The 140,989-nt window shown below is 58.3% G+C and overlaps 1 protein-coding gene and 1 long non-coding RNA gene across 2 annotated transcripts; one reads left to right on the top strand and one right to left on the bottom strand.

The window, feature by feature from the left end:
- Positions 1–29,988: 29,988 nt before the first annotated feature.
- On the bottom strand, positions 29,989–100,234 carry LOC137214149 (uncharacterized). Its single transcript, XR_010938775.1, has 5 exons — positions 100,126–100,234; positions 89,302–89,449; positions 84,404–84,480; positions 73,257–75,867; positions 29,989–30,844 (listed from the first exon to the last, which is right to left on the bottom strand). It is a non-coding gene; the product is annotated as an uncharacterized lncRNA (long non-coding RNA).
- An 18,369-nt stretch (positions 100,235–118,603) lies between these two features.
- Positions 118,604–140,580, top strand: TTC34 (tetratricopeptide repeat domain 34). Its single transcript, XM_067729973.1, has 8 exons — positions 118,604–119,384; positions 127,347–128,193; positions 129,599–129,824; positions 131,003–131,207; positions 132,099–132,265; positions 136,048–136,318; positions 137,104–137,318; positions 140,053–140,580. The coding sequence occupies exons 1-8, from the start codon at positions 118,604–118,606 to the stop codon at positions 140,578–140,580; spliced, it is 3,240 nt and encodes a 1,079-aa protein (XP_067586074.1).
- The last annotated feature ends 409 nt before the right edge of the window (positions 140,581–140,989 follow it).

The raw sequence follows: 140,989 nt of genomic DNA, 5'->3' as shown, positions 1-140,989 counted from the left end.
AGAGGCTGGAAGTGGCGCACAACCACCTAGCCCGCCTGGGTGGCTCAGCCACTCCCCCCGTTAGGGCCAGCGCAGGACCCGCTGCTCTCGGCCCCGACGGCCACAGTTGTCCGGGCTTCGATCCCCCCGACCATCCTGGAAGCACTCCTGCTGAGGCGGGTTGGGTTACAGTCACAACTTCTGACTTCAAGGGCCGTAAAACAGACACCCTGAGCATGCTTTCCGCCTTTTCTCCAACATTAGCCGCTCACCCGATACTTAACTCTGAGGTTCCAGTTTCCTGAAAGCCGATGACACGCCGGAGCCCAGGGCCGGTGGTCGCCCCGCGTGTAATGAGCATGTACGCGGCTCCGGCCAGGGTCACAGACAGGCATGTCGCCCGGGCCGTCATTTTCTTTCATTACCCACCGGATTGGGTTTATCGGTCTTTTCTACCTGAAAAGCTTCCAGCATAAAAGATGAAGAGAGCGTTCTCCTGAGGCCTGCTGTGGCTTCACCTCGCTCCGGAGGTCAAGGGCAGAACAGAAGCCCCGCCCCGCGTCCCCACACAAGGAATCCAGACGCGGCGGCCAGGCCAGCTTCTGCTCCCAGCGGAGGGTGCTGTGCCTGCTTCGTCTCTGCTCTAAGTGGTCTCAAACTTTCTCTGCCTTGGTGTCCGTCACTTTCCCAACGGGCTCCAGAGCCGAGGCCCTCAGGAGAGGGCTCTGCGGCAGATGAGGGGCCCCGGAGCCCAGAAGGGCAGGCTCCCCGTTTCTAGCAAGCAAACACCGCTGGCTCGTGGCTCCACCGAAGTGACGGATGTCTGGGAACAGAGACCGGGGGACGGGGGAACAAGAGGAGGAGAACTGACCCTCCCTGCACACCTACTGCGCTCCTGACCTCGTGTCCTCAGAGCCCTGTGAGCTGCCAGTGGACGGAGGTCACCGGGGCCGGGGAAGGGAAGTGGCTTGTGCAGATCAGCCCCTACACCGGGTCGCCAGCCCTCAAATCCCCCTGCTGCTTCTCCTGCACCCCGAGTTCCCAGAGGGCAGGGGCACCCATGGGACACGGCGGGCGGGCAGGCGGGCGGGCAGGCAGGAGTGGGTCCCAGGTGGGTTTGCTGGGGGCGGGCGTGCTACGGGTGGGGCTCCTTCCCAGTCTGGGAGCCGAGATGCCGAGCCGGGGGCCCAGAGGGAGGGCTGCAGGGGTGAGAATGCAGGTGAGGACACACCCGTGCAGCACGGGCACTTCTGGGGCCAAGATTATTCCACGTGATCCCGAAATAGTGGATTCACGGCCTGAAGCCTCTGTCCACACCCAGGGAGTGTGCGAACCTCACTTAATTTGTGACAGTGTGTCAGCATGGTGACAGGTGTCGCTCCTGAGGCAGGATGCTGCCAATGGGCGGAGGTGGCAGAGCCCTGCACTCCCTGCCCGATATTCTGTAAATCAGAGACTGCTCTGAAATGTAGTGTCTACGAATTTTTTTAAGGCGAATAGACGGGCTGCTGCCCCGCCCCCAGAAGCACGCAGTCGAGGTAGCAGAACCAGACAGAGGAAGAGCGAAAAGCTGCCGTTGGGCAGCCTCAGACCGAAGCCTGGGGGCCCCGGCAGCCCTACTCACGGGGGATCTGCCGGAAACGAAGGGCTCTGCTGTCCAACGGCATCCGGACCCTCCCACCTCCTCCAAGACCCCGGCCTCAGCCCCCACACGGGTCTCTCACGCCCCCCGAGCAGTCCTGGGCCCTGCAGAGGCCCTGCCCTTGCTGAGAGGTGGCCCAGGGCCCTGCACAGCCAGCCAGGCCCCCATACTGCCCTCCACCTGGGGTTGGGGATTGAATGAAGCAAGAGACCCACAGGCGCAGCTGGTTGGCACGTGTCCCCCCGGCCTGGAGTCCCACAGGGCCACACTGGTGTCCTCCCTCTCCAGGCATCGCCCACTCCTGTCCTGGGTCCCCATGTCCTGTCCTGTGTCTCCAGTCCCTGTGCTATGTCCCCATGTCCTGTCCTGGGTCCCCATGTCCTGTCCTGTGTCTCCAGTCCCTGTGCTATGTCCCCATGTCCTGTCCTGGGCCCCCATGTCTTGTCCCGTGTCTCCATGTCCTGTCCTGGGTCCCCATGTCCTGTCCTGTGTCCCCATGTCTTGTCCTGTGTCTCCAGTCCCTGTGCTATGTCCCCATGTCCTGTCCTGTGTCCCCATGTCCTGTCCTGTGTCTCCAGTCCCTGTCCTGTGTCCCCATGTCTTGTCCTGTGTCCCCATGTCTTGTCCTGTGTCTCCAGTCCCTGTGCTATGCCCCCATTCCTGTCCTGTGTCTCCAGTCCCTGTCCTGTGTCCCCATGTCCTGTCCTGTGTCTCCAGTCCCTGTCCTGTGTCCCCATGTCCTGTCCTGTGTCTCCAGTCCCTGTGCTATGTCCCCATGTCCTGTCCTGTGTCTCCAGTCCCTGTCCTGTGTCCCCATGTCTTGTCCCGTGTCTCCAGTCCCTGTGCTATGCCCCCATTCCTGTCCTGTGTCTCCAGTCCCTGTCCTGTGTCCCCATGTCCTGTTCTGTGTCTCCAGTCCCTGTCCTGTGTCCCCATGTCCTGTCCTGTGTCTCCAGTCCCTGTGCTATGTCCCCATGTCCTGTCCTGTGTCTCCAGTCCCTGTCCTGTGTCCCCATGTCTTGTCCCGTGTCTCCAGTCCCTGTGCTATGTCCCCATTCCTGTCCTGTGTCTCCAGTCCCTGTGCTATGTCCCCATTCCTGTCCTGTGTCTCCAGTCCCTGTCCTGTGTCCCCATGTCTTGTCCTGTGTCTCCAGTCCCTGTGCTATGTCCCCATGTCCTGTCCTGGGTCCCCATGTCCTGTCCTGTGTCCCCATGTCTTGTCCTGTGTCTCCAGTCCCTGTGCTATGTCCCCAGTCCCTGTCCTGTGTCCCCATGTCTTGTCCCGTGTCTCCAGTCCCTGTGCTATGTCCCCATTCCTGTCCTGGGTCCCCATGTCCTGCTCTGCGGCCTCCAGTCCCTCTTCTGTGATGCTACCCCACCCCATGTGGCCATGGTGGAGAATTAAGTCCACACCATCCCTCAAGACCAGGAGGGGCGTGCACAGTGGGATGACCCTGTGGGGACACGGAGAAGACAGCCATCTACATGCTGAGGAGAGAGGCCTCAGGAGGAACCAGCCCTGCCCACACCTGATCTCAGACTTGGAGTCTCCAGGGCGGCTCAGTCATGTTTCCCAGGTCTTGGGTCTTGATATTCTGTTCAGGAAATCAGGAAGACCCAGATTTGAGAAGCACACACTTGGAACGGAGCAGGGGGTGGGGCTAGTAGAGGCCAAGCCAGCCCAAGGCAAAGCTCGGGATCCGGGGGCCAGGACGACTGACCCTGCCAGCAAGAAGATCTGGAGCCCCCGTGGGCTCTGGGGGAAGCAGCAGCCTCCGGGCTAGAGGTCCCTGACATGCAGCCACGTCAAGCAGTTCCCATGAAGGCCCCCCAAGCAATTCCCCTCACTTGATCGGTGGTTTCACAAACTCGGGGTTTGAATGCCTTTAGTCCGCACACGCCGTCGGCTGCAGTAATTCCCATGAACTCCCCTTGCCTGATGTGAGACACATTCACGTCACCCGCCTGGCTCGGAAAGGGTGTTCACCCTGCCTGACGGCTTGACCAACCCATTGGTTCTTCTTTGCCTACATTCATTCATTCAGCAATTTGTTACTATTGAATACATGCGTCCCCATACGCAGGTCTGGCTGCGAAGTACGAGGGACGGGACAAGACAGAGTCCCTGTTCTCAGGCGATGCATAGTCCGGCAGCAAAGCCACCGTGCGGAGAGAAGTCCCAGGTGCGGGAGAGCCGAGACCCCAGCCTCAGACTCGCCGGCCCCGCCGCAGCCTGGGCTCCTGGCCCGTGAACTTCCAGAGTAAAGGGAAATTCATCCAAAATTAGAGCCCTTAAAAAAAAGAAAAAGACCAGGAGGGACCCGCCCACCCCCAGGGGGCCCCACACCTTCCCAAACCCTCCACGCCCTTCACACCCGGCCATCTCTGCCCACACCTGCCCTCTGCCCGACGGAGGCCCACGCACTGTCCCCAGCCCGGCCATCCCCTCTCTGCAGCACCTGCTGGGCCCCAGTGCGGCGTCGGCGTTCCCTAGCCTGCCCCACGCCTCCTACACGGGTCTGCAAGCTGACGAAAGCCCTGCATCTGCAGCGCTAGCTGGACCAGGCACACGGTCCACTCAGAGCGTGAGTACGGCCGCCCCCTGCCCCGTGGGCCCCAGGCCGGCCGCCCGGGCTGCTCTGCTGCCCGTCCCTGCTTCAGGGGATGGCTCGCCTTGAGCTGGGGCCGACAGACACATTTCCCCGCCCCACGCCAGCCCAAGAGCCAGAAGGACGGCTGCACCCCGGGCCACACAGGGGCTGAACGGCCACACAAGGCCCCTGCCCGGGCAGCACGGGAGCCGCCCTGGGAGCGACCGGCGCTCCGGCCAGGCCGGCACAGGGCTGCCCGCGACCCGCAGGGCTCCTGTGCGTGGCAATCCCGCCCCACACTCTGAAGCCAGCGCCCCCCCAGCCCAGATGTTCTGTGGAGACACATCTGTGGGCCGCACGCGACCAGATGATCTGCAGAAACGGGGCCCCGGGAGGGAAGAGACCTTAACAGCAGAGCCGTAAAGACTCTCCCACCCTGGATGTGCTCACAAGAGGGTCCTTACTGGGCACCATAAAAATATCGCGCCTGCTTACCCGGGGTTTATAACGCAATAAAATGTAAACAGACAGCTTTTTAGATCAAAGTAGCATCGATAACAGCCGCACTGGCTTCTGGAGCAAAGTTAATACATCGGAGGGTTTTCAGCTCAAAACCGTTCTGGCACTGACACCTCCAAACTGCCAAGCTGGGGAGGGGGCGGCCGCAGCCCCCGGGACCCACGGGCGCACGTGTCCACTTACAACGTGGCTGTCGGGACCCTGACCCACAGGCCTCGGCTGCCCGGGGTCACCCTGCCCTGCCCAACTATGGTCCCACACAGGGTGGGGGGAGGTCCAGCCTCTTAACTGCCCCCCGATCGAGGCCAGGCTGGGGCTCCCTGAGGAACCTCCGGAAGCCAAGCCCAACCGTTAGCCCCCCAGCTCTCCGCCAGGTCTCTGCACTTTGAGCTGGAGGCCTGGGCTGCCTGTGTTTCCCTAAACAGTAACCGGAGGCCATCCTGGCCCTCAGTTCCCTCAACAGCCATCCCAAATCCCACATCTCCTTAGGGCCTCAGAGCAACTCATGAGCGCCCCTGAGACCCCCTGGGATCTCCCTGATCCCTGTGTGCACACGGGGCAAGTCCAGAGGCTGAGACGTGTGCCCACTCGTGCTCCTGTCGGGGGTGCGTGTGTGTGTGTGTGTGTTTCGGTGACGGGTGGCCACGGACGGACCTTCAGACGCCATCTCTTTCCTCTTCCAGCTACTGCTCCTCCCGGATAAAGGGCTTCCCCACCTCCCAAGTGAGACAGGTGCTGACCTTGCCCGGCCCAGGGCTTTCTGGGCCGCAGCCCTCACTCCTCAGACCGTGGTCTGCATCGTGGGGTTGGACCAGTGCTGGGAGCGAGGGGCCCGGCCGCTGGCTTTCCAGGTAGGGGAGCCAGATTTAGCCAAGAAAAACACAGGGTGCGCAGTTATGTTTAGATCTTAGATGAGCAACGAGTGACTTTTAGCCTGAGAACGCTCCGAATATTGCACAAGACACGTGGCCAGGGGCTGAACTGGGTCCCCCCAAACGGTTATGTTGGAGCCCTAACCCCCCAGACCTCAGAATGCGATGGTATTGGGGGGTGGGGTCTTTACAGACCGAATTAAAGAGAGGTCGCTCTCACGGGCCCTGCTCCAATCGGACTGGTGTCCTTATAAAAAAGGGAGGTCAGGACACAGGCCCAGGGGACGGCCATGGGGGAAACAGGGAGAAGACAGCGTCTACGCGCCAAGGAGAGTAGGCCTGGGAGCCTTGCCCACAGCCGGTCTCGGACACCTGCCTCCAGGACGGGGGGGGGGGGAGTGAATCGTGCTGTGTAAGGTGCCCCTGTGCTATGTGTTGTGGCGACCCCCACACACACTAATACACGGAGTTATACGGAAAAGTCACCTGTCGTTTCTTTAAATCAAAATTTAACTGGGCCACCTCCCCTCCCCTCTCCAGATGGTAGAGCCTACGCCTTCACCTCAGCGGCCACCAGAGACGTCCCCCCATCCCCGCGCAAGCCTTGGGCTCTTCCTGTGGCCGACCACACCGGGGGTATAAGCTGTGGCCTCAACTTTGGCAGCCCACGGCCACCACGTGGGGCCCACTGCCCATCGCAGACACCCGGTCTGTCACTGGTCGGCGGGGTCGCCCCCTGAGCCACCTGGGCGGGATGTAAAGGTCGACCCCACCAGCTCTGGAGAGGGGGGTGGTCCTCGGGACTCTCAGTGATATTCTAGGCTTTTCCTGAGTTGGGAAAACAGACGCTGGCTGTGGGCTCAGAGCAAGAGTCATGGGGAGGAGGGGAAGAGGGGCATCAGAGGCCTGGGAACATCCAGCCGGGTGGCAGACACCTGCTCTGAGCAGCCATCCAGCCCACGAAGACCTTATTTGCGGAACTCTCCCTGGCACGACACAGCAGCGGGCAGCGACAGGAGGAGTAAGGAAGGGACCCAACGCCCTGGAAGCTGCAGAGCTCGCCTGGACTGGCCAGCGGTGTTTTGGTCGCAGCCTCCAATCTTCTCCACGGGGCTCAAATGAATTACCGCAGTAATGAAAGCAGCAGTGGTTCTGTGAAGACAGCCCAGGGGTCCGTAGTTATTCTCTGTCTCCACGATTTTCATGCCGTGTTTGTTCCAATTATAAGCGAAAACACGGTCTGTCTCACCCACATCTCTGCAAAGCTAGCACACTAGTGGGAATGTCCAGCTGGGTCCCCGTGTCCCCCGGGCCCTGACTGGGGAGCCCATCACAAACTGGTGCACCCGCGTGCATGCTCCGGACCTGCGTGCACACGTGTGCATGGGCTCCCCTGGGCCCCGCACACGCCAGGGGCCAGGATGGACAGCAAGGGGGGCTCCCAGAGTGGACTGTGCTTTGGACACAAACCATGTAGAGATCGTTCTACTGCCAGAGAACACCCCGTGTCATCGAGGGACGGGACCAGTCCAGCCGTGCTCCTTCCCCGGCCCTACTGGGCACCCAAGCTTGTGCCTGAGGACCCTGAGAGAGACGCGGCTGCATCGCCACCCCCCATACCCAGGAGGCTTCCGTGAGCGCTGCAGCGGGCGATCTGATTCCAAATGTGCTTGTCTAAAAATATCCCCTTTCTGTGTATTTTGACTCCAAGCCTGAGAACACGAACGGGTTTCCGTAGAGAGCAGGAGACGTGAAACCTGAAACATCTTGGAGTGATTTGGGCACTTTCTTCACGGGACATTCTCTCCTGTTGTAACATGATGGGGTTTCTCCTGAATTTCAAACATCAATTTGGCCAAGGCGAGCGGAGTGTTTGGTCTTCCGAACCGTGAAGATCTGAGACCGTAAACTGTTGTTGCTTAAATGTTTCAAAGCATAACATTGACACCGACTTTTGCTGTAAAACAATCCGGGAAACGTAACGGCCCTAAGCTGTTTTACGCGGCGCAGCAAATCGCTCCCGACACTGACACTGGGGTTCATGGAGGCCACTGCACCGTCCGGCCCTGGGACGGGAAGGCGAGCGGGGCTGGGGCGCCCCGTGGCCCAGGGTTAGGGTGTGGCGGCCTCTCGGGGGGTCACTTTTATGAAGTGACAGATGCCTTGGTGTGAGGCGTGCCTTGGCACACACACAAAAAAAGAGAGAGTGCTGGGCTTCCCTGGTGGTGCAGTGGTTGAGAGTCCGCCTGCTGATGCAGGGGACACGGGTTCGTGCCCCGGTCCGGGAAGATCCCACATGCCGCGGAGCGGCTGGACCCGTGAGCCATGGCCGCTGAGCCTGCGTGTCCAGAGCCTGTGCTCCTCAACGGGAGGGGCCACAGCAGTGAGAGGCCCGCGTACCGCAAAAAAAAAAAGAGAGAGAGAGAGAGTGCTTTTTCCTCTCCTTAAAGGGGGCGGGGATCACGGACACACACACATTCATGCTTCTGGGTGCCCGACTTCGCGTGGAAGGGACATGACAGCTCACGGACGCCCTGGAGCTGCTGAGAACGTGAAGCGTTTTCCTGCTCCTCGGAGGTGAGCTTGGAATCTGAGGCCAGACCCAGCAGGGCCCGCCTGGATCAGGTGGGATCATGGGACGCTTCCTACCTTCCTACCTTTCATCTGAAATCAGTTGATGAGATTTCATTCTGTGAATTTCACATTCTGGCTGGGACTCTCTGTCTTAGAGGCTAAAATCATACAACACAGAGCTGAGCGTGATGTTTCCGCAAGACGGGAGGGCCGGGGCTCCCACCTGCAGGGCGGCCGATGGACCAGGTGGGAGCCCAGCCCCAGCCTTCAGCCTCACGTGTCCCTTGCAGGCCAGGGCCCTCTTGTCCCCAGGATGTCCCACTGCCCTCATGAGGGAAGGGCTGCTCCAAGACCACTGACACCAGGAGGGGTTGGAGGGACGTAGCTGCTGAAATTCTCAGAAGAGCCTCTCTCCTCTCTGAAATCCCAGCAACCCAGAAGCAGACCCTCTGAGACGGCAGACCGGCCAGGGCCCAGGAGGAATGGGAGAGGGGAGGGGCTTCCGGGGGTGTCCGGCCCTGAGGCTGCACTGGAGGCGCCCCGTGCTGGGACCAGCTGCTCAGTCCTGGCCCCAGGTTAGCCCTCGGCCTGGGAATCCTGCTGCCCAAGAATTCCCCGGAATTCCTCACTGTACACTTGGGATGGTGCTGAGACCTGGGCTCCACGAAGCCAGCTGCACCCAGAGGGGTCCACCGGGAGGAAATGCACCCCAAAATAAAAACATCCATGTGAGATAGAATTTCCTAAGAGCTTTTTAGAATCTCGATATAATCCCAGACTCCCATTTTTAGCCATTAACCTGTCCAAGCGATTAAGTGCACTAAATAATTCTATAAATGGTAAAAAAAACAAACAGCAAAAAAAACCATTGATAGTATAAGGCCCTGAGTAACCTTTCTCACCCTAAAATTAAAGACCCCTGGACGGAAGAGTTGGGGACACACAAAGCTGTCCCCAAGGCAAGAGTCCCCTCAACTGCACACGTGGGGCAGACGAAGAAGCTGAGGCCCAGGGTCACCTCCTGTGGGAAGGGGGAGGGCCCTGGGGGTGGGGAACACACCGACATCAGCCTGTCCTCGGGGTCAGCCGAGCTCTGGGCTCAGGGACAGGACAGAGCCCTCTTCGGGAGCTCAGGACGGGGAGGCCAGAGAGCCGATCAGACCGGTCCCGCCCTGAGCCCAGCTGAACCCCCACATGGAGGGGCAGGCTCAGCACCCCCTGCCCACCCCTCCCCGCCACACCTGCCCGCTGTCCTGGGGGCAAGGATGGCTGGGCGTTCGAGGGTTAGGAACAAGCAGACGTGATGAAGGAGCCAGGCCACGGGGTGCAGGTCAATGGCGGGGACAGAACAAGTCTGATCCCATCCACTCCTCGGCGCTGCCTTGCCCGCCCCACGTGGCACCTCCGCAGGGCACCGGGGTAGATCCCGTGGTCCTCCGGCCACGCAGCTGCCTGACGTCTGGGAGCATCTCTCTCTAGTCAGGAAGGCGTTTTGTCTTTCATTCCAGCCTCGGCCCCTCCTGCGTGGGGTGGCAGAAGAGAAGCAGTGCAGGGCGTCTGGTCCAGAGTGGGTCCCCCCCAGGGCTGAAGGGCGAAGGGGCCAAGGGAGGTGGAGGTCACCCCGCCGCCTGCCCCGCTGTCCCCAAGGCCGAGCTGTGTGTCTTCATCTCTGGGTGGGGCACTGTCACTCTCTCCTGACCAGGCTCGAGCCCCCCCACTCCTTCTAGAACAGGGGGGCAGTGGGTGCGAAGGGAGGGGTCCCCGGTCTGCAAGGGCCTCCCGCCCTGGAAGGGCCTCCCGCCCTGGAACTCTCCAGAGCGAGGCGCGCCCCGGACCCCGTCCCTCGCGTGACCCCCACCTCCTTGGATGCACTTGAAGCGTCAGCTCACTCAGCCCCACCCTGTCCCCAGGGCCTCGGGTGCTGACGGGGGTGAGGCGGCAAGGCGGCTAGGACAGGCACCGGCCCCCGAGCAGGACGTGGCCAGTCCGTGTGCAGCGGTAACGGTTTCCCATTGTTGCTGGAGCAAATTTCCATAAACTTGGGGGCTGCAAACAGCACACATTTATCCTCTTACATTCCAGATGTCAGACGGCCGACACCAGCCGCCCAGGGCTGCAAGGCCGGTCCAGCACCCTGCCTTCCCCATGACCGAGGCCAACCCAGTCAGAGGGGCCCAGGCCCGGGGAAGATGCGTGACTCCAGGGCTGAGTCCAGGGCGGGCAAATCCACACACACACAGAGTAGGTTTGTGGTCGCCAGGGGCTGGCAGGGGTCCGGGAGTGGTGGTGAGAGCCGAAGGGAACAGGGGTTTGGGGGTGATGAAATGGTTCTAAAGTTGTCTGCGGGGTGGTGGCGCGGATCTGTGAACATCCTGCCAGCGCTGAACCGTACTTGACGCGGCTGCGCCGTGTGCCCTGCCAATTACTGCTCGAGAGAGCTGTTGAAGAAACGGTTGCTGTGGGGACGGGACTGCGCTGATGCTGGGACCCCAGCCCGGTGCCCTCCCCACCCGTCCCACCATCACACCACTGCCTGGCCCTGCGGGTGGCGGATCGGTCCTCAGCTCCCACTCAGGAGTCTCCAGGGCAGGGCTCGTCCCGGGTTCTTTGTTTTGTTCTTTCCACGAACTCTCACCACTAGGGTTGCCCGACAATATCCGGGACGCCCAGTTATTCCCGACTTTCAGATCAGCAGCACTTCATGTTTTGGTGTAAATATGTCTTGATATTGTATGGGACACACTTGCGTAAAGCGTGACTCGTTGATCTGAACTCAAATTTAACTGCGAGTCCTGCATTTGTATTTGCTAAATCTGGCCACCCTGCCTGGAGCCCTGTGTGGGCGCACACTCAGCTCCCAGGACCCGGAGGAGGGCAGATCCCAGAGGGGATGGAACTGGGCCCGGGTCCCCGCCCAGGGTGGACGCGGCTGCAGTGGCGACCACTTACCACCAGGGGGCTCCGGGTGCCAGTGCTTCCCCGGGCACCCCGCTCGGCACCCCTGCCCCAGACCTAGGGTCTGCAGACCAGAGGCGGGGGGGAGCCCCCTGCAGGGATGGCTTTGCTCCCATGTTTCCCCAGCTGTGCTGCTGTCGGGAGCTCAGCTCGGCCCTTCCCTCCGTGAAGCTGCAGCATCAGCACGAGATCCAGGGTGGGGGACCCCCAAACCTGGGGGATCCCCAGCCCTCAGCTGAGAGGCTGAAGCAGAGGTTCCCGGTCAACACATGAGGAGCAGGGGCCATGGAGGTGCCCCCAGCGTCTATTCTTTATTCTGTCCTGTTTCTAAATGAGTTTGAGTCTGTTAATTCCTCTGAACTTGGCGACAGCAGCTCACCCTGGAGGGGTTCCTGTGGGCGACCCTGCCCTACCGTCCCCCCATGGATCCCCGACTACTCAGGACACAGCCCCCCTGCTCCCACCTTGGGCTCCAGCACAAAATTCGTCCTCATCTCTCCAAGGCCCGAGCTGGGGCCCAGGGACGGGCCGGGGCAGGGGTTTCAGCTCCCCCTCCTTATCAGCTTCCCTCCCCCTCACCCCAAATAGGCATCTAACCTGTGTCCACAGTCCAAGCGTGGCTTCTGGAAACCGGCAGGGAATGTCCCGCTGCCGCAGACAGGAGCCCACCCGCTGCGCAGAGAGGAGGGAGGGCCAAGGCCTGGAAGGGCAACGATGACCAAGCATGGGGCAGCTCTTCGGGACCAGCCAGGGACCCCGAGTCAGAGGACAGTCAGAAAGGAGGGCGGCAGCGACGGCTCCGAGCTGCTCATGGAGGCCCGGAGGGAGGGGCCCGTGGGCCTGATGTGCTCCGAGCTGGCCAGGAGTAGGGCCAGGAGGCGCCACGCCTCTGGGAAAACTGGGTCCTCAGGGACCTCAGGGATCTGGAGCCAGGCAGCCAGTTGCAACTCCCGATTCCCCCACTTCCTGGCTGTGTGACCTTGGGCGAGTGGCTTGACCTCTCTGTGCCGACCTCCGTGTGAGGCAGCTGTGGAGGATAGTGAGTTAACTAACTTGCACACGGCTGCTAGAGCCGTGCCCGGTGCAGCTGCACTGTGAACATGAGGCCCCGGTCTCTGTGGCCGGAGCCCATGGGTGGATAAGCGTGGCCTGGGGGACCCCTGAGCCTGGCCACACTGGTCCACCATGGTGGTGGGCTTGGCTGGGAAGTTTGGACTGAGGGAGTGTGTGGCCTCCGGGGGCCCAAGGAGGGCAGCTGTGAGCAGAGGCCGGGCAGGACCAGGTGTTGTCAGGGCAGGAGGGAGCTGTGGGGCGTCCCCAGACCCTAAGTACAGGGAGGGTGGGACTCGGCGCAGGGGGTACCACCTTCCCCCAGCCCCGAGACAGTCCCTCAGCAGAGCCAGGGCTGGCTGGCGGGGTTCTGAGCCAGCCCCCTCCACGAGGGATTTGGGGGTGGCGTTCACATCCCCACCCGCGGGGGACACCCCTCCACGGCTGCTTGGGGAGCCGGCTGTCACGTGGGCTTTGCTGTGGGCTTTCTCCCTCCCAATTTTTGATATTTGGGGCCCACTTTTATATTTTAATGCATGTTTTTATGGAAATATTTATGGTACACATGTAACACATAAAACACCATTGTAAAGTCGTTTTGCCCCAATGTTGCTGAAATAAATGACGTTGCTAGTGTTGTAATTTCGCAGGGTTCTCTCTGGCCGTAATGAGAATGGTCTGGGCCCGCTTTGGCTTCCGCGCCTGTCTGCTCACAGGATCCTGCCTGGAGACGGGCCTGGCCTTGGACCCCCGGTGATGTCCTAAGAAGACCGCTAGAAGCTGGCAACCCCATCTGGACACGCCTCGGTTTCCTCGCTTGTAAACGGGCGGCTGTGTACCCTCTGGGCCACTCTCTTCTGACTCAGGAAATAGGAACACATGACAATCCAGGGACCATGTTCCCGCCCTGGCTGAATGGCCTGTTGAGAATTCCTACCCTGACCGACAAATCTGCTTCTAGGTCTGGAAGTTTCTTCCCCCCAGGAGCCTGGAATTCTGCTCTGACCAAGGACACCCCCGGGCCGTCCTCAGTCACAAGACTCAAGAACACATAGTCCCTTTGGTCCAACCTTCCCACTGGCCTGAAAGGTGCACAGCTCGGGCTGGTCACCGACATGAGCGGGTTTAAAAATTAATGCACAGACATCGAAAAACCTTCTTCAGCCTCGGAAATTGTCTGCCTCTCCATTCCGGGGAGGCCCAGCAATGAATAATTGAGCGGTCACACTGTGAAACCTCTTGGTGGGAAGGAAAATGAATTATCATTAAAAGCAGCGCTGGGATTCCAGGAAGGTGGGTAACAGCCCCAGGGGACCCCAGGCGGGACCTGGCACAGAGCGAGGGCCACGACGGCTGAGGGCCCGACCCACTCCCCATCCTGCCGTCCGCATCTACAGGATGGCGACCATCAGGTATGTCTCCTGTGGGCAACGCGGGCACCAGACGGCCAAGATGCCAGCGCCCACTTGGAGACTACTTAGGTGGCAGGGTTATTATCAGCAGTAGCACAAGGGCCAGACCGTGCCCGGAAAACCCCACTGTCTCCTAGAAAGTTCCGCAGGCAATGTGACAAAGCACACATTAATTTCAGAAAGAGGGTCTGTCTGTCCATCCAATTCCCCTTTAACCAGGTACTGACCACTGGTGGCGGGCACGGGGCAGTGTCCATCTTACACCCATTTTCAGATGAGAAAAGGTGGGTCAGAAACAGCTGCGCTTCCCCAGGTTACCAGCGGGGACAAGGGCACAAAACAAGCCCGGTCTCCTTCCTCCGCTCCCACCACCTGCCGTCTGGAGTCGCAAAGACCAGAGTGTCAGGGTGAACGTGCACACATCTGTGTCGTCTGCTGAAACATCTGTGCAAAGGCCGGGAGCAGGCCAGCCCTGGGCCAGACCTTCAGCACCTCCTGCACATAACAAGCATGGAAAGAGGCAGGATGAGCTTGTGAAAACCGATTCCCCAGATCTCCCAAGATCTCACAACTGGGTCCCCAGCAGGACCCCCACAGAGACCTGACCCACACACACACAGCCCACCCTCAGGCAGAGGGACCTTGGGCAAGTCGCTTTATCCCCTCGGCCTCAGGCACCCTGCTTGTAAGAGGCCTCGGAAGGGCTCACAGTGTCCTGGTGCCAGGGGTTGAACTGTATCCCCCCCCCACAAAAGGCATGGTGACGTCCCAACCCCCAGTACCTGTGAACACAATCTTATTGGGAGATAGGGTCTTTGCAGATATAACCAGGTCAACGTGAGGGCATTGGGGTGGGCCCTGCCCTACACGACTGGTGTCCTTATAAGAAGAGGAGACAGTCACAGGGAGAAGACGGCCACGTGACAGCAGAGGCAGAGACTGGGGTGCTGTGGCCACAAGCCAGGGGACACCTGGAGTCCCCAGAACCTGGAAGAGGCAGGAGGGATCCTCCCCGAAGCCTCAGAGAGGGCGTGGCCCTTTGGACACCTTGATTCCAGACTTCCAGGCTTCACGACCAGGAACGAGCAAACTTCTGTTGTTTTCAGCTCCCAGCTGTGGGGCTTTGTCGTCCCGGGCGTCCTGGGAAACTCACACGGGCTGGTGCTCGAGGCATACAGTGGGCACTAAATAAACAAGGGGTGTCCAGGTGCTCACGAAACAAGGAATGACGGGACAGAAAGGGACAGGAAGGGAGGGAGCCTGGGGCTTTTAAACTTCGCCCGGGGCTCCCTCCTGCTTGCTGTCTGCTCAGCTCCCCTGGGCTTTGTGGAACAGCTGCTCCGGCTGGTGGGACGCAGGCCTGACCCCGGGGGCCCACAGCTGGTGGGGTACAGGGCCAGGCTTCAGGGGCCGACAGCCAGTGGGGTCACAGGGACAGACCTCAGGGACCAATGGCTGGTCAGGGTACAGGGACAGACCCCAGGGGACCCACGCTGATGGGGGTGCAGGGAACGACCCCATGGGCCACCATCCAGACCGAGCCCTGCACCCCAAGAAGTGGGCCAGTCTGCAGAGCAGCTCACATGCAGCTCCCCGCACCCAGCCCCCGCTGCCCCGGTAAATACGCATCTCCTCTGTTTTCGCCATCACCTTTCTTTATTTATTCATTTTGGGGGGTTAAATGAGCGCTTCCTTTTGTTCCCAGCAAATACGTCTTCCACATTTTTACACGTTTTAACTATTCACTCGTGTAAAGGAACGAAGACACACATAGTTATTTATTATTTGGGGCACTTTTCCTCTGATAAAACAGAAACCCCGCATCTGAAGGGGGCTTTCTACATTTTATTTCCATTAACGCCTCTCGTTAAAGTTTAAAGCCTGCTTTGTCCCCGTACTCGAGGGCTGATATTTCCGTCTGTCAGGGAACACGATTGTGCTTGTCGACATGACAGGGAGAAAAAAGAGCAAACAGGAAGGGAAATGCCAGCCTGTCAGCTGCGCGATGGGGCCAAGGCAATGCAGGCGGCCCTCGGGTCAGGACCGGCCTCGGGAACAAGGCCCCAGACCGGGGCCGGGGGTGGGGAGATGCCGCCCGTCTCCATGGTGACTCGGGACCAGAGAGTCCCGGCCGGCCGCCCACCAGCCCGGGTGGCCGCGGCCTCAGACCCACACGCAGGGGCCTGAGACGGGTTCGGATGCAGACGTGTAAGCACCACACGTGGGGCACGAGGACTCAGCTCGTGTGCACACCCAGAGCAGGGCTGTGGCTCTCCTCGCCCACCGCGTCCACACTCAGATGCACAGAGTGCGGCCTCACACACCCATGCACACACCGAGGCTGGCCCGCCAGGCATGCCCCCCAACCCTGGGCCTGTGCAGGCAGCCCCATGCGCCCTAGGGCACGTGGTCTGTCTGAGGGCCAGAGGGGCCCGGGGCCCTGAGTCCTGGGTGGGCCCTTAAAGAGTGTGCATGCATGTGCATAGGAGTATGTGCATGTGTGTACACATCTGAGAATGTGTGCATGTGTGTGCGTGTGAATGTGTGCACTCGTCTGTACATGTGTGTGCATGTGTGTGTGCATGTGTGTGCACGTGTCCGTGAGCGCATATGCACACATGTGTGCATGTGCCTGTCTGCTTATGTGCACACGTGCGTGCATGTGAATGTGAGTACCGGTCTGTGTCTGTGTGCATGTGTGTGCACGGGAACTTTGTCCGTCTCACCCCCTCCGTCCACTCTCTAAATGCCTTGGGAAAGATTCCAGAACAGACCCAGTAAAACACATGGGGAAGGGGCTTACTTTCCACCCAAAGGGCTTCAAGTTTCGATGCAGGTGTTTGGGGAACAGAGAACTGGGGACAAGTTACGTCATTACACTACCCGGGTCCCACCTGGTCCAGGCTGTTCCCAGGCCTTCCCAGACCTGGGGTCTCCTGGAAAAGGCTTCCCCTGCCGGGGGCTGAGCTGGCAGCACCCGGGACCACCGCCCCTGCAGGCAGCACCGCCCAGTCCTCCGAGGATGCGGGCTCTCCCCGCTCACACCCACCAGCACCCAGGGGACGGAGCTGGCCGCAGGGTCCTTCCTGGTGGGGACGAGGGGCTGGGCCTGTGTCTCCTTCCTTCTCAGGAGGATTTTCTAATGAAATAGTTTCTGCCTCCCTCTGGGATCTCCGGAGGCCCCAACAGCTAGGGCAGGGGTCCCAGGCCTTGTCGGGAATCACGGCCGATGGCCAGCCTCCCCGTCCCAGGCCCTGATTCTCACCATCAGACCCAAATGCTTGTTTGTAGAGTAAATCCTCAGGCAAGATCAAGGGGGCGGAGAATCCCCCACTGCCCAGCCCAGCCACTCCTGGGGCCTCCCAAGCCTCTGGCCTCCAGGGAGAGGCCCTTTGACGCTGGAACCAGTCGGCTCAGGAAGCTTCCCAGCAGAGCCCGGCAGACGCGGATGGCGTGGGAAGAAGAAGCCGGCCCAGGAGGCGGACGGCCCAGGTGACCTGGAGCAGACGGCAAGACGGCCCGTGCACTGAGAAGGCTCCTCGGGCAGGCAGGGGGCGGGCAGCAAAGGCAGGGCAGGGGCCGGGCTGGTCAGCTTTCCCAGGGGAGACCCTGCTGGGGGCAGGTGGAGAGCGGCACCGCCAGCCACGGGCAGAAGGGCCCAAATAATTTCGGTTGCTCACTGCGCATCAGAGGAAGCAGACTGCCTGGGCCACCTCTGCCCGTGCGCCCCTCAGACCCGTGCTCCTCTCCCTTGCTCCCGACCCTGGTGCGGGCAGCAGCCATGGCTCCCGGAAGGTTCCATCCAGTGGGAGCCCATGCAGGTGACAGGAGGGGCACATGAATCCGGGGAGTTGTCACCTTCTCCTGGCTGGGCTTGCCCCGCCCCCAGGCCCCAGCTCCTCTGATGGCTGTCCCGACTCCTCATGTTCCTGCATCCCGGGCACCTCTCTCTGCCCTCACCCTCCAGGCCAGGGACAGTCAGGTCCTGCGCTGCCCATATTAAATCCTGCTGGGTCTGGTCCCCACCAGGACACTGCAGCCCCCGATCTGTGCCCCTGAGAGCCAGTGCCTTTCCGAGGAGGGCAGTGGTCCCAGGAGGCTGGGGGCCAACGATAAATGTTTCCCCAAGAGCTACCTCTGGAGCCAGAGTGCCAGGGGCTGGGGGACTCCCCTCCTTCTGTCCCTGGTCCTCCCCAGCAGGCCCTGGCCAAGCTCTCCTGTCCCGGGAGCCCCCGAGTGGGGCCTGGCTCTCATCAGACTGGCCCCATGGGCAGAGCCAGCTCTGTTCCCGTGGCGGCCGTGCAGGGGTGACCAGGGGTGCCCTCCACCATCTAGGATCTCAGGGGAGGAAGAGGCCAGAAAAGCTGTCATGGCAACCCTTGTCCCCAGACTTCCAGCTCATAAAGGGTGGGCATAGCCCCAAGGACAGAGCAGGGCATGTGACCACATGTGCAAGCTGAGTGACCCCAGCCAGGGCTGTGACCCCTCTGGGGTGAGAAGTCATGGCCTGGAAGGGGTGGTGGGAGGGCCATGGGGGCCCACGAGGTGTGGAGGCTGCCATCAGCCAGCAAATGGACAACATGGACACACTGCATGGTGTGCCCTGACGTCTAGGTTTGATTGTGTGGTGTGCCTGCCCAGTGTGGACCCACAGCAGAGGGTGCAGAGCTGGGCCATGAAGCTCTGGGCTCCTGGAGGGAGGCCCAGCTGGGTGGGAAGGACGTGGTCCAGGGCAGTTTCTCCTGCAGGACAGAACCACCAGCCTGGAAAAGATTCTCCCAAGGGCAGGGACCAACACTGATCTGCAAGGAAAGTAGGGCTGCACTCGATTAGTGATGTCTGCCCCGGACACGGGAAAGGGCCGTAATGGAATGAGTGCCACCTACTGGCCTTTCCCGCCCTAAGGGCACAGCCTAGCACAGGACACAGGGCTGGGAGGTCGCTTTTTCTGTGTTGTCTTCCCGCCAGGCTGTGAACACATCCTGGACCGTGACCTGCTTGAAGACACCAGCATCTGGAGGGCTCAGGGAATGTTTGCTGAGTGAATGAATGAAGCAACCCATGAAAGGAGTCTGGGGAGGCGCTGGCGGCTCTATCCCCACTCCCTGGTCAGCTAAGTCAGCAGACGTCCCTGAAGGCATAGGACAAGGCTGCACAGGGGACCAGAACCGCCGGTGGGGGGCAGAAGGCTGGGCCGTGTCAGGCAGGCAGGGGTGGGTCCCAAGGCCTGGACCAGGGCTGTTCAGGGTGAGGATGGAGCCGGGGCCCTGATGCAGCAGACACCGTCTCCCATCCGCCTGCCGCTTGTGGCTGCTGACACCAGCATCTCCCCGCTTCAGCTCAGACGGAAACACTGGAAGCGTCACCTCTAATTACTATTTCTCATGCTCGATCTTCTTTTTTTTTTTCAAGAAAGACTTTATGGTGGTGACAAGGATCTTAAAGAGAAGTTCGCTGGGCCCAAATGGGGCCAGGGCCCCTGCCAGGGCTCTCCGTGACTCAGGCCTGAGTGGTCCAGCCTCCAGGACACCACCTGGAGGTCCTGCAAAGGAAGCCTGTAATTAAGACGTGGACACTGGGGACGATCAGGCGCAAGGCCCTGGCCGCCAGGATGACGTTAACAGCCGCCAACTGCCCAGGAGCCTGGTCTTGAGGCAAAGCGGGCAGGGGTGCAGCCTCTGGGACTGGCCCTCTGAGGAAGGGCTGCCAGCAGGCTGCACGCACCCCAGCCACCCTCAGAGGGGTGGCCGGCAGGTACGAGGACCACGCCAGTGACAGAATCACATTTAGAGAAGAGCTGCCTCCGTCCGTGGGGTGAAAACTGCCCCCTGGGAAGAGCCACCCGGAAGCCCCCGGTCGCCCCCTGAGGGCTCGTCATCGGGTAAGAGGCTTGCTCCGGTGCTGCCAGCCTCACTCGGCGCCCACCTCCCGGGCCTCTGGACACCCCTTGTGGAGCAGGTGGGACGAGAGCTGCTCTCCGCACCTGCAGAGAAGATGGGAAGAGAAGCGACTTCCCACGGCCTGGGAGGGGCAACCGGAGAGTCACACGAAGCCGGGGCCCCCTTGGGACCCCACAGGTGTGCACACGCGGCCACCCGCTCCCGCAGCCCCTGCTCTTTGTCTCCGGCGGCCTCTGAGACACTCAGCAGTGGCTCCCGTTGAGGGAAAAGGCACATCGGGCCCAGCTCGACGGCAACCGCGTCGTGCCTCCTCGCTCTGCCACGGCCTCTAAGTGCCACCGGCCCACAGAGGCGCATTCTGTCCCCTGGGCGGCGGGCGCCTGACAGGTGGGTGAGAAATGCCGCCGCAGCGAGATTTATTGAACAGCAAGGCGGCGGCCGGGATGGTGCTGGCTGGTCCTCCCACACTGAATTATCTCTGGCAGAAATAAAAATCAGCAGAGCGCTGGGTTTAGATGGGCTACGATCTGTTAGCAGGAAATTGGACTGTCACCAGCGTGCCATGTTCATTTTGGCTGATTAAAGAGATATTAATCTACTGTCACTGCTACAGCTCTGTCGGCAGAGCTAACAGGCCACGGAGGCAGGGCTGCCTCGGGGGCAACAGCAGACAGGGCCACGCAGCACACGGATCTGCTCCAAGGCCACCGCACCTGGGAGGGGCTGCCGCCCTCCCCAGGGACACGACAGGTCCCGGAGCAGTCACCAGCACCGAGGGCACAGAATAACCACTGTGGACCCAAGGCTGCGGGCGCCCCAGTTCCCGAGCTGCATCTGTTCTTCTGAGGGGTGGACGCGTCCCTGCACTCAGGGTCACCTGCGGGGCCTGCCCTCACCTGCAGAGAAGGGTGGGAACCTTACCCACGGTGCTGCCACGTCTCCTGCCAGGCTCGGGTCCCCGCTGGCCACAGGCTTGATGGGACCAAGCAAACGTCAGGATGGTTTAGCAAGAGTGGCTTTGTGGGCTCCTGGAGGCGCAGACCCACAGAGGAGACCCTCGCCAGCGGTGTCCCCCGCAGGCCCCGACGGGCTGCTCAGAGACCAAGTCAAAGGCTCCGTCCACGTGGACACAGCCCAGGGGCCGCCCACACTTCCTCAGCCTGGCGCTCTGGCCGGCAGAGTCCCACCTGGTCCAGAACGGCCTGGAGGAAATGCACTGGACGGTGATGTGGCGCCTACTGAATACCTTACCAACCCAGCTCCCCTGGGAGTGCCTCTGGGGTCGAGTCCTATTATATTAAGACCCACACAGACAACCTCATTTTACCTTAATTATCTCTTTAAAGATGCAGATACAGCCATGTCCTGAGGCACGAGGGCTTGGTGTTTCAACATGTAAATCTGGGGAAATAAAAACACCCACAACACCTCCTTTTCCTCAAACCTCGTCCCTCCTCTGAGCAGCGGTGGCTTATGGGGAATGAAGCCCAGCCTCTCTAGGGCATCACACAAGCACCAGTGCGGTCCCAGGCGAGGGGAGGGGACCCTCACCAGCTCCCGCTGAGTCCGCGGCTGAGCTGATCGGAGTTTGGGGGCAGTTCGCCTCGAATCCCTCGCAGCCGCTCCATCAACATCCGGAGGCCGAGCGCGGCGGTGCGTGGGCCGCATGAAATATTCAGGAGAGTTCTATTAGTGAATTAACTATTTATCGATTTATAATTTAAAAGAGGCATCCCCGCCACTAACAAAGATCCCACACCGACTCTTGATTCTGAGAGCCGTGGCGCACCACTGCCCCCAGAGACTCCCAGTGGCAGCCCCCGCCCCGGAGGGCAGGGGAGGGCGAGACGGGGGGCCCAGTGCGGCCCCTGCCCAGCGACGTCTCCTGTGTCCCGAGACCTGAGCCACGCTGGCCACGTGGCTGCCGCTCCAAAAACCCGCCGAGACACACGGCTTACACGTATCCGCTCATTCGGGCCTCACGGACCCCCGACAAGCTCGTCTTTTTAAGAAAATTAATCTTTCTTAGAGCAGCTTTAGGTTCAAGCAAAACTGAGGGAAAGGCACAGCGAGTTCCCAGATCTCCTGCCCACATCCCGCCTCCACACACACCCTCCCCTCTGTCAGCATCCCCGCGGAGGATGTATCTGTCACAACCGACACACCTGCACTGACACGTCGTGACCACCCAGAGTCCACAGTCCGCACGTCGCGGTTCCCTCTTGCTGTTGTACATTCTACGGGTTTGGACAAATGTAGAAAGACACGTATCCATCATGATGGTGTCATACAGAGCGTTCTCACTGCCCTAAAATGCTCTGCTCTCTGCATGCTCATTCCTCCCCACCCAACCCCTGGCAAGCCTTTTTGCCGTCCCCGGAGACTGGACCTTTCCGGAATGTCACAGAGCTGGAATCACAGAGCGTAGCCTCGTCTCGCCTGGTAACGTGCGTCTAAGTCTGGAGGCAGGTGTGCTGGTCGTGCCCGTTTTGCAGACTCAGACAGGAAATGCAATCAGCCAAGGTCACCCATGGGCCCCTGGCGGAGCCTGGATGGACACCTGCTCCAGACCCTTCTGCTGCCTGGTGGTCCCAAGGGACGCCGGCACACAGAGGCCCCAGACCCGGCCAGACGCAGCCCTGTCGCGGGCAGTGTGGACCCGGCCTGCAGTTCTCCGGCCGAGGCCTGACCCCGAGTCTTTCCCAGCCACACTTCGGAGCTGGCGCAGTGCTGGGCCAGCCTCTGCGGAGGGGACAGAGGGGACGCCAGAGCTCCCTCAGCCCCGCCCTCACTCCCAGGACCAGGACTCGACACAGACGTCAGGATTATGGGGGTTGAATGGCACGCGCTGTAAATAATCACTGTTTTAGGACGCGCACATCACGCCCCTAACGGCGCTGCCGGGGCTCAGGGTGAAGCCCAGGAAGATAATTACCAGCACATCAGGCTGCAGGTGGTAACGATGTCTATTAGAGACGACACGCCAGGTGGTAACGACGTCTGTTAGAGACGACACGCCAGGAAAATCCCTGGATTTTCAAGCTCCCCCCTGTGGAGACAGGCGCTCCCGCACAGCCTCCCCTCCCCGCGGTCAGCGCCCCGCCCAGGACGGGAGCTTGACGCACACCGTGGATACACCCTGCAGAGGGGTGCCCGGCTCCGGCTGGGGCACCACCCAGGCCCTCCCGCGGAGGGGTCTTCTGTGAGCACCCCAGGGCAACCTCCTCCCTCTGCCTCATCTGTGAGTGCCTGTCCAGCCTTGAAGGGTCAGCCGTTGCCTGGACACCATCGCTAGAATCCTGGCAAGAAAGAGATGGCCTGGGCCCGCAGGAGAGGAAGGGGAGGCTGTATGGGGCTGTCTACAGGGGCTCGGTAGGCTGAGGGCCCAGCAACAGGTAAAGGATGAAGAAACTCAGCAGCAGTGGTTCTAACCCCCCAGGAGGAAATGGGTCCCTCTCCAGCCCTCTGACCTCAGGGCCCAAACTCCCCGGGAAGCCAGAGGGCAGTGCAGCAGAGAGGGGTCCTTACAGGTCAGCCTCAGGGACACAGGGTCAGGCGGCAGAGGAAGACAGTGGGCCTGCAGGGGCTGGAGGGCAATGTCCACGGGGGACGCTCACTAGCCCCGATGGACCTGTCACCCGTCGGTCACTGGGGGACTTGCTGGTGCCCAGCAGCTGCAGTCAGTGTCAAGGGCTGCAGCCCCAACTTGTGCTGAATTTTGGGGAGACACTGCTGGCTGGTGGGCAGGGCTGCCCTGCTGCCCGGTCGCTGTGGACTGCTCAGTCAGCCTGGGACCATCCACTTGGGTCCAGCGTGCCTAGCCCAGGGCAGCGGTTGAACCATCAGAGGACCGACCGCCCACCGTCAAGATCCTCTGGGCCTCTGTCTGCGTGGAGGCCCCACACCAGCAGCTATCGGAGGGGAAGATGGGTGGGAAGGCCAGATGTCCAGGCTGCCCCCTGAGCTGATGACTGGATGAATGAATGAGTGAATGCATGAATGAATGCATGAAGTGCAAAGGACCCTGGGAGTCCTGCAGATGGAGCCCTGCCCAGCGTCCCCTTCTGGTGTTCCAGGATCCATCAGGGTGAGCGGCTTGCAAACAGGCTGGGCCAGGGAGACCGAGCCGGCATCTCCGTGCCCCCAGCCAGCCACTCAGAGGCGCTGCGTCCCAGTCGGGGCCAGAGCTCGCCGCCCAGAGTCAGAGGGCAGCTGAGGGGTCCCTTGTGGCTAAGAGGCTGCCTTCCTGGAGAAAGAAGACCGCCAACCAGGTTTCTGCCGCAAAACGGATCTTCCCATTCTTGAAGAAGCAGAAATGAACGTTTCCAGGGTGTGTGCTCGAGGCTTGCCTGTTCTCGTCCGCACGGAAGCCCGGGAGTCGGGCCGAGAGCCTCTCAGGGGCTCACCAAGGCTGTGTCCACGGTCACCTGGGGCAGCACAGGGCTCGAATGCAGGGGGCACAGTGAGAGGCGGGGCTTGCGCCTCTGTCTGTGGGGGTCGGTTTCTCCGAAGCTTCACTCCCATTACTAATGGGCTGTGAGGCCAACACTCCTGCGAGAGCCAAAGGAAGGGGGCTCCAGTCCACCCCGCCCCCCCCGTGGGGCTGATGCTGGGCGGGAGACCGGGAGGGCGAGGCCGTCTCCCTGCCAGTCGGAGCCGTCTGGTTCCCTTGGACGTCCCGGGTACGTGCACCTGCACCCCTTCATTCATTCATTCAGCAAGTACTTCCCGGGGCGCCTGCCGGGCCCCAGGCTCCGAGGCAGGTCAGGGGAGACAAAACAAACAGGGCGCCTGACCATGGAGCCTTCCCCTATACAGAGAGACCGAGAATCAGCAAATGAAAGAGAGCGGAGAGCACCATGCGGACAGGACGAGGCCAACCCCACAGGCACGACGGGCGAGCATCCCAAGGGACCTCGAGGGTGAGTCGGGAGCAGAGCAGCCGGGTGGACGTCAGGGCAGAGGTGGCCCTTCGGGGAAGTGGGCGTGGGATGTCCCGCACCTCGGTCTGGGGCGGGGGGGCTGTGTGCTTCATGGGATTAACTTCTACCCGGATAATAAAGAGAGGATGGGAGGAAAGAAAACACCAGGAGACGTGCTGGGGAGAGACCAGGGCTGCCCTGGATCGGAGGCAGGGAAACCGGCCCCCAGGATGCATCGTGGTGTCGTCTGGCTCTGAGCAGCAAGAAGGACCCTGTCCTGCAAAGCCTGGGGCAAGAGCAGTGGGGGGAGGGGAGTAAGCACCCCGTGGGTGGGGGCGGCTCTAACAGGGCCTGGCCAGCGGACCCCCGGCCTCCCAGCACCGTGCCCATCGTGCTTCCCACCTTCTCCCTCCGAGGCCCGTGCAGAGGACGGTCCCCATGTCACCGCCCGCTGCTGAACTACGCAGGGTGGTTCAGGTTCTCCTGACTGGACGCCGTGCCAGCAGTGACCCGAGGATCCAAACTGCCTCTGCTGAGGGTCTGGGACAGCTTGACCGTGTCCTTGCCAAGGAAAACGGGCCCCTAGAAGCCTGGGCCCCACAATGGTTTCACAGCTGATGGAATGGTCACCTATGTTCCTTTTGAAGTCTGTACCTTGGGGACCAAGTGGTGGCCACACTTGACCATGACGGTAGGAGTGGCCACTGCAGAGGGGGCGGGGCTGACGTCCATTCCCAGGGGAACTCGTGGGGCTGGTGAGCGGCCCTGGGGTCCTGGGTGGTGGAGCAGGGATGTTTGGATGGACGTGGCCAGAGATGAAGGTCTTGGGCTCTGCGTCTCAGAAGGAGAACCCACCCCACCCCCCAACCCCGCCAGAGAAACTCGCCACCATTGTCAGGAGACCCTGGCACAGTTCCATCAGGCAGTCGCTTGGCAAAGAGCTCCTGGTCTCCCCGAGATCCAGCCGCACCCCCCTCTCGCATCTGGGCCACAGCTGAGTCAGATCTCGGCCTCTCTCCTGACTTAAATGCCCCGAGAAGAGGAGGCTTTGCTACAGAATCCAGGAGATGGCTGGAGAGCCAATTTTCAGGTGTTGCTCCAAGGGTGAGATGCAAGGCCAATGCCATCTGAGTTTCCCGACGCGCGCTCACTCACCAGAGCTCGTGGACCTGCTGGGTTGGCTGACGCAGCTCCAGGAGGTTGGCCGCTGGCCGACAGAACCTGGGCTAAACGGCGGCCAGCGGCCGAGCTGGGAACTTCACGTGCAGCCCACACCCCACGGCGCCTGGGAGCTGGCCTGGGAAAGAAGGCATCGGCGAGGGGCCTCCGCTCCATGCTCCGTGTGTGTCAGATGCCCCCGCCTCCCTCTTACGAGGACGCTTACGAGGGCTTTTAGGGCCGACCCGGATGGTTCAGGATGGGCTCCCATCTCAGCATCCTGGCCTCGATCCAGCCGCAAAGACTTCGTTCCCAGGTTCCAGGAGGAGGACCTTGCATATTTTGGCCGTATTCCAGCCGGCCATACGCTTTGGGGCGGGACCCCGACTCCAGTGGGAATGACAAGGTCCTGAAGTAGCCACAGTCAGGCCATCAACCAGCTGAGGACAAGAACCGTGCCGGGCTGTGGATGGAGTGGCCATTAGAAGGGTTAGTGCCCATCGTCACGGCTACCTGATCCCGGCATCTCTCGGGACAGAGTAGGTGGAGGGTCCAGGGAAATGTGATCGACCCACACAACAGGACGCCTCCCTGTCACTGCGAGAGTCGTGCCTGTCACCCAGGTCCCCTGAAGCCGGTTCACAATCTGAGTCCCAGGTTGAGGGCAGATGGGGGCCTCCAGGAAAGATCCAGAAACACCAACCCAAGAACAAACTCTGATCTGCCCCAAAGAGGCCTGCAGGCTATTAGCAGGCTGTCTGTGCTCCCAAAACAGGCTTGCAGACATTACAGGTTCCTGGGGACCCCAAACACCACGGCACCCCCCAGCCACATGCTCAGGTGACACAAGAGAGCTGGCCCTCATCCACCCCAGTGGGCTCTGTGGCCTCAGTGATTGGAATACATGTGTGGGAGGTGGACGGGTCTCAGGGAAGGACCCTGGATAAGCTCTTCTCAACCTCCCGGCCGAGGACCTTCTTCACGGTGGGGCCGTCCCGTGCATTGCAGGGCGTTTAGCAGCACCCTGGCTCCTACCCCACTAAACACCAGTGTCCTCCCCTAGTTGTGACAACCGAAAAGTGTCCAGATGCTGCCAGATGTCCCGGGGAGGAGGGTCTCCCGCAGTTGAGAGCCACTGCTCTGGATTCTTCTAAATTTAATCAGGTGATGAGCCTTGGTGCACTTTCCAATCGTGGAAACTCTACTGAGAAAATCAGCAAAGCCGCGGGCAGGACACACGATGGATTTGGTGAACGTGTTTTCCCTTGTGTCCACGTGGAGCATGTGCTCCCACACGGCAGACGTGATGTCCCCTTTTGGATCCTGTCTTTGACCCCTGTTAGTCTCCCACGTGATGCCCTAATCTTATCTACAAAGATCTCAGTCACCCTGAGGTCACAGGGCGTCGCCCTGGTCCATCGAGCACAACACCAAGGCCACCGATCCTGGAGATCGGGAATTGGCAAATGTCTTGGATGACTTGATAAGATCCATGTGCACCAGAGGGTGGATAATAAACTCATGAAAATTGAGGGGTCAGATGCGTGGGTGAGGCTTCTGGGGGACCATGGTCTGAAACATGGATCCTCTGAGGGGAAGCAGAAGCCGCCTCCCACGTACTGTGCCCAGAAGGAGCAACGCCATTGGGGGAGCTGTCTGGATCGTGGAAGCAAATCACCCCACACTCCCCCCGCTGCACCCAGGAGTGGGCTGCTCCTATTTCCAGGGCGATCCAGAGGTTTCCAGTTTTGAGCGGAGCCCAAGGCAAGAGCTGTGGATGTGGGCTGCGGGACGCTCTGCTCTGCTGACGTCATCACCCGGCCTTTCCAACGGCGACGGAAGCGTTTGCAGCAAATAGGGCCGCTGCTTAGAATCCCAAAGAAACCAGAGCCGGGAATCACAGTGTGGAAAGCTAGGGTTCGGAAGCAAAGTCATGTCTCCCCCGAGAGTAACTTCTCCTTTGAAGGATGAGCTCCTGGTCCCCTACTGTGCCCCAGACCCAATGCCTGACTGCTGACATCAGGTCAGTCTGAGCTGTTCACCACCCACTGGGTTATTCGGGCCGAGAAACCGTCAGGTCACGCATGGCGGCACCAATCTGCCACCGCATAGGAACGGCGTCTCGGAACTCCAGCTGGTCAGGAAGGGACAAAGATGCAGAGAGGAGAGGTGGCCAGGACTCCTGGAAAATGCATCCTTTGACCCATTACCATCCTCCCTCGCCCCCAGCTTCACGGGGACTTCCTTACGAGCTTTGATGGAAGACAAAAAACTTAGGCTTGGTTGATACATGGTTCTGAACTGGCTTCTGTCACCGGCCAGAAGTAACTTAGAGTGATGCAGCGCTAGTCCGGCTGATCCTGAAGATGGAGGAGGAGAAAGCCATCCAGCGGGCCGAACACCCAACACCACATGTGTTTGTCCTCTTTATCAAGACAGAAAGGTGGCCACAGGTGGGATGGACACCAACTCCAGAGATTCCAGAGATGTACCAGTGGTTGCCCAGCATGCCCCGGGGCTTAGAAAGAGGAAGCTGGTGACCTGGAATCTGAAGGAAGGGTCTGGGGTGGCCCTTCTGGAGCAAACACAGCTGTGAAGACGCTCTTGCCCCGTCAGGTGCACAGAAGGGCGTCCATGCAGACAGAGGAGGCTCTGGAATCCAGGCAGACCACTTGGGGGGAACGTCTCCCCAGCTGCCCTGGTGCCTGCTCAGGGTCCCTCACAGAGTGGCCGTGGTGGCAGGGAGGGTGATTGTTGTGGACTGAGTTATGTCCCCCAAAAAACATACATACAAGTCCTAACACCTAGTACCTGTGACCATGATGATTTAGGGCAGGGTCTTCTTCGCAGATGGAACCAACTTAAGATGAGGTCATTAGGCTGAGCCCCAACCCAATGGACTGGTGACATTCTAAGAAGAGGATAAGGCCATGTGACGACAGAGGCAGAGATTGAAGTGACATAGCCACAAGCCCAGGAATACCTGGGGCCGCCAAAAGCAGGAGGGGGCCGGCAGGACCCTCCCTTGGAGCTTAGGACGGAATCCCCTGGATTTCAAACTTCTGGCCTCCAGACTGGGAAAGAACAAATTTCTGCCGTTCTAAGCCCCCTGGTCGGTGGCACTTTGCTGGGTGACCCGTAAACAAAGGTTAGGCTGGGGTTCAGTGATGCGGGCTTCAGGCCAAGGTCAGCCCCGTCACCTCTGCCCTGTGACTTACCTGCCCCAAACAGAAGCTCCCCCTGGGACCCTCGTGCGGCACACTTTCCTGGGCATTTGTGCCACCCGCTGGTGTCTGGCAGGTGACCCTGGACCTCTGCCATCACAGAGCGGCAGCATGTTGTCCTCTCCGCACGGAGATCGCCTTCCCTGCCGTGAGGCCTCGGAGGGCTCAGCCGCCTGTGGACGTGCGTTACACACCCGTCCCCATGCTGGCACTCCACCCAGCACTGCTCCCGACCAAAGATGCCCATTCATGGTAAAAGTATGTGGGTGGGCTCAGCGATGGGCGCTGCCCTCCCGTTTCTCTGGTCCCCGTCACGTCAAGCCTACTGAAGTCTCCGTCCGGTGCCAGTTGGGCTGCCACACCATGAAAGGCTGGGCCTCTGTCCCAGGGTGTGATTTATGTCTTGAATCAACAAGCTGCTTGTCCCAAGGCCAGATTCCAGGTCCAAGAAGCCAGGGGCAGAAGTGGTGCCTCTCACTCACACCTACTAAACCAGGACCTTTGCTTCCCGACCCTGCGGCCTTGGACTCTCCTGGTTCAGATGCCCTGATTCCCGAGAGAGATGCTTCCTCCAATTGACATAACAGTGGTTCCACGGAATAGAAGTCGAGACTGGCAGCTGGCCATTGGGGCCCCGCCTACCCCTGAACCAACTGGCCCGGTGACAGTGAGTGTGCCACCGGGGGCCGTTGATGCCCCCTGCAAAGGGGACATTGGAGGAGGAAGACTGGGCCCCAGGGCACCCCCCCCCCCCCAGTGTGAAAGTCAGTGGAGAAGCACAGCATCTGAAAAAGGGCAAAGCAGGATGCCCGAGGATTCAGACCCTTTAACGAGGTTACACTGAGTCACCCCACCCGGACAGAACCCCAGCCAGCTGAGATGCCAGGTGAGCCAAGGAGACAGATGGAGCAAAGATGGTAAATGTGGGCTGTGCCTCAGGGTCGGGTGTGGAACCCAGACTACAGCCCCATCACATCCGTGCGCCTTCTCATACAGGCGCATGCACGTGCGCGTGCGTGTCCTGGTTCCCTTCTCCCGCGCTCTTCCTTTCCCGTTGTTATTTGATTAATATACGGTGGGCAGTGGTTAACTTGACAATCTATTCTATGACTCCAAAATGTTCACATACGTACATTTATTCAAAAATATACAAAACATATGACATCACAACTGAACTAAGAGAGAAACGAAACTTGCCAGAGATGAATGCCGCCACTGTCACCAGGAAACGCGTGTCGGGATGCTGGGATCTTGTCGCCCCTTTAACAAAAGGAGGTGACAGTGTCTTTGTTTTTCTGACGGGTAATTGCATCTCGTTAGGCAGAAGCACTCACAGGTTGCCATCGTCGACCAGGGCTGGACGTACATCCAGGTAAGAGGGGTGCGTCCAGCCAAGGGGAGGCCAGTGCTGGCCGTCTGATATGTTGTCTCTGGGCTCCCACCTGCCCTTTCACACACTGGGCTGCTGGGTGAGGACCCCGCCGATGACGTCCCCCTGGCCAGCCGGCCTCCTGTGCGGCTCTGCCAACTGGGGCCCTGGAGGGTGGTGGGGAGGCAGGTGAGGGCAGTGGGGAGGCAGGTGCTGGCGGAGAGGACATTTATACGTCGCCCCTGTTACTTTCGTCCCAGGCACTGGCCCCTGGTCCCGTCGGCCACAGTTGATGCTGGCCGCCAGCTTCTTTCAGCAGAACCAGCCCGTGGTGCCTCACAGGGGCACCAGCAGCCGCTGGGGAGGCCCCTGCTCAGAAGAGAGACGCCCCCAGGCCCATGGGCTCCTCTCGCAGCTCCTGGGTCCTGAAGACTCACGCCTGTCTCGCTGCAGGTCCTGTCCCTGGGTCACACGCATGACCCCTTGGGCCTTCCCAATGCTCCTGAACCAGCGCCTCCGTTGAATCCCTGTGCTCTGGGCTCCTGGCTGGGCCCTGGCTGAGCAGACCTCCCGGCTCGGCATGTGGGAACCTCGTGGTTGCACAGACAGGCTGCGCCGGATGCCCGGCCGGCGGAAGCCATGCTCCTCAACGTCGCAGCCAGGAGCTATGATGACGCCTGCTGGAGGGGAACCATTCATGACCAGCCCTGACGTCACTTCCCACGTGCCCCTGCCAAAACGCACCAGCCCACGTGAGCCTCCCAGCAGCCCGTGGGGACCACTGTGACGCGCTGCACCGTGCCCCCCAGGTCCACGTGCTGAGGTCCTCACCACCAGGACCTCAGAATGGGACCTTCTTGGGGATTAGGGTCTTAGCAGATGTAATTAGTTAAGATGAGGTCCTACTGGAATCGGGTGGCCCCTAATCCCATAGGACTGGTGTCCTTCGAAAAAGGGGATTTTGGACACAGACATGCACTGGGAGATACTGTGTGGGGACAAAGCAGAGCTGGGGTGTTGCGTCTATAAGCCAAGGAACTGCAAGGAGAGCCAGCAAACCACCAGAGTCTGCGGGAGAGGCCGGGGGCGAGTCTTCCTCATAAGGGACTCAGCAGGAACCAGCCCTGCGGACCTGGATCTCAGACTTCGGGCGGGGAGAGAGGGCTCCCTGCCATCTGAGCCCGGCCATAGGGCCGTGTGACGCGGCTCCGGGACACGCCCCCCACAGCGCCCCACCAGTGCTGGAGGCATCTCCATGCCCAGGGTTTGCTGCATGTCTGCAGGTCACCCGGCGCTGGCTTTACATCCCTGGGCTCACAGCCGGCTGGACCCTCCCACCTGCCCGACAGGTGCCCCAACAGGCACCAGCACATTGAGGGTGAAGATGGCAGGTCCGCTCGAGAGGCGAGCACTCTGGGTGGGTCTCGTGGGGGACGTGGCCACAGCACCTGGAACTCGGGGCCCCCATGAGAACATTCACGCTGGGCCCGGCCTCCTGCCCTCCAGCAAATTGGGGCGAACTTCCAGGGGCCTGGGGAGGGCTTAGCTGTCCAAGGGCTCCCACACAGAGCCCCTTCCCATTGAGGCAGTGACACAGTGCAAACAACACAGCGGACACCCCAGGACCCCGAGTTTGAGCCCCTCTCCTCCCCCCCACTCTCTCCAGATCCCCCAGCTGGATCTTCTGAGGAAGTTCCTTAACTTCTCCACCCCTGAAGGGACAGTTACCACCAAGACCACGACTGTAGCTATTCACAGGGATGTCACTGAGCCGAGATGCGTTGCACCCCGAAGACAAGGGAAGGGGGCTCTGGAGAGAGCGGTCTCCGTGCTAAGCAGGACGCGCGCCGGGCAGCGCCAGCCGAGGATGCGGGTACTGCTGCTGGTGCTAGCGGTGTGGACCCGGCCGTGGCCCGCTGGGATTGGAACTGTCCACGCACGCCCAGGGATGCTGGGACAGGGTGGGGGCCAGAGCTGCCCTAGGCACCATCGGAAGCCCCATCCTGGGCTGCAGACCACCAGGACCCTGGGGACCACAGGCCCGGGGGTCCTCACGCTGAGGATGGGAAAGTCAGAGCGGAGCTAGGCCACAGCCGCCCAGCCGGGGGCCGCCCCCATGACCCCAGCGCGTGGATTCACACTCCAGAGGGTCTTCTAGGAAGCGAGTCGGGTCAGAGGGTGCAGGCCCTTCTCAGGTCCTTGACAAACTCAGCACCTTGTCCTCCTGAGAGGTCTGGACGGTGGGGCAGCCGAAGAGAGTCCTCAAGGCCAGCAGACTGCAAGGCCTCAGAGGCCCTGTGGCCCCCCAGGTGTTGTGTGCGCATGTGTGCATGTGTGAGTGTGCACATACACGTGTGAGCCTCTGGGGGGCGCCTCTGTGCATTTGTCAGGTCTGTGCCCATCTGTGCGCGTGCAGGCATCTCACGAGAGCGTGTGTGGGCGTGTGGGTTGCTGCATGGCCGCATGCCGTCGCGCTCAGAATCGAAAAGAGAGAAGAGATCCTCTCTCTCCCCTGCCTTCCCCACGCCCGACATGGATCTGGCTCCCTGCTCCACGGACAGCAGGCCTGGGGGTCCCTGAACAGAGCAGAGACGTCTCCCTGCAGGACCCCGTGCAAACCTCCGTGTGTCCAGGAACCCAGGCCCCGACGTGTGGTGGGCGCGGGCCAGGCTGCACGTTCGCTCCTCTCTCGTCTGCACCCTGGCCCAGGAACAACGTGGGAGTTCAGTGGCCAGAGCCACCCGAGCTCAGGATCCTCCCACAACACCTTCCCCAGAAAGTCCCCGCTGGCAGGGCCGCTCACGCGAGGCCAGTCAAGAGGACACCCCAGGGAGGGGCACAGAAGGACGGCATGCCAGAGAGAGGCTGGATGGGGAGGGGGGAGCCGGCACCCCCGTTCTGTGCCAGCAGGCCCTGTGTGGCCTTGGGAGATGTCGGGCTCTCACTCCGAGTCTCAGCTTCCCCACCTGATCCGAGGGGCGGCCGGGTCGTCCCAGCCCTTCCAGAGCCATGCTCCAGTGATGGCGTGTGAGGGGACGCCCCGCGGGCCTTGCCTTGGGCCGACCCCGGCTGTGGACGCAGTCCCACCTCCAGCCGAGCCCTGACTGCCAGAGCTCCAGGTCTGGAGGGGGCAGGGCCTGCCCGCCCACCAGGCCAGGGTCTCCCCCGCCTCCCCACCCCCTCCTGGCAGCAGTGCCTTCTCTCTGCTTTCCTGGGCTGTAGCTCTCGGCCTAATTATCTCTAACCTTCTGTTCGAAGACCCCTGTCCTTGCCTGATAAAAACCAGTAACTTTGAAAGCAAACTGGGTCTTAATTTTCCTTGACAGCCCTGCTTGAAGCTCGCGGCCGGGCTGGGCTTTAATTAAATGCACATTTGTATTCCAAACAAATTAAGTACAATTAAGGACCCCGAGTTATGGGTATCTATCACTCCGTGATGTTTTTGTAAAAATTACCCCATCGAGATCAAAGCCGGAGGATCCCTGCCTTAATTGCTTCATTAGGGCGCCGTGCACCAGGCTTCGAAAGGACCGGCCCTGGTGTCTCTTTGGGAATTACCCAAACGACGGCTCTCAGAGTAATTGCTTCCATATTTCTTTCTCGGAGACGTTCCGGCCTCCACGGATCAACTGCAAGGGCTTCAGGAACCCAGCTCTGCTCCGGTCCCCGCACCAGCAGCCGAGGCGTTTTCGTGGCGCCTGCACTGAGGCCCCGCTGGGCTGACTGGTGGGTGGGCTGCCCCCTGCCCTGCCCTGCCCACGCTTGGCCTCTCGGCCGGGCAGCTGGTGGCCCAGGGGGCACGGCCCAGGCCAGTCCACAGGTCCCCCAGACAGGCCGACGTGCACCACACGGATCTTGACAGGTTGGTGTCCCCCGCACGGCCCACTCCTGGCCTCCCCGCTGCGGCTCCAAACCCCTGCTGAAGTCCCAGGCCTGTGGGGACCCAGCCACTTGCACGAGGCTGCAGGCAGGGGCCGAGCAGGGTCAGGAGGAGGCCCAGCAGCCCTGGCCTCCAGCCCTGCAGCCACTGCAGATGGCCCTTCCACCCACGGGGCACCTCACCTGGGCCCACTCGGAAGGCCTCCTGTGTCGCCAGCCCCCGAGTGGGGGACGTGCGGGACCTTCCATGTGACCCCTCCAGGAGAGGGGAGCAGAGCCTCCACAGGGGTCCTGGCCACACGGCTGCCAAGGGAGGGCCTCTCACGCCAGCCCAGCTCCTCCTGGGACCCTGCGTGGGTGCCGACAGCTGGGCCAGGACTACAGTGGCCCCAGGGCAACGTCCCAACTAGAGCTGTCAGATAAACAAGACATTGTTTTTAGTACAAGTGTGTCCCATGCTGCCCTGGGGGCGTCCTCACACCCAAAATGACTCACGTGTACCTGAAATCCAGGCGTACCTGGGCATCCTGCATTTTATTTCCTTGCATTCCGCCCCGCCCCGCCCCGGCCAGAACATCTGGAAGCGGGTGGAGAGGACACGGACCCCAGGTTCTGCTAAAGAATTTGCTTGTCCTCCGCAGCACCCCGGCCTTGGTGGACAAACGCCTGACAGGCAGCACGGTGGCTGGTTCTCTCCAGAGACACCCCAAGGCCTGAGAGCACCCAGACACCCTGCCCTCCAAGCTGTGCCTGTGGCCTAACCCAGGGCCTCCTGCCCAGCTGCCCCCGCCGCCCGCCCACTCCTCACAGCCTCCTGCCCAGCTGCCCCCGCCGCCCACCCACTCCTCAGAGCCTCCTGCCCAGCTGCCCCCGCCGCCCACCCACTCCTCAGAGCCTCCCTGCCCAGCTGCCCCCGCCGCCCACCCACTCCTCAGAGCCTCCTGCCCAGCTGCCCCCGCCGCCCACCCACTCCTCAGAGCCTCCCTGCCCAGCTGCCCCCGCCGCCCACCCACTCCTCAGAGCCTCCTGCCCAGCTGCCCCCACCGCCCACCCACTCCTCACAGCCTCCTGCCCAGCTGCCCCCACCGCCCACCCACTCCTCAGAGCCTCCTGCCCAGCTGCCCCCGCCGCCCACCCACTCCTCAGAGCCTCCCTGCCCAGCTGCCCCCGCCGCCCACCCACTCCTCACAGCCTCCCTGCCCAGCTGCCCCCGCCGCCCGCCCACTCCTCAGAGCCTCCCTGCCCAGCTGCCCCCGCCGCCCACCCACTCCTCAGAGCCTCCTGCCCAGCTGCCCCCGCCGCCCACCCACTCCTCAGAGCCTCCCTGCCCAGCTGCCCCCGCCGCCCACCCACTCCTCAGAGCCTCCCCGCCCAGCTGCCCCCACCGCCCACCCACTCCTCAGAGCCTCCTGCCCAGCTGCCCCCGCCGCCCACCCACTCCTCAGAGCCTCCCTGCCCAGCTGCCCCCGCCGCCCACCCACTCCTCAGAGCCTCCTCTGCAGACAGGTGAACCAGCGCCCTCTTGGACCGCAAACTCTAGGACTCTCCAGCCTAAAAAAGAAAAAGACCCCATCACATCCCGGGGACCCCCAGACTCTCTCACTCAGTCTCATCTTTGAGCCCATCCCACAAACACTGACCAGTTATGGAGGGTGGAGGAAGGGGCGTCGGGAGTGGCTGGCAGTGGCCCCGACACCCTCGGTCGCTGCTGGGCCAGGAGCTGCTGGGGGCGCAGACCTCATCCCCACCCGGTCCTCCCCGAGTCCACCCTACATCTCAGCCACAGGTCAGGACAGCACCAAGTGCATTACCTCCACGCCATGCGTCCTGGAAGGTGCCCATCACATGGGGGACGTTCTGTCAGTGCCACATCGCAGATTGAGAGTGGGGGTCTTAATCCCAGGACCCCAGAACCAGAGCAGAACTCGTTTAGTGGGAATGGAAACGTCAAGGATGGATGCGCTCACCTAAAGGGGAGCTAAGGGCACCCATGGCTGATCCCGGGCCCCGTGGCTGGAGTGGATGGACGCAGCAGAAGAGCAGTTGCTTCTCGACGGTGTCAGGCGGACTGGAGTGGACTCTCTGCCCCAGACAAGACCCCGCCAGGGTCCCAAGCCACCGTCCACACCAAAGCTGCTGCTCACAGGACGCCCCTGGTTACAGGGAGAGCGCTGGACACTTCCCCAGGGCACCCGCTGCCCACTGCCCGGAGCTGTGCACATGCTCAGGACCCACATGAGGCAGAAGAGGCTCCCGGTCTGTCTCCGGAAACCATCCACACTGCAGGAAAGCGATGTCTCTTAACCTGCTCTGCAGGGAAATCCTCAGATGCCAGAGAGGGGCCGGCCCTGCCAGACCCTGCTGCCACTGATGGCCCTGTGTCCCTAGAGCTCCAGGCCTGCCCATCAGGGAGGCCATCTCCTCTCCACTTTGCAGGGAATCACACATGGGAACAGTGCTTCCCATACTGTGTTCCGTGGAACACTAGGGGTTCCACGAGCAGTGAAAGCCTCAGCATTTATTCTCCCCTCCCCCCGTTAGGGCTGGACTGAGGCTGGACGCGGACCTTCTGATATCCTTCCACAGCCCGCCCGTGGGGCAGGTGCTGCTAAAGTCTGTGAAGGCTCAGAGGCTAAGCGGCTGTCAGTCACGAGGCGGGGAGGGCTGGGTGGGAAATGAACCAAGCTGGCTTCCAGGACAAGGCCCATCCCAGCAGCCACCCAGGTGGGGCGAGTCCTCTCCCTTCCAGGTCCAGGTGCACACGCAGCCCTCCTCCTGAGGGTGCATCTGGAGTGCAGGGACTGTAGCGCCGTGGCTCCCGGCCAAGCTGGACAGTGGTGTGTCATGGGCGGCCCAGGACACCCGCTGGGCTCGTTACCCACCAGCCAGCCTCACGCTGACGCGCTAATGGACGATACATTGTCGGTTAGCATGGCAGGGACGGGCCCGGGGCTCCCACCGTGAAACTTTAAGTAGAAATCAAAACAGGCTCTGAGATGGGTCAGTGGGGAAACGCCTGGGTCCGTCTGCTGGTGAAGCCTCCGCAACGAGTCCGAACCCCTGCAGACCTCCCTGGGGAGCTGCCTCCACAGAGACCCCCACGTTCCCACGGAGGGTGCAGCCCAAGGAGGGGTGGCCCGGCGTCTGGACGCGCCCCTCTGACTCCCCTTGGAGCTCTCTGAGGTCTTGTTGAAAGGGGCCCCCACCTACCCTTGCTCCCCCACCCCCTTGTCCTGGAGCGAGAGCCTTGGGTGGCCCCTGGTCGAGGCTTCTGGTGGCAGGGGTCCCCCCTCTCCCCACCACACACAGGACCGTCAGCTCCACTATCAAGGGAGAGGTAACAATGAGAAGATCCTCTCCCCCTACAGCAAGACTCCTCACCAGGGCCCCACGGCCCCCAACCCCGCCCTCCTCCCCCGTTCAGCTCCCAGCCAGGCCTTCAGAACCACCCAGCCCAGAACAGCTCTGGCAGGGTCGGTGGGGCACCCTCACCCACCAATCCCTCCTCTGTTTCTCCATCCTCCCCTGGCAGCCCCGTGGTGGCCTCTGACATAGGCCATGACTGCCTGCAGCTTGGCCCCCCGGGGCCTACGGCTGCAGGATCCCACCCCCACTCTCCTTGGCCTGGCCGCCCCTTCTAGGTCCCTTCCTCTGTTCTCAGCCCCCCGCCTCTTTGTGTGGGGTCCCCAGGGCCCAGACTTGTGCCTCATCCGTCCACACTCAGAGACTCCCTCAGGCTCGGCCTCAAAGCCCACCCCCAGGTGTGGCCCGAGCACCCAGGGCCAGCAGCCCACCTGAGCCCTGACTGCCTCACCTGAGCGTTGGGTACCTGCTGGGCTCAATGTCAGGGCTGCAGCCAGCACCGTCCACACCCAGCCAGGGTGGTCCCCCCAACACTGTCCTCAGGCCAGGGACTGGTGACAAGAAGGGGGTCCCCCACTGTGTGCCTGACTCGGGGCCCCACGGAGGAGTCTCCCCACTCCACCATCCCAGCACAGCCCGTGCTACCTCCTGCCCACGCAGGCCCCTACGGCTGCCTAAAAAGACATTTTCCCCCGAGGAGCCCTCAGGACCCTGAATCCGGCAGCCCCCTAAGCCCCCCGATGCGGCCTGACCCCTGACTGGAAACGGCACTCCACCTGCACCTGCTGCCACCCCAGGAAGGAGCTTGGGAGCTGGAGAGAGAGAGTGAAGCTGAGGAGGCCAAGCAGGAAGCCCTGCCCTTGACTTGGGGGGTGGCCGGGCCCCCAGACCACCTCCCATCCTGCCTCAAAGTGCAGCAGCGAAGGGAAGGTTCCAGTCACGGCGCAAGCTCTGGAGACCTCACAGTGACGGCCTTTCCCTGCGGATGGGGTCCCTGACATGCTGCTGGCCGCTTGGAGCCTGTGCCTCAGGACACCAAGGCTACCCCCGCTGGAACGACCCCCAGCGCCCTCCCCACTTGGCATTGATGACCCCCTGCTGTGTCCTGGCTGCTGGAGATACAGAGGACCCCACCCCCGCCCTCAGGGGAGGTGGCGTCTGCTGGGGAGAGACGCAGGAGCCTGGGCGCCATCCTCCCACCTCCACACCCCTCCCCTCTGTGTCTAGCGCCACCTCCATCCTGGCCCCTCTGGTCCTGCTCCCCAGAATGCAGTCTGGCACCTGGGGTGCTGCTGGGGTGCCTGACACACCCTAAGTTACACCCTCGCATGAGTCCTCCTCTTGAGGGCAAGCAGAACTCGCGACTTGCTTCTGGCCAGTAGAATATGGCAAAGGTGCCAGGAGCCATTCCCTTGAGAAGGTGGCATTAGGTGAGAAAGACTCATCTAAGCCACCCGGAGCGACATTGTCCTGCTGGCCTTGCAGACATGAGCTGCCAGGAGAGACCCCCACGGGCTGGGGCTTTTGGTGGCCTCTAGGAGCTTGGAGTGGCCCCTGGTCTCCAGCCAGCAGGAAGACAGGACCATTCGTCCCATAACCACAAGGAAAGGAATACCGCCAGCGCCTGCAGCAGGCAGGAAGCAGCCCCTCCCCGAGTCGAGCCCACAGATGAGAGCGCAACCCGGCCGACACCATGAGTGCAGCCTGGAGAGACTCCGAGCAGAGGACCCAGCCAGGCCGTGCTGGACTCCTGACCTTTGGAAACCGCGGTGCTCAACGTGTGTTGTTTCAAGCCGCTCAGCGTGCAGTGCTCTGTTCCCCAGCACAGATGACTGAGGCACAAACACAAGGCCAGTGTGGGTCCTGCCAGTGAACGCCAGGTACAGATACTGAACAGGCACCCTTCCACCAGGAGCCCCAGAGCTCCGTATCTGCTGCCCTCCCGGGGGGCACCGACTGCCTCTGCTCACTGCCCCCCACCAAGGGGGGCGAGCCTGGACATGGGCACACATGGGCACACACTGGCCTGGTGCAGCCCCATGCACTCGGGGATCCCCGACGTATGCATGCGGACATGCGCATGGGGGGTGGTGAGGAAAGGGGCAGAGCAGCGAGTGCACAGGCCAGTCCTGCTCTTGAGGCAAGGTGGGCAGAGCAGGGGGTGCTGGAGGCTCCGGGGCGGCGTCTGAACAAGTGTACAGGCTGGTTAGAGCCAGCGGTGCCAGGAGGGCGGGACTGTGCCTGGGAGAGCTGTGGGGACACAGAGGACCGAGAGTCACCGTCAGGCTGGGCCATGAGGCCCTGAGACATGGTGGGAATGAGGCTTAATTAAGAGGGGGCTGGGCTCCTCCCCCAGAGACCCCAGGAGCCCAGCTGGGGCTGAAGCCGGGCATCCCCACGGGCCCTGCCAGTTTCTGTGGCCACCTGAGTGGCCTGGCCAGGGTCAGGGAGGGAGGGGATTCCACAGGACAGGGTGTCAGTGGTCTGGGGAGGGGGCCAGATGTGGCCTGGGGAAGAGATATCTGGACAGTGGTCGAGCAGCAGAGGGGTCGCCAGAGCTCAGCAACAGGGCCTGGGCTCCAGGGTTTGGGGGCCAGCAAGAGTTTAGGAAGGTCGTGGGGGGCGTTTGGGGCAGGCATAAGTTCACCCTGGGATATGGGGCTTGGGGGGCTCACAGCACCATGGAGGAGATGGGCCAGGGGCACTGGGGGTGGGGGGCAGGTAGGCTCAGGGTCCACTCCAAGGTCACCAGCAGGGGTCACGACCTCAGGTGAGAAATAAAGCATTTTGGGTAAAGAAATGTCTCAAAGGGCTTCCCTGGTGGTGCAGTGGTTAAGAATCCGCCTGCCAATGCAGAGGACACGGGTTCGAGCCCCGGTCCGGGAAGATCCCACATGCCGTGGAGTAAGTAAGCCCGTGCGCCACAACTACTGAGCCTGCGCTCTAGAGCCCGCGAGACACAACTACTGAAGCCCGCATGCCACAACTACTGAAGCCCGTGCACCTAGAGCCTGTGCTCCACAACAAGAGAAGCCACCGCAATGAGAAGCCCGCGCACCGCAAGGAAGACCCAACGCGGCCAAAAACAATAACAAAAATAAAATAAAGATGTGTATCTATAGAGGCTTATATTTTTTAAAAAAGAAAAAGAAATGTCACAGAGGGAGGAGGAGTGGCCAGAGGGGGAGCATTTGGAGCCCGGCCTCCCGGGGGGGTCACTCCCTGCCCCGACCATGGTCACCTGTGACCCCTGGGCAGTGGCCGCGGGGACCACCTCTCCCTGGGACCCCACAGTGAAAATGGGGGGTGCGGGAGGGACACCCCCTGGTGAGTCAGTGTCATAATTAGGGGCCTCTCACGTTGAGTCCTTGTTGGAGGACATCTGGCCCTTCTCACGGGACCTGTCAGAGACTCGTGCTGGGGGGGACGGGGGGCTGGGGGGAGCCCCTCAGCCCTCCAGTGGCCTCTCCTCAAAGAGGATCGGACGTCGGGGGTCTCCACCTGCCCCCAGCACAGGGCTGCCCCAGGCTTCGAACATGCAGAACACAGAGGAGGGTGGGGTCAGGTGGTCTCTGCTCACTGGCTTCCTGAAGCCCCCGGGGGGGTGGGGCGGGCAGGGGATGTCCTGTGCTCTGAGTCCATGCCTGGGGGCACCCAGGGGCTGACCCAGGACCACAGAGGCCAGACCAGGGCAGGCAGCCCTGACCTCACTACCCCTCCCCGCCCCGAGCTGGCACTGGGGTATTGGGGGTGAGGGGAGGCCACTGCCCCCAGAGGGCGATGTTCCAGTGGATGTCGGGCATGGACCTCAACCCGTGTGGGAGTGCAGGACTGTGGGTGACCAGGTGTGCCGGGTCCCTCCTCCCCGCCTCTCCCCCTCATCCCCTCCCCACTGCTCTCCACCCACCCCATACTCAGCCCTTGGTCAGAAGGCCTCGCTTCAGTGTGACATTAACCAGGAAAGTCATTTCTGGCCAGGGCAGCAGAGGCGTTGGAGGGAGGGGTCTGGGTTAGGTCAGGTTCTGTGGGCCCAGTTGACCGGCCCGGCGCTGAGGATGGCGCCCACACCCGGCACACAGGACCAGAGAGCACTCAGCGCCTCCAAGGATGGATCCTGGGGGGAGATGGGCTGGGCGCAGCGGGCTTCTCGGTCGAGGGTGGGACGATGGGGAGCGACAGCGAGGGGCCAGTGGGCGGCATGACAGCTGAGATTGGTGTGTGGCCGGGTCAGCGGGTGGCAGCACAGAAAATGAGTCCCCGGGGCGGCAATAATTTTAAGTGTCAGGGAAAGTCAAGGTCGTACAGCCCTAGTCTGTGACGATTTCTGACCACAAACAAATATATATGAAAACGATCGCCCTGGGCGCCAGCGCCGATGCGCGAGGAGGCTTAACCCCTGTGTGTCCGGGCGGCCGGGGCAGTGGGGCCCATCCACCCTCCCCCAGGTGGCCACAGAGGCCATCCCTTCGAGGGACAGACAAGCACAGCCTCCCATTACCACCCTGCCCCATCCACAGACCCTCCCAGCCCAGCCCAGAGAGCTGAGCGCCTTCACAGAGCCTTTCCACGGTCACCTGCCCTCCACCTCCAAGCACGTCCCCGAATAACGAGATGGAAGACCTCGGAGCCCGAGGTGGGAGGGGCAAGTCGTTACCATGATTATTTATTCATTTGCTCATTTAGACCCCTCTCCCCCTGCTCGGTTCAACCAAGATTTAAGAATGGTCTCCGTGTGTTCACGTGAATCAATAATAGATGCACCATGAACACAGCCGGGCCCCCACCTGCAGCCTCCCCCGTCTAGGCATCCAGGCGTCCGGATGTAAGGCCCTCCTGCCCCGTGCAGGTCCCACATGGCTCAGCTCTGGGGAGCCCTCCTGGGCCCTGGTCCTTCCGCAGGCAGCACTGGCCAAGCCTGGCCCTTCTCTGCAGAGAGAGCTGTTGCTCCAGGCTGGTCAACACCCAGACTGCCCGTCCTCACCAGGATCCTCAATAAAAACAAGGAAACTGCTTCCCACGTGTGGTGCGTTGAACACTATCCCCCAAGTCCACGTCCACCCCAAACCCCAGAATGTGGCCTTATTTGGGAATTGGGTCTCACAGGTGCAGTTAGTCGAGGATTTTCAGATGAAATTATCCTGCACTTAGGAGGAGCCCTATTCCAACGGTGGGTGTCCTTATAAGAAGAGGAGACAGTCACGGGGAGAAGACGGCCATGTGACAGCAGAGGCAGAGGCTGGAGGGATGCGGCCACAAGCCAGGGGACACCTGGAGCCACCAGAATGTGGAAGACGCAGGAAGGATCCCCCCGGAGCCTCTGGAGGGAGCCCAGCCCTACTACACCCTCACTTCAGATTCCTGGCCTCCAGGCTGTGAGAGGATCAGTTTCTCATATGTCAGGCCCCCCAGCCTGTGGTACTTGGTCTGGCAGCCCAGGAAACTAGTCCCAAGGTTGTTCAAGGCGCTGCCCCAGGCCTCCCTGTGCAACCTCGTGGCCCAAGTCGGTCCTGCCCCTGCTCTGTGAATTCCCACAGGCATCAGGTTTCCCCTAAACACCCCACCCCTTCATGCAGAAGTCAGCAAAAACTCTAGGAAATATTTTGATGAAAAAGCGTCCACCTGGTACGGAAGACAGGGTCTTCCTCACTCCTGTACCCAGGGCCCAGAACCCCGCTCCCCAGAAAACAGGGCTCCCCCGCTAAACACCCTGTTGGAGGGCCCCTGTGTGGAGGTGGCCAGGCAGACATGGAGTCTGGTCTCGTCCCGACGGGTGGCAGGGCTCCAAGCAGCAGCGGCAAAGGCAAGCCCGTGATTTCCGCCGGGAGACCCAGAAAGTGGGCACCGCCAGCCGGCAGTGGGGAAAGAATAGGACAACATCGCTCCCGACTCCTGAAAGGACTCACGTTCCGTCAGCCACGTTGGCGCGATGACGGACACTGTGCGGCTTTACCTGGAGGGGCCAGGCCAGCTGCCCCGGTCGCCCCGTGCTTCCCAGAGCCGGGCCGTGCTCGGGAGCCAGGCTGCTATCCACAGGGTCACGCGCGTCCCTTGTTGCCCCTTCCCTGCAGGTGGGCCTGAGCCGTGACTGCGCTGCCTCCCTGAGTGCGCCCCCCTCGTCCTGTGCCGCACGGGGGGACATTGATCGCAAGTGAAACCCACCGTCTGAGCTTGACCGCTGCTTGTTTTCCATAATGGTATCTTCTCAACCTTGAAACTACTTTCTGTTTTGAAAATTATCTGACATCTGAAAATAAGCCGTATCCGAGGACAAAAGCTGGCCGGTGTAGCCAAGACTGAGGAACCAGGAGCAAATAAATGAGTTTTGGGTCTGCTGATCCGGCTGTTGGTGAAGCTGGAACAATATTCCTCCCCAGGCATGCTCGTACGCCAGCCTCTGCTCAAAGGCGGCCGAGGCTCTCACTGCCCCCAGCACTGAGCGCAGCGTCCTGAGCTCGACCCCTTGGACCAGGAAAGTCAAATCCGGTCCAGTGGCTGTTGACCTCTGGAAGCAACGACTCACACAGATGGACAGACGGACCCAACCCAGGAATCAGGGGCCACTGAGAAACGAAGGAGTGGGCTTCCTCAGGGCTGGCACTGATTGCCCTGGGTTCGCCCGTGATGGGCACATGTGGGCACACATATGTGCATGCACCTGGGACACACGTGCACACACCGGGCAGGTGCAGGCACATACACGCACGTGCCCCCCCCCACACACACAAGGAGAAAACACGTATGTGCACACACAAGATTCACACAGGCACACACATGGGGCACGGGTGAGTGGGTGCACACGGGGCACAGGACTGCACACGTGAGCTGGAATGTAAACAAAAGGTGCAAAGAGGACAGCTGTGACATCCCCAGGGGCTGAAGCTTCTGGGCTCTGGACGGGCACGTGGAGGGAAGGAGCCTAAGACCTGAAGGGGGAGACAGTAGCCCCGAGGCTGCGTGAGCCCGGTGTTCCCAGGCTTGTCCCCATGCAGCTGCTGAGAGGACCTTTCTGTCCCTCAGGAAGAGGCTCTGCTCTCTGGAGAGGCCTGGCCTCTGCCCGCCTGGGCCCTACGGGGCTCTGCCCACCGGCTGACAACCACCCAGACGGCAGGACACACTGGTTGGCACCCAGTGCGGCCATCAGCCGCGGGCTCAGCGCCCTGGGCTGTTCACGGTCGGGAGAGGCCATGGGCGGGCCCCCAGCTCAGGTGTGCGGGGGCAGCTCCAGCGAGGAAAGGGACCTCCCACAATGGCCCAGCAAAGCCGTGTCCCGGCTCCAGCGTTCCCAGTGGCTGCCCTTGACCGTGCGAGGCCCCCCAGCCCGGGGCACTGGAGAAACGGGGGTACAGCCCCAGCGCCCAGGGCGGGGTCCCAGCGGGGTCCTGGCCCTGCACCCACGTTGCTTCTGGCAGCAGCTCCGCATCCGCCCGGCGAGCGCAGGCTGGCCGGCCCCCTTGCTATTTTGAGGCGAGGGGCACAGCGGCCGAGGCACCCTGTCGCCGGGAGCCAGGCAGGGGGAGGAGGGCAGAACCTTCAGAACTAATGTCAATTTTCTGCATCAAATATTTTGATAATTAAACAAAGCTGATCAGGAGAGGCGAGCAGCGGCTCCGGAGCTCAGGAAGCGGCCCATTAACTGGAGGCCCGCGAGCGCCCGCGGCGGCAGCCCCAGATTAATGACTCGGCCGTAATAGATTTCCCAAGCTCAGCCGCACGGGCGGTGCGGCCAGGAGGGGCTCGCGGCCCCAGCCCACGGAGGCCGTTAAAGGGGCCGAGACAGTAAATCAAGGAGCCCACGGCCGACGGCGGGGACTGTCTGACCCGAGGTGTCCCCCTCCCCCGGGGTGACAGGGTCTGCAATCTGAGCGACCGACTGGGAGCCCCCTTCAGACCACCTGGAGATGGACGTCCAGCCCCATGGCCACGCGGCCAGAGAGGTGGCCCCTGGAAGAAAGCCCTACCCTACCCCCACCCGGCCACGCTCTCTCTGGAGGGCGCGCCGTGTCCACAGTGGCGCAGAGCGGCAGACCCGAGGGGCACCGGGCCCTGGGGCCCCTCACCAGCTGCCCTTCTGGTCTGGCCAGGAGATGCTCAGGCTGGGTGGCACTGCCTGAGGCCTGTCCCCAGACCTCGTCCACCTGACTCCCCTCCTGCCCACGTGGCTGTGAAGTATGGAAACCAGATGAAGGAAGCAGAGGCCTGATAGGATCACACGGCAGGGACAGGCTACACTGGGGATATTTTCCGGGGCTGGGGGTACTTAGGGGTAATGAAACCCAGGGCTGCTGAGCAGGGAGGGCAGGATGTGCTTTGGGGGCAGGCCCCACGCGGCCCTGGCCCCGCGAGGCAGCCGTACCGTGCAGGACGGGGCAGGCAGAGCCAGGGGCGCCCGCAGAGCCCCCCGCGCTTCCTCAGGACCCCTCGGGGAGTGGGAGGGTGGGAGCCACCTGGCAGGTGCTCTCCGAACTCACAGCGCTGGCACGCCAAGGGCGCCCCTGGTTTGGGATCCTTCTCGGCAGACTCACTCCCCAGGTCTTGGAGGGGGATTTCACACACACAGAATGAAGGTACAATATGCCGTTCCTGGGCTTCCGTTCAACACATGCTTATTGGGCAGCTGTGTGGGCCAGGCCCAGGAAGACAGCGGGGTCAGGGGTGGACCCCACCTGGGCCCCGTCCTGTGAGGCTCGTCCGCTTGGGCTGGCCGAGAGGAGCTGGGCAGTGGTCCCTGAGCGTGGCCTGCGTGCTCCCCCCGGGTACCCGGCCCTGGCAGCAGGAAGGGGTGGGGGCACGCTCCCCTGAGGCTTGACAACTCTGGCCCCGAAGAAGCTGCAACAATGCCTTTTCAGCAAAGCATTCCCTGGGGGTGGCAGGCGGGGCCGTGCCGGCCCTGAGCCAGTCTCCCTGCGCCTCCCCAGGAATGGCCAGCGGGTCCTCGGTCCCTGCCCAGTGTGGTGCTCAGGATTCCCCTGCCAGGCTCTGCCTTCTCGGGCCCCAGGCCAGGGGACTGGCCGGGGTTGCCTGGGCCCATGGGAGGTGAGGGGAGACCCTGCTGTGCAGCGAGAGCTCCCCGGGGACTCTGACCTCAGCTGCTCCTGCTGTGCCACCCGCTTCCCGGGAGGAGAGGCTCCAGAGGGTGGGTGTCCTTGCTGCCTGCCTGGCCTGGGATCCCTCCACCAGCCCGCACCCCCTGTCCACTGCAGCCCCGTGACGCCCACCCACCCGCCCCCGGACACAAATGCTGCCCAAGGTGCCGCAGAGCCCCCCCACACTGTTCCACTGGCCAATCCCCCCCCACCCCCCAGGGTTGTCTCAACTGAAACCACTCGATCTCTGCAGTTTTCCATCCTTGAGGAGTGGAACCTCTCCGTATCTGCCCCGGCAGCCCTCTGGATACAATTTCTCTCCGTACAGACACATTCTAATTAGAATAATTTATCCAGACTGTGCTCCAGTGCCTAACCCTGCAGGTCAGCAGAGCCGACACAGGCTGAGGGGGTTATGAGACGGAGATGCCAGTGGGGAGCGGGGAGTGCGAGGCTGCATGTGCAGGACCTCCCATGCCTGCAGTGTGTGCGCACACGTGTCTGTGCGTCCGTGTGCACGCCGGCTGGACTGAAGCCCAGGACGAGCTCCGGGAGCCTGCCCAGGGTGGAGAGGGGGTCACGTGGCCCCGGGACAGCTGCCTCTTCCCGTTGCCTTTGTGCATCTAGCAAACACTTCTTTGGCACCTGTGGTGTCCCCAGGATTCCCCTGGTGAATGAACCAATCCAGTCCCCACCCTCTCTGAGCCCCCACTGTGGTGCCTCATGGGGGAGAGGGGAGGAGGGGCAGGGCAGCTGATAATTGGCCTGGTGTGACCACGTAGCCTCCAGACCCCCACGAGCCCTCTGCTCACAGCTCTGGCTGGCGTGCCAGCCACCCCCTGCCTCCACCGGGCACCACAGTGATGTGTGTGAGGTCGCTGCCAGCCCTGCGCTTTTGCAGAGGCTGTTCCCTCCAGGAGGGACACCCTTCCCTGCCTGGTTCACCCACCTCCTCGTATTCGCCACCACAACCTGAGAGGCGGCAGCTCCACCGTGGCGCCCCCCGTCCCTCAGGCTGTGCGGACCACCTGCCTCACTACCCTTCTGCCGGGTGCGAGGGACAGCTGCTCTGGAGTACGACTGTTCCCCTATGTCCATGTCTCCGTGGACCTCAAGCCCACAGGAGGGGCTCTCCCCATCCCCAGGGAGGCACGGGGGCAGGGGAGCTTTGCCTGGGGCTCCTCCAAACGTGGGCACCAGGTACCACATTGCCCGGTGGACAGTGGTCGCTCCACCTCCTCTAGCCACCTCCACCCCGCCCGTCCGTCCGTCCATCCATCCGTGACTGAGGTCCAGCCCGGGGCTCCCCCAGCAGCAGGCCTCCCGCTAGGGCCTGGGCGAAGAAGCCAAGGGGCCGGCTCCCCTACCCACCCCTCTGCAACAGCTCTTGGGAGCCGCGAGGGAGGGCTTGCTCTGAGTTAGCCAGGACCCCCACTTCCCTGAGCCCCCGTCTCCCCGCCAGCCCCGTGGGCACGGTCGAGCATCCCTGGGAAGGGGGCCACAGCGGCTTACGTGCCTAGTCCCGCAGGGGCACGGAGGTCAAGGGGGCGCCGCCCCCACTGCTCCCGGCCGGCCTGTGAGTGCAGCACGTCTCAGCGGGCACCCGGCATTCCTCAGGCTCGAGCCCACAGCGGCCGGTCCCACCGGAGCACTCTGCCCCAGGCAGCAAACCGGTGCAGCCCCGCCAGGGCTCTGGGGGTCTGTGTGCACCCAGGGGCCCAGAGACGTCCTGACCGGCGGTGGGTTGTGGGCCAGCCGCGACACTCATGCAGCATGGCCAGCACCGCGGGACACAGCTGGGCCATACCCGCCATCCCGGGGATGAGGGGCAAGTGAACAGCAGAGCTGAGCATCGCGGTCCACGGGCCCCGCTCACCTACCAGGGGCGGGGGCTGGTGGCCGCTCAGGTCTGCAGTGGGCGTGGCTGCGGAGCTGAGGGGCCCTCACTTGTCTGCCCCTCAGCGTGAGGTGGTCACAGGCAGAACGTCCAGGAACCCAGGGTTCATGGTAATAAAGGGCCCCGAAGGTCCCAATGTGGCTGGGGCCCATTGAGAAAACATAAGACACGTCTTTGGGGAGCAGTCGGACAAAACGGGGGCCAGGGAGGCAGCCCAGGGAGGGAGGGCCAGGCTTCCACTGCCAGAGCCCCAAGCTCGGGGATGGGGGGTCAGACACGTGGCCAAGAATGAGTAGCCGGAGAACGGGGGGTGTCCCGCACAGAGCCGGGGTCTGGCGCAAACCCAGACCTTGGCCACCGGGAGCTCAGGGATCCAGCAGTCCTCTGAGCTAGGACCCCATCTCTGTCTGAGTCAGATGCAGCCCCACGTCCAGGCTGCCACCTAGAGACCCCACGTCCCAGCCACCCCAGGTCTAGATGCTCCACAGGCCCACCGAGATATAGCCCCCGCCCACACTGGGGGACCTGGCACCCCACCCACGCTGCTGCAGCTGGAGACCCCGCTCAAGGTCAAGAGCGGCCCCTGAGGTCTGCTGGGGGAACGGCCGAGCATCCGGCCACATGCAGTGTCAGCCCATACATCACGCGTGCGCCCAATCACGGCTGTCACTGTAACTACACAGCCGCTCGGGCAGTGCTATATTTCTATTGGCTGTGACAGCGGAGATAAATCTGCCCGGCCAGTCCTCTGTGGGCAGCAGGCCGTAACGAGGACGGTGAGGCCAGTTGAGGCCGGCGCTGAGAGCCAAGGGTCCCCGCGACCCCAGGGCAGTGGGCATGACCTTGTGGCCGCCACCGCTGACAGAGGCCACTTCCCCCCTGCTGCCCCCCTGCCATAGCAGCGATGCCTGTTTGGGCGGGACTCAGGGCTCCTGACGACGGCCGCCCAACCCCTGTGGCTCCGCGTTTTAGGTTGTCACTTGCTGGCTGTGTGACCCTGGGCCAGTCACCGACCCTCTGTGGCCTCCCTTTCCTCCTCTGCACAGCGGGTGCCAATGCCCCCTCCCCCACCACTGCCCTTGGACTGAAAGGCGGTTTTTGCAAGCATCACTGCCGGGCCTGCAGCGCCCGCGTTGGGAGCTCGATAAATCCCTCAGGGCTGATGGATGCCACCCTCACCGCAGGGTCTCTCTGTACCGCTTGACTGACTTCCTTTCCTGCCTGGGCTCCCCGCCACTGATCCCTGAGTCCAAGCCCTGGCCACACCTGGACCACCGACGCCAGCACAAAGGGCCGGCCTCCTTAGGCCAGGCTGGAAGGAATTGTCCCCAGGTTAGGCTGGGGGTCCCACCTCCATCTCTGAGATGCCCCAGGCTCCGGGCTCTGCACCACAGTGGCTTGCTGAATAATAACAACCCCAGTGCTAATAGCCAGCCCTCACGGATGTACGCCCTGCACCCCGCCGCCCCGCCCAGGCCCCGTGGTCCCCCTCTCAGCGAATCCTTCCCTCCCAGGCAGCTCGCAGCGCAAGGGGTCCAGCGGCCCAGGACTGGGGTATCTTCATGTGTCCTTTTCCCTCCCCTAACACGGAACCTGTGCCCAGGCCCAGGATTGCCAGACCCTCTCAGGATTGCAGCAGAGCGGACCCCAGGGCGGCGGTGCCCGGCCAGTGCGGCCTGCCCCCTCCATGTTTCCTGTGGCCTCTGTCCTCAGACCTTGCCCCAACTTCCTTTGTCAACCCCATTATCACACCTCTTTCTTCACCACTCTCCCTGGAGCCCACCTCCTCCCGTCCACTCTGCCTCGGTCCTCCCGATGGTCCCCGACGCCACCCTCTCTGTGTCACCCTGACCCTCCCTGGCCGGGTCAGCCTGCCGGTCTTCTCCACGCTGCCTCTGCTTCCAGCTCGGGAAACCCCAGTCCCATAGCGTGTGGGGCGGGACCAGCTCAAGCCTTACCACACACGCCCAGCGGGTGTCCCGGTGGGGAGCACTCACATGACCTCAAGTGGCCTCTGGACAGCTAACTGAGGACCTTTCCACGGAGCTGGGACTGAGATTCATTTACTGAAAATACTGCAGGACCAAGGGAGGAGGTGATATCAGAGCATGCTGTCAAAACAGAAAATGACACCCGGTTCATCGGGCAAAACAGTTCAAAACAAGAAACGTCCCCTGGAGGTGCTCCGGCCATTCTAGGGCAGGCCAGGACGCTGGCACGAGCAGACCAGGGGAGGGCGGGTCCCCTGCCGTAAAGATGCCTGCAGCCTGGAAGGGGCCAGGACTCTGGCCACCCGCGTGCCCATCCCCACCACCCAGACACTACGGTTCCCCAAGAGCAAAGTGCTCCAGGCCAAGCTCACCGAGACACCCCCCAGGAGCAGAAGCGCCTGCCTCCGTGGCATTTCAGCGGAGGACGCGGCTGCCCCTAGGCACAGCCAGGCCCAAGGCCTCTGCCTGGGGCCGTGGAGACCCCTGGCCTCAGCAACAGCCCGGCAGGCCCAGTCAGTCTCTCCTGCCCCCCTGACGGGGAACACCAACTTCGGGGTGCTATGAGCAGCTGCCCGGCGGTGGCATTTACACTCCTCCAACGGGAACACTGGAAACCTGCAGCAGCAGCTGGCAAAGGGGCAGACTGTGCGGCAGTGGATGCCAGCCCCTTCCTCGTCCCCTGGTCCCCGGGGAGGGTCCTGGGCGGCCTGTGCCCCGTGGCCCGCCCAGCAGGGAGACAGAGCCCCGTCCGTTTCCATCCACACCCGATCCGGTCCATGCGGGCCCCTCCCCACATCCCCGATAGATAATGGTTTAATAAGCGATCTGTTTTTTATTTAAAGGGTCGGCAGTAAAACCGAGATCACATTTCTCACTTGGTGGGTCAAAAAACCGCTTACGCTCATTTCTGCCATGTAAAGCGACACTCTATCAAACCAAACATTTCCAGATGTGCCCAGCTTGCGCCGAGGTGCGGGCGGCAGGCTGCAGGCGGAGCGGAGGCTGGGAAAGCAGGCTGGGAACACCACCTACTGGCGGGAGCCGGTCCGTCCGCACTCCTTCCTGCCCTGAGGTCCTGCAGCCGCAGCAGGTTCCTGGGGGTCGGAGCTCTGGGACCAGCCTTCCACCAGCACAGGCCAGCGGCCAGCCAGCTCCCAGGTGGGGGCATCCGGCTGTCCGCCCAGCCTCTCTGGCCACCTCCTGCCACCCACCGACCACCCCAGGTCACAGCAGCTTGAGGGGGGCCTGGAAAGCCGTTCTCCCAGGGGAGCTCGGATGTGGGCAGTACAGGGAACAGACGCAGTGTTCAATAATCATATGAAAATCCGGGAAGGGGAGGAGACCCAGGAGGGACTAACGCAGCCCCAGTCTGATTCGAGCCCTTTCCTCGCATGCCCAGGGCTGGGCCCCGCACCCCAGATTTGCTCCAAAGAGACTGATGGGTCTTAACCTAGAACAACAAACTCCCAGAGAGCATGGCATACGGGCAGGGCAGCCTGGAGTCCACCAGCTGCCCCATGCCCAGCAGGCCACGGCCATCGCTCACTCTCCAGGCCCCGGCACTGAGAACACAGAGGCCAGCCACGGGACAGCTCCCCTGAACGCAAAGACGAAAACAAACAGCGTCTAGGGCTGCAAGCTTCCTGAAATCTACCAGATTCAGGTTCAGAAACCAACAGGCTGCCCAGGGCGACAGACGCCGCCGGGAGTGAGGAAAATGCTGGATGCGGCTTTGCGAGAGGGTTCCGGAAAGCCCACGGTCGCAGCTCCTGGACCCACCTGGGCCGTCTCCCAGGGTGACCACTGGAAACACACTTGCTGGCAGTCACCCTAAAACGAATTCCGTGACTCCCCCCACGGTGTGCAGTTTTCACTCTGAATTAAAACCGCAGCCAACTCTAAATTTAATAATAGAGTTATAAACTCTTGAAAGGGTATGGATGGCTGACCGACCCCAGAGAGAAGAAGGAGGCTCTATAAATAGAGATCCTTGTACGCAAATTTCGGGATTCGGTCCAAAGCTTGTTAAATTACCTTTTGTGAGAACTCCATGTGTCTGTGTCGGTCCCGGCTGAGGCTGGGTGACAGGGGTGCCAGCTGGACTCCTGTGAGACCCTGCCCTGCAGGACCCACCGGGCTCTTCCTTCTGGTGGGGTCCCCACCCCAGAACCCAGTCTCCCACAGAGGCCCAGCGCCCGTGCCGACAGACAGACCGCAGGCGGGAGCCGGCTGGTCAGCGAGTGTGATCCTGCCTCCAGATGCGGGATGGAACCCGGCGTGCCTTGCCAGGGCGCCCTGACCAGAGCCAACTGGACGCCCGCGCCCCCCGCCCCCCGCCGCCAGATCCCCAGACCGTTCCCTCCCAGCCGTCCCATAAACGTGCATAACGGAAAATCCCTGGGGGGTCCCTGGGAGGACGGTCTCCCCCACACCCCGAGGGGTCTCTGAGATACCCAGTGTCCCCCCTCCTCTCTCTAATGTTGAGTTTGCAGGACATCAGCTAGCAGGTGGCTTGTGCTCCCTGGTCACTCTGAGACCAGCTGGCAGAGCCAAAACCATGAGGTCACAGGAGCAGAAACCTACGGACCCAAGAATCTCTCAGCCGCCCCTTGCCGACACCCGCATCCCTCAGTCAGCCGACCCTCGGGGACCCTCTGTCCTGTAAGCTCTGACCTGAGGTGCCCGGGGCACCTCCTCAAACAGAATGTCCAGGGGCCACCTCCTTCCCGCCCACCCTATCTACATCTCTGAACTCTGCCCACAAGGGTAACTAAGGGGCCCTCACTGTGCATCCTGGGGCTTAAACATCCTGATGCAAGGAGATTGTAACGGAGACCATAGGAGTAAAACTTGAGGCTGTTCCTGGAGCAGATGCTCCCTCCTCCAAGCAGCCTCCTTGGTTTAACACCCCCTAATTCTGGCCGCTCCCGCCGACTCTGAGCTACTCAGCAGTGGAGTCCGGGCTTTCTTCATCTGTTCCTCCTGCCGTCCCACCACTGTCACCACCAGCGCCACCCCCCCGCCCCAGTCCCTGGCACTGAAGGCCCATCTGGACGGCCTGATCATTCTCCACATGAAAGTGTTTGGTGCATTTTTAAAATAAAATAACACAGAATGAAAGTATGTTTGCTTTTGTCACAAATGAAGGCTTCGTGCTGGTCCTCTACATCAGTTGCTGAGCCTTACATCACCCCAACGTGGAGCAACTGTCACCCCTGCACAGAGCAGAGAAGCCGAGGGAGCCGAGGCGCCCACCGAGCACAGCCCAGCCCCTGGCCTGCGGGACACAAGGGCAGTGTTGAGGGTGTGGGCGTCAGTGGCTAACCCGTGAGTCCTCACAGGCTTGCACCCCCTTAACCCCCCAACCCTTGAACCCAAGTCCCCGCTCTGTCCCGGGCCTGGGCAGAGACTAGGCAGCTGAGGAGGGGGGTGAAGGGGTCACCCCTGCACAGGAGAGAACTCAGCAGCCCACTGGGGGGGTGCAGGGACTCAGAGAGGAGGGTCCAGTCTCAGGCTTCCCGGGCGGCTTCCTGGAGGAGGAGGAATTGGAAGAGCCGGCAGGGCTTGCACCTGCGGGGACAATCGTCCTGGGAGAAGGAACCCTGAATGCGGCCTTGGGGCACCTCCAGAAAGGTGAGAAACCCAACCCCAGACCAATGGACAACAGGGAGAGGGCCACACCTGGGCCGGGGTATGTCTGGGCAGGTCAAGTCCAGGCATGGGGGGTGGGGAGGTCCCACGAGTGGATTGAGAGCTGCGTTCCCGAATTTCATGTCACCTTTTAAATAACGCAGCAGGGGACGCAGTGAGAGAGAGGCATGGACTTATATACACGACCAAACGTAAAATAGATAGCTAGTGGGAAGCAGCCGCATAGCACAGGGAGATCAGCTCGGTGCTCTGTGACCACCTGGAGGGGTGGAACAGGGAGGGTGGGAGGGAGGGAGACGCAAGAGGGAGGAGATGTGGGAACATATGTTTATGTATAACTGATTCACTTTGTTATACAGCAGCAACTAACACACGTTGTAAAGCAATTTTACTCCAATAAAGATGTTAAAATAAATAAATAACGCAGCAGTTTGGGGCACCACACTTTTCAGGACCCAAAACACCTCCCCCCGGGTGGCACCTAGGGAGATCTCACAGCAAAATCAAGTTCGTGCTGAAGCGGCATTTCAGCACCCGGAAGTGGGGACTGGGCGGCGCCTTGGATGGGTGCCCAGGGGCGGTGGAAAAACCCAGGAATCCTCCCCAAAGCAAAGGGGCGGTCAGGCCTGACCTTGACCCCATCCCTCCGGAAGGAAGGCGGAGCCCTCGGTCCCGCCGTGCCGCCCCCCTGCCCAGCGGAGGTCAGGAGCGTGACTAATGTTGGCCCACCTCCCGGGAGGGATGCTCTTCAATTCAGAAAGTGGGAAGCAGCAGCTCACAGCTACCCAGAGACCCCCTCCCAGAGAGAAGCCAGTGGCAGGCTGGACCCTGGGTCCCTGACTCGGAGGTGAGCAGTGGCTTGGGGGTGGCGGGTCGCGAAGCATAGATTTCATTTCCCGTGTACCTGCCCTCCCAGGTAGGACCCGCTGGGGGATGATCTGCCGTCACTTCACCCCTGCCTGGCTGCCCAGCCCTTGTCCCCAGACAGCCCCTGCGACAGGCAGAGAGGAAAGAGAGGACTCCCACCCCTTGGCCGGCACTCCGGCCCTGCCCACCTCACAGAGGAGCCCTGGGCAGTGACCAGACCCAGGGCTTCCTTCCAGAAAAACATGTCCAGGAAGGGAGTCTTCTAAGAGAGAAGGCCTTCAAAGTCTTCAAGATGCAGCAGAACTAACTCCACCTCAGGGGGTCAGGGAAGGCTTCCTGGAGGAAGAGGCATTTAAGTGAAGGCAAAAGAGCTTACCAGTATGAGGGGAGGTGGAGGGAGGGCAGTCAGCATCCAGAAGACCTGAAAACCCCGGGGTGGGGGGGGGGGAGTAGGGCCAGAGACAGCTGGTGGAGGTGGGGATAGGGTAGGCAGGTGAGGCCCAGGTCAGGCCCCTCCACCTCCTAGCAGGTGAGGCCCAGAGCCTCACTTCCTCTATAAAGGGGTCAAAGCCATGACAGCCCAGGAGGGAGCCGAGCCAACCTGAAGTTCAGGCATCAGGGCCAGGGGCCCGGGGTGCTTCACACACACACAGAAGGAACTGTCGGGTCCCACGCCCTCAACCACCATGGGTCCTCCCACTGCTGAGGGCAGAGGCCGGCTCTCCGTACGCTGCAGGCGTGAAGACAGAGCCCTCAGTTGCCCCGTGATGCCCCGTCCTTGACACCATCCTCGGCAATGAGGAGGGACCCCTGAGCCCCTCAGAGCCCCCAGCTCGATTGAAGACGGTCGCCCTCCCGCAGACCTGCTGATGAGGGAGGGGATTCGCGCTCCTGCCCGGTGAGCGGCTCCCGTGCCCGCCTGAGCCGGGACTCTGCTCTGCATGGCTGGGCCCTCGGGAGCCCCGGGGGCTTGGGACCTGGGGTGGGTGTGTTTAGGGCCAGAAGAAGAACTCTGGCTCCAGGGGATATGGGGGTCCAGCCCAGCCCAACGTTACTACCCAACACCTACAATGGGCCGGCCTGGTTCTGGGGGCTAAGGACCAACAGAAAACTAGCAAGACGTCCCTGGAGCCCGGAGAGAATTTAGGGTCTGGGGGTACTCCTGACTCCTCCCCTCCCCCATGCTGCCCCCAGCTCAGGCCTCAAGGCCTCGCCTGGACCACACAGGGTGCCACTCTTCTGACACCTTCTCCTGGCTCTGCCCCGTCACCCCTCCTCCACAGGCTTCCATGACTCCCCTGGGCTCAGACTGACGGCCGGCCTCCTCTACCTGCTCCCAGGTGCCCCTTCCCCAGCTCGGAGGCCCACACCTCTCTGCTCACGGGCCCGCCCCCCACGTACCCCCGACTCTCTGTCTCAGCTCCAGGCCTTGGCACACGCTGAGTCCAGCCTGGGACACCCTCCCTCCCTCAGCCACCAGGGAGAAGCAGCCCTCTCTGGTCAGGAGGCGCCCGGCCCAGCCCCCGGCTGTGAAGCCCACCTCCTTCTGGCCCAGCAGAGGAGGCCTGGCCAGCCAGGACCACGAGGCCAGTGCAGCAGTGCCAGACCCCAAGTCCACGCAGAGACCCTGCAACAGACCCCTGGTGGGGGCCACCACCTGCTCTGCCCTGCTCCACTGGGCAGCACCTCCCTCTGAGGGTGGGCGCAGGGGCCAGCCTCTGCTGATGAGCTGAGTGCAAACCCGGCAAGCTCTGTCAAAATATTTTTAGCATTTGTTCTGTTTAAAAACCCTGAGGTATTAGAGTGCACTAATCTTTAAAAAGGTTAATTTATTCATAGAGATTTTGACAGAGATGTATGGCACGGTGCAGCCGCGGCCCTTTCCCGGGGGGAGCACACTCACGGAGAGCCGCACACAGACAGGCCGGACCCTCCCCTCCTGCGGACCCCCCCACCCGCGGCACTGGCTGGACCACCCCCCTTCGCTCGCTGGCCTCTGCCCCATCTCAGGGGAGGGGCTCAGAAGACGGCCCTCAGCGTAAAAGTCAGGGCCCGGCTGAATCCCAGGCCAGCTCAAGGTCCCTACCCCTACTTCCTGTGATTTGAGAGCCACTGAGAAACCCCCTTCTCCAAAGCAGCCCCCCATCAGCCCCCCCAGGGCCTGGGTTGCACACCCTAGGCAAGCCTGCAGTGAGCATTGCCCCCAGGGCTCTTTCAGGGTGTTCACAGCCTCGGGGGGAGGGCAGGTCAGCCTCTCCCTGGCGGTGGTCCAGAGCCAGGGGGCCATGGGGACCCCATGGGCAGAGCACCCACTCTGTCAGGACCACGGCTTCTGGGAAGCAGGCGGCTCTGGGTTTGTGTGTTTTTAACAGTTTGTGGGACACCAAGATCAGTCCCACCCCAGGGCCTTTGCACCAGCTTCTCCCTCTGCCCAGGACTCCTGTGCAGACCTTCCTATGGTGGCTTATTCTCAGCATCCTGGCCTCAGCACAGACACCACCTCCTCCAGGAAGCCCTCCCTCACTGCCCGGGGCTCAGCCCACAACCAGGGCCCCAACATTTCATGTTTCGTTTCTGTCCACTGTCCACTGCAAGGTATGTGTCCACCTGTCATCTGCCTGGTCCTGGCGGCCCCCCTACGGAGGGTGAGCACGAGGTGTGGGGCTTCTCGTCAGCTGCTGTGTCCCAGCACCAGTTCCAGCCCAGGACCTATTCTCAGAGGCGTTTGTAGAAATCTGAGGTCATGAATGTGTGGCCACACAGCTGCCCAGCCTCCGGAGGCCCCTCCACTGTGCTGGTCCTGAGCTGGCTGGGCCAAGGTGGGCGACCATTGCCCTGGGGGAACCTGCAGAGCTTCCCGCCCCTCTTCTACCAGAGGGACGCGGTGACTGGCATCCCCGGGTATGGCCTCCCTGCTTCTGCAGAGCTGTTGCCTGCGACGGAGCCCCCAGGACCAGTGCTCAGGCTTCTCCGGCTCGGTGGTGCCTCCCCCGGGTCACCGCCTTCAGCAGCCCCGCCGCGTCCCTGGGGGAGACTTGCCTGACTGGGCAGCGCAGCCCCGTGAGCCGGCCGGACCTTCCGGAGCAGCCTGGCCAGGACCGCCATCCTGTTCTGAGGCCGGCCCGCACCTGACTCTGGGTGCGGGGCTTTTCTTTCTGCAAAATGGGTCACCAGCTGGTGCGGCGGAACACACAGCCCCGAGCCTCGAGCGTGACAGAAGCTCAGCAAATGGCAGTGTGATGATCGGGGAGCCCCAACCAGGTGCAAAGTCCCCTCCTCCGCTCACGGGGCACCCCAAGACCTGGCTTGCACCCAAACCCAGAGGCGCACAGCACCTCCCCCGCTGCCGTCGGGCCACGGGGGCCGCCCGACGAGCCTGCCCCCCACATGGCTCCCCTCTTGGAAACCTCACTGTGTCCTTGAAGCGAAGGGCAGCGCAGGGAGGCATGGGAGACAGACGCACCCCTGGGCCGCGGTAAACAAGGCGGGAGAGGGTGGGGATTGGGTTACGGCGGTGAAATATCGTAAAATAAATACAAGGACGGGTGGTAGACTTCAGGTAAATTAGCCTGATTCAAGCTGTCAGCTTTAGGAAAAGTCTAAATAAACAGAGCTTGCCGTTTCTTCCCGGCATAGGAAGGGGCGAGGGCGCCCAGCCGGGCCAGGCAGCCATGCTAATCCGTCAACCTGCGGGCGGGCAGCGGCCTCGGACCCAGGGGCCGTGGGCGCGCGAGCCCCCCATAGAGGCGCCTGCTCAGCCGGATCCCACCCCCAGGCGCGCAGCCGGGGCCCCGAGCGCACCCGAGCCTCCGTGGGGTCGGGGGACTCTCAGGGACAGGGCACCAGCCAGCACGTCACCGCGCAGCGGCACGGGGTCCGGCACACCTGGTCCAGCTGACCAGCTGGGGGCAGGGTCTCAGGAGGGTCACCCCACCCTCAGAGCCTGGGCTTCCTCAGCAGTGAGACGAGGGCGGGGGTGATGACCCGGAGCTCCCCGGGGCTCACGGTGGAGTCTCCCTCTAAGGAGGCCTGGCTGAGGTCACCAGCACAACGGTCACTACTCTGCACTGCATGACAGAAGCAGGGCCAGATTCAGGCCGGGGCTGGAGGGGCTGCCCGAGGCCCTGGACACCCTTCCCACCTCTCCACCCAGCCTCCTCCGGCGTTCAGATTCCGGGGCTTCTGCCTTTCCGCAATAGCCATCTCTCTAGGGAAGCCTGTCCAGAGCTCCAGCCACAGACCAAGAGGGTTACGAGAGTCCCGGGGGCAGGGCTGGCCCTGAGTGAGGGTCTCAGAGCCGCCACTGGGGCAGCATCCTGCCCTGCCCTGCCCTGCCCTGTCTCTGTTTCTCTATTTCTCTCTCTCTCCATCTCTGTCTCTGTCTCTCTCTCTCCTCCCCCTCCCCCCATCGCTCATCCCCAAATCACAGCCGTGCTTCCACTTCCCTTGCTCCATCGAGGGCAGGCACACCTGGCTTGAAGGCCAGCCAGGCACCAGCGCCCGCGTGGTCTTGGAGCAGTCACCTTGGTCTCATGGGAGACTCTTGAGCTGTGAAAGAGCCCCTTTGGAGTCTCCAGTGGACACAGGGCTACGTCTGCATGCTCCCAGGTCCTCCGTCAGTGCCCGGTCACCCCTCCCTCACCTCGGCCTGTCCAGGGCCCCCGCTGGACAGGGGTGGGAGGTTCAAGCCCTCCACCTGCCCTGATGACAAGGGCACCTCTCCATCCTGCTGAGAACCCAAGACCTGCAGGGGTCAGGCAGCCTCCCAGTGTCCCCGCCCCATCCCCAGAGCCCCATCTGCAGAGGGTGGGGTCTGGCTTTGCCAAGCCGGACAGAGGCCAGGAGGAGCCCCGGCCAGGGTTGCAGGGCAGGGGGGAGACCAAGGAGCCCTCGTTTTGGATCCGGGCCACCCTAGTGCCCATCACCTGGGCCATTACGCCTGGGGGTCTTCCTGTGGGGTGAGAGCTCTCCCACGGCCCCACGAGGGGTTGAGCGCATCTGTGGAGGGGCTAAACCGAGGGTACCCCTTGTCCAGGCACTGGGCCCCTCCCCGGGTGACCCTTGGGAGAGGAAAGGGGTGTGAGTGGGGATGAGGCTCGAGCTGGCCCCGCCCACACCCCCAGCGGGGCTCGTGCCGGGTGAGGCCCTGAGCCCTCCGTAGGGACCCCTTACCATGGGAGCATTTTCTGGAGTATGGTTAGTAAAGGCTCACAGGTCAGGGGTACGGAGGCCACCCCGCTCTGCACTAACTGGGCTTCTAAACGGCTGTGACGGGAGATGCTAAACGCTCTGCTTCCGTAGGAGGGGCCGCGTCCAGGAAGCAGACATCAGGCGGAAACCCCCGTCACCGGCTTCAGAACCCACAGGTCCCCCAGCCCCGAGGTCAGGAGCTCAGGTTCCAGCCCCGAACCCACAGGTCCCCCAGCCCCGAGGTCAGGAACTCAGGTTCCAGCCCCGAACCCACAGGCCCCCCAGCCCCGAGGTCAGGAGCTCAGGTTCCAGCCCCGAACCCACAGGTCCCCCAGCCCCGAGGTCAGGAGCTCAGCTTCCAGCCCCGAACCCACAGGTCCCCCCAGCCCCGAGGTCAGGAACTCAGCTTCCAGCCCCGAACCCACAGGCCCCCCAGCCCCGAGGTCAGGAACTCAGCTTCCAGCCCCGAACCCACAGGTCCCCCCAGCCCCGAGGTCAGGAACTCAGCTTCCAGCCCCGAACCCACAGGCCCCCCAGCCCCGAGGTCAGGAGCTCAGGTTCCAGCCCCGAACCCACAGGTCCCCCAGCCCCGAGGTCAGGAACTCAGCTTCCAGCCCCGAACCCACAGGCCCCCCCAGCCCCGAGGTCAGGAACTCAGCTTCCAGCCCCGAACCCACAGGCCCCCCCCAGCCCCGAGGTCAGGAACTCAGGTTCCAGCCCCGAACCCACAGGCCCCCCAGCCCCGAGGTCAGGAGCTCAGCTTCCAGCCCCGAACCCACAAGCCCCCCAGCCCCAAGGTCAGGAGTTCAGCTTCCAGCCCCGAACCCACAGGTCCCCCCAGCCCCAAGGTCAGGAGCTCAGCTTCCAGCCCCGAACCCACAGGTCCCCCAGCCCCAAGGTCAGGAGCTCAGCTTCCAGCCCCGAACCCACAGGCCCCCCAGCCCCGAGGTCAGGAGCTCAGCTTCCAGCCCCGAACCCACAGGCCCCCCAGCCCCGAGGTCAGGAACTCAGGTTCCAGCCCCGAACCCACAGGCCCCCCAGCCCCGAGGTCAGGAGCTCAGCTTCCAGCCCCGAACCCACAGGTCCCCCAGCCCCGAGGTCAGGAGCTCAGCTTCCAGCCCCGAACCCACAGGTCCCCCCAGCCCCGAGGTCAGGAGCTCAGCTTCCAGCCCCGAACCCACAGGCCCCCCAGCCCCGAGGTCAGGAACTCAGCTTCCAGCCCCGAACCCACAGGTCCCCCAGCCCCGAGGTCAGGAACTCAGGTTCCAGCCCCGAACCCACAGGCCCCCCCAGCCCCGAGGTCAGGAGCTCAGCTTCCAGCCCCGAACCCACAGGTCCCCCAGCCCCGAGGTCGGGAACTCAGCTTCCAGCCCCGAACCCACAGACCCCCCCAGCCCCGAGGTCAGGAACTCAGCTTCCAGCCCCGAACCCACAGGCCCCCCCAGCCCCGAGGTCAGGAGCTCAGGTTCCAGCCCCGAACCCACAGGTCCCCCCAGCCCCGAGGTCAGGAGCTCAGCTTCCAGCCCCAAACCCACAGGCCCCCCAGCCCCGAGGTCAGGAGCTCAGCTTCCAGCCCCGAACCCACAGGTCCCCCCAGCCCCAAGGTCAGGAGCTCAGCTTCCAGCCCCGAACCCACAGGTCCCCCAGCCCCAAGGTCAGGAGCTCAGCTTCCAGCCCCGAACCCACAGGCCCCCCAGCCCCGAGGTCAGGAGCTCAGCTTCCAGCCCCGAACCCACAGGCCCCCCAGCCCCGAGGTCAGGAACTCAGGTTCCAGCCCCGAACCCACAGGTCCCCCAGCCCCGAGGTCAGGAACTCAGGTTCCAGCCCCGAACCCACAGGCCCCCCAGCCCCGAGGTCAGGAGCTCAGGTTCCAGCCCCGAACCCACAGGCCCCCCAGCCCCGAGGTCAGGAGCTCAGCTTCCAGCCCCGAACCCACAGGTCCCCCAGCCCCGAGGTCAGGAGCTCAGCTTCCAGCCCCGCTCAGCCAGGCCTTCCCTGGGGCAGAGTTTTCAGAGGCCCCTGATGGACATGGCCTTGGCTCGAGGGCACTGGGTTCCGTGGACAGACCCTCGCCTGTCCAGCCGGCCCGACTCCCCACACCCCCTACCCTCCTTACCCCTGAGCCCCCGCACGCAGGGGCTGTGGGCAGGGGCACTGGGGGAGGATGTGAGAGGTCCTTGGGGCAGGCGGGAGGAAGCGGTTTGATCTTTGGGATGGAAGTTTGTTGATATCCATTTCCCTTCCTGGGGAAACCGTAGTCCTTCTTAATTCAGGGAAACAGGCTGGAATCAGCAGCCCCACCCCCAGAGACACCCCCACCGAGGGGCTCAAAGCCGAGCCTGTGTCAGGGCGTCGGGGATGAGGAACAGGAAAGGCCCCCAGCGGGAGCTGGGGCTTTGCCCACCCGAATGGGTGGCCTGGCAGGGCTGGGGCGGGGCCATCCCTGGGGCAGCCTCCGCCTTTCCAAGTGCAGACTCGCTGTGGAGCGGGCAGCCGGCGAGCACCTCTGGTTTGGGTTTGCTGCCACTTGGCTACTTTCCAGCCTGGCTTCTCAGTGACACCTCGGGCCACGGGAGAGGAGGGGAGAGCAGAGCCACCCCCGGGGAAGGCCCCCTGCCCGCCCACTGCGGTGTATCTGGGCTGCCCCTCACTGCCCGGAGGTAGAGCTGGTGACCCCTGGCCTCCTTCCCTCTCTCCCTCCTGCTGGACCCAAACAGTCCTCTGTACAAGCCACGAAATTCATCAAAACTTCGGGGAGCTGGGGGCCGTGACAGGGGGAGGGGCACGGGCAGTGGATACGCAGAGACCCCATGCTGGGTCTGCAGTCATAGCCGAGGCCCCGTAAAGGGCTGCAGGCCCCAGACGCTCCCGGGACTAAAGCCAGGGGCCGACCAGGTGACCCATCTCGAGCCAGAAGCCCTGCCTACTGGCCCCTGCCCGAGACCCCCCAGCGAGCAGTCACCCCCTCACACCCACCCACGGAAAGAAGGCTTCGGGGCCCCGCCTGCTCCTGCAGTACAAGCTGACCTCCCCCAGGGGTCTGGGCCCCAACCTGATGAGAACCTCCTTCCAAAACCTCCCCGAGAGCCTCAGGCTCCCCCTCGCCACGAAGTGTTTTGCGGGGCTGTGGCGGAAACCCCAGCTCCGTCACGTCGACCGGAGGGCACTGGGCCCCGGGAAGCAGCAGCTGGGGAGACGGGGCTACGGGGCCACATCCTCCCACCCGGCAATCGGTTCACATCCACAGCGCCCAGAGCCCGCTTGCCAGATGGGGGAATTGGGTATTTATCGCGGGCTATCGCTAACAAATTGATCATTACTGCGTTTACTTTGAAGAATTTGCAGCTCAAAGCTTGACACGCTGTTGTTTCAGCCCCGAGTGAACAGAACCTTTAAAATCCCTGATCAATTGCGCCTGAAGGTTTACACTAAATTTAACAAATGAAATCTGTTCCTGGCCCCGTGCAGTCAGCCGAGGGGCCACCGCCCCCGGCACGGCAGCCACTGGGCTCCGAGGATGGACCCAGAGCGGGGTCAGGATCAGCCCGGCACCCAGACGCCCCAGGTGTGAATCGTGGCACCAATCAGAGCGAAAACTGCCCCGGTGGGTGGCACTCCCGCCGCTCACTCCTGCCTGATAACGAAGTCGATGCGCCCTCCTGGCCGGGCAGGTCCCAGCCTCTCCAGGACAACACCCAGGACTACGGAGAGTAAATGAACACGGTGACCGTTGCCCCAGAAAACACCTGTCCTGCGGGCTGGGCCCGCCCACGTCCTCCGGCCCTGTGCACAGATACAGGGGGCCCCGCTCCCCGCAGCCTCCCAGGGGCACGTGGCGAGGGGCAGGCGGGGCTCCTGGCCTTCCGGCCTCCCTGGCTGGCATTCAGGGAGGCACTCGTATGGGTGGGTTTTATGTGGGGTCACCCTCCCTCCGCAGGCCCGGCTCAAATATGATGGTCCTTTGGTGGGGGCTGGGGAACTGGGGGTAAGTGGAGAAGGGCGGCCGCTGGTCAGAGGACAGGCCCTGCCGACCAGCAGCAAAGCTGGCTTTTGGGAGACGGGGGTCGGCACCCAGGGCTGTGCCGAGTGCTCCGGGCAGCACAGTGTCCCCAGCTGGCAGGACGACCAAGACCCTCCACCCCAAAGGCAGGAAGGCTGGTCTGTGCCCAGGGTCTCCTTCCGCCAGCTCCCTGAGAGCTCGGGGAAGTTTCTTTGTTCTCTCTCAGAGGGAGCCAGATGGCTTTGGCCCGAGGTTGGCCTCGGGAACCAGAGCCCCTGAACAAGTGCCACCCTCCCTCTGGCAAAGGGGCCGCCTGGGCCTGGACGCGACCCCTGGGAGAAAGGGCCGCGTCACTAAAAGCCAAGGTGTCTGGACCTCACAGGGCCAGTGTCCGGAACCCTACACACCCTCCAGGGACACCTCGCCCAGGACCGGGGGCAGTCACCCTGCGGTCCCTCCCCACTCCCCCGCCCCTCATTAGCTCCACCTGCCCGGAGGGAGGGGTCTTCCTCGGGACTCCTGGGTCTCCTGCCCACCCGAGCCCATTCCCGACTCTCCTGGGGGTGGGAAACAGCTCTTGGGACAGGAACACTGCCTGGGTGCCGGGGGGATGAACAAGAAAGGGACAAGGGAGCCACTATTCCTGACACCCAGGCATGGCAAGAACTCGGCAAGCATCTGTGTCCCAAACACAGGAGAGAAAGCCCTGCGTGCTGGGTTTTGTTTAGCTTTTAGAAGATCGCTGAGGAAGAAGCTAAACTGAGAAAGCCTTCTTTAGTTAGCAAGAAGGGGGGTGGCGTCCCACAGGAGGGGTCTGGCCTGCGGACATCGGGGGGCCCAGCTCACCCGCAGCCTCACGTCAGGGTCCCGTGGACTCAAGCCCACGCCCGGGGCTTCCACGTGGCTCACAGCCACCAACAGACACGCCTCCTCTCCTCCTGACTCTCCTGGCCTCACCACCGGAGAGGGAAGTGGTGTCCCCACAGGAGACGCGGTCCTGGTCGTTTCCCAAAACACAAAGAAGCCTGCTGCTGTCCCTGTGCAGCCAGCCACGTCCCCTCCAGACCCCACAGTGCGGGGAGGGGCGGCCTGTGGTGGGCTGAGGGTCTGTCGCCCGCACCCCCAGCTGTGGCCACTACCCTCCTCCAGCCCGGCCCTGCCTGGGGCTGGACGGTGTGGAGAGCGGTAACCAGCCCCGTGGGGACCCATCACAGTGCAAACCTTCTCCTCCCTCCCCAGCCAGACAGAGGCAGGGGATACCTCCACACCCTATGCAGAACTGGTTATAGTGACACAAAACGTGTGCTCGGTGGCCCATCACACTTCACCCCGTGCTCAGCCCCCTCCTATGCCACTCCCAAATTGACAGGTCGGTGAGATCTGTCCCCCAGCCCCAAGCCCTACATCCAGGCTACCCTGAGTCCCAGGAGTACCAGGCGCCCCCCAGACGCAGGAACCCAAGGTGCTGCCCCTCCCGCAGGAGCCAGCACCCGGAGTGGGATATGATCCTGGACGCCACTGCTGCCCTCGCCGGGTGGACCAGGATGGAGGATGGAGGTCGCTGCCCCCTGAGACTCTGCCAGAGCCCCCAGGGCCCTGAGGACGTGGCCCCGCCTCTGGGCAGTCTGTGGGCTAAGTCAGATCCTCTGCCTCTGCTGGCGGCCTGCTCTTCCCATCCCCCTTCTCACAGGGCAGGCAAGGAGCGGACAGCCTCCTGCCGCGGCGTCCGGCCTCAGCCTCCCCCTCAAGCCAGCCCCCCAGTCCAGGGGCAGCCTCTGGGGTGGTACGCGCTTCAGGGGACCTGGGACAGTTCCCTGAGCCCAGTGTGCTCAACCCCCGCACTCAGGCCTGACCCCTCCCTAGTTCATGGGGTTAAAGAGGTCCACTCACTGACCCCCAAATGGTCTTCCTGGTCCTGGCCTTCCCTGTCCCCCAGAAACCCCCCACCACACTCACCTCTTCCCCCCACCTGTCCCTCAAGGTTCAGCTTAAATCCCCATCTGCAGAGTCACCACTGGCTCCCCGACCCCCTGGGTCTCCCCACCCTCGCAGCTTATTACACCAGACTGTGTTCCCAACTCTCTCAGGGCAAGTCCAGATCTCTCCACAGTCCTTCTAGCAACCACCCTGCCAGCTGTAGGTATGTGTGTATTCGTGAGTCAGTACACACGGTAAGAGGGTTCGTATACGTGCATATGTGTACACGGGTTCACATCCGTGCATATGTATGCATGAATTGGTGCACACATGTGTACACGGGTTAATGCACACACGATTATACATGAATGAGTACACGCCTGCATGTATACACAGGTTAGTGCACATATATGTATATGCTGGTTAGTATGTGCATATGTACACACAGAGTAGTACACACGTGTATGTGTGGGTTAGTATACATGCGTGTGTATACAAGGGTTAGTACACATGTATGTGTATGCAGTGTTAGCATACATGCATAATTTATCCAGTCTGTCTGCTGAGAGACACAGCAGTAACACCCCAGTAGCTGCAAGCACCTCAGCACCCAAACCTTGGCTTCTAATTCATTCTCCAATAACAGAGCCAGGGGTCCTCAGGGACCTGGATGACCATAGGGCTGGAATGAAGGAAAATACAAGATGTGCCTGGAGCGCCTCATAGTGCAGAGAATAAGAAAGTACCAAAGTGTGGGGCATGTCAAAGGGACACAGACTCAACTGAATGAGCTTCCCACAGCTGAAGCTGCAAAAACTTGAGCAACAAAATAAACCACACAATATTGGATTATAACTGAAAGTATAAAATAGACGCCTATGAGCTCATGGTGATACAAATGAATGAGAGAGAGAGAGAAAGGAAGGAAGGAAGGAAGGACGGAAGGAAGGAAGGAAGGAAGAAAGAAAGGAAGGAAGGAAGGAAGGAGGGAAGGAAGAAAGGAAGAAAGAAAGAAACAAAGAAAGAAAGAAAGGAAGGAAGGAAGGAAGGGAAAGAACAAAAGAAAGAAAGAAAGAAAGGAAAGAAAGAAAGAAAGAAAGAAAAGAAAGGAAGGAAGGAAGAAAGAAAAGAAAGAAAGAAAGCAAAGAAAGAAAGAAAGAACAAAAGAAAGAAAGAATGAAAGAAAGAAAGAAAAAGAGAAGAAAGGAAGGAAGGAAGGAAGAAAAGAAAGAAAGAGAGAACAAAAGGAAGGAAGGAAGGAAGAAAAGAAAGAAAGAAAAGAAAGAAAGAAAGAAAAGAAAAGAAAGAAAGAAAGGAAGGAAGGAAGGAAGGAAGAAAAGAAAGAAAGAATGAAAGGAAGGAAGGAAGAAAAGAAAGAAAGAAAGAGCAAAAGGAAGGAAGGAAGGAAGAAAAGAAAGAAAGAAAAGAAAGAAAAGAAGAAAAGAAAGAAAGAAAGGAAGGAAGGAAGGAAGGAAGAAAAGAAAGAAAGAAAAAGGAAGGAAGGAAAGAGAGAGAGAAAGAAAGAAATAAAGAAAGAAAGGAAGGAAGGAAGAAAAAGAAAGAAAGAAAGAGAGGGAAAGAAAGAAAAAGGAAGGGAGGAGGAAGGAAGAAGAGAGAGAGAGAGGGAAGGGACATATCTTCCTGCCTGAGAAACACCACGTGTAGACACCCCTCCAGGAGGTGGAGCTTAGTCTCCACCACCACCCCCACTTCTGACCTTACAGGGGAGACACCTGGCAGATACCACCTTAATTAACCAGATGGTCCAGGCCAACATCCCCTGTGATGTCATGTGACCCCAGGACCCCCTGTGATATGACAGAGGGGCACCTCACCTCAGGGATGTTCTTCCCAAAACCCACAACCCCAGTCTAACCTTGAGAAAAACACCAGATAAGCCCAGAGAAGGGACTTCTTCCAGGACACCGGGCCAGTCTTCCTTGAGACTGACAAGGTAGTAGAAACAAGCGAAGGCCAAGGCTGTCACAGTGCTGATGAGACCAGGAGACAACACAGCTGAACGGCCCTGGACAGGGCTCTGTCCTGGCATGGGGGGACAGTAACAGGTGACTCAGAGTAGAGTCTGGGGTCCCATGCCAAGACCCTGGCAGGTCTTCCCGGGACGTGTGCTCACGGTGATGTTAACAGAAGGGCAGCAGGGTGGCAGGGTAGGGATGATCTCTACGAGGACTGGCCAGGGTCCTGGAGAAGGTCCACCAATCTCAGCTTGTCTGGTGTTCTTCTGGCCATTACACTGGAATGATGGGGTTTTGGAAAGTATACTCAAAAGAGGGGTACGTAGGAACTTCTGCACTCTCTGCAACTTTTCTGTTCATCTAAAATTATTCCAAAATTAATTTTGTTTAAAAATTCACCCCAGCACAGTGGCTTAATGGAGCCAATGCTCAAAATCTAGAAGCTGCCGACGGCCTGATCGTTACTGATTCACGCCCTGGCTCTTCTGAGCATCTATTGTGCACCGGATGCTGGGCTCTCCAGGGGAACTGAGGTCAGAGGCTGCAGGGAGCCTGGGGCCAGGACCTGAAGGACTGGCCAGGGCCCTGGGCTCAGAAGCCATTGGCCGCATGTCCGGTGATGGACTCCGCGGACACCAGGACAGTGAGGGTCTCCAGTGATGCCTGTCCCCTACTAAGGAACGAAGGAGGCCACAGAGGCCACCAGGACTGCGTCCCCTGATCCTGAGACAAAGGCGGCTCTAGCTGGTTTTCAGGGACCCCTGAAAACCAGAGGACCCCATCCAGGAAAAGAGTGGGAAACGAGCGACCTCCAGGTGCCCCACAGCGAGCTCAGCCCTGGGCCCCAAGCAAGGCTCCCCAAGCCCCGTGTAAAGGTGAGTGATCGGCCCCATTTTGAAGGAATCCCATTAACGACTGCTGAGCACATCCATAACTTCACCAACAAACTCGGTCCGCGAATCCCCCACGAGGCTGGGTCCCTGATTAATGCTAATGGCTTTTCTCACCAGCTGTGAAAATGCATTTTCCATAATTTAGCTGTCATTACAATGGGAAGGATTTATAAAACACAGGCGCACACTGCGTGCTTGAAGGCCTGGAGGGGAACAGCCCCAGGAAGCGCCAGGAAGCAGCTGGCCCTGCCCCCTGACGTGCAAGGGGGCAACCCTGGCCACACCTGGCACCTGCCTCCGGCTCCCAGGCCAGGAGGCAGTCCAGCCTCAGGGCGCAGGCCTAGGATCCACCACGGAGCACAGAGCCTCTCCCTGGGCCAGGAGAGGGCGGGACAGCGACCCACCAGCTGGGACCAGGTCCCCCGCCAGCCCACCTCTCTTGGAAGGAAGGAAAGAGAGGAGGCCGGAAGGTGCCCTCCTTGGCCTCTGGGTCCTGGAGCGGCACCCACACTGCAGCCGCGGACGGAGCCCCAGGTGATGGGCCGGTGTCTGGCGAGGGCAGCCTGAGGTCCACTGCCCCCTGCTCTCATTCGGCCCAAGGGGCACAGCAGCCCGTCCCACCCTGAGTGGTTTCTAGCACAAATGAATATCTGCAGAGGGTGCGGGGGTGGAGTGAGCAGGGGAAAGACCTCAAGCAGAGCCAGCATCGAATCAATTAACGCGAGTTCTTCCGAACAACGCCGCGCATGCTTTGCCTTCAATTAGCGGATCTTGCCGGGGCCGCTGCAGGCCCGGAGCCACTGCCACGGAAACTTTCCCCTTCTTGTTTTAATCTTCCACCGAGCCCGGCCTTTCGCCTCCAGCCCATCTAATTGAAACTAATCTTCGCGGGCAAGGCCTGTCTCTTCCCCCTAATCCTCCTCCGAGGAAGTTCACATGGTCCCAATTACAGCCACACCGGCCTCTTTTATTCCCGTCTGCGTCTCCCTCTGCCAGCCTCCTTTTTTGAAAGTCTGCATTATTAACTCCATGCTTGCAAGTTCCTGCCTGTCACGGGGCCGCGAGATGCTATCGCCGCTGCGATGGATAAGGTTACCACGAAAGCATTTTGTGGATTACGTTTCGCACAAAGGCGATAGAGGGCATGATAGCGCAGAACCAGTGAGTTCTGTGGGCGGAGGGGGAGCAGAGGAGTCTGGCCTGGGACCCGGGCTCTGCTGCCTGCAGCCCGTGGGCCAGAGTCGAGGGCATTTCTGGAAGCTTCCTGGAGGAGCGGAGAGGAAAAGGGGGAGCAGGGCAGCCCCGCAGGGCAGGACTCTCCGCTGTTGAAGCTGCTCGGCCCCAGCTGGCCCCTGATGGCGGGGCTGCTGCAAAGCGGGAGATGGGGTCTCTGGAGCTGCCCCAGTATTACCACAGCCAAACGGAAATCCTACATTTCCAGGCTGTCAAGAATGTCAAGTTTCCGTGCTCAGGGCTGGAATCCCATAGCCGCCCTGTGGGCACGCTGGCTATCGCGGCCAATCAGACCTCCGTTGGCAGCTGGGATGTCTCCGATTAATTTTTTTTTAAAGACAAACTGAAATAATCATTACTTAATGAAGGCAAGTCCCCAAACCCGGGGTCTAGGAAAGAGGAACGATGAAATGGGCCGCACTGCTGGGGGCCAGGTGGGGAGGGGGGCGCGCAGAGAGACAGGCCCCTCTCGTTACCGGCCACTCGGGGCCCGGGCTAAGCCACAAACGCCAGAACGCTGAGCAGAGGCCCAGATTTCTGCCCACGACCTTGCAGGGTCTTGGGTGAGGGTCTGCTGTCCTTGACCTTGATTCGAGCTTGATCATAAAATGAGAGGCACGTGCATCACTCGCCCACCCCCCAACCCCCCACCGTGCACACCAGCTGGCAGCCACGGCTACCCTAAAACAGTTCATGGAGTGGGAAGGAATTCCCCGCAGGAAAGACCCAACCAAGACCCCTCTGGGTGGGACCCTCCTGACACGCTTCCCTGGAGGCCTCTGCCCTTCGGGGCAGGACACAGAGCCCTGGATCACAGGCTGCTCTGAGCCAGTTCCTCAGAGCTCCGGCTTCCTGGGCCGAGTGAGATTGCAACCCGGGCAAGCCCTGACCAGGTAGGCACACCCGCTCGCCGCCCCCTCACTCTGTCCCCCAGCGCCTGCTGTGCCGCCCCATTAGGCCCTGGACCCAGACCTGGGGAGCTGCTCCTCTTCTTGCATTTCTGTCCTGCCTCCCGCACCCTCTCCTTCACAGAAGCCCACGGACTAACGCAGGTACCGCTCCGAGCCTGGCTTTCTCACCTGTGTCCTGGAGCTGTACCTCCCAGCCCAGGAAAGGTGCGGACCGGGTCAGAGAATGTCCAGCACAACACTGCCTAGCCCTGGGCCTGAGCGGCAGCACACACTCCCCCCAGCGAAGTCATTCCTCTCCTCCCTCTGTCTGTCAGAGTCTTTTGCTGCCTTTGGGCCTCCTCCAGGCAGGAGCCGGTACTGACCAGAGGCCCCAGGAGTCACCTCGTGAATGTGTCTCAGCTCCCAGTGGGGAGTGAGTCCCCAACAGGAGGACCAGACCCCCTCCTTGGGCTGTGTCTTAGCATCCCAGCCCTTGGCACTGAGCGGACCTCACCTCCACTCAGCCCGGTGTTTTCCTGGCCTGGAGGGGCAGGGTGGTGGGTAGGGAGAGGAGACCATATGAAGAAGGGTGGGAAGACTCAGAGATCCTGCTCAAAGGCAGGAGAGAAAAATAAAGATCATAAAATACAATGAAATGTCAGGACGGCTAAAATCACAGAGACTGAGGATGCCAAGTGCTGGCAAGGATGTGGAACAATGAGAACTCAGCTAAGTGGTGCAGCCGTGCTGGAACAGTTGACCAGTTTCCTTTCAAGTTAAACCTAAACTTACCATAGGACCCAGCTATTTCACGCCTAGGTATTTACCCAAGAAATGAAAACATGTGTCCACCCAGGGACATGCAAGTGAATGTTCAAGGCAACTGTATTCGTAGTAGCCCTGCATTGGAAACTACCCAGAAGTCCATCAACAGGGGAATGGATAGACACCCTGTGTTCCATCCATATAATGGATACATGCAATGGATATAATGTATGAATATATGGTAGACGCATGCAAGAGCTACAATGAATGGGTGAATGTAGTAGATACATATAGATACATGTATCAATGTATACAGTGGTGGATATATACAATAGGCACAATGAATGGTTACATACCATGAATACAGTGTATCTGTACGTAATGGATGGCTATGTGGTAGATACATACTATGGACACAGTGGATGAGTACATACATTGGACATGTACAATGGATACAATGTATTAATATATACAATGGATAGATACATACACTGGATATAACGGATAGCTATGTACAATGGATACCTACAGTGAATACAGTGTATCTAACGACTGCTTCTGTGGTGGATACATACGACGGATACAATGGCCGGGGGTAGAGGCATCTGCTGGAACAACGTATGGATATATGCAACCACTACCCAGCCTTGGAGAGGGTGAACTACATACATAACAACATAGATGAATCACAAAATAATTCTGCTGAGAGAAAGAAGTCAGACCAAAAAGAACACATACTTGTTCTCCACTTGTGTAAAACTCTAGAAGAATAAAAACTAATCTATAGTGATAGGGGTCAGATCCAGGGTGGCCTGGGGTGGAAGGTGAAGGGGGATTTTCTGCAGAGGATGGAGAGAACTTTCTGGGGAGATGGCAATACACTATAGCTCGATTGGTGTGATGCCTTGTCCTGAGAAGTCAAGACTGGCTCAGGGTCACCCAAGGCAGAGCAGGGTTCGCGCCCCCACCCCTTGGATAGTAGCCAGGTGCCTCAGGGTGCCAGCCCCATGCTCCATGCTGGTGCCAGTGATGGTAAAACAGACCCATGACGCCCACAGTCATGAAACAAGACTGAAGATGAGGAAGTGGTGAGAAAAAGTGTGCTTTGTGTGTGTTGTGGTCAGTCTAGGAGGAAAACGGGCAGAGTTTCGTGAGAGAATAATGGGGACAGCTTCTTCAAGGGGGCGGAATGCTACTCTGAGGAGGTGACATCAAGCTGGACCCAAAGGACGGGAAGGAGTCAGCCGGGCAAAGGCTCTTTCCCTCCACAGAGCCCAGGACAGGGGCAGGCCCGCGAGTGCCTGGGGCAGCTCTGGGCTCCAGAATGTGCCCGGACACCAGAGGACAGGATGGGCGGGGGCCCCAGACCACAGCCTGCGTGGCGGTGAACTGGAGCAGTTGACGCAGGGGAACCAGCCAACCCGATTTCCCCGGGACTGAGGGGTCTCCGGGAGGCAGGACTTTCTGTTTCAAGACTGAGACAGTCCTACTCACCCTGGGTGGGGGACATGCAGGTTTCTTCAATTCTCAAAGGGCCACTGGGTACAAAAGAGAGAAGACTGGATTCTTTGCAGCTGGGCTGGAAGTGGGGGGATGGGGCAGCAGCGCAAGAGCCAGGCTCCGGGAGGCCGTGCCCGTGTCCTGAGGAGGGTCAGCGCCTCCCGCGGAGCCGTCTCCAAGCCCCTGCCCCGGGCACTTGTCTCCCTGGACAGAGATTCTGCGGGTCCCAGCCGGCCAGCTTCATGGCTGGATAATGGGGTCACTAAGGATGGGGGTGGGGTGAGGAAAGCTTGGGGTCAGGAATATCGTGCCTCTTTCATTCAGGCAGCAGACGTCAGAGGGACCTGACTCTGTGCAGGCACCATCCCAAGTACTAAGATGGAGCCCAAACGGGCACTGGGCTGGCTGGATGCTGGGGCTGCGCCGGACACAGCTCAGGGCACAGCTCGGCCAGGGGAGCCAAGACACAGAGGCAAAGCTGGGCCGATGAGTCTCCCCCAGGTCAACGTGAAAATGCCTGCAAGTATCTGCTTCCTGTTCTTGAGAATAACAACCAGTCACAAAGGTGTGACGAACCAAACCTGGGGGAGCACCTGTCTGTGCACAGGCTGAGAACATTCCCTCCAGGAGACGGCGCCACTGAGGCGTCACAGCCATGAGCTCGTGGCTCTTCCTTTTTAAATTATCTTTTCCTAATGAATGACGGCTAGTTTTTTTCTTCAGCAGACGTAAGCAGGACGTACATTTGACGTAGCTGATGCCAGCATTTTGGCAATTCTACCATGTTTCCGATGCGTATTTGTCTGTTCAGGCTGCCATAACAAAGTACAACAGGTAAGGTGGCTTAAACGACCGAAGTTCATTCTCTCCTGATTCTTGAGTCCAAGATCCAGGGGTCAGCAGGTTGGTTCCTCCTGAGGCCTGTCTCCCGGGTGGGTAGACAGCCGTCTTCTCCCAGTGTCCTCACACGGTCATCCTCCATGTGTGTCTGTGTCCTGATCGCTTCTTCTTATGAGGACACCAGTCACATTAGATTAGGGCCAACCCTAATGGCCTCATTTAATTTAAACACCTCTGTAAAGATGCCATCTCCAAATATGGTCACATCCTGAGACACTGGGGTTCAGGGCTTCAACATAAGAATCTGGGGGCCGACACACTTCAGCCCACTTCTTGATGGTGCCGGTCTTCTCATCCTTTGGGAATCTGCAAACACACTGTCTCCCCTCCTGGCTGCCGCACACTTATGTCATTGTAGCCAGCAAAGCAGCACTTTCGTGTTAAAAAGTGCGAAGCAAACAGTGGCAGGAACCATCGTGCATCCCCAAGCCCTGGCCCAGGCCGGTCACGTGGCTGGGTCCCGCCAATAGCAATCCGGAGGGTGGGGGGCCAGGCGGAGCCCTGATTCCTCTGCTCCCTCCCCTGGAAGCAAAGGGCTCAGACGGTGTGTTGCAGAAGGGGGCCACCTGGGGACTCCCATTAAGGAGAGCCCCCCAGATCTTATGGGACTGTGACAAGAGCAAGAAGCAAACCCGGGCTGCATTGTCATGAGAATTTAGGGTTTACTTTTTAAGCCTCAGGGAGCCCAGCAATTCCAAGTGACACACAGAATTAAACTTTACATCTCCAGTGATTATTCCCAACCACCGCCGAGATGAGTCACCCCAATCCTGGGCATTTCTGAGAACATCATCATGTTGGAGGATCTGCACATCCCTGGCGCAGGCCAAAAAGAAAGAAACTCGCCCGTGTGAACTGAAAACCCAGCCCCAGATGGGACTCTCTGGGGATCCCTTTTCAACTCTGTTCTCTGAGACATGAATTCCCGAGGGACCCCGATTAAATCCATGTCTACACCTTAAAGATCTCATGTGGTCGAAGCCGCTGCTAAGGTAGACCGATACGGGGGAGTGGAGTAACTAGCGGCGTGGGGGTGAGAGGCCAGGGAGGGGGTGGCCAGTCAGGGGTGCGTCACAAAGGGCTGGTGGCCTGGATTGCAGCCAGGCGGGTGCCTTCCTGAGACAGCAACCCGGACTGGAGGCACCCGGCAGGTGCTTACACGCTTTTTGTCTTTTCTGACCCTTTCTCTCCATTAAATCGGAAGTTCGTCTTCACGCTGTAAGTCATCGAGAACAGTAGATGAGCTTGGCAGTTCTGAAGGAAAATTCTGGATAGTCAGATAAAAAGAGGAGCGAGACTCTGGCAGAAACTGTTTGCTAAATTCTACTGAGTGCTACCCGTGTGTCAAGAGCCTGTTCTCCTAATGCTTGGCCCACATTTAATGCCCACAACAGCCCCAGCAGTGGGTATGTTAGCCTCCCCGGTTGAGGGGTGCGGAAACCGAGGCACAGGTGAGTTATGGGGGTGGGGGGATGACTCAGAGAGAGGCAGCCAGGGTCCGGAACCCCAGCTGATAGCCCCACGTTGTGCCTCTCGCCACGCTGGACATGACATTGGAAGAAGCAGGTGAAATAGATGGAGAGATGACCAAGGCCAAAGAATTCCCAGCCCATCTTCAGTTTCACGTGACTCTCAAGGCAGCTCTCCACGCTCCATTGCAGAATCGGTATGTCCTTCCAAATTAGGCTCAATATTTGCAGTCAACCTGTTTCTCAAACAATTAAAGAAAACAGAAAAGGTCCACTTTGGGTAGTTGAATCACATGCACCACAGTTCAGTTTTGTAAAGAAATAACTATTTCATGCTCAGGATTCAAATAATTTTAATTTTAGAAGACATTTATTATACAGTATCATACATTTCCCCTTCCACTATAGCTTTCAGCCAGCCACTTCTCCTCCCAATATAACTTTAACTCTGGAGAACGTGTATTCCAGACACACAACAAGAATAAGAGGCTGCCATGTGGTCATGGAAAGAGAGATTGGAGGGAAGTAGCCACAAGCCAAAGAAAGCCACTAGAAGCCAAAAGAGGCAAGAAATAAAATCACCCCTAGAATGTCTGGAGGGAGTGCAGCCTTCTCACCACTTTGATTTTGAACTTCTGGCCTCCAGAACTGTGAAGGTATAAGATACTATTGGCTTTTGGCACTTCCCCCACCAGTTTGTGGTAATTTGTTATAGCAACCCTAGGACACTGATACCCTAGGCCAACCAAGAGAGGAAAACTAAAAACAGGCAATAGAAACAGGCCCACAGGTGATCCAGATACTGGAGTCATCAGAAAAAGGATTAACAAAGGCATATTTAAGAAAATAGAAATTTTCACCAGGAATTTGGAATCCATGAAAAATCATACATGGAAATTCTAGAACTGAAAAAAAAAATGCCTTCAAAGGAACAATAATAGGACTGACAGTGGACTTCTCAACAGAAATGACAGAAGCCAGAAGCCAGCGTGAGTGCTATAAGTGCTGAGATAAAGTAACTGCCGTCTTAGAATTGTGATGCAAGAGGACAGAACTTCAAAAACAAAGGCCAACAGTTCCTTGAAAAGTTAAACATAGACTAACCTATCAGCTCCACTCCTAGATGTAGGCTGGAGAGAAATGAAAGCATACGTCCACACGAAACTTGTACACAAATGTTTACAGCAGCTTTATACGCAAAAGCCCAACAGAGGAGGCAACTCAAATGTCCATCAACTATTGAATGATGAACAAAATGGGGTCTACCCATATGATGGATGTATTATCAAGCCGTAAAAGGTACCAATTCACACTACACCATGGATGAACCTCAAAAACATTACACTCATTAAAAGAAGCCAGACACAAAACAGCACATCTTGTGTGACTCCATTTACACAAAATGTCCCAAATTCAAATGTATAGAGACTCAGAGTATATTAGTGGTTGCATAGTGCTGGAAGAGGGAACAAGGAGTGACTTTACATTGGCATGAGGTTTCTGTCCAAGGTGATGGAAATGTTCTAATATTAGATTGTGGTGATGGTTGTACAACTCTGCAAATATACTAAAGTCCACTGACTCGTGTACTTAAAACACGAATATAGTGGTATGTAAGTAAAGCTCAAAAAAGTTGTTTTTTTAGTGAAAGCCAAAAACTTTTTGCAAATACAAAGTGAGAGAACTGACATGGCGACAACACACACACACACACACACACACGCACACACACGTTAAAAAGTTCTCAGGCAAAAGGAAAATTATCCCAACGTGGAGCGATGAAATTCATGAGACAATTAAGTGCCCAGAAAGGATAACTAGGTGAATAAATATAAATGAGTTTTGTCTACATAAAACAATAATAATGATGTCTTATAGGCCTTTAAATATATGTAGAATTAACATATGTCACAGCAATAATGCAAAATGCAAAAAGGGTCAAAGGAGTTAAAGGTGTCTGTGTGGTACTCAGTTTAGTAGAGGTAACAGATCAAGCATGTTTCAATCTTTAAAGACTAGAAGAAGAATAAAATATATGATGTCTAACAAGCAACAGAGAAAGAAAGGAATAAAACAACCAGAAACAAGAGGGAAAGGGATCAGATGGGCCCAATAGAAAATCTAATAGTCAGATGGTAAATTTAAAGCCCAAAATATCAGTAATTATATGTAAAAGTACTAAATGTTCCAATTAAAAGATAAAGATTGTCAGACTGTATTTAAAAAAAAAAACTAACTATATACTGCTTGTGACACACTTTGATTATGAAGATGCAAAAATCAAAATGAAAAAATGGAAAAATCTGTGCCCTGTAAAACTAACCCAAAGAAAGCTAGTGCCTTTCATGCACAGATATCAGAGACAGGCGGACATCAAGGAAAGAATCTGGAGGAGAGATAAAGGGGGATGGTCAGTGAAGGCAAAGATGGTCACTCCATCAGGAAACCCAATAACTTTAATTTTTATGAAACTAATACCTCAAAACATATAAGGCAACAAGTGACAGATGTAAAGTGAGAAATTGGCAAGATTATAATTATAATGGGAAGTTGTTCATCTGCCTCAGCCTGTAATTGATAGAAAAAGCAAAAGTTCAGTAAGAATGTAGACAGTTTGAAAATGTGAATTAAAATGACACCCGATTAACAGATATACAACACTGTACCCCCAAACTGCAGGACACACATTCTTTTCAAGTATATAAGGAATGTTAACCAAAGTTTATCATATCCTGAGCAGAACACAGACCTCACAAACTTCAAGGGCAGGGTCAGGATGACAGACAGTAAGGTGAGGCTTCCAAAATATGAAGAGACATTCATTCCCAGATAACTCCAAGTATGGAGTTATCACTGATCACAGTGGAATTAGGCTAGAAGTCAATTATATAAAGGTAACTCTAATGCAGGGAAATTTTCCTGATAAGAAGAATTCTCAGAAAACAATAAAAGGAAACATTTTACCCTGATAAAGAGCATCTGCAAAAAGCCTAGAGCATGTATTACACTTCATGGTGAAGGTCTCCCCAAGATCAGAAATGAAACAAGGATGTCTGTTCCCCCTGCATCTATTAAGCCTACGCTGGAGGTCCCAGCCAGTGCAATATAGCAAGAAAAAGAAATTAAAGGCATTTGGTTGGAAAGGAAGAAATAAAACTTTTATTATTTGCAGACAACATGATTTTATATGCAAAATATCTTAAAGAATTCAAAGATAAACCATGATTAAGTAAATTCATTGTGGTCACTGGGTCCAAGGTCAATATACAAAGGTAAATTACATTTCTATGTGTTAGTGTTGTTGACCCACAGCAAGAAATGAGATGGACCAACCCACCCCACATAAAATTTGGTTCAGGTATAGATACTGCTGATAAGACATATAGACACACACACGTGCACGTGCGCATGCACACACACACACACACACACACGCACACACACGTCCCAAGAGAATATAAGGTTTACCACTCACACAATGAGGCTTTCTGGGGAGTGCATCACTGACTCCCAGGCTAGTCTGGAAATGGCTTGAAAGAGCTTGGCCTGGGTTTATACAGTGGTTAGGGAGTGGGCAGGGTGATGGCCCCACATACAGGCTAGGGCTTACAGGGACAATAAAAAACTTAGAAAATAAAACAACAGAAAATGAAATGATATTTACCATAACATAAAAAATTAAATACCTAAGAACAAGTGTAATATGTGCAATATCTCTCACAGAAAACTACAAAACATTGTTTTAAAAAAGTAATGATGAATGTGGAGAAAAGGGAATCCTCTTGCCCTTTTGGTAGAAATGTAAATTGCTGCAGCCACTGTGGAAAATAGTATGGAGATTCCTCAAAAAATTGAAAATAGAACTACCATATGATCCAGCAATTCCACTCCTGGGTATTTGTCTGAAGAAAACAAAAACACTAAATAGAAAAGATACATGCACCCCAGTGTTCATTGCAATACTATTTACAATAGCCAAGACATGGAAGCAACCTATGTGTCCATCAACAGATGAAAGCATAAAGAAGATGTGGTACATATATACAATGGAATATTACTCAGCCATAAAAAAAGAATTAAATAAGGCCATTTGGGAGAACATAGATGGACCTAGAGGGTATTATGCTAAGTGAAATAATTCAGACAAAGAAGGACAAATAAGAGTTGCAGCGGAGTTAGGGGAGGATGCAGGTGATGGCCATTTCTTCTAGATGCTAGGGAATGCAGCTGGACCTGGATCCAAAGCAGCCTCTCCATGTCAACCAGGCCCAGAGGGCAGCGCCTGGCTGGAGGATCAAGTGGAGCACAGAAGGCCAGCCACCCTGTGCCTTTGGACTGGAGAATTTAACCCATTTACGTGTAAGCCATGTGGCTTACAGGGTCTTGGTGCTCCAGCCGGGTGTCAGGCCTGAGCCTCTGAGGTGGGAGGGCCAAGTTCAGGACATTGGACCACCAGAGACCTCCCAGCCCCATGTAATATCAATCAGTGAGAGTTCTCCCCGAGATCTCTGTCTCAATGCTAAGACCCAGCTCTACTCAACGACCAGCAGGCTCCAGTGCTGGACTCCCCATGCCAAACAATCAGCAAGACAGGAACACAGCCCCACCCATTAGCAGAGAGGCTGCCTAAAATGATAATAAGTTCACAGACACCCCAAAACACATTACTGGACATGGCCCTGCCCACCAGAAAGACAAGACCCAGCCTCATCCACCAGAACATAGGCACCAGTCCCCTCCACCAGGAAGCCTACACAACCCACTGAACCAACCTTACCCACTAGGGGCAGACACCAAATACGACAAGAAATACAAGCCTGCAGCCTGTGAGAGGGAGACCCCAAACACAGTAAGCTAAGCAAAATGAGAAGACAAAGAAATACACAGCAGATGAAGGAGCAAAGTAAAAACCCACCAGACCAAACAAATGAAGAGGAAACAGGCAGTCTACCTGAAAAGGAATTCAGAGTAATGATAGTAAAGAGGATCCAAAATCTTGGAAAGAGAATGGAGAAAATACAAGAAACGTTTAACAAGGACCTAGAAGAACTAAAGAGCAAACAAACAATTATGCACAACACAATAAGTGAAATTAAACATTCTCTAGAAGTAATCAATAGCAGAATAACTGAGGCAGAAGAATAGATAAGTGACCTGGAAGACAAAATAGTGGAAATAACTACCATAGAGCAGAATAAAGAAAAAAGAATGAAAAGAATAGAGGACAGTCTCAGAGACCTCTGGGACAACATTAAACACACCAACAATCGAAATATAGGGGTCTCAGAAGAAGAAGAGAAAAAGAAAGGGACTGAGAAAATACTAGAAGGGATTATAGTTGAAAACTTCCCTAATATGGGAATGGAAATAGTCAATCAAGTTCTTCAGGAAGCACAGAGAGTCCCATACAGGATAAATCCAAGGAGAAACATGCCAAGACACATATTAATCAAACTATCAAAAATTAAATACAAAACAAATATTAAAAAGCAGCAAGGCAAACACAACAAATAACATACAAGGGAATCCCCATAAGATTAACAGCTGATCTTTCAGCAGAAACTCTGCAAGCCAGAAGGGAGTGGCAGGACATATTTAAAGTGATGAAAGAGAAAAACCTACAACCAAGATCACTCTACCCAGCAAGGATCTCATTCAGATTCGACAGAGAAATTAAAACCTTTACAGACAAGCAAAAGCTAAGAGAATTCAGCACCAACAAACCAGCACTACAACAAATGCTAAAGGAACTTCTCTAGGCAGGAAACACAAGAGAAGGAAAATACCTACAATAACAAACCCAGAACAATTAAGAAAATGGTAATAGGAACCTACATATAGATAATTACTTAAATGTAAATGGATTAAATGCTCCAACCAAAAGACACAGGCTTGCTGAATGGACACAAAAACAAGACCCATATATGTGCTGTCTACAAGAGACCCACTTCAGACCTAGGGACACATACAGACTGAAAGTGAGGAGATGGAAAAAGATATTCCATGCAAATGGAAATCAAAAGAAAGCTGGAGTAGCAATTCTCATATCAGACAAAATAGATTTTAAAATAAAGACTATTACAAAAGACAAAGAAGGACACTACATAATGATCAAGGGATCAATCCAAGAAGAAGATATAACAATTGCAAATATTTATGCACCCAACATAGAAGCACCTCAATACATAAGGCAAATGCTAACAACCATAAAAGGGGAAATCGACAGTAACACAATCATAGTAGGGGACTTTAACACCCCACTTTCACCAATGGACAGATCATCCAAAATGAAAATAAATAAGGAAACACAAGCTTTAAATGACACATTAAACAAGATGGACTTAATTGATATTTATAGGACATTCCATCCCAAAACAACAGAATACACTTTCTTCTCAAGTGCTCATGGAACATTCTCCAGGATAGGTCATATCTTGGGTCACAAATCAAGGCTTGGTAAATTTAAGAAAATTGAAATTGTATCAAGTATCTTTTCTGACCACAACACTATGAGACTAGGTATCAATTACAGGGGGAAAAAAACCTGTAAAAAATACAAACACATAGAGGTTAAACAACACACTACTAAATAACCAAGAAATCACTGAAGAAATCGAAAAATACCTAAGAACAAATGACAATGAAAACATGATGGCCCAAAACCTATAAGATGTAGCAAAATAGTTCTAAGAGAGAAGTTTACAGCAATACAATCCTACCTCAAGGAACAAGGGAAATGGCAAATAAACAACCTAACCTTATACCTAAAGCAATTAGAGAAAGAAGAACAAAAAAAAAAAAAAACAAAGTTAGCAGAAGGAAAGAAATCACAAAAGTCAGATCAGAAATAAATGAAAAAGACATGAAGGAAACAATAGCAAAGATCAATAAAACTAAAAGCTGGTTCTTTGAGAAGATAAACAAAATTGATAAACCATTAGGCAGACTCATCAAGAAAAAAAGGGAAAAGACTCAAATCAACAGCATTAGAAATGAAAAAGGAGAAGTAACAACTGACACTGCAGAAACACATAGGATCATGAGAGATTACTACAAGCAAATATATGCCAATAAAATGGACAACCTGAAAGAAAGGGACAAATTCTTAGAAAAGCACAAAATTCCGAGACTGAATCAGGAAGAAATAGAAAATATAAACAGACCAATCACAAGCACTGAAATTGAAACAACTGTGATTTAAAATCTTCCAACAGGGCTTCCCTGGTGGCGCAGTGGTTGGGAGTTCGCCTGCCGATGCAGGGGACACGGGTTCATATCCCGGTCTGGGAAAACCCCACATGTCACGGAGCGGCTAGGCCCATGAGCCATGGCCGCTGAGCCTGCGCAGCCGGAGCCTGTGCTCCACAACAGGAGAGGCCACAACAGTGAGAGGCCCGCATACCACAAAAAAAAAAAAAAAAATCTTCCAACAAAGAAAAGCCCATGACCGGATGGCTTCACAGGCCAATTTTATCAAACATTTAGAGAAGAGCTAACACCTATCCTTCTCAAACTCTTCCAAAATATAGCACAGGGAGGAACACTCCCAAACTCATCCTACAAGGCCACCATCACCCTGATACCAAAACCAGATAAAGACGTCACAAGAAAAGAAAACTACAGGCCAATATCACTGATGAACATAGATACAAAAATCTTCAACAAAATACTAGCAAACAGAATCCAACAGCACATTAAAAGGATCATACATCATGATCAAGTGGGGTTTATCCTAAGAACGAAAGGATTCTTCAATATACAAAAATCAATCAATGTGAGAAAACCATATTAAAAAATTGAAGGATAAAAACCATATGATAATCTCAATAGATGTAGAAAAAGCTTTCAACAAAATTCAACACCCATTTATGATAAAAACCCTCCAGGAAGCAGGCATAGATGGAACTTACCTCAACATAATAAAGATCATATATGACAAACCCACAGCCAACATCGTTCTCAAAGGTGAAAAACTGAAACTATTTCCACTAAGATCAGGAAAAAGACAAGGTTGCCCACTATTATTCAACACAGTTTTGGAAGTTTTAGCCACAGCAATCAGAGAAGAAAAAGAAATGAAAGGAATCTAAATTGGAAAAGAAGAAGTAAAACTGTCACAGTTTGCAGATGACATGATACTATACATAAAGAATCCTAAAGAGGCTACCAGAAAACTACTAGAGCTAATCAATGAATTTGGTAAAGTAGCAGGATACAAAATTAATGCACAGAAACCTCTTGCATTCCTATACACCAATGATGAAAAATCTGAAAGAGAAATTAAGGAAACACTTCCATTTACCACTGCAACAAAAAGAATAAAATACATAGGAATAAACCTACCTAAGGAGACAAAAGACTTGTATGAAGAAAACTATAAGACACTCATGAAAGAAATTACAGATGATACAAACAGATGGAGAGATATACTATGTTCTTGGATTGGAAGAATCAACATCGTGAAAATGACTATACTACCTAAAGCAATCTACAGATTCAATGCAATCCCTATCAAACTACCAATGGCATTTTTCACAGACCTAGAACAAAAAAATTGCACAATTTGTATGGAAACACAAAAGACCCTGAATAACCAAAGCAATCTTGAGAAAGAAAAACGGAGCTGGAGGAATCAGGCTCCCTGACTTCAGACTATACAACAAAGCTACAGTAATCAAGACAGTATGGTACTGGCACAAAAACAGAAATATAGATCAATGGAACAGGATAGAAAGCCCAGAGATTAAACCCACACACATATGGTCACCTTACCTCTGATAAAGGAGACAAGAGAATACAATGGAGAAAAGACATCCTCTTCAATAAGTGGTGCTGGGAAAACTGGACAGCTACATGTAAAAGAATGAAGTTAGAACACTTTCAAACACCATACACAAAAATAAACTCAAAATGGATTAAAGACCTAAATGTAAGGCCAGACACTATAAAACTCTTAGAGGAAAACATAGGCAGAATGCTTTATGACATAAATCACAGCAAGATCCTTTTTGACCCACCTCCTAGAGAAATGGAAATAAAAACAAAAATAAACAAATGGGATCTAATGAAACTGCAAAGCTTTTGCACAGCAAAGGAAAACATAAACAAGACGAAAAGACAACCCTCAGAATGGGAGAAAATATTTGCAGACAAAGCAACTGACAAAGGATTAATCTCCAAAATATACAAGCAACACATGCAGCTCAATATCTAAAAAACAAACAACCCAATCCAAAAATGGGCAGAAGACCTAAATAGACATTTCTCCAAAGAAGATATACAGATTGCCAACAAACACATGAAAAGATGCTCAACATCACTAATTATTAGAGAAATGCAACTCAAAACTACAATGAGGTATCACCTCACACTGGTCAGAATGGCCATCATCAAAAAATATACAAACAATAAATGTTGGAGAGGGTGTGGAGAAAAGGGAACCCTCTTGCACTGTTGGTGGGAATGTAAATTGATACAGCCACTATGGAGAGCAGTACGGAGGTTCCTTAAAAAACTAAAAATAGAACTACCATATAACCCAGCAATCCCACTACTGAGCATATACCCTGAGAAAACCATAATTCAAAAAGAGTCATGTACCACAATGTTCACTGCAGCACTATTTACAATAGCCAGGACATGGAAGCAACCTAAGTGTCCATCGACAGGTGAATGGATAAAGAAGATGTGGTCATATATACAATGGAATATTACTCAGCCATAAAAAGAAACGAAATTGAGGTATCTGTAGTGAGGTGGATGGACCTAGAGTCTGTCATACCGAGTGAAGTAAGTCAGAAAAAGAAAAACAAATACCATATGCTAACACATATATATGGAATCTAAAAAAAAAAAAAAGGTTCTGAAGAACCTAGGGGCAGCACAGGAATAAAGACACAGATGTAGAGAATGGACTTGAGGACACAGGGAGGGGGAAGGGTAAGCTGGGACGAAGTGAGAGAGTGGCATGGACATATATACATTATGAAATGTAAAACAGATAGCTAGTGGGAAGCAGCCACATAGCACAGGGAGATCAGCTCGGTGCTTTGTGACCACCTAGAGGGGTGGGATAGGGTGGGAGGGAGGGAGACGCAAGAGGGAGGAGACATGGGGATATATGTATATGTATAGCTGATTCACTTTGTTATACAGCAGAAACTAACACAACATTGTAAAGCAATTATACTCCAATAAAGATGTTAAAAAGAAAGGACAAATACTGTATGATTTTACTTATATGTGGAATCTAAAAAACAAAACAAATGAACAAACGTAACTAAACAGAAACAGACTCATAGATACAGAGAACTAACAGGTGGTTGCCATAGGGGACAGGGTGGGGGGATGAGAGAAATAGGTGGAAGAGATTGAAATTTACAAACTGTCAGTTACAAAATAAATGAATCACTGGTATGGAATGTACAGTGTGAGGAATATAGTCAATTAACTATGTAATATCTTTGTATGGTGGCAGATCATAACTAGACATACCATGTGATCATTTTGAAATGTCTGGAAATATCGAATCACTATGTTGCGTTGTAGGTCAGTTATATTTCAAAAGCAAACAAACATAGAAAAAGGGATCAGATTTGTGGTGAAGAGAGGGGGAATTGGATGAAGGCAGTCAAAAGGCACAAATTTAGCTTACTTATAAGATAAATAAGTAATGGGGATGTAATGTCCAGCATGGTAATTAACACTGCTGTATGTTATATATGAAAGTTGTTCAGAGTAAATCCTAAGAGTCCTCATCACAAGAAAAAAAATTTTCTCTTATTTCTTTAATTCTGTATCTATATGATGATGGGTGTTTGCTAAACTTACTGTGATAATCACTTCACGATGTATGTAGATCAAGTCATCAGCACGCTGCACACCTTAAATTTATACCGTGTTGGATGTCACTTATGCCTCAATGAAACTAGAAGCAAAAATAAATTCCTCGAAAAGCAATGATGAACCTAAATAAATAGGTTCCTATCATTTTCATGTCTTGAAATACAATATTGTAAAGATGTCAATTATCTCCAAATGAATACATGGATTCAATATTAATTTTGAAATTCCAACAAGTTGTTATTGGTGGAAGTTGACAAGGCAATTTTGAAGTGTATATGGAAATGAAAAGGGTCAGGAATAGGGAGAAAATCTTACAGGAGGACAATGCAGAGGACCTGCAGTACCCAATGTCAACATTCACCATGAAGCTACAATAACTAAGGAATTGTGGTGTTGGTACAAGGATGGACACACAGACCCATGAGACAGACCCAGTCAGGATAAAGGATAAAGGTGACACTGCAGTGTAAACAGGGGAAGATGGCTTTTCAAGAAAAAGTACTGAGTCATTTGGGTACCAATATGGGAAAAAATAAATCTAGATCCCTACTTCACACCACTCATAAATATCAATTCCTAGAACAATGTGAATTCTACATATGAAAGACAAAACAACAAAATTCCCAGAAGATAACTTGGAGAAAATTTGCATGACTCTGGTGCAGGCAAAGGTTTCTTGAGTAGAACACGTAAACACAGGCATAAGGCAAGAAAGTAAAAAGGCAAAGCACAGACTGAGAGCAAATATATCACATCCAGAACATATAGTGACCTTCTGCAAATCAGTAAGAACAGAAGACAACCAATAATCAAAACATGGGTAAAAGACGTGTATGGGCATTTCACAAAAGTTATCCTATAAGCAATTGGAAAAAAAAAAAACCTTGAAATGTCACTGCTCATCAGGAAAATGCTAATTAAAAGCACAATGGGACCCCTTACATGCCTACCAGAATGGCTAAAATTAAAGACTGGCGACACCTGTGTTGGTGAGGGCATGGAGCCCTGGAACTCCGGTTTGCTGCTACTGAGAATGGAAATCAGCGCAACTTTGGAAAACCGAGAAGCAGTGTTTACTGAAGCTGAACCTACACGTACCTCGTGACCCAGCAATTCCGCTCCGTGGTGTATGTGCTCCATGGAGATGTGAACACATCCACCAACCGACACGTACGACAGTGTTCAAAGCCCAGAACACGCAGCAGCCCAAGGCAGGCACAATCCAAGTGCCCACTGACAGTAGGATGGACGGAGACTGTGGCAGCTCCAAGGTGGCAACAAAGGTAGCAAATCTCAGCCCCACGTGCATGGATTAACCTCGTGGATTAATGCTGAGCGGAAGGAACCAGACACCAAAGAGGCCACACGTGTGATTCCATGTACGTAAAGTTCAGAAAGAGGCAAGACCAGTGTGTGTCGTGGGAGGTATGTGCTTTGCGGAGGAATGTGGAAAATGACAGCTGCGTGGTGCTCAGTGTACTCCCCACGCCACACGCTCGGATTGGGGGAATCAGATCGATCAGTGTGTTGGCGTCCCTTCCCAGAGCAGCGTGGTGCTCCTGTGTAGAGGAGCCAGTGCCCCATTCCCTGCCTCTGAGCAGCACATGAAAGAGACGAACGCTCGTGGCCACGGGAGCTGTACTTGGCCCCTTCGGACATGCTTTCAGCTCTGCACTAAGACCAGAGATTGGGACTGACATATACACACTACTGTGTATAAAATAGATAAGTAATGAGAACCTGCAGTATAGCACAGGGAACTCTACTCAGGGCTCTGTCGTGACCTAAATGGGAAGGAAAACTAAAAAAGAGCAGATACATGTATAGGTATAACTGATTCACCTTGCTGTACAGCAGGAACTAACACAACATTGTAAAGGAACTATACTCCAATAAAAATTAATTTAAAGAAAAAAGAGACAGAAGGGGGTGGCTGCCTGCCTCTCTCCTCTGCACAGAAATCAAAGCGTCCACTGCTTCCTTGTGGGGCACAGGACTCTGGCTGGTCCCCCAGCAGCATTCCCAAACAGTGATGGTGAAATGAGACGTCCATCCTGCCATGACAAGCTCCCAGTGACAATAGAACGCAGGGTAGAAGCACTGCTGGTCGCCTGGGCCAGGCACCAACTGTCCCCTGCCCCACCACAGCCTCAAAGACCCCTGAGCAAGACCCCCATACACCCGGGAGGCAGTGGGGCCAGAGCCACTGTGTGCTTTCCTGGGCCAGAGCTTATGTCAGCTTTGTGGTTTGTCCTAAGACCTTCTCAGCAGGGGGTCAGTGAGCTTCTTTCATGCACTTTCTTTTTTTTTTTAAACAGAACTGGAAGAATCAGGCTCCCTGACTTCAGACTATACGACAAAGCTACAGTAATCGAAACAGTATGGTACTGGCACACAAACAGAAATACAGATCAATGGAACAGGATAGAAAGCCCAGAGATTAAACCCACGCACATATGGTCACCTTATTTTTGATAAAGTAGACAAGACTATACAATGGAGAAAAGACATCCTCTTCAATAAGTGGTGCTGGGAAAACTGGACAGCTACATGTAAAAGAATGAAATTAGAACACTCCCTAACACCATACACACAAATAAACTCGAAATGGATTAAAGACCTAAATGTAAGACCAGACACTATAAAACTCTTTCATGCACTTTTTTTTTTTTTTTTTTTTTTTTTTTTTGCGGTACGTGGGCCTCTGACTGCTGTGGCCTCTCCCGTTGTGGAGCACAGGCTCCGGACGCGCAGGCTCAGCGGCCATGGCTCACGGGCCCAGCTGCTCCGCGGCATGTGGGATCTTCCCGGACCGGGGCACGAACCTGCGTCCCCTGCATCGGCAAGCGGACTCTCAACCACTGCGCCACCAGGGAAGCCCTTTCATGCACTTTTGAATGACGTTTTCATCTCTTCTCAGCCTTTGGCAACACAATTCTTCCACTTAAAACTGAAAAGCATTTTGCAGTTGTCCTGAGGAAAGAAAAAAAAAAAAAAACCCATGCAATTGGATTTACCTGGAGATCCCTGAGCTTTTTTGGAAAAGAGGCAAAATCTTCAAGGGCTCCGTGCCCGTAGTTGACAAAGTTCCATAACAGATAACGCCCTGAGGGTCAGGGAGATGGATCTCGGGCCGCTGCAGGCCTCGCACCCTGGTGCAGCCCTTCAGAACAAAATGATTATGATTTGCATAATGGGATTTCTGTGGAAATCATAATTAATCTTAAGTTTCACATTAGTGAGTGTGTAGGAACCCTTTCGCTTCACCAGTTTTTCATCAGAAACCACCATGCTGCCTGAAGACCACTGCAGGTGGCTGGGGACCACCCACGGCCCGTGGAGCACTCTGCAGGAATCTGGTCCGAGGCCAGGAGAGACACGGACAGGCTGGCAGTGCGGGAGCGGGGGCGGGGTGGGGGGCAGAGTGGCGAGAATGGGTTTAACAGGACTCTGTGGTTCTGCTATGCTGGCCCCAGGGTGGCAGACCTGGGGGTCCAGGCTGGGAGAGGCAGCCTGGCCAGGTGTGGGACCACAACTGCAGGACTCAGGTTTGAACAATAGTCCAACATGACCGCTCACTTGGTGTTTCATGCCCTACGGTAAGATTTATGGGACTGGGGAGCCGAAAGCATCCTCCGTGGGGCCCCCTCAATTTTTTCCAAATGGCCTCACAGGTCCTTGGGGCTCCAGCTTGATTCCAAATGGCTCCCCAGGGGCTGGACTCCCCAGGCCCACCGGCCCCCCACAGTCCAGCTCCAGCCCCGTGCCCCCTCCCCGCCCACCAGCCCCTTAGGCACCCCAGGGCACAGCCTTGAAACCCCGTCTCCAAACCCACAATCTTGGAACCCAGAGCCTCTGGGGTCCCCAGGGCCTTGTGCCTCAACCACACATCCCAGATCCGGCCAGAAGGAGGCCGAGTTTCTGGAAGGCTCCAGGTGGTGGAATGCAGGCCGGGAGCCACATGCTCCCAGGGCGGGGCGGCCCACGGCTCAGGGAGGGGGCAGGGCACACAAAGCCCGCATTCTCCTCGCCACTGCCCTCTCCCCAGGGAACGGAGGGCCATGTCCAGCTTTTCTGAGAAGGTTTCCTGTCCTGTGCCAGACGCTGCTCCTGCCAAGGCCTCTTTGTCCCCTGCTTCCTGACCACCTCCGCCTCCATAAACACCTTCAACCTCACGGCCTGGGAGCTGCGGGGTCAGCAGTGCTCGACCACCCAGCCCACGGCCAGCCTGCAGACCCCAGGGCCCTGCTTCTGCCTCAGCCATCTGTGCCCAGGACGGGCCAGGCAAGGGCAGTGACCCCTCCTGGCTCTGGGGGTGGCAAAGGAGAGGCCCTTGACCCCCATCCACCCAGGTCCCCGGTCTCTATGCGGGACTGGACCTGCCTGCCAAGGGCAGTTGGAGGGTTACCCGTCGGGTGCTGGGTGCTGACACTGCCTGGCTGGCACGCGGGGTGGTCCGTGTGCCTCACACGTGTGTGCACAGTCAGCCCACACGAGGCCACACGCAGGCCACACGGCACCACAGCACCAGGTTGAGGCCACTTTAAACGGCAAAATCGCCAAAGAAAAGCCCAGAAACGTGGAAAACTCGGCACTAGGTAGGCCACGGGAAGGAACCTTGTCCCCACCGTGAGCCGAAGCTCACCCAGGGACGCATGACTCATGGCTCAACGTTCTCACGGCCGCCGCGTGTCTGTGAGTGACCACAGAAGTGCCGCGGGACGGATGCGGAGGCCACAGATAACCGTCAGCAGGGAGGCGGGTCTGAATAGTGAGGGTCGACGGTGCCGTATTTCCCGACTGTGCACTTTGAAAGGGTGAGTGGTGTGGTGCGTGATGACATCTCAAAAAAGCATGAAATAACATAAAACAAAGCCCGTCGGGAAGAAACAGAAAATCTCAAACGGCAACACACAGACCAGCCCCAGCACCCACTGGCCTTCAGCCCAACCCCTCAGAGAAGCCCCCCTCACCCCATACTTGTCCAGGAGGCCTGGTGCCCCCTCGGCGCTGCCCCCCCACCCCCGGCCGCCAGGAAAGCATCAGAGACAGTCACCCAGGGACCATCCTCACACCCGCCGGCTCCCAGCCTCTTCTGGCTGTATTAGGGAGAGTATGTTTTATTAATACTGGATATTAAAGTTTAATGCTGTGATTACAGGGGACAAATGGGGCTTTCAAGGAGTATTAGAGCTCCAGAGTGAGCCTGCGAGGGAGAGGGACGTTCGTCACGGCCCAGCAGGACGGCCGTCCCATCCATCACGCCCCCTGCCAGCCTCCAGCTATAATTGCCCCTGAGGGGTTCCCGCGGGGTCAGCCTTACCCCAGGGTTCTGAGGCCATGGGCACCAAGGTCCCCAAAGCACTCCTCCCCTCTCGCCCTGTGGACTGAGCCCGTGGGCAGCATGGCATCCCTGGTTTGCCATCTGGGCCCCTCGGGTCCTCCTCCCCGCTTTGTGGGTCTGGCGCCTTGGAAGCTCGGGTCCGGCAGGGTGGGGTGGGCGCTGGGGCTGCTGGAGGAGGGTTCCAGAAAGGGGAGAGTGCTGACCACCATGACGTCTGACGAGCCCCTCTGGGCAGAGGAAACGGGGTACAGAGCCCCCAGACGTGGCTTCAGCTCAGGCAGCCGGACATCTCACACTTGCTGGCCAACCAGCAAACCAGACGTCTCCCTCCTGCCGCCCTGCCCCCAACGCTGACTGCAGCTCTCATTTCTCTCCACCGATGGGCCATGCCGCCTCTGCCCCCGCCCCCCGACAACAGCCCGACACACACGCCTTCGTTCTGCACAGGTGCCCGTCAATACGTATTGTGGGCACAGTGAAATCAACCAACACTTTGGGGAAGATGTTGCTAGTGATGAAAAGACCTGGTGACCCGGCCCCAGCATGGGCGTCCCGTCAGCATCCACACTCACCAACAATTCCTGCCGCTCGGGCCCATGACCGTGGCAGGCATCACCAATCGATCGCCAGGTGCCTCTCTGTTGAGCTCAGACCCAGCCAGAGCCCGTCGGCCCATGGTGTGATCACAGCAGGCATGCGAGGAGAAACCTGGCCAGATGTCCGACCTTCAGGTGGGGCAGCCTGGACACCCTCAGCGTCCCCTCGGGAAGGAAGCAAGAACGCAGACTTCCCACGCAGCTCTGCTCCTGGCCGCGCTCACACGCCCACCCCCGGGCCCCAGGGTCCAGCACAAAGCTGGATGCAGCAGGTGCCTAATAAGTGTCTGTGGGTGGCCGTGAGCAGCCCTGTAGCCTCTGTGAAGTGTCTGCCTCCTGCCAGGGACCTGGGGAGACCTCAGAGGACCCCCCACCCCGACCCAGGCAGGCCCAGCCTGGGTCGCCTTCGGCCCAGGTCCCATGAGGGCAAGGGCCTGCTATGAGGACCCCGTGCTGCCTCCCCCGGGGAGCTCAGGCCGCCTCGGGGGATGGGAGCAGCTTGGTTCTGGGGCTCTGGGTGTCCGGGGGCGCAGGCTGAGGGGAGGGCCAGCGGGAAAAGCAGCTCTGGAAGGCTCCGCAGACGGGAACCATTATCCACGGCCACTGGGCCTGTCCTGGGAAGTCGTTAGTGTAAAAAGTAGCAGAAGCGGTGAGTGGAAACAGAGCCTCCCAGCAAAGTGGCCCCACGGGGAGTGACCTCCCCCAGAGGTGACCGCTTGGCCACAGCAACCTGCACAGGTGGAGACCGCAGCAGGGGACCGAACCTGCCCCGGGATCCGGTCTTCAAGGCGGGAGCCAGGATGGGGCGGGGGAGTTCAGGGCCGAGGGGGCAGGGGGAAGTCTGGGAGGCAGGATGCCCAGGGGCTGCTGCAGCAGCTCTTCCCTCCTGAACGCCCTTGACCTCGGCTCAGCGCTGGCTGGGGGCTCCGTGTCCCAGCAGCTCAGAGCACAAACAGAACGGGAGCTCACAGCCAGAAATGCCCAGAGAGACTCTGGTGAGGCCCTCGGTCTGCGGCACCCATCCATCCTGGGTGTCCCCGAGCAGCCCTGATTTCACAGAAGCACCGGCTGGAGCCTCAGCTCAGCCCTTAACGTGGAAGAGCCCAGCAGGGCAGTCGCGAGGCAGCACCGGGCTGGAGATTTTAGTCGGTGTGATGTCGCTGGCAGCTCCGTAGCTGGCGTCCAGGATGCAGCGGTCCTCCACGGGCACGCGCACCCCTTCCTTGCGACTCGAGGGGTTAGAGAGAAGCAGAGGGGGTGGCTCAGGTAGGGGCAGAGGCGGCGGCAGCCAGGTGGGGCTGGAGGAAACCTGCTTCTCACTGGAGACTGTTGCACATTCTGAACTTTGCAATAGGTTTTTTAAAATAAAATTCAATTAAAAATAAACACCCTCACGCTTGTCTGACTGTATATACCTCTCACCCGAGAAATGCTACCTGCCCCCAAAACAGGGAAGGGGGAACGTGTGTCACAGAGACCTGGGACCGCCTCTCTGTGTCAAAAGATTGCATCTAAAGCAGGAGGACGTCGCCCGGAATTTCAAAGACTCCCGTGTGATACGGTAGCCACTAGCTGTCCGTGGTGATTTCAATTTAAATTAATTAAAATAAATACAATTTAAAATCCAGCTCCAGAGTCACACTCGCTGCATCTCAAATGCTCATCTGCCACACGGGGCCGTGGCCGCCCTTGCGGGCAGCGCGGATACAGGATGTTCCTGGCATCGCAGAAAGTTCAGACGCACGGCGCTGGGTTCCCTGGGCCACCAAGGCAGCTGTCTAGCGCCACCCTCCAGACTTCGCAGGGCTCTCCTGTAGGCAGTAGGAGCTCAGTACGAGTCCAGAGAGCCACAGCCCCGTTCGATGCCCGTGTTGCTGCGACGGTGCACCAGGAGCCGGGCACAGCAGGACGAGCAACGGGAAGGGGCTGGTCGGGGCGGAGGGGGGCGTTGCTGAAGGAAGTGGAGTATTGGTGAGCGAGCGCAGAAGATGGTCGGGGTGCCTGGTCAGCACAGACCCTGGAGGTGGGAGCCCTCCTAGGGGGCGGGGCAGGGATGATGCCGACCGAGCTGTGCACAGACCCCAGGTACGAGACCGGGTGATCTCGATGGCCTCCGACTTCCGGGCCGGCCAACTTCTCGAGGATTCTGATGGGCAGAAAGGATTTAGGAGGGAGGTCCAGACTCCATGGAAGACAGAGGCCAGGGGACCTGGGACGGACACTGGGAGGTCTGTGCCTTGCAGGGAAGCGTGTGTTGGGCGTCTCACGGAGGGGAGCCGGGACCCCGCAGAGCCTGGTGGTCTCGGGGTCTCTATGCCGCCAAACCTTCTCCAACCCCGAAACCCCCAAGCAGAACCCCCGAGGCCCGAGTCCCCCCCGTTCTCACCTGGGCCTGCTGACCATTACTTAAAGCTGGAAGGACCAAATAATGCACCTAAAGAGACCCTGTCCTCGTGGTGTGTTTTTTATTTAATTTTCCAACGAACACACTCTTTTATCATCCAAAACCGTGAAAGTAAATTAAGAAGAAATGGGTTTCTCTCAATTAGGCTCAGCATTGCTTTGAGTAACTGCCTATAATTCTATTTAATGAAAAAATAAAATCATTATTCCACGTCTCCCCCGCCCTGTCACAGACCAACAGACGGCCTCCATTACCGTGCACCGTAGATTTATTTAATTAGAAAAATATTTTGTTTTCTCTGATTCTTTGGGAAAAGAAAAAAAAAAAAAACCCTCCAGGCACAAAATTAATCAAATCTGTTACCTGGTGGTTAATAGCCCCTCCACTAGGCACCTCTCCGTCCACGCCACCGTTCCCACCCCGGCATTTCCACCCAAATCGGGATGCACCCCGCCCACAGGCCGCCCCCGTGCCTCCCTGGCTGTGTCTGCTAAACTCAGATGCCAAGATCCTCGCTGCCGGGCTGGGGACCCCCATGGCAGGCACATGAGGAAAGGGGCCAAATTCTTCTGTCGCCAGAAAGTATCAGTCCTCTGGGCACATACATAACGCGCAGGAAGCTGGCCGGGACGCACACGTGCTGCTGGTTACGAGGAGCACCCCCTGTGACCGTGCCCGTCCGGGAAGCGAACCCCCGCCCAGAGGCCTCCTCTGGCCCCCAGGGACCGGAGCTGGCCCGGGTGGCGGGAGAGACACCAGCCAATGGTACAGGAGATCTCACTCCCACCCTACACGTGGGGAGAGGCAGGATCCAGGCTCAGGCCCCTGTGACCCCATGGGGTGACCTCAAGTGACTCGCCCCCCCGCCCGGGGCCTCAGTGCCTTCACCGCCCTGAGGCACGTGCCTTGCCGGGTCCCCAGAGCCCCTGTTCTGGCACTTTGGGCCACCTGGGCCCCTTCTCACAGACCCCAAGTAGTGACGTCCTCAGGGTCCGTCGGGGGGCAGAGGAGGGTGGACCGAGCAGGGCTGTCCTTGCCTTCAGGCCAGGGAAGTCTGGACGAGCACGGCCAGACTGGAGAAAGGGCTTCTGCTCCAGGGCCCGGCTCACGGGAGGCCTGACAGACACTGAGAGCAGGTGAGGGGAGCGGCCAGGTCACGGGACTCGCAGCCCTACAGGTTCCTCCCTCCCCGCCCCCGCTTCCCTTCCCTCTCCCCCCCCTCCTCTCCCACACCCCCTCCTCCAGAACTGGCCAAGTCACAGTGCCCCTGCGTCCACTTGGGGAGGTGGGAACCTTCATGAGGGCATCCTTTTTGCCCTCATCCCGCCCAACCAGAGTGAAGGTGGGCACTCCCAGAGGGAACGTGTCTCCTTCTTGGGGGCTCTGGGGCCCGCCTGCAGCCCGCTGACTCATCTGGAGGCCAAGCCTGGGACCTGGCACCCCCCAGCCAGCCTGCACACAGGGGACGGTCAGGAGTACGGCTTCCCCAGCGTGGAGGTACGTCAGCCACGCCGGGCAGAGGTCAGGCACGCGGCTGCGACCCCAGTCCCCCAGGGCAGGGAGAGGTGTGACTGTCCCCAAGCTGGACCCCACTCACACCACAGGTGGCCCAGCAGGGGACAGGGTGAGGGTCACCAGCAGACAGACTCAGGGGCAGTTTATTTGCCTTAATGGAGTTCCCGCTGGGGACCCCACCTCCACTGCCCCAAAGCTCAGACCACCCTTCTGGCCAGTCGGGGCCTAGCCCATTAGGACTCCACCATCTCACCCTCAGCTCAGGCCTGTGTCCAGAGCCCCGGCCCTCCCCACACAGCTCCTCGAGGATGGGACCAAGGTCTCCCCAGCTGACCTAAGAGGGGGACGCCCACAAGTCCAGTCCACACCGCCTAAACCACAGCCAGCCATGCGATGGACTCCAGGCAGTGTGGACAGCCTGGGTAATTGAGCATCAGAAGAAGCTTTCCTCAAAATCCTCACCAATCCCGGCAGCACAGGGTTTGGGGAAGCAGGAGCATATGCTCTAAAATCCAGGCTTGTTAGCGGGTGCGGGGCGGCAGCTTCAGCTCAGGGAGCAGGGCTCCCCTGGGGGGAGAACGGGACGCACCCAGGAGAGAAGCCCACCCACCCGCTGCCTGGAAGCCAGTGCCATCCTGTCACCTGTGACCGTGTGGTCCCCATGCACCCTGCTCCCAGGCACTTGTGTCCCAAGCCTCGGGACACCCTGATGTGTCCCTTACCCAGCCCTGAAGGGCTTGGACCTGGCATATGGCTGAGTTCCTATTCTGCTCCACGGGGTCTGGACTTTGTAAGTTTCCTGGACACACAGGCACAGGCTCAGCTCAGCCCAGCAAGCCTGCCCGCCTCGCTCCCCCCAGACGCAGCCTGTGGCATCACAGGGCAGAGAACTTCTCTACCCAAGGCCACAGGAAGGGGGGCTACAGAGGAAAAGCTGGCCCTGGAGTCAGGGAACCTCAGAGAGCCTGAGGGCTGGCACGAAGCCGCCAACGGAATCACTTTGGCCCCGGAAGTGCTGGGAATTCTGCAGAAGTGTTTCCACCTGACCACTGGCAAATGCCCACCATTGCCCACCCGGCCTCCACCTGTTGGCACGTGACCCCAAAGAAGAGGACATTCCAATTACAGGCTATAAGGACACAGGGACACCAAGGAGAGAGGCCAGAGAAGGAACCAGCCCTGAGACACCGACCTCAGCCATCCAGCCCCCAGGACTGAGGAAGAACTCAGTCCTTTTAAGCCACCTGGTCTGCACTGGGCCGCAGAGGGCAGGCCAGAGAGGCCGAGCTGCCCCCGCACGGTGGCAGGTTACCACACGCGTGTCCTCCACAGCTGGAGTCACCCTGTGACCGAAGACGCCCCCCTCCCCGGGGGAGGCTCTCCCACACGCCACCGGCCCCCGACCCGGGGCTCAGACACGGCATGAACCACTCACCCCAGGGACTGGCCCGAGCTTCCTCTCCCAGGACCCTTTGGGGCAGCATCCCCGCCACTCTCCTGTACCCTGTGCTCACAGGGACACTCTGCAGGAAGGATGAACCACGGTGATTTCAGAGGGTCCTGACACAGAGCCAGGGGGAGACTCAGCCACGGCTCACAGGGAGGTGGGTGCTCCCAGGGGCAGCCCCACACCCAAGGCCGTCCCACGGGGTCCCAGCCTTTGCCTCTCCCGTGGCTGGGTTGCCTCACCTGCAGTCAGTCTTCCCATTAAGACAGAAAGACCGAAAACCCCAGAAACATCAAAAGAAGGGAGACAGTCAGAAATGAGCACCCCCAGGCTGGTTCTGGCATTTTCTGACATAACCATGATGGTCATGTCCCGTGTGGTCAGCTCAACAGGGGCCCCCAAAGATGCCGTGTCCTCAGCCCCGGAACCTGCGACTACATCAGCTCACGTGGTGTATGAGTCGGGCTTCTCTAGGAGAACCGAGCCAACAGGATGTGTACACGGAAAGGGTTTATCACGAGGAATTTGCTCACTCGATGACGAGAAGCCCCAAGGTCAGAAGGCTGGAGGCCCAGCAGAGCGATGGTGTAAGCTCTGGCCCAGAGGCCAGCAGGGTTGAGACCCAGGAAGAGCGATGTGTCAGCTCAGAGCCTCAGGTCGAAGGCCGGCAGGAAGAGGAGTTCCCTCTCCCCAGGGGAGAGTGAGCCTTTCTGTTCTATTCAGGCCTCGCGGATTGGCGGGGGCCACCCACGTTAAGGAGGGCAGCCTGCTGCGCCCAGTCTGCTTCCTGAAATACTAATCTCATCCAGACTCACTCCCATAGATACCCCTGGATTCATGTTTGGCCCAATGTCTGGGCACCCCAAAGGCCAGCCAAGCTGGCACATAAAATTAACCATCACCCTGGCGACAGGATTCGACAGATGGGATGAACTTAAGGACCTTGAGATGGGGGGTGTCGTCCCGGATCAACTGGATGGGCCTAATGTCATCACCAGGGTCCTTATGAGAGGGAGGCAGGAGGGTGAGAGTCAGAGAGGGAGATGTGAGCATGGAAGCAGAGGCAGAGAGAGATCAAGAGAGATCGGGAGATGCTGCGCTGCTGGCTTTGAAGATGGGGGGCGGGGCCTCAGCCAGAGACGCAGGCGCCTCTAGAAGCTGGAAGTGCAGGGAACAGATGCTCCCCGGAGCCTCCAGGAGGGACCCAGTTTCGTCCATACCTTTAGGACTCTGGCCCCCGCCCCCCGCAATTCTAAGATAATAAATGTGCGTTGTTTTAAAGCTCTAGGTTTGTGGTAATTCGTTACGGTGGCCACAGGAAAATAACACACGCAGTCTGGCTTTTTTCCTCTTAATGTAACTCATTTTGGCTGAATAGGACCCCATGATTACGTAGCGATTCTTTAGCCGTTCCTCCAGTGGTGGGCCTTTGGGGGGCACCATAAGCAGCCCTGTGGGGGACATCCAGGCTCTCAGTGCCCCCCTTCCTGTCCCGCACCATTGCCTTTCCGTGGGTTCCCAGCAGCGGGATCTCTGCTGCTTTGAAGGCAGTTGTGATGATTTCCAAAAGTCCCAGCCCCACCCTGTCAGCCCTGGATGGGGGAGGGGTTCTCCCTTTTGCTCATTTTGGGGCATCCTGGCCAGCTTTGAAAGACAGCTTGCTTCAATCTAGGCTTATCGCAGGGGTGGAGGCTGCCACTCCTCCGAGGCTAGAGGCAGGTCCCGAGCCAGTGTCCCCATGGCCTCAGAGCCCCACCAGCCACATGGGCTCTTCTGCCCTAATGGTGCCGGCTTCTCGGCAGATGGCCTGGCTGCCCTCCTTCCTGGTCTAGGCGGCTCCCTCTAGGCCTCTGTCCACTCAGTCCCCGGCCAGGAGAGGTGACCTGACCACGTGCAGCAGGCCACAGCAGGGGAGGACGGGCCCCCCACCCCACCCCAGGCACGTTGCACCAACGCTGGTTCCAGCAGAACCGAGAACCCTGTGATCAGAACAGGATGGTGCAGAAAACCCAACTCTGTGGGTGTTAAAGGCCAGGAGCCCTCTGCCATCCCTGGACCACCCCCATGGGTAGAACCTGGAAGTGGCTCAGTCTCAGTCCCAGTCCCCAGTCCTCCAGTCTTGGACTCGGTCTCCAGTCCAAGACCCGTAAGAGCCGCAGGCTGTGCGGCCTTGATCAAGCCCCTCCCGTGCCATGGAGCAGCCTGGGGTGGCCCAAACACCCCTCTGTGCACCGTCTACCTGACCAAGCTCCCCAAGGCCAAGGGTGGACGCTCAGAGGGCAGACCAGCCAGGAGGGCGTGCGGCCAGCAGCCCCTCACCCCCAACCGTCCCACCCCACTCACGGTGACATCTCGGAGACCAGGTCCGAGGCCCCAGATCCCAGTCTCTGCAGAGGGCCTTTGTGCATCGGAGGTCCACTCCAGCCAGCCTCCTGCATACACCACCGCCGCCTCCGCTGGGAGGACGTAGCTGTGCATGGAGCGCGGGCCCCCTCTGCTGGAGCCGGTGTGCAATGACCAGGGCAGGAATCGGTGGCCACCTTAATGGGGCTCAGGCCTTGGACCATGGGGCACAGAAGGCAGACCCCCTTCAGCTGAACAGAGCTGCAGACACGGTCCCCCAAGACCAATGCTGACCGCGGTCTGCATCTGCCGAGCGCTCACCGTGAGCAGGGCGTCCCTGAGCCGTCCCGGGGGACAGTGTCCCTGACCCCCGGCAGCCGCGAGGGGGCATCGTTAGACTGTTTTGTCGGGAAGGAAACTGAGGCACAGAGGGGAGACGCAGTGATCCGAGGTGAAGCTTGCTCGGGTGGGGGCCCCTCTCTCCAGAGACCCCTCCCCTCTGGACAGGGAGAGCCTCACAGGCATCAAGGTCCTCAGTCACCCTCCACCCACAGCCCAGGCAGAGAGACTGAGCGCAGGCCCCGGGTCACCTGCTGGCCCTGTCGGGAGCTCTTCCCTCTGCAGCGCCTTGGTCTGGGGACTGCTGGCCTAGGGCTTCTGGGAGGGAGGCGACTGGGGAAAGGGAGAAGCACACTGGGGTGGACTCCGGCAGGAGGCGGCCCAGCACCACCCTCCCACCCCTAAGACTCCATCCCCAAAGCAGCTGTGGGCGGGGCCGGGAGCCCAGGTGGGGCCGGACGGGTGAGCGAGAGGCTCCTACTGCAGGCTCGTGGGGTCGCCCCGTGGCCTCCTTTCTGCCTGTTGCCGGGTCTCTCCTGGAACGCAACCCCTGGCCCGCACCCCCACGGTCAGCCACCCTTCCAGCCATCCCCCACCTGGGTGCTTCCCCAAGCCCTCGCCGATGTTGGCTCTGCGTTCAAGGCCTGACCCCACCACCCAGTGTCCAGGGCCGCCACCCCACCAGAGGCCCCTGGCGGCCCAACACCCCTTCCCTGACACCCGGGTCTGGCCGACCCCGAGCCCGGCTCAGAGGTTTCAGGTCTCAGGCTCCGCCCGACGGCCCCCCCCGGACGCCAGGTTCAGCAGGCGACCCGCAGGACTCGCTGTCCAGGCAGATGAAGAGCTTCTTTCATCACGTCACAGGCGGCTCCCCCCACTCTGAGGAGAAGGGCTGGTGGTCTTGGCAAAAATAAACAGCAGGCCGACTGTTTATCTGTCCTGACGGCAAAAGCTGGGCCGTTTCTGACCACCGTGCCGTCGCTCCTGCGCGGGGCTGCAGCAGGACGCCGGCCGGGGCTCCAGCAGGACTACGCATCTGAGACTGAGCTCACCCCCGCCCCTCCCAGACGCCCCGTTCACTGGGGGCCTGGGGTCAGCCCCCCTGCAGGCCTCCTGACACCCCGGCCCCCCAGCTTCCTGACCACCACCCCATCCCTTGTCCCCCAGGTCCCCCCGACCTCCAACCCCCAGCCCCATAGCCCCTTGTTCCCAGGACCACCCCGTGGCCCCAGCTCTCTGGTCCCTAGGCCCCAGGTCCCTGGCCTGGCACTCCAGCCCCGCCTATGCACGCGGGAGGGGACCAGGATGGCCAGCCCATCTTCGGCCCCAGGAAATCCTCCACACGGTGATTCACGTGAGCCTGTTGACTGCCGTGAGCTCGGGGTCATGGCTACGAGGAGAAAACAGAGGCCCCTGAGGTCAAGGCAGGTGTCAGCTCTCACTCATAGCCTGGTGCGTCCACACGCACGCACACACGTATGCACACTCACAGGTACAACGGGCACACACGTGTGAGCATGCACATTCACGCACAGCGTGCACACATTCACACACACGTGGATGCGTCTGTGTCCACACTCAAATGCACACCTGCACACGCGTGTGGGCATGCACCCACGTGAACGTGTATACATGGGTGCACTGTATACACACACACATGCACACATACACACACAAATGCAGCCCCACACACCCGCATGCAGACAGCACACACACGCACGAGCACAGAGAGCACCCACGTTTCCAGTGCTCTGAGAAGCTCAGGGCATCCCAGGGAGGAGGAAGGGCAGAGGAGTGGGTGGACGGGCCTGGTCTCTGCAGTGCTGGTTACGGGGGTCCTGAGATGCCCCCGAAGCAGCAAGGCCCCCAGTCAGCACCCAAGGGCCCGTTGGGACAGAGGGGAGAGGCGCGTGTGGCCCCAGCGCTGAGTCAGGAAGGGCCTGGAGGCTTCTGCAGCACCGCGGAGTGGGGAGCCCTGGAGGAGGTGGACGCTGCGCGCCCCCTCCTGCCCAGACAAGCCCAAGACATGGTTTTGCTTGAGTCCGAGAGTAAAAAGCGCTCTCAGACGTTCTGGCACACCACAATGTGGGACCAAGGTCAGAGCCGCCACAGCAGGCGAGGGCGTGCGGCCTTTGCGGGGAGTGGGGGCCTCGTCCCTGGGGCCATGGGAAGGCACTGGGCGGGGCTTCTCAGGAGAGAAACAGCGACAGGATGGGGCTCCGTCGACCAGCAGGCTCGGCCCAGGCAAGGCAACCCCGCTTTACGGGACCCCTGTATCTTGGCATCCCATAATACCACACTCTTTTTAAGACCCAAGACCCTGGAAGATGCGTGGGTGTACTTCCATGATTTCAGTATTTCTAAAAATTCCAAACCTCACCTCTCACATCATGAGGTCAGGATCAATGACTCAAGTGCTCGGTTTATGCAAAAAGAAACCCACACAGAGCTTCCCAGAAGTCTAGACCGGCCGCCCTCAGGGGCCACAGTCTGCAGGCATGCAGCTGCAGCAGAAGGTGTCTGTGTAGGAGGAGCCCCAGCTCCCGTCCAAAGGAGTCCCAGCAAGGTGAAGTTTGTGCTGGATGGCAGAGGGAACGACACATGTATAATTGCTTCAGAAACTCCACGCAGACCACATGAAACCCAGGGAACAAAGAGGAAACTCTCTCTAAACGACAATGATGACTTGCTGCCAGCACAAAAAGGGGAGTCCCTTAAAAACTGAGGGCTTCTCAAAGGCCACAGAACATGGCCTTTCGCCTCTCCCCTCATTGCCTCGTTTGCAAGCTGGTGTTGCAAGCATCCCACAAAGGCGGAATCCTGCCCCTGACCCTTTGGATCTGGGGTGAAGGATGCAAGTCCAGAGCAGCCTGGGTGATCTGTGTTTTCTCTCTGTCTCTCTTTCTCTCTGTCTCTCTCTCTCTTCACCCTGCTTCTGCCCTGAGAACAGCTCAGACTGGCCTGTGGAGAAGGCTTAGGTGCCCAGCTTACAACCAGCCAACCCCCAAGGATGGGGGGGGACACAGCCTGGCCTGCAGGGTCCCCTACCTGATCCACTGCTGACCAAAGAGATGTGAACAATAGTCAGCACTGATTATTTAAGCTTTGAGTGTTGGGGTGGTTTGTTACGCAGCTGTAGCTAACTGATACAGACAGGTTCACTTGGAGACAGAAGGGTCAGAGACAGACATTTGGAGAAACAGCAATCTCCTCACCATTTTCTAAAGTATTGAGACACAGAAAGAGCTTTTGTCCAGCTGTTCTTACATGCATTAACTTCTTGTATAAGATACTTTGTTTTAATCCCCACGCACTCCCACTGCTGCTCCAGCCCAGGGGTCTTGTCCTTAAAAAGACCTTAAAAAGTTAAAATCCAGCTCTTCCTTAAGCTCTTGAGTAACACGCAGAAACCTTATCATCGTTTTCCTGACTTTAAAATTGCAACCATGGAACTTACCTGGTAGCGCAGTGGTTAAGAATCTGCCTTCTAGTGCAGGGGACGCAGGTTTGATTCCTAGTCAGGAAACTAAGATCACACATGCCTCAGGGCAACTAAGCCCGTGCACTCTAGAGCCCACGCACCACAACTAGAGAGAAGCCCACGCGCCTCAGCAAAGGGCCCACATACGTGCTGCAGCGAAAGATACGACGCGGCCAATAAATAAATATTTTTTCAATAAATAAATAAAATAAAAATTAAGAAAATAAAATTGCAACCATAATTTTTAAAGGAGGGAGAGTAATTAAATGCTTGTAAACATTTTAGACATTAATAAGGGAATAAATTGTATTTCCTCTTAAAATATTTCCATATTCTGATGAAACAAACCTCTCCAAGTACTTGTTAAATAACCCTTATAATTTCATGAATTAAACTGATAAATATAGAAAAATCTTTAAATTCTCTTCAAATTCCGATACTGTTCACACTTAGTAAAGTGATCTTATGTCGTTCAGCTTAAAATTACAAACCTGAATCAATTATTTATAATTTTAAAGTAGAAGCCCAGGGCTGGTCTGTTGGACAATCTAATACACCAAATTCTCTTAAATATTGCAAGTACATAAAATACCAAAAAGAAATGATTTCTAAATTTAACAATAAGCTGTGGATAGTTTTGCTTTACTGTCATCTCCTTGCTGGATTCCTGTTCTCCAAGGGGACAGAGATGGTTACTCACCAGGGAACGATGACGTGCCCACTCCCAAGTGACCTTTCTCATGATCTGAGCGGCCGAGCTTTTTATAGCCACCGTGCAGTGGGCTCCAGCCCTAAAAAGGGTTGGTCTCACAGTCCAAGCCCGTGGGTTTAAATCCGGCCATCACTCAGTGCCCCTAGGGAAGCTGGCCACTCCGGCTCAGACGGGGGCTGGCCTCATTCCTGGAACCCAGCTGGTGAAGACCGGCAAAGCCCAGCAGAGCTGCGGCCAACCAAGCCTTCACGTGATACAGCTGAGAAAGAAACAGCTGTCGCGAGTCACTGAGATGCGGGGCGGGGCTGTTCCCGCAGCCGAAGTGACCACCGCACCTGTCTCTGCTCCTCTGGAAACACTGAAGCATCTTCTGAGCTCAGCAGAGGGCACTGGACACCATCATCCCGTCCTTCAGCCCCGTCGCACCCTCTCACTCAGCTTGGATTCGCCTCTTCTTGCCCCCGGGGGCAAGGCCACAGCTGCTACGGGAAATGAAATGGCTCTGGATTCTGCCATCCCCCTCGGCTTCAGATCCTGCTGACGGTGGCGACCCTGATGGCTACGTGGAATCACGTCAGCCACTGGGCCAGGGACTCCTGGATTTGCTGCGCCTCGCAGGCACTGCGTTTTTTACAGACTGAAGGTTGGTGGCCACCCCGCACCGAGCAAGTCTATCGATGCCATTTTTCCAGCAGCATTTGCTCACTTCATGTCTCTGTGTCACATTTTGGTAATTCTCGCAATATCTCCAACGTTTTCATTATTCTATTTGTTATGGTGACCTGTGATCTCTGATGTTACTGTTGTAATTGCTCTGGCACATTTTGGCAATAAAGTACTTTTTTGGTGAAGGTATGTGCATTGTGTTTTTAGACAGAATGCTATTGCACATTTAGCAGACTACAGTGTAATATGAACGTAACTTTTACACGCACTAGGAAACCAGAGACTTCGCATGACTTGCTGTATTGCAATAGTCCCTTTATTGCTGTGGTCCGGAACCGAGCCCGTGAGATCCCCAAGGTGCCCGTGGTGAGTTCCAAAATCACACTTTGCAGCATCTCCCAGATGGGCTCGGCAGCGTGTCAGGAAGTCCTATGGGTCAGGGGGGTGGTTTCTGATTAAAGGTACCTGGCAGAGGCTTTGTTCACCCTTCAGGAACGTCCTAACACGTTAGACTATTAAAGGCCCTGAGAAGTCCTGCAATGAGAAAACCTGTTTACTTGTATTTAACCCTGTATTTTCCCCACCATGTTACGTTGTTTTCATGTCACCCCTGTTGAAGACTGTATTATTTGTTCACAATTATCTGTTTCCCCCCGTTTCCCAAGCTCCCCACGGTCAGAGCTTCTCCACCCTCCTGACTTGGGGCCTGGCCGCTTTGCTTCAGCTGAGGGAGGTGGAGTGCACGTGCTGTTTGCTGGGCTACGGCCTCTGGCTCCTGCCCTCCAGTTCTCACGGAATGTGACCAAGAAATAAGCAGCTGTTGTGAGCCTCTGAGATGCTGGGCGTGTCCGTGCTGCAGCCAAAGCTGACAGATGCAGAAAGTGGTACCCGAAGGATGACCATGACAGCATCGTGACATGGCTTTGGTGTAGAGGAAACTCATAGGAGGCTGCAAGAGTGGAGACCATGTCACGACACAGCCAAACAATCCCTGAAACAGATGCCTGTGATGACGGGGGGGCGGGGCAGACCCCGCACCCAGTGAGCGTGTGGCCCTGGGAAAGAGGCTCAGACGCAGGTCCTCGGCACTGAGCTGTCAATCGGCTGCATCCGATCGAAGGGACCACAAGAGGAGGGTCTGTTCACAGAAGGGGGAAAGTGCATCCAGAAATGCTGGGGTCCAAGATGCAACTCCTTCTCTTGAATAAAAGCAAAAGATTTCAGATTAAGACTCAGCCTGGGTACAAGGACCAGATCGGAGAATGGGGCTCCCGCCGTCTGTTGGGGTGGAGGTGCACTTAGCAGGAAACTGTGGTGAAGAGGACACGTCTGGAAAAGCTTGTGCTGGTCTCAGCTCTGCTCAACCTGATTCCACACCACCCCCACCTTCTCTTTCCAGACCCCAGGCCGAGGGGTAGCCTTCATCGGGGCCATGATGATCTCGTGTGAGGTGTGGCGGGCAGGATAATGACCCCCCAAACACATACACACCCTGATGTCTGGAATCCATGTATACGTGACCTGACACGGCAAAAGGGAGTTTGAGGATGGGATTAGGTGAAGGGTCCTGGGATGGGGGTTATCCTGGATTATACAGGTGAGTCCAGTGTCATCACGAGGGTCCCCAGGGACCAGGAGGTTCCGAGTCACAGACAAGAAGTGACAGTGGGAGCAGAGTCCAGGGAGGAGAGGACACTGGGCTGCTGGCGGTGAGGATGGAGAACAAGCACGTGAGCTGAGGAATGCGGGCGCCTCTAGAAACAGATTCTCCCTGGAGGTTCCAGGAGGAGCCCGCCCTGCCCACACCTCGATTTTAGCCCCGTGAGCCTATCTGGGACGTCTGAACAGCAGAACTGTGAGAGAATAAATTCTGGTTGTTCTCCACCCCCTCACCTGTGACAGTGTTTTTGCAGGGAGCTGATGGAAGGGGGAAGGGATGGGGGCAAAGCCAAGCCTGCATTTCAGCTCCCCCTGATGGAGCCACGGGGCACGTGCGCCCACATCCCATTTGCCAGAGCTTGTCACGTGGCCACGCCTGAAGCCCCTGGGCCACAAAAGCCCGCTCCCCACCTGGGAAGCAGGCGCTCGGGTCCCGCCCTCACCCCACCGGTGAGGTTGTGCTCACAGAGCGGGATCAGGGCCCTCAGTCAAGGAAACCATGCCGACCACCGGCAGTTCTCAGGCCTGTGGGGAGGCGTCCAGCCTGTCAGACAAGGGGGCGCAGAGAAGGCTGTGCCCTCAGCCCGGGGCTGCTGGCCCCCAGCTTCCACGGGGTCCCCAAAGAGCCCTCCTGCACCCACAGCATCAGGACCCCAGGGTGATCCTCAAGCATGGGTCTCGGGGCCCCATTCCAGATCCAGCGAAACGGCCTCGCCTGCCCGTGGAGCCCGGGAACCTCCTTTGTTCAACGGCCTTTAGGGTGAGGCCAGAGGCCCAAGGACGTGGGGGCCGCCATGGCAGAGTTTGGATTCGGGTAGAGGCATGGGGCCAGACCACAGGTGACCGTCCTCAGGTCTGTGTGCCCCTTGCCAGTGCCATTCCTTAGCCCTCAGGGGCACAGGGGTGGAGGGGCTGGCATCCGTGCTCTTGAAGAGGTCCCCCTGCATGTCGGGGTGGCCACTGTCCCCCTGTGCTCCTTGGTCACCACGTCCCTGCTTCCCTTGAGAGAGGCTGGCACACACAGGTGTTGGCACGTCCCACATGGGGCTGTGCCAGCCCCCTGGGTCCCCCCAAGGTGGGAGGGCACGTGTAGCAGACCGCAGCCCCCCACAGCCAGGCCAACCGGGCGGGGTCAGCCGAGGCCCAGGTGACCCAGCAGAGGAGACGCGTGGGAGGGCTTTCACCGCTGCCTCTTGTCCAGGGAGGACCAGCCCCCTGCAGGGCATCCACGGCAAATTCTGCCCGTGCCGAGTACTTTGTATGTACTAGGAGTGGTGCTGGGGGGCCTCTCTCCAGAGGACCAGCCCCCCTTCAATGGGGGGGCACAGGGGACCAAGAGGGGAGCTGAAGCTTCCCACTGTGGGAGCCAACATGGCCCTGTTGCCCAGCTCTGGAGTTTTCTGCGGGCATCGAGGTCCCAGAGCCAGGCTCGCGGCGGCAGCACCACCCCAGCCCACCTACTGGCGACAGTCCGGAACCTCCCCGATCACTGGTTACCCGACTGAAGAAGGGTCTTGTCAACCCCCGCCCCACCCCTCACGCGTTACCCCCGACTCAGAACCTTAGTGCACCTGTTCCCTGGAGGCTTAAACAGGACTTTGCTTTCTCACGGTCTGGAGGCTGGAAGTCCGAGCCCCAGGTGTTGGCAGGTTGGTGCCCCTGGACTCTGTGAGGGAGAATAGGGTCCAGGCTTCTCCCCAGCTTCTGGTTTGCCGGCGACCCTTGGCGTTCTGTTCCGTGGCTTGTAGATGCATTGCCTGATCCCTCTCCTCCGTGCTCACGTGGCGTCTCCCTGTGTGTGAGTCTGTGTACAGAGTTACCCCTTTTTACAAGAACGGTCCTGTTGGAGTGGGGCCCACCCTAAGGACCTCCACTTCACTCGGTTCCCTCCATAAAGATCTCATCTCCAAAGGTGGTTGAATTCTGAGGTAGGGGAGGATATGACTCCAGTACATCTTTTGGGGGGACACGATTCCACCACTATACTTAGTGAACAGTTCTCTGTAAAGACCCTCTCACCCCCTCCCCCACCCCCGTTTCCTGGTTGCTGTAGAGAATGGAGCTTCCTGGGGGCCGTCCTGGACTCTAACACTCCCGCCCCCCAGAGCCACCCCATCAGGACCACACAAGCGAGTGCTGGCATCTCCTCCTCACACGCTCCAAGGGGCCGCCTGACAGCCTCTGACACCGTGGACTCTGGAGGCACAGGAGGACACCCACACGGGCAGCCTCACATTCCGCAGCCCTAGCCCAGCACCCACAGGGTCCACGCCCACGTGGTCCCCTGTCCTGTGCACCTGCTGGCCCTGCGATTCCTCTGCTTCCCTCGAGGGCAGTGCTGAGCCCACCCCGAGATCATGGGGGAGGGGCTCCAGGAGAGAGGGGTGTCCTGCAAGCCATCTGCCTCAGCTGAGGTCTCTGGGTGGCAAGGGGAGGGGCCTGTGCTCCTCTTGGGGTCAAGGGTCTGCCTCTGCTGCCAGAGGACTAGGGACCCTCAGGCCAGAGCCTCAGGTGCCCCCACCGCGTGTCCCCAGCCAGGTTCTCGGGGTCCTGCTCCTCTGCTATCTATCACAACCCCACCCATGTCACAGGAGACCCTCAGAGGCCAAGCACCCAGCCGCCCTTGCAGCCCTGCCACGCATCGTTACGTCCTGGGCCTGCTTTCAGCGGGGTCTGCCCGCAGTTTCAAGGGAACTTGGTAAGACCGCGTCCCTCCCCGTCCCACTGCCCTGTCACCCGTCAGCCACCCAAACCCACAGCCTTCTCTCGCTGAGGCTCTCCACACAGGACACAGAGGCTGTCCTGCCACAGTCCCCATCGGCGCTGTTACCCTCGCTCAAGTCACTGCCACGGTCACTGCACGCCCAGCCTCTCACCTTCCACCTGTACCTCTGCGCCCGCTGAGAGCCTTAGCCCCACCAGGGCCCCAGGCCACTGAGAGATCAGCTCCAAAACGTCTTCCTGACAGTCTGCCTTCCAGGGCTACCTGGGTCTGGGCCCTGCAGAAAACACAGCCTAATAGGGAGGCTTTGGGGCTGCTATCTAACCAGGGAGCAGTGGGGAGGGAAGTGGAGGCGGATGGCCACCAGGTCAGGCCCCCATGGCACAGCGGCCTATGCCTGGGGCCTTCCCTCCTGCAGGGAAGGAGAGGTGGCCATCCACTGTCTCAGCTCCCCGGCCCTCCGGGTGTTCCCTTCTGCAGACTCTGGGCACCGCCCTGTGGCAGCATCAGCAGGCTGCCCTCCGGGGCCGGGAGGTATCACAGCTCACACCTCCGTGGGCTGGGAAGAGAGCAGGTGTGGGGCTGGAGCTTCTGCGTGGAGTGTGGGGATACCTGAAGCAGCAGGTGCAGGACCCAGAGGCCGGGGCCCAGGCATGCCCGGGGGACACGTTGACAAGGTCATCGCTGACCGTACAGCCAAGGCTGGACGGGGAGGCCCCATCCCCGTTAGTCAGCACCGGACAGCAGCTCTGGGGATGTGTGGGCAGGAGAGGGAAGTAAGAGGCCTTAAGAGGAGGAAAGAAAGCCAAGTGCTTCCAGGGGCATGACCCAGTGCCGGAAAATCCACCAGCATCAGTTAAAGGCTGTTCTAAGCCATGGGAAAAGTCAGCCACGTGACCTGGTCAGAACTAATGTAGAGAAGCCCGTGGCTCCCTCACAGGCAAACAAGCCACCCGAAGCTACAATGGAAGAACATGTCTGCAAAACAGCAACTGGTAAAAAAGGTTAAGCAGCTCGGGTGACTCAGAAATGTGCAGGATCTAGAGGAAGCCGGCCAGCCTCCCCGAACTACCCAGTTCGTTTAATAAGAATCCCCCTAAAACAGATAAACAACAAGCACCCACGGTACAGCACAGGGAACCACATTTAATAGCTTGTGATAACCTACAACGGAAAAGAATCTGGAAAAGAACAGATACACTTTGCTGTTCACCCGAAACTGACACAACATTGCAAATCAACTACACTTCTATTAAAAAAACTTTTTCATCGACCTAAAATATGCCATGCAGCTTTTTATCGGAACCAATCAGATTTTAGAGTCCACACAGGGGACTTCCTTGGTGGCGCAGTGGTTAAAAATCCGCCTGCCAATGCAGGGGACACGGGTTCGAGCCCTGGTCCAGGAAGATCCCACGTGCCGCGGAGCAACAAAGCCCGCGTGCCACAGTTACTGAGCCTGCGCTCTAGAGCCCGCATGCCACAACTACTGAAGCCCGCGCGCCTAGAGCCCGAGCTCCGCAACAAGAGAAGCCACCGCGATGAGAAGCCCGCGCACCGCAACGAACAGTAGCCCCCGCTCGCAGCAACTAGGGAAAACCCGTGCGCAGCAATGAAGACCAAATGCAGCCAAAAATAAATAAATAAATTTTTAAAAATAAATAAATAAATAAAATAAAGTCCGCACGGCAAGGAAAGCATGAAAGAATGCCCAGATCTGGCCACTGGCTGGTCTTGTGAGCTCGCAATGGTTTATGCACATCTTAATGGGTGGAAAATATCAAAAGAAGAGTAGTCGTTTGTGACACGGGGAAGTAATGAGAGGTAGGTGTCAGTGTCCATAACTTTAATGGCACACAGCCGGTCCACCTGCTGACTTCTGTGACCACCTCTGTGCCCCGACGGCAGAGCTGGCTGTGGCAACAGAGACCTGAGCCGTGAATCGTACACTCCTCACTCTCGGGGCCGCCCCTGCTCTGGGGTACCACGCAGCCAGACTTGGCCCCAGCTCAGGGCTCCCTGAGTCCTGCCGCATGCCAGGCTGTGCCAGACTCCGGGAAGACAGGGGTCTGGGCTTGGGGGGTCCCTGCCCTGGTGAGCTGACCTTCCAGCCAGCGAGATAGACAGTAAAACATGTGACTTGGTGGGTTCTGGATGGGGCAGCCAGACAGGCTCTCTGGGAGGAGAACCCTAACAGACTCAGAGTGGCACAAGCGAGCCACACCAGCATCTGGAGGGCGGGTGCTTTGGGAGACGGGAGAGGCAGGTGCAAAGGCCCCGGGGCAGGAACGCCCCTGGAGAGCGGTGCAGTCAGAGAGGGGACCCAGGGCTCATCAGACACCACGGTCACCCCCTCACAGGGCTGTTCTGTGGCAGGAGGGGTTGTAAGGCACAAGAGGCAGCTCAGAGCCGGACCCATAACTGGAGCTGGTGAGAGGAGTAGGGACCTGCACTTGGCCGAGGAGCTGCGGGTCCAGGACGGCGAGGAGGTGGAGCCGGACCCATAACTGGAGCTGGTGAGAGGAGTAGGGACCTGCAGTTGGCCGAGGAGCTGCAGGTCCAGGACCGCGAGGAGGTGCAAACCTGGAGAATTTGGACTTTGTGTTGACAAAGACTGTCCTCTTGACCGAGCCTCAGACGGCCTCCTGGAGCCCCGTCCTCCACTAGGCCTTGTCCTTGGGCCCTGCCTTCAGCCTGCCCAGCCCAGTGGTAGCCAGAATCCCCCCGAATCAGTTAGGGGAGAGTGCCCACGCCCCCGAGACCTGATCAGTATCCACGGCCAATCAAATTCCTTCTCCCCGACCCTGATGCCCCCACCCTGGCCTCGCTTCAGCGAGAATCACCCTCCCCGTAACGTCTGCTCTTCTAATCTTCCACCCCCTCCCCCATCCTGCTCTTTGCCTATAACTCGCCTTGTCCTGCGGTATGCGGACGGGAGCCTGACCCCTCTCCCCTGCTGCAGCAGTCCTAAGTGGAGACCTTACCATCTGAACAAGTGTCAGAGCGATATCTTCTCTGACAGTGACCCCCCACCCCGGTCTCACCCAGCCCCGGCCAGATCCCCAGCTCTCCCTGACCATCCTGAGACCACAGCCCAAGTCGGAGAGGGGCCCGACCCTAGACAGTGCCAGGGGCCAGCCTGAGACTCGGGGCACCCCGTTCATCGAGCCGCAGTGCGTCCGATCATGGCGCCAGCTCCGTGAGGACACCCACCGCCCCCACCAGGAGGGCGGCTCGGCCCGACTTCATTAATCTAACGCTCGCTCACGTGTCAAGGTGCACAGCAATTTCTGTAAAAATGATCTGGCTGCTAATTAGGCTGTTTATAACTTGTTTCCCTGGTCGCTGATGATAATTAACATGCAAATTAGTTCGGGGAGGGAAGGCTCTGGGGCCCCCAGTTCATTACCACGTTAATTACTGTTTGCTTGAGCACCACAGATATAAATGGCGGCATTTAGTGTAATGGGCAAGACGATAATTATACCAACGACATTTGGAAAAGTCATTTTGGTGTGTTATTTTTCTGCGTGATTAATGCTTCCGTGCCTGGTTGATAAACTTCGTTAGTTCAAACCAATATAGGCTCCGTACACACACCGGCCAGCAGGCGCGGCCCATTAATCTCCCCCCATCCCCGGATGGCTACAAAGTTTGGGAGGAAGGAAAAAGGCAAAGGAGAAAGTTGGGCAGATTTGGGGGGAGGAGAACTTCCCGAACTTCTTGCTTTTAAGCAGCTGGTTCCTTGGAATCTGCTCTCACGGCCACGGCAGCTGGTAACTGTTTAAGGTGCTGAATTTGGGGAGACCTGTGACGAGGCCAGCCTCCTCTCAGGGAGCCGGGCGGGCCTCACTCCTTCCTTTCTTCCTACCCTCCCTCCTTCCCTCCTTCCCTCCCACGTGTCAGGTAGGTGCCTGCTGGGCAGCAGCAGCCTTGTCCTGCTGGAGCCAACATTCCAACAACAAAATCCAGTAACAGACAAACGGGCGATGCTGGGCAGTGAAGCAGGCGAGGGAGCAGAGGGGAACAGGGAGCTGTTTTAGATGAAACGGGGTCAGAGAAGGAAGTGAGGGAGGACGTGTGGCGGCAGAGAGGCCGGCAGTGCAAAGGGCCTGGGGCAGAAACAAGCTTGCCAGGGTACAGGGTGGGGCAGGCACAACAACAGAGCCAGTGTGGCTTAGCCGAATGACCAGGGTGCTGGGCGGGGCAGGTCCCAGGGGCAGGAGCTGTTGGTTTAGGGGAGCCCCAGAAGCCTCCCTGATAAAAAGAGGGGCCTTCTCCATCAGCCTAGGACCTCAACATCGCACACCTGCTCCTTCTAAAACGGGCTCTTCACCCACAATGTGCCCCTAAGGCGGAGGCTCCCTTGGCAAGCCACGGCCACTGTAATTGAGATTAGGAGACAGGTGGGCGATGGGCGAGGAGCGTGCTGGGGACGCAGCTCCCCGGCTGCATTATTGATGGAGGGATGACGAGCGGTACAGGTGTGGTTCCCGTGCCAGCCTGAGGGCTGCTGGAAGGAAGCTGCCTGCAGGAAGCTCGGGGAGAGGCCAGGAGAGGGAGGGGTCCATGCGCATGGCTGGTCAGCAGAGAGGGGGAGGGGCCCGAGAGGAGGGGTCTTCCCGTCCCAGGCTCCCGGTTCCAGACTCCAGAGGACCGTAAGGCCCGCAAATCCTGCCGATCTGGCAGGAGGGACGAGAAGCTGAAATTTCATCTGGTGGCAAACAAGCCCCAGCCCACCCCGGGTCCCCTGGATCCCGCCAGTGTCCCTGTGGGTCCCCCGTTGCTGTTCTGATGTGTTCGGCCACTGCGCCACAGGTGAGCCTCCAGGGCTGAGGGAGGGGCTTCTCAGAGCCGGGGGGATGTGGGGGGTGTGGCGGGGGGGCAGGTTTTCCTGAGCCCTGGCAGCCAGGGGGCCCTGAGTGGCTCACACACTCTGGGAGAGCACCCTGGGGAGCACAGGACGGTGGGGCTCGCTGAGCCCAGAGAAATGACCAGGGCTGCTCCTGGCTCCTGGGGAGAGCCCAAGGTCAGCTTTGGGGGAGTTGGGTGCAGTCTTAGGCTGTTGCTAAGAGCTCCCCTTTCTAACCGAGGTTGGTGGAGAAGCAGGGAGCCTGACTTGCTGGCCGGTGCCTGGGGAGGAGGGGGCAGGCATGTTGGAGGCCAGTAGGCTGGGGGTCCCAGGAGAGCTCCCAGGGAGACAGGAGGGGCTCCATGGGCCCTCCCCTCCCTCGTGTGCAGGGTGGACAAGACCAGCTTGCCTCCAGGGTCGGGCCAAGGCCCCTGCTTGGAGCCTTGGCCATGGAGGCGGCTCACGGGCTTCAGGAGGCCCAGTAGCAGCCTCCGGGCCCCTGGTCCTCCCGGGGCCACAGCGGAGCCTGCAGGCAGGGCCACAGCGGAGCGGGACCAGACCTAGCACCCACCTCCCGATTTCGGGGCCCAGCGCTGGGATCAGGCCTGACCTTGCAGAGGCAGGTGCAAAGGCAGGGAATGGGCCAGGGTGAGCACACGCACCTGCTTTCGTGGAGGTGATGGGTAAACCGATGCCCTCCAGTCCCTCTCAGAGGAGCCCCGGGGGAGGGGCTCGTGAAGATTCAGAATGAGCTCCCGACAGGGCCGGGGAGCTGGTCCCCGGGCGAGCGACCCCACTGCTCCGCGTCTTTCCATCAAAAGGGCCCAGGAGTGCCCGGCACACCCCACCTCGAAGGAGGTAAAAGACACACAAGTGCAAGGTCAGCCTCAAGGCCATCGCCTACCATCCACTTTCATGAACCGCTTTTATTTCCAACTCCTTTGCCGCTCCTGCTACCACTGAAGACGGCTCTGGAAACGGGGGCTCAGCGCTCTCTCCAGCTGGCGGGCCTGTGTCCCAGTCAGGGCTGGGACTAGGCAGGGAGAACGTCCTCTTTGGGGGCAGTAACGGCGCTCGGAGGCTGTCAGCTCAGGGTGCTTCTTGCTCCATTCCTGGCTCCGTGGGGCATCCATCCAAGCGTGTTCAGCTGGAGCCTTAACGCTTCCATCACAGTGACACCCCGTGTGCCCCTAAAACTGTGGATGAGTCACAAACTCCCCACAAAGACGTGGCCTGGCCTGGCCCGGCCTGTCAAGGTTTTGAGGGGCACAGCAGTGTGAAGGGCAAGTGCACTGAGTCACCTCCATCTGGATACGGGTAGAAATGGCGAGAATCCCACGGTAACGGACAGAAAGCAGCTTCCTTTTGAACTCAGTTGTCACACCACGGCCTGAAGCAACACACATCTGCACACAGGATACCTGCGCCTGGTCCAGCATCCTAAAGTTGCCCTGGGGTTACCTGTATCCAGGTGTGCTGCTCCCAGGTAGGGGCTGCGATCACAGCTTCTGGCCCACCGAGACCACTGGGCTCATCCGGCCAGCGCCCGAGGGTCCACGGGCACCATGTGCCAGGGCAGAGGCTCGGGGGACCAATCAGGCTAATGTGATAGCGAATGTCAGGCAGGACTGCTGCCTCCACGCCCCGGGCCCTTCCCACAGCCCTGGGACAGCCCAGCTCCATTACTGCTCTTGCCTAATTAGGGTACGAAAATGAAAGTAATCAAAGCCATGGGAGATCTCTCACCGCTCAGCTCGGGTACTGTGCCTTTGTGAATGTCAAGGAGCAAAAGAACGGGCCAGGAGCTGGACCTGGGGGCCAGGCCCTCCTGACCACACCTGCCTGACCCTTGCAGACCTTGAGCCCAGACTCTGACTGTGCCCGTGGAGCCCTCCCTAAAGGGCTGGTGGGCCACATCCCAGCGGCCAGGACCCTGGGGAGGACATCAGAGGCAGCAGCCCCCTCCCCTGCCCCTGCCCCACAGCATCCAGCGCACTAGTGGGCACTCCACCTGGTTCCCTGAGCCCCACAGAGGACCGGGGTTTCCCGGCATCTGGGAACCTTGGCATCTTGAATTGGGAGGGGCCCTAGTCCCAAACAGGACCACGTCTCCAGGGACGTGCAGCTCGGCGACCTGCCCAGAGGCCCCTGCCCGGGCTGGGCTCAGCGTCTCGGACCCCAGTGCCCCAGCAGCCGTGCCCACCTCTGCACCTCCTCACACTTACCCTCCTTGCTGCTGGGAGGGGGTGAGTCCTAAAATATCACCCCCACCCCATGCTGCCGGCCCTCCTCCACTACAGTCCAGGTGACCCTGGGCCAGCAGGTGCATGTCACAGCCCCTTAGGGCCACCTCCTGGGTCTCATCTCAAGAAGGGACAGGCCCTCTGCTCAGGAGTGGCGCCCAGGCCATTGGGAGTGGAGGTGGCTGGGCGTGCACACAAGGGTCTGGTCTGTCTGCCCAGCTGGGAGTAGCCTGTGGGGAGGGAGACCCAGGGCCAGTAGGAAGTCCTACAGGAGCCCAGGTGGACAGGGTGACTTGGGGGCCGGCTTCCTAGGAAGCAGCCTGCAGGAGGGGCACCAGCCCGTAGAAAGGGGCCCTGAACCAGCCGGACAGTTCTGGGGATGGCGGGGGCCCAGGGCTCCCGCACCGCCCCGGAGCTCCTTCCTCCCCTGTGAGTGTGATGAGGACGCGTGTGCGGCTAGCCCCAGACTGCACGCAGCTCCTGCCCGGCGCCCAGGAGCGCCAAAGCCCCTACCCTCCTCCCCAGACTCGGGGCTCAGGCTGCCCAGAGCCTGGTCCTGGGGTGGCGTCTCTCCCGGCCCCTCCCTGTGCTCTGGTGGGACAGAGGGGCAGGGGGCAAGGTCAGCGGGGCGCAGGGGGCCTGGGGGACGGGGCGAAGTCCGAGGCAGGGGCGCGCCTGGCCGCTGGGGGCGCCGCTGAGCCGCCGAGCCGCCGGGGTGTTGACGGTGTCCCGGGAAACGGACCCGCCCTCCGGACCCGGGCGCTGCGGCGGTGGGCGCCTCTGGGAGCCCAGCCACACGGACCCTCGGGCAGGGCCGCGTCCACCGCCCCTCCACCCGGCCCACAGCAGGTGGGGTGGCTCGAGCCTTTCCCTTCCCCGCGCGCCCCGCACGGCCTCGGAGCACAGGCGAGTGTGAGCGCGTTCGCACATTGGGGGGCGCCTGTGTGTGCACATGCGTGTGAGCGCGTGCGTGTGTGTGCACACGCGTGTGTGTGTCTCAGTGTGTGTCGGAGAGCATACACTGGGCGGGGGGCTTGTCTGCAGGCACTTTGGGATCCAGGAGAGGAAGGGCTATGAGCAATTCGTTCTTCAGGTCAGAAGGTTTGGGGACGGGGAGAGGCACGAGACAGGGCTGGTCCTGGAACTGACCTCAAGACCTGACCCTCCGGCCTGGGCCATCGTGGCTCCCCACTGCCACCCAAGAGCCGGCCAGGTGCCCCTCACCACCCCAGCACCCGCCGCCCCCCCGCATTGCCCCCGTGTGGGAGGTGGGCACGGCTGTGGTCCTGAGGTTGGGTGAACAATAGAAACTTAGAGCCCTGAGAAGGTGTTGAGAAGGCCTGTGTGAGCTGGATTGATGGGAGGGGGTCTGCCTTCCTGAGGGGCTCTGTGCAGGGAGGGGCAGCAGGTGGAGTGAGGGCCACCCAACTCCTCCCTGGGTGGATCCTCCAGGGTCAGATGTCCACAGAGGGCCCATTGCTGAGTGGGCCCATTCTGCAGAAGAGGAAGCTGAGACCTAGAGGCAAAGAGCCGGCTGGGGGCCCGGCTTGGGAGGCGCCCCAGCCCCACGGAGACGCCTGCAAGGCAGGCACTGCCTTGCCCCTTAACGGTTGAATTCACCCTGCCTTCACTCGGGGGCTCTGCGCTGGCCCTGGGGTCTCCACGGGGAGGGGCAGGAAGCCTCTCTGGAGCAGGGCTGGGAGGCCGTAGGGCAGGTGGGCTGCCGGCCACCCACGCACTAACCACGCTCCCCCCTCCAGGTGCTGTGAGGACCGGACATGGGCCCATCTGAGGCGTGGGCGTGATGTCGGCCCAGGAGCTCGCAGCCTGCCTCTGCTGGCAGGGGGACCGGCACCTGGCCCAGGGGGAGATACCACTGGCCACCGCCTTCTACCTGGCTGCCTTCAGCTGCCACGCCCCCTCGGCCTTGCGGAGCGTCCGAGCTGCCCTGGCCGGGGCTCGGGGGCCCCCCGTGGTGGCCACGCTGGAGGCCTGGTGCCGAGGTGACAGCCAGATCCCGGCCATCCACTGGGACGGCATGGCGGTGGTCTCTCTGACGGGGACCCTGGCCCGCGCCTTCCTGGCCACGCTCTGCCCCGACCACCCAGCTGCAGCCCTGCACTCCCTGGCGGGCCTGCTGGCCCACGGGTACCACGGGGAGGTGGTGCAGCGCTGCGGGGCCCTGCTGGACGCTCACTCCCAGCAAAGTCTGGAGCTGCGGCTGACCCGTGCCCTGGCCTGGCTCCTGTCCAGGACACAGGTGGACGCCGGGGTGGCCGACTACCTCCAGGCCTTTGCAGCCAGCGCCGACCGGGTGGTGGCCTTCGTTCACACCCACCAGCAGCCCTACCTCCCCGCTGTGGTCAGCACCCTCCAGGACTACATCTCGGGATGCCAGGAGGCTGGGGACAGTGCCAGCCAGCAGGAGACCGACTGCCGGAGACTCCTGGCAGCCCTGGACCCTGTGGGCACCTGGAGCAACACCCCGTCGCCCGAAGCCCTGCTCCAAGGTGGCAGGTATGAGGACTGCCAGGCGGCCTGCAGCCGGGCCCTGGAGGCCGCCTCAGCGGGCAGCAGACCCCAAGGTAGGCGTGCCCTCCACACCCCCTAAGGGCCGGGGCAAAGGTTGCTCTCACCATCGCTTCACTGCATGGTTAAGTCCTGCTTATGGTGGGGGTGGGAGTTGTGCTGGTGCTGGGGACACCACAGTGACAAAACAGAAAGACCCCTGACCTTATGTAGCACCAAGAAAAGAAGCAAAACAAAATCTGTGCTTTGAAAAATGGACTGTGAGAGGTGCTGCTCTAGCCTCATGGCCAGGGAGGGCTTCTTGGAGGAGGTGTCGTTTGAGCTGAGACTGAAGGATTCCAGACAGCAGAAACAGAATGTGAGAAAGTACTTGGGGTTCCTTGCCACTGAATGGAGCCAGAATAGCTGGCGGGGGCGGCGATGGGGGCAGAGGGAGCCGGGAGATGCTAAAGACAGTAGCGGTGGCTAAGCGCTCCTGGCCTTGAAAGACTTTGGACTTTATCCTCAGGGCAGCAAGAAGCCATGGGAGGGTTTCAAACTGTGGAGTGAGGTGCTCTGATTTGCATTTTTAAAGTTTCCTCTGGCTCTTGTGCGCAGAATGTGCCACGGGGGCCAGACTGAGAACAGAACCTGCTGGAGGCTGGAGCGCGGTCCAGGTCTGAGTTATCACTGAGACAGAAACGACAAGACTGTGGCCAGATGTAATGATGGGGAGAGGACGGGGGCGTAAAGGAGGTTCAGCAATGATTTTAAGAGCTCGCCCTCAGCAGCTGGATTGCAGAGGCCGGGGAGGAGCGGACGGGAAAGGGGGCACCAGGGGCTGGAGACACCCCCAGTCTGAGATGACTCTCCTACCAGGCCCCTTCGCTGTGTCCGCCTTCACGGCGGGGGCGGGGGCAGTGGGGCGTGTGGTTGGGAGCGTGCGGGAGCCACACGCCAGCCGGCAGCCACACTCCCGGCTCCCTGCCGCCTCTCCACCTCCCCGTGCGCAGGTGAAGGTGGTGGCCACGCCCACTTCTGAGGGTTGCTGTGCAGATTCAGTGAAATTGTGTATCAAGCCCTGAAAATGTTGTCACCCGCTAAGCGCTCCCCAAAAGTGTCCCTTGAGCCCCTCAAGTGGACGTGTCATTAGGCAGCTGGACACAGGAGCCAACTCATGAGATGAGTGGGGGCTTGGTCTGAAAAAGGGGTTTGGGGATCATTCACACAAGGAAGGGATTTAAAGTCAAGGTCTAGATCGGGAGGGAGCTCGGGAGAGAGTGGGGCAGCCGGACACCTAGAGGTGGGGGGCAGGGGCCTGCCATTCACTCAGTGGGCGGAGCCGCTGTGCGGGTTTGATAGCATTTTCATTGCATCCACACAGCACCCCTCGGAGGCGGGTGCAGGCACATCCCCACGTGCCCGTGGGGCCGCCAGGGGCGCACAGGGTGTTCACAGAAGCTGCAATTTGACCCCCGGGTGCTCCTAACTGCCCACCGCACTGCTCTCCACCAAAAGAGGACCCAGCAAAGCGGACAGGAGGACAGGAAGAAGGCGGAAGCTCAGGGGCCTGCAGGGCAGTGACGAGGGTGCTTGCGAGATAAAGAGCTGCACCGCGCTCAGAGCTGCCTCAGCTGAGTCCACGTGGAGGGCGGGCCGCGTCTGTGTGTCCCGCGAGGCTGTTGGCGACCTCAGGGTGAGAGGGGGGCCAGACAGAACTGAAAACGGAGCGGGCCAATTTCTTTCTGGAAATATGCCAGACCAGATACGCTGAAACCCTCCTGCTATAAATTACCTAGAAACGCTCGAGTCACGAAGAATCCTGAGTAGGAGACCCTTGGTGCCCACAGCACAGACAGGCAGCGGCCTGTGCGCTGGGGGCGCTCAGCACCCCCTGGGTGGAGGGCGTCTTCCACTTCAATGGCCAGATAAGCCCCTGCAGAGACCCAGAATCCCCAAAGGGCTGCAGCCTTGAGGAACAGTGTTCTAGAAAAACTCTGCTCCACCCCACCCCCACCCCCAGAGACTGCAGGAAGCTTGTCTGTCCCGCCTGGGCTCTGCAGCGACAGGCGAGCCTTCACTATGGATCGCTGCATTAATTAGGACAGAGTCACTTATGTCACTGGGAGTCACCTTATTATCCCCACCCACACTAGCATGGCTTACCATGTGAACAAATACATTCTCCTGTAACAAACTTTTTACAAATGTAGATTCCAATAACAAGTGCATTCGAATCTCCAGGTTACTTATCCAAAGTCCTTGGAAACATCGAACAAAACCTTCCATATTTGGGAATATGCTCAGCCCTTCTCAGTACGTGGACACACAAGGACACTCAGTGTATGAGGACAAGATACAGAACGAGAGTAGCTTTAACTCACGTCCTCCAGGGGCCTCAGTTCCCTGACTGCTTATCCTCTGAAAGTCCCCAGGGCAGCCGTCTCCAGTTCGTTCAAGGCTCCTCCTTAAGAGCTACTGGGGTAGGTGAGAGACAGAGCCATGGTTGCAGCTCCACCCAGCATGGAAGCAGAGTTCACTTGGCCTTGAGATTTGCTGGGACCAGCAGGAAATAGTGGAAGTGATGCCGTGTGGTTCTGGAGGCCAGGCTCCACCTCCATCCTCTTGCAACATTCCCAGTGCCCTGCAAGGAAGCTAACTAGTGAACCACGAGGGCACACACAGAGAGGGAGGCTCAGCCCACGGCCGACACCAGGGCCCCAGACATGTGAGTGAGGCCACCTTACCCCTCCTGCCCAGTCGAGACACCAGGTGGCCTTAGCCACAGGAGTGATCCCCAGTGAGACCAACAGAAGGACTGCCAGCTCAGCCCAAACTGAAAGAGAACAGCAGACAAATAGAAATGGTTGTCGTTTTAAGTCACTAAGTTTTGTGGTAGCTTGTTACACAGCAATAGTAGCTGATACAACTGCATACTGAGTCAAAGCATTGGTTTTTTTTTTTTTTAATTGATTTTATTTATTTATTTTTGTCTGTGTTGGGTCTTTGCTGCACGTGGGCTTTCTCTAGTTGTGGCGAGCAGGGGCTACTCTTGGTTACGGTGCACAGGCTTCTCATTGCGGTGGCTTCTCTCCTTGCGGATCATGGGCTCTAGGCGCGTGGGCTTCAGTAGTTGTGGCACACGGGCTTAGTTGCTCCACGGCACGTGGGATCTTCCCGGACCAGGGCTCGAACCCGTGTCCCCTGCATTGGCAGGCGGATTCTTAACCACTGCGCCACCAGGGAAGCCCAAAGCATTGGTTTTTGATGCATCCTTTAGCCAAAACTGAGTTGAATAATATAAGACTTATAGTTTTATGTTTCTGTAATAATGCAATTTACTACATTCATTAATGGAAGAAAGAAGAATATATTATCATTGCAATAAATTAGGGGAAAGTATTTTATAATATTTAACATCTCCAAGATGTAAACAACCAGGAATAGAAGAAAGCTTACTTAATTGCAAAAGATAAAATTTATCAAAACCAAAACATCGCACTTAATGTGATAGTTTAGAATCAAGAACATGGTGGCTGCCCACTCCCCCATTTATCCATCATTGCTCAGAGATGCTAGCCAAGGCAATGAGGGAAAAAAAATGTAAGACTAGAAAGGAAGAGATAAAGCAACCATTATTTCAGACTATATAATTAGCTATGTAGAAACACCAACAGAAACAACAAGAATGTATTAGATATAGGAATAGAATTTAGCAGGAGATACAAAAAGTATTTATGTTTATAGACACCAGCAACAAATAGAAACTTTATGGGTTTTTTGGTTTGTTTTTTTGTTTGTTTGTTTAAATTTTTTTTTACATCTTTATTGGAGTATAATTGCTTTACAATGGTGTGTTAGTTTCTGCTGTATAACAAAGTGAATCAGCTATACATATACATATATCCCCATATCTCCTCCCTCTTGCATCTCCCTCCCTCCCACCCTCCCTATCCCACCCCTCTAGGTGGTCACAAAGCACCGAGCTGATCTCCCTGTGCTGTGCGGCTGCTTCCCACTAGCTACCTATTTTAGGTTTGGTAGTGTATGTAGATGCCTCTCTCTCACTTCGTCCCAGCTTACCCTTCCCCCTCCCCGTGTCCTCAAGTCCATTCTCTACGTCTGTGTCTTTATTCCTGTCCTGCCCCTAGGTTCTTCAGAATCTTTTTTTTTTAAGTTTCCATATGTATGTGTTAGCAAACTTCATGGTTTTAAAATACACCATTTACTGTAGCAAAAGAAAATAATTTATTTCAATGAGTCATATGACTTAATGGAGAACACTATAAAATTTATTAAAAGAGAATAAATTATACGTATATAAGCAGAGAGATAGTCACTGTCCATTGATAGGAACACTTGATATTATAATAGAAGGGCAAAGGACCCATAATAGACAAGACAAAGAAGAATGAGCAGAAGCAGAGCAGGAGGAGGAGGGGAGAGAGGGGGAGGGGAAGGGGGAGGAGGGGAGGGGGAGGGGGAGAAGATGCAGAAGAAGGTGGTGGCATAAGGATTTTCTCTACCAGTTAATACAAAGCTATGATAATCAATACAGAGGATATTGACTTAAGGGATAGATAGACTAATAAAACCAATAAGAGAGGTTAGAAGTAGACCTGTATTTGTCTGGAGCTTAATATGTGAGAGTGCGCACTGCAAATCTATGGGGAAAAGAGGACCGTGTTATCCACTGCATGGTGCTGATGCTCTACCTCTAACCACGCGCAAAAACAAGTAAATTCCAGGTGAATCATGTTAATAGCCAAGTTTTCCAGTTTCTAAGAGAAAATATGAGAGAACATCTTAAGACTTCTGTGTACAGCTGGGCTTCTTAAGATACAAAAAAAGTGGAGGGGCTTCCCTGGTGGCGCAGTGGTTGAGAGTCCGCCTGCCGATGCAGGAGACGCGGGTTCATGCCCCGGTCCGGGAAGATCCCACATGCCGCGGAGCGGCTGGGCCCATGAGCCGTGGCCGCGGGGCCTGCGCGTCCGGAGCCTGTGCTCCGCAACGGGAGAGGCCACAGCAGTGAGAGGCCCGCGTACCGCAAAAAAAAAAAAGAGAGAGAACAAAAAAAGTGGAAACGGTAAAGCAAAATTTGATACATTTGATTAAATTGAAAATTTTAAACTTCTGTTTTGCCCATAACTATGGAAAATGAGAGGAGAATCCACAACAGAAGAAAATATTTGCAAAATATTCAGTGGGCAAAAGATGAGTACCCAGAGTATTTGAAGAATTCCTACATATCAATAAGGGAAAAAAAAAATCCAGTACAAGAATTGGCAAATGCATTTCCCAAAAGAGAAAATACAGATGGCTAATAAACAACGTGCGGAAAATATTCAACATCATAGTAATGATACAAATGCAAATTAAAACAATGAGACACCACTTTCTACCCAGCAGATTGGCTAGAAAGGTTTTTTAAATAAATGAGCCTTACCAGCACTCAGGAAAATGAAAATTAGAACAACAGTGGGGTAGCATTATAGCATTTTATATTCCCCCACTGCCAGATTTTCAAAATGTTTAAATCTAACAATAAAAGATTCTGGCTTTCAATAACGGTGAAGTAGCTGGACTAAACTGTGTGTCCCACATATAATTATAAACTTGGGGCAAAATATAAAATGCAAATAGTTGGCAACCGAACAGTGACCAAATGCAGGGAGAAACTGGAGACTGACCCCTACAAGATGAAGACTGTACAGGTAAGCTTTGCAGGCTTGCAGCGCGTTGCCTCCTTAATCCACGTTTTTTCCATGTAGGACAGAAAGTTGCCATTTTACTGGCTTGAGATATCACATGACAGAAGTTGGGGGTGAGAAAAGTGACTGTAAAGTTAGAAGGCAAATCCTGAAAAAGAGAGAGCCACATTCAAGGGGGAAGGGTGGTAAGACCCCAAATCTGTGTATGAAAGGCACTTAAATCCTCAGCTGACCACTGAACTGTACACACATGGGAGAGACTGGGTGGCCTAAGAAAGCAACAGCTGGAAGCTGCAGGAACTAATGGAGAGTTCAGCTGCTGTCCAATAAAGAAGGCAGAGAATCTGGAGTTTGATCCTAGCCAATTCAACTGCCTGCGGAAACAAAAATCAATTCTCTTCAGAGGAAGACAACTGAACCCAGAGTCTCTACAAAGAATCAACCAGATGTCTAGTGTACAGTTTAAAAAATTACTAGGCATGCAAAGAGACAGGAAAATAAAAGGTGAGCCACAGTCAAGAGAAAAAGAAGTCAACAGAAACTGACCTCCAGATGATCCCAGGGCCGCAATTAGCAGACTAAGGACGTTAAAGGAACTGTTATAAGTATCTTCAAGGACTAAGGGAAAATATGGTCATAGTGAATGAACAGTTGTGGCATCTCAGTAGATAGGTGGGAACTATAAAAAAAAAAAGAACCAAATGGAGAGTCCAGAATTGAAAAACACAACTGAAATGAAAAAGTCAGAGCAGATTGGAGACAGCAGCAGAGCCAGTGAACTTGAGGTACAGTAGAAAGTACTCAATAGGAAGATCAGCAGGAAGGTGAGCAGAACCCTGGTGACCTATGAGACAATAGCTGGAAGTTTAACGCGTGCAACTGGAGTCTCAGACACAGAGCAGAGAACACACTTCCATGTGGGTAAATAATAACCAGCCCCCCAGGCCCCATGGGCTCTCCATCTGCTGCAACTCCCTAGGATCCGTGAACTATTGCAAAAATCAGGGATACAGGTGTTTTCTTCAGGACTTAGTAAATGACGGGGAAGTCTCAAAGTGTCTTTAAATTTGGCCACCAGGAGTAGACTGGGTGACCTTGTTGTTGGTTGCTTGGTTGATCTCAGGGCGCAAGATGCTTCTTTTAGTTGGCTATGAGCTGTGTTGTGACACTTACCCACAATGGCAACAGGGCAGGGCAGCAACAAGTTTGCTTCCATGCAGACGTGAAGGCTTTGCCCTCTCCTGTTTCAGTGTAAAGGATTATTACTGTTGTGGCTATTGAGTTAGGTTATAAGGAGAAGATCTGAAGGAGTCTGTGCAAAAGGCACTGGAGTGGAGGTTCAGTGCCCCAGCACTGCGACTCGCCGGGCCCTGAGAACTCCCCTCCCCAGCAGCACTTTCCTGACCTATAATGCTATAAGGGTGGGCACCCATGACCTTGAGCTCCTACCAGCACTGGGTTTTCTGCGATTCTTTCAACAGCACGCACCTGCCTGGCAGGGATGGGGTGGCCTGGCTTTCTTCACCAGTCGGAAAGCCCCCATTCACACAAGCCCCAATTCACATGTTTACGCTGCTCGGATACAAAGTATGGGGACGGTGGAGGTGAGGCCGCTGCTGATGGGAAAGCTCACTGAGTGACGCCACCCACCAGTCCTGGTTCCAGGCCTGGACACACATTAATCCATTCAGTCCTCGCAGCCCTGTGAATGGAGACCATCCTCGTTCCCACTATAAAGCAGAAAAGGAAACTGAGGCACGGCAAGATGCAGTAAATCCCCACGTTCCCCGCTCGCTAAGCGGCATTGGGCGCATCACCCCTCTTTCCGGAACCTGATGGGGTGATCTCATTTCAAAGACGTGGCCAGAGAAGCCAGGAAACAAAGATGCTGGCCCCTAAAACGTCACAGGCTCGGAACCTCAGCCCTGACCTGGGGGGCAGGGGTGGAGTGGGGTTGCTCTCAGAAGAGGGAACTCAGCCCTAAACCCCATCACTGCAAGTGCCAGGGGCATTGTGACAAAATGCCCGGGGCTGCTGGGCTGGCTGTGAGCCCAGGTGGCGAGCAAGTGGTGAACCCAGGTGCTAGGTGAGCTGCTAGGGAGGCCCACCCTGGCTGCCCCCTTCCGAGCCTGCTCTGTCCCTGATGGGCTGAGGGCCTCCTGCCAGCACTCATCCTTCCGGTGCCATGTCCTGGGCTTCTGGGGGACTCAAGGAAATCGCCGTGAGAGGCTTCAGAAGGTCCCAGCACTGGAGGGCTGGGGTCTGCAGGTGGCTCCCCTGGAGGACGTGGCCCAACAGGCAGGACCAACACCTCTGTCCTCTCTCCAGGTGAGCGTCGGGCCACCCTGCTGGTCACACGCGCTGCCGCGACCTTCCTCCTGGACAGCGGGGCCCAGGACCTCCTTCGGGACCTGCACGAGGCCTTCTCCGAGAGGCCCTCAGGAGCGCGGAGGCAGTTAGAGGCCGTGCTCTCGGCCGGGGACCGGGAGCGTCTGCGGGCGCAAGTGCAGGAGGCCGCGGACGTAGGCTTCGCGCGCTTCCAGGAGACCGTGCGGAGCCGCCCCGAGCTCCGCGAGGACTCGGGCCGCGAGCTGCTGGCCCCGGTGACCCGCGCGCTCCGGGTCCTGTGGCGCGTGGCACCGCCCGGGGCGCGCCTGGCACTGGGCACCCGGCTGGCCGAGTGCCTGCTGCTGCGGGGGGACGCGGTGGGCGCTCGGGCTCTGTGCGAGCGCTTGCTGCGGCCCTGGAGCACAGGGGACCGTGCGCGGGACCGGGCCGGGGACCGCGCGCCTCTGCTGGCGCTGCGCGGCTTCTGCGCGCTGCACGCCGGCGACGGGGGGCGCGCCCAGGAGGACTTCCAGGCGGTGGTGGAGCTGGGGCCGCCGCACCCTGGTAGCTGCGTGCGAGCCCTGTGCGGCCGCGGGCTGCTGCGGGTGCTGGCGGGCAGTGCGTTCCTGGGCGCGCTGGACTATGTCACCGCCTGCCGCCTGCGGCCCGAGGAAGCTCTGCTTGTCACAAAGGCCTACGTGCCCTGGAACCAGCGGGGGCTGCTAATGACCGTGCTGCGGGAAGAGGGCCGCAGGATGCTGCAGCGGAGGCCGGAGCCGGGATCCGAGAGCGGGCCAGGCCGCAGGAGCAAGGCTGCGGAGACCGACAGCCGCGCTGCGCAGGAAGGGTAAAAACTAGACCCGTGCACGCCCGGGGCTGCCGCTTCATTCTGGTCTCCTCCAAGTTAGTCGCGGTGTGTTTCCTACTACCTTACAGTAAACTGAGGCAGGGAGCTGCCAGGTGATTTCCTTAGATTTAGCGCCGGGGCCCGGATCTTAGGACCCTCGGTCCCAAAGGGCAGGATGCATTATGGACTTAGTTGTCAACGAAGATTAGAAACGCAAAAACGGGAATGAAAAAATAGAACTTACCTGTCATCCCACTGTTACATTTCCTTGTTGTTCCTTGTTACATTTCCTCAGTGTTACATTTCCTCCTCCTTGTGCGTATGGAGTCCACTAAACTGAATTTGTGCTCTGTGTGCAAATACATCCCACCTGTTCTACTCCCTAGATCATGAACACTTCTTTGGTCCCTAGATACGTTTCTTGGGCAGCCCCATAGCTCATCCTGTGAACGTGCCATCAAGCCTTCGGGCTCCAGGGCGTCTGCTCTTAGTTATAACGCATCCCGGGTAATCTCCAGCCTGTGCAGTGTTCTGTGCTACGGATGGAGACAGAGGTGGAGCTCCTGGGTCAGAGAACACAGCCCCCGCGAGGCCCTTGACTTTGGAGCTGCCCAGCTGCCCATCAGTCCACACGCTCCAGCCCTCACGCTCCTTTCGCAAAATTCTTTGCCAGCCCAGTGGGTGAACCTGCAGCTGTTTTGACTTGCATTTCTCTGGTAGCTGGGAGGTGGCAGGAAGGTGTTTTAGCAAAGCTAAAAGCACTGAGCTGAGGGGCCCCTGGGGGGGGGGGGCATGTTTGACGTCAGCCCCCTCGCCCCTACACGCACGCACAGGCACGCACGCACGCACGCAGGCTTCCTCAGCCCCCTAGTTCCTTAATTTGCATTGCTTTGATTTGATGCTGAGGAGGAACTTTCTTGTAAGAGATTTGGGGCCCTTTATATCTTTTCTCTCTGGGAACTGTCAAATTTGAGGCTCCGGCCCCTTTTCCCAGTGGGAGCTCCTTCTCATTCCCAAGAGGGCACCCTGGGTGTTATCCAGCTCTGCCTACGGCACCCCTGAGCCGTGCAAGGCCACGTTTACCCTGTTGTTACAGAAAAGAAAGCTAAGGCAGGGTTGGCTGGGAGTCAGCATACAGCCTCGGTCTCTCATCTGTACAATGCCCGCCCTACGGGGTGGGGGAGAATGGGGGGGGGGGGCCAAGGGCTGTATGTCGGAAGGGGCAGCCGCGCGCTCTGGGGATGGCACGAGGGCCCTTCCAGCAGGAACCTGGTCTCTGGGGCCCGCGGGAGCGGCGCTGCCTGGACCAGGTGCAGGGATAGGATTTGCCTGCAGCCTGCCTCCCTGGGCAGGTGAGAGGGGTGTAGCACAGGGGTCAGCCCTCTCCCAGCTGCTCTCTCCACAGGGACGCCCGTGGCGTGTACCAGCTGGCCATGCTCCTGATGGAGCTGGACACGGAGGATGAGGCTTCGCGCCTCCTGGCGGCCGATGCCCTGTACCGCCTGGGCCACCTGGACGACGCCCACAAGGCCCTGCTGGTGGCCCTCTCCCGAAGGCCTCAGGCAGCCCCTGTGCTGGTGCGGCTGGCCCTGCTGCAGCTCCGGAGGGGCTTCTCCTATGATGCCAGCCAGGTGAGGGGGCCCCGGTGGGCCACGGCAGGACAGATGGAAACAGGGCACAGCTCTGTGGAGGGCACCAGGCCTCCACCGGCCCTCGCTCAACACCCTGCAGCCCTGCAGCCCAGAATTGAGAACAGGCAAAGCTTGTCCCAGCCCCGGTTCTGCCACCTCCAGCAGGTGCCTCACCTCTCTGACCCTCAGTCTCCCCGTCTGTGCCCTGCTGTTCCAGGTTCTCATGAGAATTAGCTGCAGCAGGTACCCCAGGGCCCAGCAGGTCTCCAGCGTGCAGTGGCGCTCTGTATTTGCTTTTCGTGTGTTGTGAGGAAAAAGGGCCATGAGTTGAGTGTAAGCAGAGCTTAGTCCCAAGTAAACTAGGCTTGGAGGTAGCCCTGTCCCGGGGAGGGGCAAGAGCAGAGGAGCCCCAGGCCCTCAAGCCCTGCTTGCCTCCCCTCCCTCAGGTGTTATGAGGGCTTCCTGTTGGAACGCGGCAGAAGATTATGTTCCAGGGGCAGATCCAGGCTTTGGGGCAGGGCTGTGGGGCCTGTCAGCTTCCCTCTTCCGCTCTGGCCTGGTTTGGGTTCCGGTCTCCCTGAGCTGGGCCATAGGGGTGGGAGGGAAGGATGGTCTGGGACCGGCGTCCGCACAGGTGCAGCCAGCAGGGGCAGCATCGGGCAGGCGTCTGTGAAGTTATGTCTCCCCGAGGGTCTCGCTCCTCCCAGAGCAGGGATTGATTCCAGGGCTTCTGCTCTGCACCTTCCGAAGGACTCCCTGGGCCCTCTGTCACTTTACGACTTGAAAGCCCCCTTTCCCCACACTTCTCAGACCTGTGGCGCATGGGCCCGTGAGGCGAGGCGAGGTCTCCATGTCACCGAGAAGGAGGCACGGCTCAGGGACACTGGGACCGCCCCCCCCCCCCCCCCCCCGCCCCAGCTCCCGACACTCAGCAGAGGAGCAGCCCAGAGCGGGGCCCACACCTCCCGACCCAGTTTTCCCTGTGCTCAGCTCGGGCAACCTGCAGTCCCTGCCCCATGAGCCACGCCCACGAGCCACGCCCCCACGAGTCACGCCCCCCCACAAGCCGCGCCCTTGCGGGCTGCATCCCTGAGCCACACCCCTGCACGGAGGATGGGGGTGGACTGGTCCAGCCTGGGGCACAGGGAGGACCAGTGGTGACGTCCCTGCGCCTGCAGCTGGTGAAGAAGGTGGTCCAGTCTGGAGACACAGCCTGCCTCCAGCCCACCCTGGACGTCTTCCGCCATGAGGACCGCCAGCTGCTACAGGGCCACTGCCACGCGAGGGCCCTGGCCATCCTGCAGACACAACCAGGCGGTGCCGAGGGCAGAGCCCACACCAGGGAGGCCATTGCCTACCTCTCTCTGGCCATCTTTGCTGCAGGTAGGAGCCGCCCTCGTTCCTCGTTCCTCCGGGGCCCCCACCCTGTGCCAGGTGCCCAGGGGCAAGGGGCGCCTCTGCCATGCGGGGGAGGGGGTGTGGTCAGGCACCAGGGAGTCTGAGCATGTGCTTGGCTCAGGGGCGTGGCGTGCTCCCGGCCGCTCACTGCAGCAAGCGCGCTAACGCCTAGGAGAGGCCCGACCAGCTGGGAACTGAGCTGGGACCCGAGCTGGGACCCTCTCCTCAATCCTGGGCCACCATTGCTCACACCCAGGGCCCCGAGGGTGGGAGGGCCAGACTCAGACGAGGCCCTTCTCCCAGCTCAACCCCTCTCCCTCCATCCGTGGGGGATGAGGGCCCCAGCCCCCGAAGCCCTTCTTAGGAATAGCGGGGGCAGCTCTGTGTGTGTGCGCCTGGTCTCCCCGCTCGCCCAGCCCACCCACCACGCCCTGCCCTAGCCACAGGAGGGTCAAAGAGTTGGGCCTTCTCAGCCTGGCACCTTCACGGCTGCAGCCATTCTGTGACCTGCCCCGTGGACCCTTCCCCCCACCCCCGCCCCTCGCCTGGCCTCACTTCAGATGCAGCTGCAGTGCCCCCACCTCTCAGAAGCCCCCTCGGACTGTCCACCAACCCTCCCAGATGCCACCCCTCCTGGCTGAGCTCCCCGTGTCCCTCAGCCAGGGCCCCTGGATCAATCCAGACTGCTGTTCCCTGGTGTGCTGTGGTGCCCAGCAATCTGGGAGCTCCCTAGGTGACCCGAAAGCCGCTGCACCCCCTCCCGCTGCCCCTTGGAGCACCAGGGCAGGTGCAGTAACTCCTGGATGAGGGCAGACACACTGACCCTGGCCGTGCCCAGCCGAGGTCACATCTTGACGCCACACCCCCTTCCTCCAGGGAGTCAGGCAAGTGAGTCCCTGCTCGCCCGCGCCCGCTGTTACGGGTCCCTGGGCCAGAAGAAGACGGCCATGTTCGACGTCACCTCCGTGCTAAGGGCTGAGCCGAGGAACGTGCAGGCGCTGTGCGGACGGGCGCTCTTGCACCTGGCCCTGGACCAGCAGAAGGTACGGGCCCACCCTCCCCACCTGGGGCTGGGCAAGTGGGGGTGCCCAGGGTAGGCGCTGCCCTCCTTCTCAGCCCCCCAGAGAGAGGAAGAAGGGCCAGGCCATCTGAGCGTCAGTCATCAAACCCCCGCCGGTACCGGGGCTCACGGGAGCCTCACCATCACATCCCCGGTTTGGGGGAGTCTTTCCCTTCCGTCTGCAGAGTCCCCGTGCCCCCCCCCCGCTTCAGTCGGCATGGATTGATGTGCAAAGCCTCAGGAGTACTAGGGGGCCCCCCACCTTACAGTAATGAGACCTCCGCTGCCCCCTGGGTGCCACTCTGAGCTGTCTACACAGGGCCTGCGGATTTGGGTGGCCAGCGTGCAGGGGCAGGGGTGGGAGGCGGTCCATTGCAGGCCCAGGGCAGGCACCCTCCAAAGGGAAGACGTGCAGCCACAAACCAACAGCCCTGGACAAGGGCACTCTGCAGCCAAGGGCGATGTCGTTGGTGAATAACTGAAACCGATTGTCTGCCCTGATGCTTCGCTGGGCCAAAGTACAGCCCAGAGGTGTCCTCCCTGCCAGGTTTCTGAATTTCTTAAGGGTTGGGATCTTAGGAGACAAGGAAAAATGATCCAAGATGCCACTGGGATGACGGCACCTCAAGATGGTGTTTCTGCCTGTCAGGGTGTCTGTGTTTCCCCCAAGGGCCCTGGCAGCCTGATTTCTGTTCCAGCCGGGCACACGCCTGTGCCTGGGAGCCCAGCCCTATGCAGGCCCCTTCCTGTGCTGGGAAAGCACCTGTAGTTCTCGGGGACAAGCCCATTGAACAGAGGTGGGGTTCGGCCAGGAGGGCCCTACTGCAGGAGGCGGACCCCTTGGAACCCACCCCTGGGTGATCTCCACATGCCAGCAACTCCCCCGAGAGGCGCCTCAGAAACAGCCCTCCCGCCGCTCTGTCCAGGGCAGCAGGGCACGTGGCAGGGAAGGTCAGCCTGGGTGTCTGTGAGTCGCATCGTCACACCCATGAACTTCCTCCTCCTGGGGATGGGCTGAGGCCAAGCACCGCATACCCTCTGGCCCTTCACAAGAGAGGAGCTCTGAGCCAGCCCGCCAGGTCCAGAATCCAGAGCCCTGCTCCCCCGCCTCTAGCTTTCTGAGCAGGCCCTGCAACACCTCTGAGCCTTGTTTCAACATCAGTAAAATAAGGGGGGGGGAGCAGTGCTTGTTCAAGGCCATCCATGCTCAGCCTTGAGGGGGCTGCTTATTCAGTGCTGTCAGATGCTCAGCGTGGTGCCTGGTCCCTAATGAGGGCTCCATATGTGGCAGCTGGAATCCCCATGAGTCAGCACAGACTTGGACTTTCCAAGCTGATCAGGTGTACCACTGGCCAGCACCAGGGTCACGTAGGGCCCCAGTCACAGTGTAGGAAGGATCAGAGAGGACCGTCTTCCCATCCACCCATCTAAGGGCTCTGTCTCTCCAAGACCTTCATCCCCCACACACCTGCTCCAGGAGAACCCCATCGCTGGACTTTAAAAGTATCTAGGCACACTTCCAGTGCTGGCTAGGAGAGGGTAACTGGTGTTGGGCTGCTGAAAACAAAATATCTGGATAAAATACATGACAACTGTCTTCAGGCCCTGAACAACAGGCAGTGGAGAACTGCCATCCCGGAGGAAAGGGGAACCGCACCAGGGGAGTCCAAGGGGAGCCCCGCGATAACCTTTCTTCCTGGGAAGGCTTTCCCATTACTGCACGCGGAGGTGGGGCAGTCAGCTTGCTGAGCTGAGGAGGCAGAGACTGGGGTTCCAGGCTGCTGCAGTCGCTGGAATTTGCAAGGAAGGGCAATGGAGAACATGGGGCTGTGCAGAGAAGTCTTCATGGGATTCCAAGTGGTTCTTGTCTGAGTCTGGGCTGCACATGCAGGGGCCCAGCAGAGCTCACCCGTGGCAGGAGATGTTGGAATTCTGACCCTGCCAGAGCAGAGACCTTTCTGAACACCTTGGGCGCTTAGCTGAGACCACACCCTAAATAAAGGTCATATCTTAGGACTAAGTTCAAAACTGAAATGGACCTGCCCTCACAAGGAACAAAACCAAGTCCAGCAGAACCAAAATGACCCACCAGAATAAAACACAACCTCCTTTATGAGAGGGTGACATAGTGCAGACTCTCTACAATGTACCATCCACAATGTCCAGCCCCAAATCAAAAACTGCTAGACACACAGAGAACCGGGAAATGTGGCCAACAGTAAGGAAACTAAGTACTCAATAGAAACAGATGTTCGTCTTGAATAGCCACCTGAAGATGGCTCAGATGCTGGAATTGGCATACAAGGATGCTAAAACAGTGATTGTAAACATGTGAAGAACTTCAAGGAAAATGTTTTCATAATGAGTGAACAGATGGGGAATCCTAGCAGAGAAATGGAAACTATAGAGAAGAATCAAGTGGAAATTCTGGAGCTGAAAAGTATATCTAAAATTTTAAAAATTTACCAGATGCGCTTAACAGCTGGTTGGAAATTGCCAAAGAAACGGTTAGTAAAATTGAGGATGGACCAACACAAATCATCCTGTCTGAAGAACAGAGGGGAAAAGGACTTCTTCCAATGAAGAGGGCTTCAGTGACCTCTGGGATGATTCCAGGCAGTCCAGTATACGTATAACTATAGTCCCAGAGGAGAAATAATGGGGCAAAAATATATGTGTGTATGTATATGATGTATATGTATATGTATTTGAAGAAATAATGGCAGAAAATTTTCCAAGAAGCTCAACAAATCCCAAGATGATAAACACAAAAAGAACCACACCTAGGCACACCTTGATCAAATTTCTGAAAACAAAAGATAAAGAGAACATATTCAAGGCAGCCAGTGGGAAAAAGAAACATTACATACAGCAGTATGAAAAGATGACTGACTTGTCATAGAAACGATGGAAGCCAGAAGACAATGGAATGGTGTCTTTAAAGATACATATTTTGGGGACTTCCCCAGCAGTCCAGGGGTTAAGACTCCACGCTTCCACTGCAGGAGGCACGGGTTTGATCCCTGGTCAGGGAATTAAGATCCCACATGCCATACAGCAGGGCCAAAAAATAAAGGTACATGTTGTCAGCTTATAGGACAACTGCCAACAACTGTTAGAGGCAGAGTTAAAAGGCCAATGGAGGAACTAAAATGAAATACTAAAACTATTCAGTTAACCCAAAAGAAGGCAGAAAGGGAGGAAAAAAAAACAAAACAAAAGACCATCCAATAGGAGGTCTAGAAAACCAATAGGAGGGTGGACCTGAAGATGACTCCATGGCTTCCGACTGTTGGCCAGGTCAGAGGTCAGATGCAAATGGCTCACCAGGGTCAAGGCTCTCCTAAAGGGGCCCAGCCTCCTCCCTGGCCTTGTGTGCTTCCACAGCACAGTCAGGGCCTCTAGACTCCTCCCCCGCCACTCCAAGCTGCACACTCAGCCCCTGGCCCGTGGCCCTTCTGGTACCAGCCCAAGCCCACCTCTGTGCCATAGCGGGTTCTTTATCAGTGTGGCTCTTCTGGGGTTCCAGACCGTTTCCCCCGTCCAGAACTCTGATACGCTTGCCTCAGTTTCACCACGCCCTCCATGAATGCTCACCATACGGGCCCTCACGTTGGCTGACCCCCATTCCTACCCCATGCTGGGAGGGCAGGAGCTGGGCCCTCTGCCCATTCTGGTGTCGCCAACACCCGGCATCAGGAGGAACATGACAGATACCCAGCTGGGGCCACTTCTGCCACCCACCCTGGCCTCCTCCCCTTGCAGGAGGCTGTGGACGACATCCTGTCGGCTCTGAGGCTCAGCCCAAGAACGGCGGTCCCTGAGATCCGCTCTCTGAAGCCAGAGGTCCAGGCCCTCATCACGCAGGGCCTCTCATCCCGCTGCCGGGCCCTGTTGATCCAGCTGCCGGGCACAGGGGCCCGCCTGAGCAACGAGGACACACAGAGCCTCCTGGCCGCGGGGGAAGCACTGATCGAGATCGATGCCGCGCAGCCCAGCTGGCACATCCTCCTGGCAGACGTGCTGGCTGCAGCGGGTATGTGTCAGCCCAGACACGCAGAACATGGGCGTCTGTCCCTGTTCCTCCCACCCCTGGATCCTTTTCTTTAAAATGGGAGAAAGAGACTCAGGACTCTGGGTTGTAAGGTCCCTTCCAGCCTGAATCCCAGGACCTGGTCCCCGTATGGGTCCTCCGTGTGGCTTTACCCACCAGGAGGTGAGACAAAGGAGTGATTTGGGGTTTCGTAAAAGGCTCAGATGCTCAGGCCTCCTCATTAACTCATGCGTGTATTCAGCAGATGTTTACTGAGTGCCCTGCTCTAGGTGAGATTGTCTTAGGCCCACATGTGTCGGTCTTCCCTGCAAAACCTTGAAAATATTCCAGCACTAATTTGAAAGGGAGACCTCTCTGCAGCCTGCGTTTCACAGGCCTGTCATCATCACTTGCAAGCCTGTGAGATGCCCCCACCAAGGGCCACCTGAAGGAGGCCCTTCAGGGCCTCCGGGGCTGCTCTAATCCCATGCAGCCCTGCTCAGGTCCTTGCAGTGACCATGGTGAGGGGGCTTAGAGTCCTGTTACTCCACCTGGGGGTCGAAGAGTGTAGTGACTGCCCCCAAGTCGAGGGGCTGGGTCATCAGGTGAGTCCGTGTGAGCGACATGGTGTCACCGTGCCCCTCTGCTCCCTGCTCCTTCCTTCTGGTGCTGAGCCCCTCCATCAGCCAGCCACTCTCAGAGCCAGCACCAAGAAAGGCTGAACGGGGCTTCCCAGTGGCCCCCCTGCCCCAGCTCCACCCTGACTGTCCTTCCCCAATCCCTGACAGGCAGCTTTGAGAAGGCCGGCGCCCGCCTGCAAAAAGTCCTGCACCTGGCCCCTGCATCAGAGGCGGCCCGGGCCCGGCGTGGCCTGCTCCGGCTCAAGAAGGGTGATGTGCCGGCCGCCACACAGGACCTGCAGCGTCTGGCAGAGACAGACGCCCAGGACCTCGGCTTCCTGCTGCATCTCCTGGAGAACTCGGAGAGGCAGAGCCTCGCCCAGGTGGGCACAGCACCCCACGGAGGCCCCAGCCCAGCCCCTCTCCAGCACCTCACCTGGGGAGACCCCCAGGCCCGGGGCTCCGGGTATGCTAACTCCCCGTGCGCCTGATCTCACTTGGACATGGGGTGGGATGGAGGTTCAAGCGGGAGGCACCCAGATCTGGCCAGCTCAAGCCCTGACACCCCCAGAGACCTCAGGGCTTCTTTACATGAGGCGTACAAGCCACAGCTGACTCGGGGTCTGGGAGAGGGAGGGGGCCCCATCCTCAGAGCCAGACTGAGCCAGGCAGGAACACCTGGCCCTCGTTGAAGCCCACCCCAGCCCCAAGGTCAGGCCAGGATAGGTGTGTCCCTCCCCGTGAGCGCGTGGGTGGCGGGCCAGCTCCTGCCCCTCACGAGCTGAGAGGGACCCTGAAGGGATGTTGGGCTGCGGCTGCTGCCTCCTTGGGTGGGTGATTGTTCCACTGCTCATCTGACAAGAGCAAAGAGCACCTTCCCCCAGGCCTTGGGTGGAGCCACTGCCCGCACTGTGGCCCTGGCAACTTAGTGGGGGGGGGGGGACTGTTTCGGGGGAGGGGGAGTTCACTTCAGAGAGTGAAAGTGTATGGAAGACCCTGAGACAGGGCAGTGGGGGTGTGAGGCGGCCCTGGAGGTGAGACCACGGTGGCGACAGGTAGGCCAAGGCAAAAGCCTGGAGGCAGGAAAGAGCTCAGTGTTCAGGAAACAGGTGGGCAAAATGCAGCTGGTGGGGGAGTGCAGGGGGAGGGGCTTGGGGTGGGGGGCAGAGGGAAGGGTGTCCTCCGTCCTGGTCTGGCCACCTTATTCCCTTCACTTGCTGGAGGCAGGAGCAGGAGAGGCAGGGCTTTGGAGGGGGTGGGCGGTGAAGGGACCAGCAGGTTGGAGTGGGGCGGGGCCAAAAGCATCAGCCGGTGAATCAAAGCCCTGCGCGGCCTGGGGCACGTGCTTCACCTCCTTATGCCTCCGTGGGCTCTATCACTCAGGGTCCTTCAGGAAAACGAAAACCGCACTAGGCGTGTCAACGAGGGGGTCAGTAGGGGAGTTGGCTAAAATGAGCGTTAGGGACGGAAGGAGTGAAGCGAGCAATAGGTCATGCAGGGGGGCACAGCCCTCGTAGGGCTGAGGGGGCCAAGAAGCGTGTTAACAAGGCCTAGAACTCAGAGGAGCGGCCGCGGAGCCCGGGGATGTCGGAGGAGGGGGCCTGGCTGGGGTCTCAGAGCCTTGAGGCGGGGGAAGGGGGGGCTCTAAGCTGGGAGCGGGGAGCTAGGTGAGCGTCTCTCGGTTCCCAAGGCGGGGCTGGGCAGGGCTCTGTCTCTGAGTTGAAACGACGGCCTGGGCCCGGAGGAGAGCACTGGGCAGGGCCGCCTGGAGCCCAGATTCGGTGCCGCGAGAATTCGCTCCACCTTGGCCGTGGCCGGGCGACGAGGGCCAACCCGGAAGTGAGACGGAAATAGTGGCGCCCCGTTTCCGGCGATAGTACGGCTGCACGGCCGGTGGCGCCGCACTTTTCCCCAGCTCCGGGAGGACCACGCAGAGCCCGTGGGGAGGGCGCTGCACGGAAAGGATGGGTCGCCGGTCCGCGTCGCACAGCAGGGCCGAACTGGCTCCAGCCCAGGCTCCGGCCTCCGGCCTCCCGCCAGCCTGTGTGCGCGGTCGGGCTGGTGGGAAGACAGGACCATGCGTTCAGCCCGCCGGGTGCTGGGTGCCCTGTGCTCTCCTGGGGACAGGCGGGGATCGGGGCGTTGCTAGTACCTGGCTGCATGGAAGAGGGAGGGTCTGGAATGTGCCCGTTCAGTCCGTGGGGGGCCACTGTGGGCTCTTGGCAGCAAGAGGAGACGAATGAGGCCACCGGATTTATCCGGGCCAGTTCGGCGGAAGAGGTAAGGCATTTTGGCAGGTTTGGGGAGTGGGCTTCAGTCACACTCAGAAAAGGAGAGTGAGCCTGGGGGCCAGAGGAGAGGCCTCGGCCCTCAGGGCTGCGCCATCCAGACGGGGGCAGCGCCATCCAGACGGGGGCAGCAGGGGACTCAATCCAGCAGTCCCCAGGGAGAGAAGTGCCAGGGCGGACAGCGCCCTCTGATCTCTGGCCTGGCCCTGCGGCATCCAGCGAGGCTGGGGCTGAGTCCACCACAGCCCTCCTGGACGCACCACTCTGCCCGTCCCTGGGGAGCGAACGCAACCCCAGCCCCTGGGTCATGCTGGCAGGCGCTGGCAGTGCAGGGGGCGCCCGGAGAGTGTCTCCCTGGCCTTGACTCCACAGGGCCTGCGGGAGCAGCTCATTGGTTAGCGAAGTGAGAAACACAGTAGCGCAAAGCAGACCCTGCTTTTCTGACCCCGGGCGCAGGGGGAGGCCCAAGGAGCAGGCTCAGCGGAGGCGGTGTTTGCTTCTGTCCTCGGGGCCAGGGCGGCCTCGGTGGGTGGGCAGGGCGGGAGGCTGGGAAGGGGAGGGGAAGGAGGAGGTCACCCCGGTAAGAGAAGCTGGGCCCGCAGGTGGGGCAGTAGGGCTGTGAGGAGGGGGAGGACGCCTTCTGAGCAGGGCCTGCCTAGGGAGAGCTTGCAGGGTGGAGGGATTGCAGCGGGTGCCTCCACGCTGTGCCTCCACCCCTTCCAGAGGGAGCGGGCAGCTTCTGCCTGGGGAACAAGCAGCGGCCAGCCCGTGAGGGACCTTCAGTGTTCTGGGTTGACCTGACCTTCCTCCCTCCGTCCTCTCTGTGCAGGCCGCAGCCCAGGAAGCTGACACCCTCATGAACTCAGGGCAGCCCGGCCAGGCGCTGGGCTACTGCTCACTGGCCGTCCTGGCAGGTGGCGGTAGCGCCTGTCACCTGCGCCGGCGGGCTGCCTGCCTAGCCGAGCTACGGGAGTTTGGCCGGGCACTCGGGGACCTGGACCACGTGCTCCGAGAGGGTTCAGGGGACGGTGACCTCCAGGCACGGGTGGAGGACTTCTGCTCCCAGGGCCGCCTGCTTCTGAGCCTGGGGGACGAGGCCGGGGCCGCCGGGGCCTTTACCCAGGCCCTCAGGCTGGCGCCCGCCCTAGCCCAGAACAACCTGTGGCAGCGGCCAGGCCGGGCCCCCACTGCCCACGCGCTCCTGTGCAGGGCGCAGCGCTGCCTGGACGAGCAGCGCTACACAGAGGCCTGGACGGCAGCCGAGGGCGGCCTCCTGGTGGACCCGGAGCACAGCGGCCTGAAGAGACTGAAGGCGAGAATCCGGAGGGAGGCAGCCTCAGGCTGCCGGCTCCACTGAGGCAGCGCTCCCCAGGCCCAGCCGTGGGGCCCCCCTGTCGTTAGCATTTCTCGTCCGGACCCTGGGGTGCACCCCGCCCCCAGATCGGGGAGGTGCTCACCCACCCTCCCCCTCCTCCCAGTCCTGGGGTGGGCTGGTAACAACCAGCCTCGGGAAGCAGAGCGGAGAGCTCCCCGCTTGCCTGAGTCACCATCCCAGGAGGCTCAGACACCCTCCCCTCAACAGCAGCCTGGCCCCCAAAGCTGCGGCCCTCTTGGCCCACACGTGGGGCTCGGGCCTCAGAGAGCAGCCCCAGTCCTGTCTCTGGCTTGGGACCTGCAAGGTGGACGGGGTTCAGGCCGGCCCCTCATGGCCCTGGGGAGACGGTGCCAGCCCAGGAAGCCCTTCTCCAGGTGTGAAGCAGCCCTTG

This window comes from Pseudorca crassidens, chromosome 2, assembly GCF_039906515.1.
Source record: "Pseudorca crassidens isolate mPseCra1 chromosome 2, mPseCra1.hap1, whole genome shotgun sequence".
Classification (NCBI taxonomy): domain Eukaryota; kingdom Metazoa; phylum Chordata; class Mammalia; order Artiodactyla; family Delphinidae; genus Pseudorca; species Pseudorca crassidens.
Note: the sequence above shows the minus strand (reverse complement) of the source record. Positions and strands in the feature narration are given on the sequence as shown.

Bases quoted from the DNA above. Each gene is read 5' to 3' on its own strand.
- TTC34 (XM_067729973.1), top strand. From the start codon at position 118,604: ATGTCGGCCCAGGAGCTCGCAGCCTGCCTCTGCTGGCAGGGGGACCGG. The intron at 129,825-131,002 runs GTGAGGGGGCCC...CTGCGCCTGCAG, and splicing joins TCTCCTATGATGCCAGCCAG to CTGGTGAAGAAGGTGGTCCA. The intron at 131,208-132,098 runs GTAGGAGCCGCC...CCCTTCCTCCAG, and splicing joins TCTGGCCATCTTTGCTGCAG to GGAGTCAGGCAAGTGAGTCC.